The following is a 112,793-nucleotide window of genomic DNA, read 5'->3' on the forward strand; positions in this document are numbered from 1 at the left end:
GAGGCACATGTCACAGTTTCTGTGCTCCTTGACAGATGTGATCAAGTCGGGCCGGATGAAACGCTAAGGCAGGGGAGTGGATCTAAGTCGAAAAAGTGAAACGTATAATGAAACACAAGCAGCACTTCATGGTGATTGAGATGACGCAAAGGGTAGTAACAGAGATTGATCTAAAATCCTTTTTCGTACGTTTGCTTCAGTGTTAAAGCTGCTGTTGTACCCACGCCTCAAACCATTGGTGTCATCCGCTGATATGAATGATTTGATTGGTTGAATTGTGTATGGGGAAGAAAAAGCGTGGACCAGATCTTGAAAGTAAGTGATATAAAATATGATAAAGACGCTAAAAAATGACTAAATAAGTAAATCCCACGTTAATATTTGATGAGTTTCTTTAACAAAGCCATCTGAAGTGCCACCGATGGAGCAACAAAGATGTAACTTTCTGGAAGTGATTCAGCACGTCGGTGTTTGCGTGACACACGAGGCACATTTACAGTGCTTTCAAACACTCCGATAAGTTGCTTGTTCGGCATAACGGGGGGGACGGGGGGGGGGGGGGGTGCTTTCTCAATTATCCCTCATGTACAATTAAGTATGTTGTGAGAGCTACATGCAGAATTAAGCGGCACTTTAAAATCAAGGCCACCCAAATCCTATGGGCTGTTAATCCGTCAGTCAGTGTGGAGAATAGACCTGCCAAGCCCACGGACGTGTGCGACTCTTGACTCGGTGCCACAAAATATATTTCATGTATAACTTTTTGGAATGGAGGAGGGGATTACAGGACAATAATACATAGCCCCTATTTCTGTAGAGGAGCTGACTCCTGATGAGTTGGTTGTCCTCGAGTCTTCTCGAAGGGACTCTGGAGCTGCATCACCGTCACCGTTGGGGACCATGTTGGGCTGTGTTCGTGTAACCACACAGAAATTTCCAGCCACCATGTTGTGGGGCTTGGCTGGGTACTGACTTGGATCATCAGATAAATGTGGCGCACACACACACACACACACACACACACTGTGTGATATGCTATCTCTTGCTGTCCTCTTTGGACTCCACTTTGTCAGATAAGGGCTTTAATCTGCTCTTTGAGTAGAAGGGAAGCTCCAGCACACATGAAGATAACCCTCAGTATGTGATAGTCTCAACTCTTCCATGAAATGAGGGCCTTATTCAACTTCTTTGTTGCAGTCTTTAACTGATTAAGTGACCATTTAGACATTAATGTTAAATTCACCAAATGAAGTCCAGGAGAACAGCAACAGAATAGCAGAACGAGAACGGGTGAATAATGCCAGAGACTCAAAGCTGTTTTATCAAAAGAAAAAGTTGCTGCTGATTCAAACTGAACTGACTTGGACTCTCATTGTGTTGACTAAGCTCAACACAGTTTGGTTCCCTCTCTCACACGGTGAAATCGGCGACTTCCCCTTGTGAGGTCACAGCCTGAGGGCAGGCCAGGAAGTGTTTGTCTTTGATCTTTCCCGCTGTTCAAACTAATTACCTGCCCGCAGCAGCGAGCACTGCTGGCCGTGGAATTTATTAACAGATGGTGAAGCGTTGCTCTGGACCGGTCTGTGCCTGAGAGGATGGAGAGGATGCAGAGGATGCAGAGGAACTCTGCTGCCTCAGACGGTTATCGTTAATAGGCGTGGTGTGCATGTCCCGTTGAGTAAAAAGTGACGACTGTGCTTTAACTGGTTTAAAGTAATTACAACCCCTCTGCCCTCACTTTGACCTCACATGCTTTTGTGTGTGACAGTGTCACCCATTCAACATCCTGTGTTGTGTAACCGTGTTGGTATTTCCTGTTTTCAAAAGGACAGTTCACACGAAAATCAAAAATACATATTTATCAATCAGTATTGTTTTGGAGCCGTAGGGATGACGGCCTTCTCTCCAATATAATGGGACTATATAGAACTTTTGTCCCATCCTCTTACTTTCACTTACTTCACCTTTCTGTAGTCGGTGCATGAAAAGTTTTAAAGGCGTGAGCTTGTGCACTCAGCAGGGGTTCACTTGTGGTCGGTAACAGCCGGTCGATGGGTCGGTGTCTGTGTGTGGTGTATCATGGCACCAGTATAGGATTAGATCCTCCCCCATGGTCCTCGCATCAGTGAGTGCGGATTTATTAGATGGGTTCAAACCTAAGGGGTGGCAGGCAGGGGCACACGGCAAAGCTGACCATTCAATACAAGCCTTCGTGAGAACGACTTCCAGAGATGCCAGTCCAGGTCGTAAACGCCATTCACGCGTCGTACAAGTCAAGCGTTTGTATTTAGCCAAGTGTCACACATTTCCGATAGTTCCTGCAATTTTGTGTATCCTCCGGGATAAACTGCAGTACATTTTTTTTTCTCCCTTCCCCATCATCATTAGTACCGCCGCCACTGTAATCTCTCTTTCCGTCACTGAGGCAATGGGGCTTCTCTCCTCTGTGGTCTCTTAATTGTGAGGTAATCATCTTCTGCCTCTTGAGAGAGAAAAGACTGTGTTTACACTTGGTTTTTTGGCGGCTTGACTTGGCGGGACGCTCATTTACTCTCTCGGCAGCAGAATGAAGCCGCTCCTTTCACGACTTCATTACTTCATAGTAGCTTTGAGCCTATAGTCATTCTTCTCCCAGTGCATTTGAGGCTTTCCGTCATCAGCAGGTTGGATGAACTCTCATTTTCTCTCTTTCTCTTGTGTTTTATTTTTTTATTTTTTAAAGGGTTGGTTCACCACAAATAAAAGGACCTCACTTACCTCTAGTGGTGTCTATACATCCACTTTAGTTTAAGTTTCTAGATATCCATTCATCCATTTCTTCCTCCTCCCCTGTGTTTTCACAAACATAATTACATTTTCTAAAATTTGGCAGCAACATCTTCTTTCCAAAAACAATGTATTGGTCTCTTTGGATATCTACTGATCACCGGTGCGTTCAACGTTCGTTTCCACTGGAACTACTTTCTCTTTCTGAGGGAAATGTTGCTCTTTAAGATGGTTTCAGATGGTTTCCAGTGAGCTTGAACTTTAACATTGTATCTTGCCTCTGAGGGTTGTGTGACTTTTGGCGGGGACAATTTCGATGATCCACCTCCCCTGACCTCAGCTGACCCCCTTCGGATATTCGGCTTTATATTATCCCTCGTGGTGACCTTGGTCATAACTGCCAAATGGACACACGCTCATGGTCGCACGGCCGCAACCCGTTAAGATGTAAACAGTCAGTTCATGTAAAAAAAAACAAAAAAAAAAACATGAACTGTCTCCTTTTTCCTCCCCCCTTACTACTCACTCCCCCCCCCCCCCCCCCCCCCCACCCACCCAGTATGCCCTGAATAAAACCTCATGCCTGTACACATCCTCGTACATGGTCCTCCAGTTTGGCTGACGCACTACCGCTCCGATATCATCCCAAATCACACACACACACACACACACACACACACACACACACACACACACACACACACACACAAACACACACAAAATGCTTCAAAACGGGCCTCTCAGTCCAGGCAGATGCTCTCCTCAGCAGGCAGGCTTTATCTAAATCCCTCTCTCTCTCTGCATGATGGATTGGATCAGATCAGACACGGCTCACAAGTCCATTTGATGGTGCGTTGATGGCAAATTCAGTTGACAGCATCCCGTATTCTGAACTTAGAGAGACATTACAAAGCCTTCTTCTCCCCGTCACGGCTGTTGTCACATTGCTCTGCCATTAAAGGCAGGAGGCTGTCTCGGAGCTGACAGGAGTCTTCACCCTAGTAAAAACAAAAATATATATCGGTCCACATGCTGATGCATTCATACGTAACCATCTATTTCATCCACAGCTTTCTTCCTCATTTTGCTGCTTTCCTCCCCGTCTGTATTCCGTCCTCATTAGCCTCCGTTATTCTCCCGTTTCCGTCCTTTCGCCAGCCGCTGGTTCGCAATCCATTCGTCACTCGTTTTGTGTTTTCCCCCTCTGCTTCACTCTCCACCTCTGTGTCATTCAATCCCTCTGTCCTCTTCATCACGATCGGCCTCCTCACATCCTTGTATCTCTTCCCTTCATCCGTCGCTGCTTGGCCCAGATCAGAGACATTCCTGACCCGGACTTATCTCTCATGCAGAACAGCCGGTGCGGCGGCAGCAGCGAGGCCCTATCTCTCGAGCTCAGGGACCGCTCCGATTATTCTGCTCAACCTTCACCTTTTGGTTCTGGATGAGACACACTTGCTGGGACTTTCATTCATCCTTACAGTGTGCCATTTACCAGAGCCATGTTGTTGATTTTTGACCAAGAAATCTGTGAGTTTGTCAGCTCTAGACAATTCCTTCTCTCCCCCCCCCCCCCCCCCTTTTTAGGGTTTGCTACAAAAGCAATGTCCTAGTTGGAAATGCACGATACGTTCTAAGTAAATGCATAACACTTCGCATTAATTCACAAGTCTCCCTGGCCACTGAAGGCCAACCAGTTTGACCCCGAAGTGCCTGACTGACATCTTTATGTTGCTTGACTTTACAAGTCAGCCTTGATGTTCTCGGCGCTAATGGCTGTTCCATTAACGGGTTCATTTCATTATCTCCAACACTCCCTTGTTGTGGTTTTTTGGCATCCGGAGAGCACTTTAAAGCATCCCTCTCATCAGCCTCATCAAGCCGATGGATGGCTGATTAGAGATGTGGGCCGCTTCCTCCCAACTCCTGACGGATTCAGGGGAATCCAGCAGCAACATCTCTGGATGGATGTTGATAAATCTGTGTGTTTTGGTCAGTATGTTCTGCGCTTACTGGAACTAACTCGAGGGGGATGTATGCCTCCATTTTGAGGGAGGGATGATTTGTAGAGATGAAAGTTTTTTTTTTTTTTTTTTTTCTGGTTCTGCTGGTTGAGAGAGGGCTTAAGATGGATGAATACAGAAGAGGGGGGGAACAAGAAAAAGAAGCGTGATGGAAGATTCAAAGCCGAGTAATTAGGTGAATTAACCTGGGGTCATGTAGAACTATGGCAGAGCTCGAGACCCCCCACCTCTCTGCGTCTGTAAATGTTTTATAAAGCCGTCTTTGAACTCATTAACCAGAGGAAGACGGGTGAGCCAGAGGTGCCTTGAGGAAATGAGCAGATGCTTTGTTTTTCAAAAAGTCATATTGGGTGGAGCAGGTAGTTTGCTCCTTAAAGCCCATTAATCAGCGATGTGAGGTATCGCACCGTCGTGAAGTGTCTCTAACAACCTAACAACTCTGCACCTCCGTCTGTTATGTGTACTGAAAACAAAGGAAGGCGGTGATTTAAAGGTCAGGTTGGTGATCTTCTTCAAAAACGTTTTTGTTGTGGTTTGTTGAAATTCTCATTACACCACTATGAATCAAATGATGAAACAAAAAAAAGGAAAATATTCTTTGTTGCAAGACTGTAATAAGCTCGCCCGAACCATGATTATACGAGACACCTGCCTGTCTTCCCGTCAGTATTCCACAGTCTGCTAGCTCTGTAGCGGTGTCAATAGTCACGTTTGGTGGTTATGTTCATTATGATCATTTTTGGGAGAGTGGTTTTGGACGAAGGCCTGAAGGCACTTGATTTAGCCATTCATGGAGCTAACGTTGCTAGCTGCTTTCATTGGAAAGAGTTGGCCACACAGGGCTGGGTTTTTGGGTGGGATCATTTCTAAAAACTAGTGTACTCTTGCTCGTTTATCAAAGTTCAGAAAAATTAAGCAATTATCCCCGCGTTGAACTGCCTCTGATTTTTCTTATGCCTGTTGTTTGTTTAGACAATTCTACTTTCTCACAAGTTATAAATAACCATGTTGATGTTTGTACTGTAGTACTTGGGTTCATGCTTCACCACGAAGGGAGACATTTCCTTAACTTGTCTTTTTCTTTTTAGATGACTTCAGAATAAAACAATGCAATGTGTACTGGATAATCCACCACAGAAACCTTTTTACTTATAAACGCATAACTGTGCAATGTCCATTTACATTTGGGAAAAAATGATGAAGTTAAAGGACAAAGCAGAATAATTAGTTATGCACCTTCAGCCTCCAGGTGTCATGACACAGCCATGCTTGTGTAATCAAGTCTTGTTCAATAAATTAAAATGTTGTTTTCCCTTAAAGCTCTGCTGCTATCCACTCCCCCCCCCCCCCCCCAGTGCTACGTCCCCATTCCTGCTCGAGGCAACGTTATCGAGCTTCATCGCTTAAAAAAAAGTTGCTCATCTATCATGGCTGCAGGTAAAACAGTCCAGATTAACTATGCCATAAAGTACAGGCTCGTGCAGTGAATCTCATTCATACAGTGCTCCCGTCCCGAGGCCAGTGGAGTATTTTAAGCTCCATAACTTCAGGCAAGTAAGTGTCACACTCCTCGTAGTTATTCTGTCCACTAAATTGTGTGTCCTCTCTCTTAAAGTTAACTTGTTAACTGTATTGCATTGCTGGAATAGGTATCGCAGTGAAATTTTAATTCACACACAGAGAAAAATCTAATATTCTCTGGGGGGGGGGCTTCTTGCTTTTGATGAGTGTACCAGATCCCATAAAACCGCTGCTGACGTCTAATGTGCCCACAATCCTCAGGGATCTCTTTTCTCAGAGGCCCGATGCACTCTTTTAATACCAGTCTGCTTTCTGATATTCATCTTGATGACTAATGAACCCCGTGGAACACGAGTGTGCGTGATGCTCATTAACCCCACATCTCCAGCAGCCGTTTGATCGCCTCCTGGAGATCAAACAGCCATGTGATGATGAAAACACGGCGTGTGAGTGTTGATCTTTACGAGGCGGCAACCTCCGGTTCTGAAAAGTGAAGCCAAATGCAGAAATCCCTTAAACTTGCATTCTCTCTACTGGCCATCAGGGGGCGACTCCTCTGGTTGCAAAAAATAAGTCAGATTGTATGAAAGTCCTTTCAAGTCTTCTTCAATACAGCATGATGTTGATTTAGTAAATTATGGTCCCATTTGGAGTCAAATAGACCATAAGGCAGAGTGTGCTTTAGAGCGGGGCTTCTTGTGATTGACAGGTCGCTACCACAGTGTCTCTGCGTCATTCGTCCGCAGTCCAAATGTGGCCTCTTCAGTTCACTGGCTGCAAAAAGAAAACAAGCTGACGACAGCCAAAACCCATAATGGCGCTGGCCAAAATGCAGAACTTGAGGCCTCAAACCACAAACCACTACTTATCTATGATTTTTGCATACGAGGTCTAATGCAAGTCTTGCGGAACGGGAGGTTCATTTGTTTCCATTTGATGCTCGTCTAGCTCTCCCTCCTTTGGGCCTGTCACCATGTGTCGCACATGTCCACCTCTCGGTGCGCCGTCCTGTCAGGGGGAAAGAAAGCCGGCCGGTCTGAGAGGGTCCGGCAGCGTCCCGAGCTATTCAAGTCACTCTGATGTGTGTCGAGATCAAACTGAGGCTTTATGTGTGTGTGTGTGTGGCTCTGGCTGTGTGGGGCTCGGATACAGCAGGCGATTGGCAACCGCTGTTTTTATTTTTATTTTCTCCGTCTTTTCCTTTCTCATCCGACGACAGTCACTTTCACTCGGTGCCTTTCAGGCTGGAATTCCTCTGGCTTCAACTCACAGTCCTGGCAACGTCAGCTCGGCTGAAACGTGACAGAGAAGAGGAAGTGGAAAATGAGATGAGACGTCTTTACGGGTGAGAGAGCCGAGATGGTACTAGAGTTGCCATCTTCATTTTCTCTCCTCTGAAGTTTGAATGAATGAACTGGATGAACTGGAGGCAGTAGATTTACAAGAATCCAGGCTTTGGCATATTCTCTGTCTGGAAGTCATTTTGGATTATTCAAAGGAACAATTCTAAGCATTGTGTTTAATTCAACTACACTACTGAGGCCCCTCTTTGGACACGTGCATCATGGTACAGACGAAGGCACAAGAGGTTAAACTGTTGATGACTGACTGTATCTATGACCGTTTATTTGCACTTTTCTAATTAATTAGTCCAGCTTACTGTATTACAATAACTACCAAGGAGAGATGCACAGACTCAAATAGCTGGATCGGGTGTTTGGGACCATCGTCCGATCTGGTATCTGATACCATATATTTTGATACACAGTTCATCTCACTTATGTAGAAGAAGGAGCCAGTTCGGGGGGAGCCTGCTGTCCATGACTGTGACTGAAGGCCTCCTCTGATTGAGTTGTTGTGAATGTGTGCGGTCCACACAGATGATGAGAGACAAACACTTGGGCTGTTCTTCTGAGTCTCTTCGGGCTCTTGACGGAGTGAGACATGCATTTATTTTTCACACCATCCATTCTTGTTGCTAGGAGACTGGTTGATCTTGTTTTTGACCCAGCTCTCTTCCTGTTATCCTGTTTTCTCTTTCAGTGAATCACACCGAGTTCCTTTTTATGCGACAATTATTGAATGATCCTTGAATTAATAGGAGAAAGCACAACGGTACATCTCCCATAGCATTTCAAACAAAAGGTGATGTTTACTATTCTACCGTTAAAATGTGTATATATGTCCCAGAATAGACAGTTTGATTATTGATACGAGATGTGGTGGTGAAGTCAACAGATGTTTATAATTTTGCTGTTGTTAAATTTGGCCTCAATTTACTTGAGTTCACGAAGGATTTCATCAGTTTTTGCCTGTTTTTATTGATAGATATTGAAAAACAAAATGGTCATTTGGTGGGTGAAGTATTCCTTTAAGCTTTACACACTGGGACCGGAACGGCAAAAACCAGAAGTGGACCCGACTCTACTTGTCTCCATGTCTTTCTCTCTCTCTCTCCCTCACAAACACATTCAGTGTTCATGTAAAAGATCTATCATCTCTACATGATGGTAGTTTCTAACCAGGAGTGACTGCGTGGTCAAGAAACAAACCCACAGAGTGCTCACACCGAACAGTTGGTTGAGGTTAACTCCTCTCCTGTGCACAGCTCTACAGTGGTACACACTGTTTTACAGCTTGCTTTAATTATTTACATAATCTCACTTTAGGATGATCAAGATAACTCATTTAAATAGATTTTGGTATGCTTGGGGGATACCTGTGCTGTTTCAAATAAGTGTTGTTTTTTTTTACATTATATGGTGACATTTTCTTCATGATAATGTGCACGAAAATAATTTTTTCAAGGGCAATTATGATGCTACATTAGATAATGATGGTGCAGAGCCTGTTGTTGTTGAACAGTAGTGTATCTCCATATTAGTCCTGCGGTATTGATAATATCCATAATAGTAATTTTAGTAAGCTTTATTACAGCGTTTATTCTATTATTCTTGCACTGTATCACAATAGGGAGGTGTGATTACTCAGTGATGAGGAATCTGCTGCTGTGAGACTGCTCTGCTCACCAGCAGCCATCTGCGTGTTGGGGGGGGGAGAATCTGGGACGAGCATGGATTTACCTCGTATCATGTAGAGCTGATCACTGACATCGCTGTGACATGCAGGGTGTGACTAACTCCTCCTCACTGACATCTATCCTTCTTTTTGCTAATGAGACCAATCTGTGGAACAACTACCGCACATGCACGGGCAAAAAAACAACAGAAAAATGCACCCCGAGACGGGAGCTGATATTTTTGAACGCTCATGCTTAACGTCTCCAGTGACATGCGGTAGCATACCGGGGAGGCTGCTCCTCCCCACAGGCAGCCATCTGGAAGACGAGAGGAGGAGAATGGAGGTATGCAGGGAGAGGAACATCTGGTCTCTTCTGACAGTTTGCACTGACAGGAAATGGGATGGATGGGAGATTTACGGCCAGCCAGGGCCCAGATATGGACCTATACTTTAGTTTTAATAGGCCTGGGAAAAAAAGGGGGTCAGTTGTTCTGTGCCTCTGGCTGGATTATTTGTTTGCTATGCTAAATGATAGCCTGTCACGTAGCTGTGATGGAGTCAAACTGGTGAATCACATTGTTGTTTCATAATGGACGCACAGATCAGAGGAGCATCTGTGAGGCGGCCCGGCCTTTAGTGTTTACTTTAGCCGGCTAATATGTGCTCGTGGATAATGGATTTCTGATGCATTACAGTTTATTGCTATAGATGGCATCAAGCTTAATTGTAGATTTTATGCTCTTTTTTTTTTTTATGTCTGTTGATCTTCTCTAAACTCACCGTGGTGGCTGTTAACTGTAAATGTGTAGTCTAAAGCGGGATTATATGGATATAGATATTGCGTAATGACCAGACGTTGATTTAACACTGCAGTTGATATTTTTACTCATTTGCGACCCTCATAAACTGTAGAAGAACAAGAGAACACGACTTTGTGTTTGGTGATTTGTGCGTAACGGTTAATGTAGCCTAACAAAACTCCACCATGTGCTCTCAAGGCCATGCAGAGAAGTAGAGCAAATGAAAAGATGCTTATACACCAGGAGAAACTTTAGATGTCACATTTCAAGAATTCAAAAATCCTTTGCTCGACATTTGGTAAACACTCGTTATCAAAACCTAAACCCAGCAGATTTCAAATACGGAACATGACAGCGCGTGGTAAAGAACGACGGGTCTGTAGTTGGATGTATTGGAATTTTTAAGATGGCTCAAAAATGGCGACGTGGGAATCAACTCCGTCTCGTGTCTTTGTGTATATTCCTTTTATACTAGTATACATTTAGTTTGCTGCCTTGAGTGCCTGCAGCAGTCTCTGAAATATTGGGGTTAAGATGAAGCTTCTCTTTATTGCTCCATTAATGACTTGGCAATTGGGAAAAAAACAAAAAACAGGCACGTTTATACAGAAGTATATACTTTTTGGGATACATTTTTCATTAGAATGTGTTTCAGATCAATGCACATGAGGCATAGCATTGAAAAGTGTCAAGTAACGAACTGAGAAATAGAATGTGCAAACTTTCCGTCCTCTCTAATGAAACCCACCCCAGGCAACACAGAGATCCACTCTCGCATGCACACATGTAATATTAACACCGAAGGAATTCCAAGCAGCTCCTTAATCCAAGCTGGTGCTGACTGAGGCTTAGATTGGACGGAGGGAGAGCTGTTGAGATGTGCAGGTTAGAGGGCGAGGGGTTCACAGAGGGAGGGGGGGGGGGGGGGGGAGAGGAGGGAAGAGGAGGGAAGACGAGAGGAGTCGAGATCAAAGTTAAGGTTTTTTTTTCTGAAAGTACTCGCGCCGCTTTCCAGGTATTCCGTGGTTCGAGGTGCCTTCTCTGTTCTCTCCTCTGCTGCTTTTAGTACACTGTACATGCGAGTACACATTCTCTGTTCCTGATGCCTTCTCTTCATTGCTGTCGTCCTACAGGTATGACTACAGAGAGATGCTGTACAACTCCACGTTCTGTCTGGTACCTCGAGGACGGCGGCTGGGTTCCTTCCGCTTCTTGGAGGCTTTGCAGGTCAGTGACGCGCATGCAGACGTTGCTCCTTATTGCTGGGCTGAGCTGTCAGTCAATCAGAATGTGTTACGGTCGGTGCGTTATGACGACTCAGAAGATGCACACCAATCTGCTACTCTTTCTCTCATGTTGCTTTATATGAACTAATAAAGTAAAGACCACAAAGAAGAAACTATCTTTGAGGGTTTTGGGATTCTCAAAAGTAGGATTTTTTTTCAGTGGGTGTAACCGTACAGGTACTTATATTAATATGTCATATTTTGAAGGAACCGCTGCAATATTTGGACCCAATTAAACTCCAAATCAAAGGTGGCCCCACATAGATCCTTGTGCTTTAAGTGCTTCAGTTTTGATGATGCGTCTATCAGTGAGAGTGGTTTTGGCAGCTGAGCATCACGACCAAACACAAATTGAGCTGAAATCTTGTAGTCCATCAGCCCTGAAGCTGTGGTGACCAAACAATAAAGCCATTAATCAGCGGTTGAAAGTGGAAAAAGTGATGTGCTGTGCTACTTCCAGTAGCTCTCTCACCCACTGCTAGTCATTGTGTTAATGTGTTGATACAGCTGCCTCTGACTCAGTGTCTTCACTGCTGCTCCGGACATATATCCTCTCTTTCTCTCTCTCGATGTTTTCTACTTTTCAATTCTGGTCCTGCTTTTTCCATTTCTTTAAGTTTCCTCACCCACACCCTCGAGTCATCATATCCTCTACCTTTAACATTACACTTACTCTTTTTAATCCCGGTACCGTCTTCAACCAGTGTCCCTGATTCCCGATGGCGTTGAGCCCGTCTATCTTATTGGCTCATTCATTCAATCGGCCTATTCACTTAAGGTGGACCGATATGTTAAAGCTTCTTTAGTGACGCTGCTTTAGGCTCAGACCATAGTTATAGAATGGGTTTAATGAACAGCTTCATGTAGTTGTGATTTAAAAATACAAATAAAAACATTTTCTCTTCTTCTCTTGTTGAATTACCGTTGCTGTGGATGGAGGTACAAGGCATGCCACATTTTAGTGGCATATAAACCTTAATATATAAATCCCAATGCAGGTAGCTGAATGATAATAATACATAAAAACACATGCGTTAAGTAAATGACTATACCGCGAGTGAGTATTTGCTATTTATGATCAGAACGGGTATCTGAACATAAACCTCTGTTGTGTTGAATGTTCCATCCTCTCATTGAAGCTGCAGAACACTTGGGGGGGGGGGGGGGGTAGATTTAAACGGTGTTTAGGCAATGCTTGATAACACCAGCGAAGAAGAGTGGAAAAGCATTGTAAATGCCCTTTTTTGTCTTCGCACAGCGACCAAAGTAATGGCGTCATTTTCCCTCTGTGAGTCAAGTTTGTGCCAAGTGCTGTAAGCACTAGTCTTGGGACAACAGCAGAGAAATAGTCCGGGAAGAGAGATTTTTATTTTTGAGAGAATGATGACATTTGAGTTTACAATAGAAGATGGGCAGTGCCTCTTTATCGACTGGAATGGGGGGATAATTGCACCGCTGGGGAGCCGGCAGGACCGAGGCGAGGTCAGACAGCGGACTGATGGATGAAGCAGTTGAGGTAACATGCAGAGGTTGGCTGGACCACGGCCTGGAGGTGTTATTGTGTCTGTTCACTCAGCCTTAAGCTGGAGCGCAGTAGTTGAAAGGGGGGGGGGGGGGGGCAGCAGGCACACATTTGGGTGCTGCATTAGTTACATTGGCTCAAGTGAGTATTCCTGCAGGCCAGATAGGAAGCAGTGCAATAGTCAGGAGTGGAGATTTTCACATGATTAATCTGGCAGCATCAGGTGGTGCAATGCAGATTTTTCGGACGATCATTAGGCTGGAGTCACGTTGAGATTCTCTCGTTACGCATAATGTAGGACGCTCACAGCAGTGAGTTGCACTAATGAATGTTTGTTCTGTGTGTAATGTGATGAGCTGGGAGAGGATTGAGCTACGGGAGCTTCTAGTCGATTGGTCTGTGAGAGCGGATAGGTAGCGAAAGCACGGCAGCGTTTCAGCAGATTGCTGCCTTCTCTAATGACAGCGAGGAGATTAGACGAGCGCTGCTTGTGCCGTCGACGTGCACGTGTATAGTGAGCGACCGAGGCCAATCGGTGAACGGTGCCCCGCTTAACAGATTATAGGGCCGGGCGCTGCAGGCACCACGCTGCACATTTAGGGCACAAACATGCACAAACGTTTGCACATGGACCTTCACAAACATGGACACACACACACACTTTGGTGCAATTTCATTAATCTTTCAGACACAGGGGGGGGGGGGGGTTAAATGTTCAAGTATGTTATTTTTTTCCAGTGAACATAATGATCGTTTGTGTGAAGCAGCACTGCCTAGTCGTCAAGGTTCCGCAGCAGTTCTGATAATGGAGATATTTTGGGAGATACGTGGCATCTCTTGGTTAAATTGCCTGATTTGATTGCTTGGGAAACGGTCCCTCTACAGTGATGACATGGGCTGGCGGAGCACAGGCCATATGCCATTCGTATGTCTTTATACTGTTGCCAGTAGAAATACAAACTATGTTTATTTATTTATTAGTGCATTACTTCTTGCCGGTGTGTGTTTGCATTTTCACCAACGATACCGGTCATGAGCATCACAGTTTCCGCAGAGCAGCTTTTCTTAGACAATTGATCTCATTAACGAACACAGTCTAGTCTACTGTGTGTGTGTGTGTGTGTGTGTGTGTGTGTGTGATGTTGTGTCTTACTCTTACAGGCAGCCTGTGTGCCAGTGATGTTGAGTAATGGCTGGGAGCTGCCCTTCTCAGAGATCATCGACTGGAATACGGCAGCCGTGATTGGAGATGAAAGGCTGCTACTACAGGTAGGTGCACGTACAGCTGCTGCTGCTGTAGAAACCTAGAGGTGGAGGCGAAAGTTGTTTTACATCAGAGGATTCACAAGTCATCGTTTTCTTCAGGATAACAATGTTTGTGACCAAAGCTCCTGGGGGCTGATTTCCTGTATATGACAGCTGAGATAGTTATTGAGGCAGAACTTGCACTTTTTCTGCAGACCTTGCATTTTGTTGGTAAAATGACAATACCCAGTGCATTTCTACAGGACGACTGTCTTCTGTTTTTGTTCGGCAGCTGGTAAATATACTAATATGTATTTCTTTCTTTCACAGATCCCGTCAACAGTGCGCTCCATCCACCAGGATAAGATCCTGTCCCTGAGGCACCAGACCCAGTTCCTCTGGGAGGCTTATTTCAACTCTGTGGAGAAGATAGTACTGACCACACTGGAGGTACACACACATGTTTGAACATACATGTTAATTGCATGTTTGTAATATATTGTTGTAGAAATTGTGATACATGTACATCCTTCAAATCAGGTGACGGTGCACACAATTTGCCTGCTTGTATGAAACGTTACTTATTTGTGTGTGAGATGTTCTTGCGCTTCACTACAGTACCATCTTTGTGTTTGTGTTGCATCCAGTAATTTGGAAAATGTCAGATGTTACTGCTGTGATTCTGCTGTTTTCAGCTGTAGGAAAACAACTGCGCTTGATTGCACACAAATACAAATACGGCGTGAATCCATTGTTGATTTTATTTTCTCTCGGTTCTGTTCATCAGTTTTTGACTTTGCACTGACTTTGTATCATACAAGTGCAGACCGTGTCGTTGCAGACATATTGCCCGCAATGAAACCGCTCCAGGCTAGATTTAAAAAACCATAGGGATGATATATATATACCGTCAAACTCTGCCGTAATGTTTTTTTGAGGCTGTTTCTTGCTGCGGCTCGGCTATCAATCATGTCAGTAGTTTGTTCCTGTCAGATTCCATTTATCTGTCTTCCTCCTGCTGAGTAGCAGGTTATCTCACTGCTGTTGGGCTAGAATTACAAACAGGCACAGATGAGAGCAGGGAGGAATGTAAAAGGATGAAGGGAGCAAGGCAGAAAAACCCGAGAGGATGTGTTGAGGCTGGCTGTGAGTAATGCAGGATGTTTCACTGCATTCAGAATCATGCTTCTGGCCATCCCTAAATTCACCAGCCACTATCGGCACTGGACCTCTGTTGTTAGCCCATTAGCTGCTGTCCTTCAGATAGTGTTACAGAGGCCTCGTCCCAAGAGGTAGGAAGACAGGGCTGGGATAAAGTTACACCCACGAAGAAGCTGATCTTCGATCTGTTTACACTCTCAGTATCTTAACCCGTCTCCAAAACATGCCGTAGTACGAGGCTGGTGAGATGTCAGTGCCTTGGCTTCGGATTATTTCCAACAACTGCCCCATGCTTTAGAGAACGCTCCGTGTTTCATTATGGTATCCTCTCACGTTCTAAGAGCTCTGGTGGAGGGGGAAAAACCGACACATTGTATGTGATATTGAGCTAAACAAACACATAAACCTCTAAATTTGTATCAGGCTTATGGAACAGCTGAAATGATGTTACCGCTGACTTCCATTCTTCAATTTATGTTTTGTCTATGCGAAGGCATGACAGCAGAATGAAAACCACTCATTTGTAGTCTGCAGGCTTTTTGTTTTGTTTGCTTGAGAAGTGCCAGAGGATCTGTGTCTGCCTTCGAACAGCAAAGAAGACTGATGTGATTATTGTTTAGTTTGAAGTAAACAGACGTGTAAGCTCTTGGCTCAAAGTCAGTATCCTGCTGACATCTTACCACTGTTAACACTCATCCAAATACTCAATCTTAGCCTTGTGGTCGTTTGTTTTTTCTTCTACATGTCACACGGAAAGTATTGTGAACATTTGATTAATATTTTACCAATTGCAATCTATTGACCACTCTACAGAAGACATAAATGTGGATAATCTCCTCCTCCTCCTCTGTTTCTGCAGATCATCCAGGACCGGGTCCTGCAGCACAACTCCAGGAGTAACCTCATGTGGAACAGTCTGCCCGGAGGCCTTTTCACCCTGCCTCAGTACTCCACGTACCTGGGAGACTTCCCCTTCTACTACGCTAAGCTGGGTCAGTTAATCACTCGTGCATATGCTATATGCTAAGAACCACGTTTATGGCCCCCCCCCCCCCCCAAGTTTTAGACTGATTTTCATTTACGACAGAGCACTGGAACAGCTGGTGCGTGACAGCTGTTGAATACTCGTAAACTCGTAACATGAATCGGTGACATTGCGACACGTAATGAAGTACGTCTTTATTAATTCACCATTTATCACAGAGGAACTCTCCAATTAGACCTGCCATGTTGTATCTGTGCCTGGTTAATTGGCCCGATATAGGGCTCGATGTTGACATTGGGATTTGGTTAACTGGCCCCGTTTCCTCTCCAAGCCTAATTAGACCGGTTCAGTTGCACGGTATGTCAAGTCAACTCAGCTTGAAGTAAACAAGCGCCAACTAAGAGATGCTCGAAGCTCTGAAAGAGCAGTTATTTATAGATAGAATTCAGCTTTGTGCAGTTCAGTTTAAGATTTGTGATAGCAAACGGGTATGACAGTAATGCCAAACAACTATGATGATACTTCAACATATAGCCGAAGGGTTGTTGCCGTTACCATGCTCAAGTGATACTACTGTGTGAGTGAACATGATGCAGATAATACTTTGCTCCTTTGCTCACCATTGACGTGTCCCGGCTGCTCTCAGGTGTTAAGCCCTACACCAAGTTCACCGCGATCGTTCACGTGGTGAGCCCACTGGTCTCCCAGTCCCAGCCGGTCATGAAGCTCCTCGTGGCTGTGGCCAAATCCCAGTACTGCGCTCAGGTAATTAAAAACCACCAACACATCACACTACATGACTCACTCAAGCTGTGATCAGATTGAGCTGATCTGCAGTGGTGACTGCTTGATTCTGATGGGAGGTGAGTAGATGCTCCATATATCGGAGACATTTTATCCGATGAGTGTTTTAAGATGTTAAACAGAAAGAGAAGTGGAGCAGAGCTACTTTGGCAGATAAAAAGGTCTGTTTGTCTCGTGTGTCGGTGTCATTTCTCAGGTTTATCACATCACCGGTGTTTGCTGAAAACTGCTTTTGAATCTTTTTCGAACCTTTTCATGCTGGAGATGAAGGGAGCCTGTCCAAATAGTTTCCAAACGTTCCTGCCACAATAGATCCACCCTGCCACTCGTCACTCTACAGATGCTTATTATCCTACAGCAATGTGAAACCATTACCTGCTGAATCATTTCAATGTTCAGCTGTCAGACATCAGAATTGTTCCGGATAACTGTAATTCTTCAGTGAATTCATACATATCAGGCCGTTTTAAGATATTAAAAGGGACAGTGTCCTGTGTTTAATAAATATGTCCACCCCTGGCATTTTGCAGATCCACCATAAATGTTGCTTCTGTTTTTTTTGTTCCTGGATTTAAAACTGCATGGCCAGCATGAAGGTGGCGGCACATTTTGTTTTAACATTAACAGCGATGCAGTTTGTCGCTGTCACGTAACTGTAGGCGGTGTGACAGTTTCTGAAAATAGTTCCGCAGCAGAAAGAGGACGTCTTCCACATAAATAGGGACTAAATGATTAAAAAAAAAAAGCTTTGAATTGGGACAAAAAAGCCTCATTGTGGAGGTTTTGATCTATATATTTATAAGCCAGACATGGATTGTCAACCATTAATACACTGCTATTATAACGTAGTTCTCATTAGAATGAATATGAACATGAACATGTTGGGATGACTAAGCTTTTACCTATTTTCCCTTTTGTGCAGGTGATCGTTCTGTGGAACTGTGACAAACCTCTTCCTGCCAAGCACCGCTGGCCTGTCACCTCAGTTCCTGTCATTGTTATAGAAGGAGAAAGCAAGGTACAAAAAACAAGCCATTTCACAGTCAACACTCAAAGCCTTCAGTTGAAAATAATGAATTCATCTAGATGTAAAAACATGTTTTTATGAATTCATCAAGATGAAATAATGAAAGTGATTAAAAACCTTTCCCTGTCAGTGTTTCTTCATTTAAAGCTACAGCCTTCCTGCCCTTAATATTGATGACTTAGCGGTCAGTGAAATGCTGTATTTCTGCTGTCATTGGTCTTATGTCAGCTTGTATATTGAATATGACTTGCTCTGCTGTTAACGCGGCAAGATGCATCAACTCTCTAGCACGAACGGCCGTTAAGACACCGGTAGCGCTGCTCGTCAGGCAGATGTACCCCGCTTGTGCTCATATGGGCCGTGTGTATACGCTGCTTGTTGTTGTTGAGCTGCACGGTAAAACGTTTTACCCTCTTTTTACAACCAGTCACATGTTGCTTGAGCGTCTGTGTTTTTTGCAAATCACGCCAGGTGATAAGCAGCCGCTTCCTGCCCTACGACACCATCCCCACCGACGCTGTGCTCAGTCTGGACGAGGACACTGTGCTCTCCACCACAGAGGTCAGACTGCCAGAAAACTTACATTTACGGCCATTTTTATTAAATCAAACATGCTGCAGAAGTTCTTGATAATAACTGTATAAGCACTGGACACAGTGGATGCGTTTCTGGTTTCCTGGCCTCATGTCGTCCCTGTCTCTTTGTTTCTGTCTGATCTCGGTCCAGGTGGACTTTGCCTTCACGGTGTGGCTAAGTTTCCCAGACCGCATTGTCGGTTACCCGGCCCGCAGCCACTTCTGGGACAGCAACAAGGAGCGCTGGGGCTACACCTCCAAATGGACCAACGACTACTCCATGGTGCTGACCGGGGCTGCCATCTATCACAAGTACTGACACTTTCACTCCTCTCCAGCTGACATTCAGTTTCCCTTTAGTGCCGCGCTAACACAATTCACTCTCCTTTTATGTTCTCCCTTAGATACTACCACTATTTGTACACCACCTACCTTCCAGCCAGTCTGAAGAGCATGGTCGACCAGATGTCAAACTGCGAGGACATTCTGATGAATTTTCTGGTGTCGTCTGTGTCTAAACTACCGCCCATCAAGGTCACCCAGAAGAAACAATACAAGGAGACCATGATGGGACAGGTGAGGCGGAACATTTATCCAGTAAAACCAGTTCATTTTATAGTATGCCTGAAGGTAGAACAGGCACTATTTCTAAGAGAGACAATACAGCACGCGTTACTTGAAGTACCCTGTTGAGATGTTGTGGCGAGAAACACCTGAAGGATGCAGACTGTTGGTGGCAATTTATCACGTAGATTAGAAGAAGAAGCTATTCAATAACATGAAGGACATCCGTTACTTTTAGGAGACTGTTAAATCCAGCTAGGTGTTCTCTTTTTAAACATGATACACGCCTCTAAACTGTACATTGATGCTCAGTATTGAACAGACAGGGACCCGTGCTTTTCCTGATTATGGTAGAAGCTTATGGCCTTTAGACATATCGCACCACTTAAACCCTAATAGTGTTGGCTGTTAAACCAGATCATCAGTCATGTGTGAATTTAAATTGAAATGTGTTTTTTTTTTTTTGTTTTTTTTTGCAATGTGGCCTTCAATTTATATACACTCATGAATATTTACAACAGGCTCTAAAAGGTCAGAATAATTTGTGATGCATTATTCATTTATCGGTTTCTCTTTTCCTTGCACTGCCTCTCTCACTCTCACTCACTCACTCTCACTCACTCACTCGCTCACTCTCTCACCCTCCAGAGCTCCCGGGCGTCTCGCTGGGCCGACCCGGACCATTTTGCCCAGCGTCAGACCTGCATGAACAAGTTTGCCAGCTGGTTTGGCACCATGCCCCTGGTCCACTCTCAGATGAGGCTGGACCCGGTACTGTTCAAAGACCAGGTGTCCATACTGCGGAAGAAGTACAGGGACATCGAGAGACTATAACCCTTCCGAAGACCCCCTCCCCCTCCCCGGCTCTCTGGACGCTGGACAAAGACGGAGCGAAGGGGGGCGGTGACGAAGAGAAACACGGAGCCTCTCCATGATTGCACGGCTGGATCAACAGGAGTGGGCACAGGGGGGGAGAGGAGGAACAGATGTGGAGGACACCACATGCATTGGTCTGCTCCGTTGTGTCCATTTCTCCTTTCTACCCGTTCTCTTATGTGTATAGCTGAGCACGCGCTATGAGGACCACCTACTGAAGGACACCAGAGGACGGCTCGTCTTTGAACTGTTGTGGTCAAAGTCATGGAGTCGGCGATCATAGCTGGCTGCTTCCGTGTCCCGACTCGCCTGTTCTGCTCTGTGCACACAGGTTGCTGAAAAGTCTTTCATGACAGAAAATTCTTGATGATTATGATTATGAAGAGGATGACACTATTTTGGATTGTGTTTAGCTATTTTGTTTTGTTTATATACAGTGAATGAATGGCCAGCACTTCTCTCTGTGTTGTCTAAATTGGATCCAATAGCAGGTGGGCAAAGAGAGGAATGAGTTCTGATCGTTTGATTTGATATTCACAGTGCCTCAAGTTTGTCAAAGGAAAGGTTGTTATGCAGAAGGAGCACCTTGATCTCGCTGCTTTGTGTTTTTGTTTTTGTTTCTCATGATTGTCTTTATGATTTATGGAATAATGGATCTCGTAGTAAATTCTTCAGGTCAGCATTTGCATTGCTTCCTTGCTAAAGTTTAAATGTATTTGTATTCAATTGACAAAACAAAACAATCATTGCGCGCCATTCTGACATATATTTTTTTTCATGGTAAAACTACAACAGTGTCACACAACTCTCTACTCCATTGGAGCTAGAAGTCGTTGGACGAGCTAGAGTCGGTACTGGAATATGTGCTGGCCTGAAGAACAATAGAAGATCACAAGAGTTGCCTTGGTGTGAAGGGATGCTGAGCTTGCTAATCAAGCCAACCCGTGGTCTGTCTGAAACACGACCCACTGTGAAAACCTGGGAATGGATCTTTTGGGGTTTTGTTAGCAGACGATATTTATATACGGCCATTGTCTTCATGCCATAGACCCAATTCATGTCGTCCGGTGACGAGTACTTGACGTGGGCTTACACTGCGTTCATCTCAGAGCATCAAACTGTGCTCGGTGCTTTCAACGTCCGAGTTGGCATCATACTAAATAGACTGCTGTGTTTCCCCCACTTGTTGTGAACAAATGGGACCAGATTGGCAAGAATTCTCCAAAGTGTATCTCTGACTATCACAGCCATTCATCTCTGAGGTTCGGGTTGGTAATGTGCTCATGGGCTTGGGACAAATTCAAGAGGCAAACCAGGATGTTAACGTTCCATGACTCGATATTCATAATTTTCATTTTCTTTATGTTTGTTTTCTCAATCTGATGTTTGTATCTAATTTACTGCAACTCTGTAGGTGGAATGGCAAGAGTCCGTGGAACAGGAAAGATCTTTATTTGTTATTTTTCTAAGTGTTTGGTTTCATCAACAATCATGCTTCGTTTTTGTTTTTTCCCCCCTGTCCTCATACGTCATATCGGGTGATCTGAAGAATGTTGACAGAATTTGATAAATTTAGACTGTGCACCTGCGTTTCTGAATCCCAGTCCGTCTGTCCCTGAGGTGTCCCTGTAAAGCCAGCAGCGTTTCTGTAGAAGGCTAACAAACACCTGCCCCGAAGAAATGATCATTTCGGTATGCTCCATCTCTCTGTACCCATCACCACTATATGTGCCAATACATGGTTTTGCTTTTTTAAATTAATTTTTCAGTTCATACAAGGAATGCTGTGAATTCCCAGAAAACATCTCCTGTCTGTATAAGAGAGAAACATGTGTGAGAAAGAGAGGGGGGGGGGTGGGTGGGTGAAGGAATGGTGTATGTGTGAAAGGAAGGAGCTGCATGGTCTTTTTTTTCACAGCTTGATAGCAAATAAACAATCCTAGTATTACTAAACACAGCACTATCAAACAGCTGAATATGGTCGTAAACAGAATCACATTTCAGAAATGAACTTGCTGCAATATTTAAGATGACATTTTCTCTTTATCTCCTTTGTGTTGTTTCAGAGGGCTAGGGGGTTATTATATATATTGATGTGCCTTCAGAAGAAATACACTTATTAGATTTTCTTTCCCCCCCCCCCCCCCCATCTGCCTTGTGCAAGAAACAAGTCCCTGTTTTCATTTCTTAGTAGGTTTATTGTTTTCTTTATCAACATCCAGTAACACATAATGGCTCCCTAAATGATTTTGTTTAACACTGGAATGCTACTAAGACTTATCACCACACACCTGATACTGACATTCCTGCCTTCTTTCTGTTGTAGGAACTTTCTTTTTCTGTTTTTCTTTACACGTACGGCCTTGTATTACTTTACTTCCTGGTTGACGCAAGTATAGTAATACATGTAACACACGTAATTCAATCATACACAGTATTTGTCAGACAGGACTGAATCTCTGCCTGCTTCCTTCCCTCTCTTCTGTAACCGCAGACCTAATTTTATAGAGATTAAAATGGAAAGATAGAGGGGGGGATCACAATTTTGTAAAAGAATTTTATAAAATAAAAAAATAAAAAAAATAAAATATTTGATATAAATTGCCTGTTTTTGTGTATTTGTTATCTGATCATTTATATGTCTTTGTCATCCTTTGAGAATGTTCTGGTGCGTCTGCTTGTCTTTCAAACAAATATTGAATCCAACATCGGATATTAGAGCTACATTCCTAAAATCTACACTGTGCTGCACAAGACTTGCATTCCCTCTCCCTCCTCTCTGACCTGCTGGCAACCTATTTTGAGGCTTCCCGAAACATATTTTGCGTGTTGGGTTTGTGCAGCGCTGAGGGAGAGCCAAACTAAATAATACCTTTGGCTTCCTCCTTGTGTGTGTGTGTGTGAACCTTATCCTATGCCAAGAAACCGCTGTGTTTACAAAAATCTGTGTCAGGATGATCGGTTTAGACACGCTGCATAAATAACAGCATCTATCCAGGATGATCCCATGGTGCATGAGAGCTGCCAACTCAGCTGCAGCAACAGCCACAGGAGAGATACCCCCAAAACAAACACACACACACACACACACACACGCAGACACAGACTGACACCAAACTGGGTAAAACTCTAGAAGCAAAAAGCTGTGCAGTACGTTAAAGCTGGGCCAGTGCCTACACAGCAAAAATGATATAATGACACACCAAAAGGAAAAGCATTTGGACATTACACCATGACCACATCCACTCTGAATGGTCTGTGGACCAACTTTTTTTGCATGGAGTAAGAGAAAATTTGTGATTTGCGATAAACCAAGGAGTGAAACTTCACTGCACTGGAGGGCTCTATCCTCTGCCAAAAGTCAGCTTGTATGATTTAACGGTATGCTAATCAATTCCACATCTCTTAATCCTACCGATGCAGCGGAGATAGATCTCAAAATACTGTGTGACTCCAGGCCAAATTTGACCAAAATGTCCCTCCTTTCCTATCAGCTTTACATCACATATTATAGCAGCTTGTTTCAAGTTGCACTCGGCCATGAATAAATAAAAAGAAACCCATCATTAGTAATATGAACAAATGAATAGGCACATTATGGCACTTTTAGCCCAAGCACTCGATTTCACATGATTAAAGGAATCTCACGCTTCAGGTAGTGTTTGCTTGGATACAAAGCTGTTGCATCTTTTATCCCACACATACGTGTTCATACTAGAATGCTTCAGCAAAATCCGAACCGCAGGATGTTTTATTTCATACAGCTGTGCAGAGATAATGATGTGCTTCTGTTTTGGTATGTAGAGAGAATCAGATGTTCAGGCTCTGTGACTCACACCGTGTACGTCAACACGGTGGCTCATGTAATGCCGAGAAGCATCGGTACTGAAGCGGTTGCTTACTCTAAGGCTGTTTAGATGTCTCTGTCACACGATGACAGGAGCCAGCAATCGGCTATCTGGATAAATGTATGGTGTTTAGCAGATGGCAGCCCAAAACTGTGTCACCATCCAGACACGGCTGTGCAGCATTGTGTTCAAATGTGTCATATATACGCATTTCTGTACAGGCCATCAGATATTTATAGAAAAATATTTAAAAAATGTATCATGAATCAGCAACACATTGAAAAGCTCCATCCAGCTTTACATTAAACACCATTTTAAATTCATTATTGTCTCTCTTGCATTTGTTAGCTTTCAATTTAATCATTTTTGGCCGAGATTAAATATGAATTGATCTTACAATGAGCTGGTGAGTCTGTGCAATGATGAACTGTGTATGAAAACGACGATGTGATTGATTCTGGAGCATATTTCCACGGATTTGAATACATTTAGTGAATTAGTTCTTCCCTTAATGTAATAAAATGCTTTCTGCCAGTTGTGATCATCCTGTGATTATGACGATTAAGGCAGCTCAAGTGCCTTGAGAGTTTACCTTGTTTTCCATCTGTACTGTCGCTGCAGATATCCAGCGATGCCTGGCCATTTATTGAATATGACTTAAAGGATTTGATAAATCTATTCTCAAACCATGCTGATAATGAGAACTATATTTAACTATACAGTGACATGGAGCCCTGCTGCTGGTATGTCATGATCATGCTCGACTGGAAAGCAGTTCTACCACCGCAGCCTATGAGACAAATATACTTTACCGCATACCAATTTACAGTTTGACTGTAGATGATTCCGTCTCTCGTCTCTGTATCTGTTTGGAAGTTGTTTTTGTAGTGGGCATGAACGTCCAGTTCCTGTACTATTCTGTTCAAAGGACTGAATTTGTTTGGAAGGCTGGTAGGCATTTTTGTGTTTCCTCCTCATGCTGATATTGTTTCACCGATTAGAAATTCGTCTTGATAAATTCACCCATTCAAAAAACAATTTAATAGGCCCTTTTCACAGCAGCCATTTTGACTCATTATAGCAGGATTAAAGGGTAGTACCTTTTCAGTGTTCCGGTAATTCGGAGCATGCACAATAGTGGGGCCCTGCAAAATGAGGCCCCTGAATGGAACAATGGACTGCGATGACATGTCAAAATGTCTGCCGTGAAAGAGGTGTGTTAGGAGAGCCCAGTTTGTTTTAGGCCATGCACTCTGTTGATGTACCGGATGTGAGAGTCACATTAGGCCCGGGTCATAACCAGTGTTACAACATGGGATCTGCTGGGATTTTCAAAAAGATTAGCGGCCAGATGGGACAGCTGGCGATGGGAGCAGAGCAGGCAGACAATCATATCCACAAAAATACAATGAGTACAACATGAGTACAACAGCCGTGTGCAACCTCAGTGGGAAGTGAACCCTGAAACAAAAATAAAAGGAATATGTTACAACAACGATAGTTTTGTAACAATAACAAGTGTAGCAGATGACTCAGTGTCACTTGCATGTGTACTACGTGTGAAACAGACACACACTGTGTTATCATAATCATATTGATTTATTTATGATTAAGCACCTTATATGTCTCTGGTGAGCATTGTGCCATAGCGCCCCCTATCTCCGCTTGGCGCTCACAGCGGTGCTGTCTGTCGGCCTCAGCCTCAACAGACTCCTCCTCCGCCATTTTTGACTGTAAACATCCTGCCGATTTTAAAAGGACAGCGGTGAGCGGGAGGAAGGCGACTGGCGCCATCTTGGCTGTTTTAATGAGTACAACAGGGGAGAATACGCGGGGAGAAATCACATAATCATTGGAATTTCACTGTAAAGGGGGCACTGTCGGTAAGTGTGTTTGCAGCGGAAATATTTACGCTTGGTTTTGTGTGCTCTACGAGCTGAAATAAGCATGCACGTTTGTGTGGATTCACTGCGGCCTTCACTGTACAGGGAGCCGTTAGCCGCCAGCTAACGATACAGTTGTGCTGAATGAGGGGAAAAAAGTACGAGTAACGTTAGTGTTTGATGGGCGCCTCGTTCCGGCGCGCTTTATTGTTTTTTCACGTGTGAACTGTATTTTTGCCCGCTGTTTTAGGAAAGCTATATTATATTTAAATTAACTTAAATCGGTATGAATCGTTTTCATTGCTCATTTTGTAGTTAGCTGGCGGCTAATTTAGTTCATCCCACTTGATGGCGCCGACTATTTGCTGGCGTTGACCAACCCCTTGGCGCTCTTAACGCATTACACCGTATTAAGAGCCTAACGTTACATAACCACGCGCATTTCTCTTTTAACAAAATAACGATGCATTTGTGCAAATTATGAATTCATAAGAGAAGAGCACGAGGAAAGTGTTTTGTTACCGCTACCATTGGCAGGCATGTGCATTTCCAATGTTTTCCTCCCTGACTGGGAAATAGGCGGAACTTGTAAAAAGTCAGCGCTTGTTTTGATTAAAATTGCAATTTTTTAACTATCGTGCCCTGTCCTGTTTCCGAGTTATGTTGGCGTAAATGTTTACAGTTAGTGTTGACCAAATTAAGCACGACAAGGGACAAAAGATCTTAAGGTTAACGTCATACGTTAGCCAATGAGCCGACACAAGTTTAGCTAATGTTTCAATCAAAACCAGACCCCCATCTCTGTCAAGTAATTCCTAAAATAATGACGTTACTTACTAATAACCAAAGTTACCTAATGTAACGTTGGCTAAAACCAATTGGCTTAACGTTTCTCATCTTTGCAGTGTTGTTGGCTAACTTGCTATATCGAAAAAGAGATTCCTGTTTTCCATAGAAATGGATCCTTTTATACATTTTTCAGATTTGTTTGGGCGGCTTTACGACTTCCTTCGTCAACCAAGATTATCTAAATCACTCATGGTGGTCTGGTTCTTCTGATCGAGCCCCCCCCCCCCCCATCATGGCGTTTGGGGCACAGTAAAGATTATTCTTCATAACAAAAAACATTCACATGTTTTATAATTACTAAGTATTGATTATGTGCAGTAGTCAAGCTTCTGCTTTGTTAACTGATTCCCTTATCATGAACTACCAGAGATATCACCGGTAGAATTGCTGAATTTGGCTAAAAGCAACATTGTTTTTCAAATGCTTGGGGTGGTACAGTGCAGCTACCAGCAAGTTTGTCTTGCATTTAGATTTTTTTTTTTTTTTTAGAAACTCATCTCCTTACACACAAACTAATCATGTTTATTTTTTTTTCCTCCAGGTGAACCATACCATAGTGAGTGTGTGAGCCAGGGCAACCGGGGCAATGTTCTACGCCCACTTTGTCCTCAGCAAACGTGGGCCGCTGGCCAAGATCTGGCTAGCGGCCCACTGGGACAAGAAGCTGACCAAGGCCCATGTGTTTGAATGCAACCTTGAGAGCAGTGTGGAGAGCATCATCTCACCTAAGGTAACGAGATGGAAGTACAGTCTCTGCACTGTGGTGCTCATGCTGCAGGCCTTGTACTTTGCAGCCTTGCTTGTTGTTCGAATCCTGAGTTGTTGCTTTGTTCTGCTTTTTTTTTTTTTTTTTTTTTTGCCTCCCAATTATTAAAAGCAGTCATTTTCTCCCAAAGAAGAAAAAATAATAAATGGGAACTGATTACAGCAGAGTTCATGCTTGCAGCTGTCTTAGTTTAACACGTTTGCTTTATTTAAAATGACAAATTGCATTGCCTTCATAATATTGTTCATGTCTTTGCGTTGACCTCTTGAAAGTAGCTCATTGCTGTACATTGTTGATGTATGCTGATGATGCAGTTCAGTGTTTTTGAACAAAGGAAATGTACCCTCTCAACATGCCGTGACTTTGTTACATTGTTTCCTCTTAGGTGAAGATGGCGTTGCGTACGTCAGGCCACCTTCTCCTTGGGGTGGTGAGAATCTACCACAGGAAGGCCAAGTACCTGCTTGCTGACTGTAATGAAGCCTTCATCAAGATCAAGATGGCTTTTAGGCCAGGTAAGGACAGGTGACAAGCCAAATTAGTACTGGAGCAAAGTGCTTTCTGTAATTTGTCTTCTGAAGAAAGGAGGCACAAGGCTGAAAGCAAAACAGAAAATCTATAGACACGAGGGCTCCGGGGCTTTTTTCCCATCTCTGACCAGCAGTGTTATACGAGACTGTAAAGATTAACCGCTTTTGATGAACAACAAAAAACTGACCTGTTTGTGAGAGGTTTGCTCTTGGAGAACAGTTGTGTGTTATAACTACATTATTACTTGTGTCTATATTCAGGTGTGGTGGATCTCCCTGAGGAGAACAGAGAGGCCGCCTACAACGCCATCACCTTACCGGAGGAGTTCCATGACTTTGACCAGCCGCTTCCTGATTTGGAGTGAGTTAACTTCAGTTACGACTCATTTCATTCCCCAATTTTTTGTGAGTTTTTCATTCAAGTGCCAGCTGTTGTACTCATCCTAGATGTCGTTTTTTTTTTTTTAACAGTGACATAGATGTGGCCCAGCAGTTCACCCTAAACCAGAGCAGAGTAGAAGAGATCACCATGCGGGAAGATGTGGGCAACCTCAGCCTCCTGCAGGACAATGACTTTGGTAGGACTATATATATATAAATAAAAACACGTGGTGTACACTTGTGTCACCCACTAAATATGTATGAGGAGATAATTGATTAAAGTGTATCATTCTGCAAAATCATTTAGGATGATATAGATTTTAGATCTAGCATTTAATTATTAGAATAATACAACAAAAACAGACTTTCCCTGTTCATACTTTATATCTTCTTTCATCTGTACTGCTCAGCTGACTTTGGTATGGACGACCGAGAAATGATGCGTGAAGCCAGCACATTTGAGGAGGATATCATGCACGGTGCCGCGGCCTCTAACCTGTTGCTGGAGGCTGAGCCCGGCCCGGCCAACCTCCCCGACAAGTCCAACCACATGGAGTATGATGACTTTGGGGATGGCTCCCTGGGCAACAGTGATGGGGGAATGCTGGGTGAGCTGGTCTATAGTGTTCTATATCCTATATTGGGCTACCTTTATTTATGATTAAGTTATTAATAGTTAATCCTAATTGTTGTTTCCCAGTGGATAAACTACTGAGCTCTGAAGACGGAGGAGGTATTTTTGATGACCCTCCAGCCATCACAGAAAGCGTCATGATGCCCCCCGATCATGGAGACGACGAGGACGACTTTGACAACCTGCAGTCACGTACGTAAAGTTATCTTGTTTGCCTTATTGTAAAGCGTGCAAAGGAGAATATATAGATGTATTGTCTCCATTTATCCCTTATAGCGTTGCTATGTTTCAATAAAGTGCCTTCACTTGATTGTGGGGCTGCGCATCGGCACTGACAACACACACACACACACACACACACACACACACACACACACACACACACACACACACACACACACACACACACACACACACACACAAGCGCATGCCTCCTGGCTTGGTGGCCAGGGCACCAACCCACCTTACGCCCTCTGTCCCGCATTGCGAGCAAGAGTAGATTCCTGTTGACGATGAATTTGTCATTTTTCTGTGTGCAGCGGGTCCTGACAGCCCAGACTCCGGCCCGGCAGAGCCACTGCCAGCAATGGCCGACCAGACAGAACAGACCACACTGGTTCACAATGAGGAGGAGGCCTTTGCCCTGGAGCCCATTGACATTACTGGTAAGACCCCCCCCCCCCCCCCAATCACCTTTCTGTAGAGATGGCTGTATTTAAAAAAAAAAAAAAAATAATAATAATAATATTTGTAGAAAACAGTTGCAAGCAATGTCGCAAATGACTAAGCAGGAATTAACTTGCAGAATTGACCTACGGAGCCCTTAACGTTACCTTTTTTAAGGATGGGGAAATATTAATAAAGCAATAAGGAATTAAGAATTTTATTTACTTTCACCTCGTCTCCAGTGAAAGAGACCAAGGCGAAGCGTAAGAGGAAGCTGATTGTGGACAGTGTGAAGGAGCTGGACAGTAAGACCATCAGAGCTCAGCTGTCTGACTACTCGGACATCGTCACCACCCTTGACCTGGCCCCTCCCACCAAGAAGCTCATGATGTGGAAGGAGACCGGAGGCGTGGAGAAGCTTTTCTCTCTGCCTGCTCAGCCCCTGTGGAATGCCAGGCTGCTCAAGGTGACGTATTCTTGTTAGATATGCATGCATTTGTGAATAAACATGTACACATATTACCCACTAGTAAGTATTTGACAACATACCACAGTGGTTTGAAGCAGTATTACCACTTTGGGGAACGGTACTGAGCAAGCCGGCTGTCTGACTCTCCAAGTAGGTCAAACTCAGGCACTTTTTTTAATGGAAGAGGAGAGAGTAGATTTATAATATTGTATCTTTCATTGACATTCTGTGCAGGTTGTGGGATTTAAAATGAGAACATTGAAGGAACAGGAGGTGGAGGAAGTGATTGCTTTTGTCTGTCTCTTTTCCCTATCCTCTCAAACCCACACGGTGCCCCTCCAGAATACTGAATGGAAAACGTGTTGCTGCATAATTTAGCAGACCTCTTTCCCTTTTTGTCTCGCATCTTAACACTCCCTGCTAGTGATGTGTGGATTGCCATTCTAACTGGGCACACGGTTAATCAGCGGATTTCTAATTAAAAGTGAATGGGTTAAGGGTGGCTTAGATAGCACATCATTAATGAGGGAAAGCGGGAAAACAATGGCTTACAAGCTTTCTTCAAAACAATCACGGCTCTGGGAATGAACCGTGTGTGTGAGTAATGCATGCCACCATGGTGATGGATGATTTATGTGAATTCGGATGACATCAGAGCCGAGACACGCATACTTCTCCCCGTTTTTTAAATTGTACTATTGACTTTTTGTACTGCTGTTTGTTTGTTTCTTCTTCTTCAACAACACCAAAGTTTAACTGTTAAACCTCTGATGTCAGATGTTCACACGCTGCTTGACGCCTCTGGTGCCAGACGAGCTGAGGAAGAGGAGAAAGGGCGGCGAAGCCGACAGTCTGGATGAGTTCCTCAAAGAGCTGGAGAACCCAGAGGTGCCGAGAGAGGAGGTCCTGAGTCAGCACAGGGATGTAATTGGTAAGTCGTGCTTTTGAAGAGATGAGAGGAGATCATATCCCAGACATGTCATCAGTTATTGAATAAGGCTGTGTCATATTCCCTTTTTTTTTTTTTTTTTAAATATACATTTTCTGAACAATCTCCCTCATCCATCCCTCAGACCAGACTATCATAGAGGAGCCCAGCATGTTGGCAGCGTCTGCGATGGAGGGCAGCAGGACGACCCTGGATGAAACGGTCATGCCTCCTCCGTCGACCCCTCGCGGTGTCAAACGCAAGACCGTCGACAAAGAGGGCACCCTTCCTGTGAGTGCTCGTCACCTACATTTTATTTTTCTCTGTCACAACACTGGTGTTGAGTTTCCATGATGTTCAGTCAGCACTTCATGTGGCGGCGGCAAAGTGTAGATAAAGTGATGTTTAAGGCCTCCAATGATTGGCCATAATCCATGACAAATACCACCCCTCGATTCAACCACTTGCTGTTTCCAACCAGATTTGATTATTTCATTTTAATCAGGGCATGTTGATCTCAGCTGTTATCTAATTTAAATATTACACCAGATGTTGATTTTATTTTTTGAAGCAGTAAACTTGGGAAATGCTTGAAACATAATTAAGTCAGTTGACTGAACACTGTGTCCTAACCTGCTCTCCGTTTCCAGATGACTCCCTTGGAGCCGCAGCATGTGGCTGACCGCTCAGTGTTGTCTCAGAGGTTAGACATGAACCAGGTGGATCTGCCCCCAGAGGAGAGCAGCCTCAACCTCACCCAGCTGGTCCCCGAGCTCGACCTGCTCAGTGACAAGAAGGACAAGAAGGACGACAGTGATGAGGAGGTGAGGTGGAAATAACTGATACGCTGACAGGATGTGGCCGTATCAAATGACTACTACCAACTACAGTTTGTTTAATAACTGCCAAAACTGATGTAAAATAAACGACTAACATGTAAAAAAAAAAAAAAAACATAAGCAGTTTATAGAACATGCCTTTCTGTAGCGACTCTGATTTGATTGTATGAGTGTTGTGATTTGAGTGTGAGCCGGTTGATGCTGATGATTATCTATTGTTCTCAGGATGAGGACGGTCAGACCGGAGACCAGGATCAGGAGGAGAAGAGATGGAACAAGAGAACCCAGCAGATGCTGCACGGTCTCCAGGTACAAAAAAAATGAACTTTTCAAATTATTTAGAAAAATGACTTTAAACTGAGACAGTTGTCATTTTTTTGTAAAAATCTGATTGTGTGTGCAGATAAAACTTAAAACCGTACATCAGAAGAATTGAGCGTTTCTGATAAACACATTATGTCCTCAAAAGCCAGTGGGAAGGTGCCGAATAGGGAATGAATGCAGGCTTCACCCTGCTGTATCAGACCTGTGAGCCTTGGTATGCAGAGGGGCGGGACTAAGGTGTTAGGTGGCTGCTGGTTACACAATCACGTGGGGTCCAAAAACACAGCAAAATATGAATATAGAATACAGGCAGAGGGGAGGGTCTCTGCAGATACAGCTAAGCACTTCCAGTGATGATTCAGAGGGAATATTTTTGTATCAATCGATACATTGTTTTAAGGAAATTGTTGCATATTATACCTTTTTTAAACTGACACTTGTGTTTCTGTCTCTACAGCGCGTCATGGCCAAGACTGGTGCAGACTCGGTTAGCCTGCTTGAATTGTGCCGGAACAACAACAAGAAGCAGGCAGCTGCCAAGTTTTACAGTTTCCTCGTCCTCAAGAAGCAGCAAGCCATCGAGGTCACCCAGACTGAGCCCTACAGCGACATCGTTGCCACTGCCGGACCAAGATTCCAACTTATTTAGACATCAGAGGAACAGACAAACATTCTGCTTGCAACAGACATACTTTTTTAATTACTCAACTCAACCTTTTGCCTTTTTATTTTGTGAGTTCCTGTCCCATTTTATTTTATTTTTCTGGGTAAGGGGCGGGAGTAGGGGGGGAATGGGTTGGAAACTTAAAAAAACAAAAGGATTTTACTGTACTTCAGGTGGAATCATGCAGTATTTCATTCGTTTGAGACGGAGTGAGGAAGAATGTTTTAACAAGTATATTTATAAAGCAACCCTTTTTCAGTCACTGATTTGTAAGCTTTTCTTCCTTTTTTGTTTTTTTTAAATTAAATTTTCATTGTCTGCTTATTTCATAAGTCTTCATACCATTGGCCCTCACACCTGAATCATTGCAGATTTTAGATAAAGAGCCCTGTATTTTCACATGGAATCCTGTATTGACTCTGTACATGTTCTGGAAAGGTACTGTTTTATTGCTCAGAAGTGTAACCGCTCCCATCTTCTCCTCGTTGCACTTGTTCTTTCATGATAAACAAAATGATTAATCTGTCGAAACATTGGGAACTTATACCCGGCATTAAATATCATGTGTCAGATGTATAATTCAGGCAGTTTGTCAAATCAGTTGTGTTTTTTTTTTTTTTGTACCTTAAGTTTATGCTTATTCATATTGCATTATGTAACTAGGTAATGTACTTGTTACAGTTAAGTTCAGTATCCCACCTTTTTAGTCTTCGGGTAACCTCTAGTTGTGATACATCTGTAAAGATTTGAAATAAAGTGTTTTAAGTACTTGGTAACTGGATATTATTCATTCACAGTGCCCCTCACTATATTATACATTTAAAGTGCCATTTACTGATATGGTGTTAATGGAAAGCAGGATATAAAGATAGAAGAAATTAATATAGAAACTGTTATCCTAGTTTTAACTCGCCTGTTGACGGACTGACTCGTAATTTAGAGTCATTACCTTTTCATTGCAGGTCTTATTGTAACAGGGATAACTTTGGTAGTAATGGTCGTCCAGGTAGTATTTGGTTCACTTTCACAGTAGTGTTACTTCAGAAAAGGGCCTCCATCCTTTTCTGTAGTTATACAAATAATTGCCAGTAGAATACACTATGTATATGTGTATATATATATATATAGTGATATGTAAATTGGCAAATTATTACAATATATTTTTCTTGTTTAACCACCAAACAGTTGAGTTATTTAAAGAGGCAACCTCAACTTAGCCCTTGTTTCTCTACGGACAGGAGAGCAGACGCATCTTTACCGGAAACGTCCGTCACGGAACTCTTTCCTCCCTTTTTCCGCGTGTTGCTGCTTACAGATGGCTTCACGTAAAGACTCTACTTCAGCAGCTAGCGCCGTGATGGCTTCTACAAGCGGCACTTTGGACTCTCCCGTCAAACAGATCCAAATTGAGGGATTGGTAAGTGTTACTGCAGCGCTACGTGTTGAATGTCGGCAGAGAGACCGGGTCCCCAAGTGTTACCGGAGGTGGATGCTAGCTAGCTACAGTGTGAGCATCATCATGGCGGACAGATAATGTGAAGCGGTGTTCTGTAACGTATATTACGCCTTATAACCTTAGCTGATGCCTGTAGTGTATATTGCGTTGCTTAAACACATACTTTATTGACAAACAACCGGCTAAAGGCTAATCATAGGCTACCCGTTTTAAATTAGCTTTAGCTGCTGCGGGGAAACCAAAGAGGCGTTTAATGCTAAAACAAGGACCTCACTAGTTGTGTTTTATAGGAGCATCATAGGGAAACGATGCTGCTGTGTCGATTCTTGCTTCACACTCGCATAAGTCTCGTTTCTTACCAAAAAATAAGACTGAATATGAGGAATTTCGTGCTCATAATCGGAGGCATACTCGTTACGTTTACAGTCAGGCTACAGTCATTTAACTGTAGTAACTATAATAATATTTAATCATTCATTAATCATGCCTTGGTCGACTTTCCAAATGGTCCACGTGCCTTCTTTGAGACCGAAACTATTAAGTTTGATTTGGGCCTTCCGACTGACTAATTGTAGTTTTTAATCATATGAATTACTTTCCTGGTCCCAGAACGGAAACACTGATTCGAGTAACATTCAAACAACTGAATACAACAATGTAAATAATAATAAATACGTGTTCCCCACTCTACAGTTTGGACTGATGTCTCCTCTCAGCTCACTGCTGATGTTCTCAAACTTCAGATAATTAACCATTTTGGGCAAAGAGGCGCTCTTAAGTCTAGGAACATTGTGGAATTTGCTAGCCCAGTTGCATATCTTGGGTTTTTGAATTGCTTATTGGTTCTGTGTGTTTCTGATGTGTGTCTCTAATATCTGACCAGTGACCTTTTTTAACAAGTACATTATGATGATACCTTTTTTGAATTTAATTTCTCCCAACCTGAATGTGTTAGTATGTTTCTTCTGTAGTACCTCAGTACATACAGTAGAGGACAAACTTGCGTCGCTGCCAGGCACCGATGTTCTCCCTCCTCCTGCCCGACGCTGCTCTGGACACAAAGCAGCTCATTTGCTCGGTGTTTCTGAACGCAGTTGCAGGACTTAAAGTTGCCAGCTGCTGCCTTCCTTTTATCTTGCTCATTAAAGCTGCCCTCGAGTCTCAGGCCCTAATTTCAAATCTAAATATTTCACCTCAATGTGTATTATTTAGCTCTCTAATGAGTTTATTTTTCACCTTTTTTTTTTTTTTTTTTTTTTTTATTACTCGCAGCAGTTTGAAAGTAACAAAACAGCCAGGATTCGTCGTGTGTGTGTGTGTGTGTGTGTGTGTGTGTGTGTGTGTGTGTGTGTGTGTGTGTGTGTGTGTGTGTGTGTGTGTGTGTGTGTGTGTTACCTTATTTGGATGCAGACTGGTGAAGGAAAGGTGTCTCTTTCAGGCAGAGTTATGAAACGCGCTTCACCTGAACGGACATTGACATGCGGCGGTTGCTGACCCGTCTGTCAGAGGTTTAGCTGGAGGGTTGCCCGCTGACGGCATCGCCACAGCTGTGTGGTGGAATTGGATTGTTTCCTCGCTTTTTTTGACAAGGCTGCAGTGGATGCTGTTGCCACAGGAGTGGAGTGCTGCGCGGCGACGGGCTCCATTAAACACCTACTGAGATCACACAGCTCACTGTATGTTTGAAAAGAACTTACTTTAATTTAGTCTGACGTGTGATGCACATCGGACCCAGGCCTGATTCACATACCATGAATGAAGAAACAGCCAGAGAACATTTTACAGGACATCTTGGCTTTGTGGTTTGAAAGCTTTTGGGGGATGAAAAATTGCAGAAAATGTGTCAAAATGAGGTACATTAAAAAAAGAAATCTTTTAGCAGTGTCAGACATTTTTCTTTTGATTTTCCAACACTTTGCCAGAACAGCCCACCCCCCCCCCGAGGCTTTTACTCTCGCGCCTCCGGTGCTTTAAGCCCGGGCTCATCAGGACACAAGAGATAACTTACTACCCAGTGGGGGGGACGACATGTTCCCATCTGTTCAGTACAGTTACTAACTACTGTGTTGTTGTTTTCAGAAACTACAGTTTATGTTTACTTGCTGAAGTTGTAATCCTTAAGAGAGACCTGTAAACACTTGAGGATATCAATCAGCAGAGTGTTTACAGCAGCCAAACAAACGTGTTTTGTTTCAATAATAAATAAATAAAAGTCATTTAGAAATTATTGTTGCCACAATCTGATTTCATGCTGGCCACTGTTCCATGCAACAACAGGTGAAGATGCGTGAGTAATGTTTGCTGCAAATTCAATTGAGTAGCAGCTGATAAAGAGTCGAGTAAGCAGAGTTTTAAATCTTTCTGCTTTGAGCTGAACATCTGTGAGCAAGTGCTGTAGTTCAAACCCTCTGTTCTCTAGATTATTGCAATAACACCTCCCATTGGCTGTTGCCAGGGGTGGCTGTCAGTAGTCTTGGACGACTTCACACAACACGTCTGACACGGCCCGACAAAAACAGACACTCTGAGCAATTAGTGTGCGAGTGTGAAACACTGTGAAACAAGATTGGTGCGCACCGGTACGAGTTCTGACACCTTTTTAGTGCCAAAATAGGCCGAGTCACTGAGCTCCCACGCTAACAAATCCACTGTTGAATCTCGTATCGCTCCTCTCTCTCTCTCTCTCTCTCTCTCGCTCATTGGCAAAGAGCAATGTACAACAAGACATTCAGGTGCTGACCGTTGCTCTCACTGGGTAAATTGACAAAGCGGCGGCGGCAGCAGCAGGTCTGATCAACTGTAGCCGCTCAACTCTACCTGCATACGTGACTGGATGGCAAGCGAAAACGAAAGTTGGCTGATTCTGGGTTTGTGTGCTCAGCTAATGCTCATTTGTGAGGAAATGTCCGCTCTGTAACACATCTGTACAGTTGGGAGTGTAACGGGTCGTTCAGTAGTTCCAACAGACTGATCCGTCTTCTCTCTAGTAAAACAATGGAGCTGATTGCGTCACGTTCAGTTTCAGGAGTCAAATCCTCTCCAGTTAAACTTTTATTCACTAACTTAACCATCCGCTTCTGAATCAGGACTTCCAGCATATGGACAAAAGTGAAAAACATGCGGGGGCCTTCTACCTACTGTTGGTGTTATTTCAATGTCCCAGATACATACTGAATCAACATTTCATATCTTCTGTTACTATGAACATCGAGTTTTACTCCAAGCGTTGGCACAAATTGAGTTGCAGCTTATCTAATTTTGAAGTTGTCGCTATAGGTTCTGAACCTTTTTATAAGGCCACTAAAAACTAGGGTTGCAACAAAACTGATATCAGATATGGGTGTGTTAGTGACTCTCATAGCTGGACCGGGTATCGGGGACAATGAACTATCGCTACTTTGTATGGGCCGATACCTAAAGCCCATGCAGGTATCGGGACTGAGAGAGTTGGATCGGTGCATCTCTACCCCGAACTGTTTGTGTCCTCTCAACCGTACAGACTGTAACAGCCTCTAAACTGTTTCCAAAGCGATGCATTAACGATGCACAACGCATGGCTCGTGGTCATCCCGTGTATCAAAAGTTCTTGAGTGATCTCCTGGTTAAATCAGCCCCCGAATCGTGTGCACACTGAATGTGTCATGTCAGGCCTGTGCTGTCAGATAAGGTGGGACTCCGCGGTGGTCTTCGTCCGTGGCTTAATCCAACTGAAGCCACACCAAAAACCCTTATCTCTGTCAAGTATATTCCAGCCAACTTTGAGTGTAGAGTTCGTCTACACATCAGTGCCGCTGAAAGAAAAGTCATTACGGGATTGTCTCTCTCTCTCTCTCTCTCTCTCTCGCTCATACTTTCTCATAAGATGAGCCCCGTTGTGGCGGGAATATGAGCCATTTAGTGAGCGAGAGAGAAGATTTATGATGAGAATTAAAGGCAGCCAACAGGGGATTTGGGCAGCAATTGATTTTGCACAATTCAATTTTAAGCCTGTTGATTTATAACACGCTGTCCACGTATCAATCTTGGGCCTCTCCATGTGAGGTGAGCTCACTGGGCTAGCTTCATGTGTGTGTGTGTGTGTGTGTGTGTGTGTGTGTGTGTGTGTGTGTGTGTGTGTGTGTGTGTGTGTGTGTGTGTGTGTGTGTGTGTGTGTGTGTGTGTGTGTGTGTGTGTGTGTGTGTGTGTGTGTGTGTGTGTGTGTGTGTGTGTGTGTGTGTGTGTGTGTGTGTGTGTGTGTGTGTGTCCAGGTTTGTACAAAGTCGGAGCTTTCCAGGCTTTGCCTACAATACCTTACGGCATTTACTCAGCACCAGGAAGCCAGCACAACAAATCCACTGAAACCTTCCTTCCTCCCCCCCCCTTTTTTTTTTTTTTTTTTTTTTTTTTTTATTATAAAAAAGTGCAGACGCCTCTTCACATTACCTCTTTAAAGCTATTCTGTAGATTCAGGACTATTTTTTTTAAAGCTCTGCTGGAATATAGCTTTATTTATTTGTCTTTCTGCGAGTTGTTTTTGGCCAATTGTCCGTCTCTCACCCCCTCCTTTTCCTGACACTAGTTCATCTCTCACACACACACACACACACACACACACACGAACAGATTGCCAAGAGTTAGATGGCTAAAAGCATTGTGTATCTGTGGCTATCTGCTCTCACTGATGGAGGAAGACTAGAGAAGCTGTTTGCTGGCAGCAAAAGGAGCCAAAGCTCAAAGGGGCAGTAGGGGGTGTGTGTGGGGGGGGGGGGCACTCTGAGGACTTCAAGTAACCCTGTTCCCCCTCCCTCACTGCCATCAGCTCACCTGGCTGCTCTCCTCGTACTCACCTGGTCCCCTTCTGCTCTCTTATTTGTCATCACTCCCTTTATCCTTCTGGTTTCTCACCCTTACATTTACTCTCGCTCTCCACCCACCCACCCTCCCGACCTATTGTTCAGACCTTCCTCCCCTCTCAGTCAGAAAAGCCAAGGCAGGCAGGGATGAGATTTGTTTTTCTACCCACTCCACCCCATATCCCCCCCCCCCCCCCCAGCCCCCCCTCTCAGCTCTTTTACTTGTTGCATGACAGGTCCAGCACTCCGCTGAAATAAATCATCTCCCGCGACAGATGCATGTGTGCGTATGCAGCCGTGTGTGTGCGCGTGAGCTAGTGAGACGAGTAAGGGCTCCCTCATGGTGATGATGTGTGTTTTGTTGTGAGGATGGCCCCAGGACTGCCACTCTGCTCCTGTTTGTTTGTGTGTGTGTGTGTTTGTGTGTGTGTTATTAATGCCTCTGGCTGTGACCTGCCCACACTGTTATCGGTGTGATTTATGCTCTCCCGCTCCACACAGTGGTTTCAGCTTCTCGTCCTGTTCATTTAAGACGCTTTGCCTTATTCTCTACTCCATGCCTCGGCTGTTTTTGCTGGTCAAGGTTTCCCATGATTGGTAGGTGTAGGTGTGCGTTTGAGTCTGTCCTCGTGTGTGTGTGTGTGTGGAAGTAAGCCATAGTCCTTACCTGCTGTCCTTGGTGTCGGTGATGCAGCATTGGAGCTTAAACCAGCTCTTCAATCATGTGGAGACTTGTCCTATTGGCCCATTTATATCCAGCATTAAATATTAAACGCATACGATGATGCATGGACACCCTGTCCAGATGAGGCGCGGCAATGTGGGATATGAGACTACAGGTCCAAATATACCTTCCTACTGTACGTGGGTGGCATTTTCCTTAACATTTCACTAGATTCATGTTTTTACTCTTTTCTGTGTCATCCTCACTTTTTGTGTCGGGACATGTAGATTATAAAAATGCTGCAGCCATTGTAGTTCAACATAATTTAACGAAAGGAGATAAAGTCCTATTTGACATTTGTGGAAACGGCCTCAAAGCTTCATGTCTTAGTGGGCAGGTCTCTTGGCAGCGGTTGACTGACATCCGAGGGCCGGTTCTGCCGAGAGACGCCGTCAGTCCTGGGTCCTGGTGGGCTACTGACAGAAGCTACTGTCGGATCAAATATGTACAGTACAGACTTTATATATTAGATTTGATGTGGTTTTAGAAATGGTCACCTTTTACATATTTTGATCGCCACAAAGAAAATTAAGGGATGCGTATCAAGATTGTTTATGTACGTTTATTTTTTATGTTGAAAGTCAGCGGATGTATTGTTATCGAAGTTTTAAAATCCCGAATATATGTATCGGCTTCAAAGATTCTGTTTTTCCCGGGCTACAGTAGTTAGCTTAGCTCGCTAATGTCAGTGCTGACAACTTACATTTCTTTGTTTTGGTTATTACAATTTTAACATGCACACACAGGCCACTTTATTAGGTAATCCTTGCCATCACCGTGTTGGACCCCCTTTGCCTTCAAAACTGGCTGAAAACTATTAATATAAAAAAAAAAAAAAAAAATGTCTGTCAAGGGGTTTATAATTACTATGGCCTGAAGCCACTCTTAAGCTGTGTAATGGGCTGAGCAGAGTAAACTCATAATGAAAATATTTGTGATAACAATGTTTCCTTATTGAATAGTCTTTTTTTTTTTTTTTTTTTAATCAAGTTCTGAATCCACATTATCTCGTAATACTTTTTTATCCGTTAGAATATTGTTTGAATGTGTTCTGGAATAAATGCCATGGTTTTGCCACTATTCCCATTGGTATTCATTTCAATAGTTTAATATTCTCTATATGTATTGTGATAAAATACAATGTGTAGAAGGCCACGGAAAGAAATACGGCAATTCTGAAGCTGGAGGGATGAAGCACCCAAGCGAATCGTAAGAAAAACAACAAACAAAACGCGCCTAAACTAACCCGAAAACAAACTAATGAGCACAAATCAACATGACGAGCAGAGACACAATTGGGGAAAACATGAATCAAAGGACGATAAAACCCAATAACAAGCGGCGCTGTAACAGGTGTGGAATGCATAAACGACGGCCGTGATAAATAAATTAGCCCCGGATCAGAAAATGAAATCCTTTCCTTTTAGAAACTGATTGAAAGGAGCGTCTTCGCCCCTTCTTCCGGTGCGGTAAGTTTTGATTCTTGCTGTTTTCACAGGTGCTGCTGAAGATTATCAAGCACTACCAGGAGGAGGGCCAGGGCAGCGAGGTGGTGCAGGGCGTCCTGCTGGGCCTGGTGGTGGAGGACCGGCTGGAGATCACCAACTGCTTCCCCTTCCCCCAGCACACCGAGGATGACGCGGACTTCGACGAAGGTAAACCAGAGCCGTGTTCCCTTTCCCGCTGTATTCTAAATGACACCACAAGCACACAGTCTGAAGTGAATACCTGCTGAGCACCAGTAGAACTTGTCTGTAGTGGTTGAAGTGATGCGGTGTGCGAAGGCTGGTGCATTTTAGGAGATGATGACATCTGAACGCTTCAGTAACAAAGAGGCTTTGGTCTTGGCTTGATGAAACCACTAAAGATTATTTATTTACTGAATGACGGGACGATTAGGTTTTTAATTAAAGTTCTTGAGTTGACGTACCGACTGCCACTGAAGATATAAGGATGGAACATTTCTGTGAAAATGGTAGTTGGTTGCTATTTCATTTGACCGCGTCCTTGACGGGTGAGCTGAAAACATTCCGACATTGAGCAAACTAATTCATTAAAAACATGCACACAGAAGCAACTTGGTCATGAAATGCAGCCAAACTGTGCCTCGGAACAGAGCTTTACTCCAAAGCCCAAACCAAAAGTCTGATGGGAAGCGATATAATGACGACCTGTGTTCTCACAATGTGTTTGTGGGTGATTGATCACCATTCTTAGCCCATTAAATTGCCACAAACCGTAAAGAAAGAACGGACCATCGAGGCCAGCAGCCGTGATGCAATCATATCGGCAACTTTTTGAATGTCTGCGTGCGGGTAAGATGTCCCCGGGGCACGGCGTTGGAGGACAATGCCGACTTTTAACTAAGCTAACTAGGTGCCGGCCGTCCTACGCTGTCAGTGTCGGGGTTGATGTGCGAGGGCAGTGGTGCAGGGATGGAATGGCTCCATTGTTTGCTTTACAGGTGGGTGGTACGAACGTGCACAGGGTTTTGATTCAGGGTTGTTTTTATTCTCGCACATGTGCTTTTTTCTTCTTCTTTTTTTCTTTCCCTCCTCCGCCTCCCGTCAGCTCTCGTATCAAAGGATACCGTGTCCTCTGACCTCAGCCCTTCCCTTGTCAAGCCTTGTTGTTACCTGCTCCTTGTTAGCGCAACAATATCTGCTACAAGCCAGACTGAAGGATGGGAAGGTGAGCATATGCGGGAAACGGAGAATATCCCGCTCCAACAGGCCTCCGTAGCTAACGAGCAACTGTCAACAAATTCGGCACACGCGCCGATGGTGGCTTAAGGTAGTTAGTGTCAGGATCAGCTCAGTGTGTGTGTGTGTGTGTGTGTGTGTGTGTGTGTGTGTGTGTGTGTGTGTGTGTGTGTGTGTGTGTGTGTGTGTGTGTGTGTGTGTGTGTGTGTGTGTGTGTGTGTGTGTGTGTGTGTGTGTGTCCTGGCTTGTTGTGGTGTTGACTTTTGATGCTTTGGATTTTCCCATCTGTCACTCCCTTTTAGTAAACAAGGGCTCCCTACCTTGCCAGGAAGGCTCACAGAACTAAAACAGCATTCCTCTTCACCTGGCTTTTTTTTTTTTTTTTTTTGCAAAAATCTGTCACTACGCAACCGAGTTCCAAAGGGGAACGTCGTGTGTGCCGTTTGTCGAGGATATGGTTTTGAATCAACAGTGCAAGAACTGACTACAGAATGCTCCTGTCTCTGTGTACAAAGGGTGTTTTCAGAAACGATTCATGACTTTATCTATGAAATCGCTCTCTCTCAGATTCTTCTCTGTTGCAAGAGGGCAACAGTCTGTGCTGATGTTCTGGCAGAAGACAACAATAGTGTTTTCTTGAAGTGAGAATAGGACTCTGCATGTGAACTCTATCTAGTATCATTGATATTCTACTAAAGATCCAGAGCCCAACTGTGATAAATGATGGGAGGCCTCGGGTGTGTAACTATCCTACATTCAGACGTTGGGATGCATATGTAGATAAATTGACTTGATCGATTCAAACCTAACATTGGCTGAAAACCAGACGCCTCTAAAATGGTGTTTATTGCCACATCAAGCATGACAAACGATGGGAAGCAACACTCTGGGTAGTGCTTTTGCAGTTTTCAGTAATATACTGCAGACCGGCAACACCAGGGTCAGTATCATCTGCCTAAATCCAGTGTTTTCACTCACCCTAACACTGGACAGCTGTGTTTTTATTATTGTCTTAAACCAGGAGGCGTTATCGTCGAGGCCAGTGTGCTTCGGAACTTGCCGCTCGCACTTGCGATGTTGTCACTAGTGTCTACAACGGCTGTCGGTAAAGTTTCAATCGGCACTTCATTATTCTGCACCGCACTACCTTTCTTTGTTCCTGGAAGTGAATGGCCTGAAGTGGGTATATGATTGGGAAACTTTGCAGGAGAGTGGAGGGAAAACACTCTTTTACTCTCTCGAGGCACAGGAGGATATTTGGCCAAATTGTTTTAGACGGTTGTATCGTTTTCTTTTGATGAATGTCTCATAGGGCGAGATTCAGACCACATTCTATCGCCGGCGATCGTATTGACTTTCTGATACATATCGGTGAATCGCTGCACCTCTAGATAAAGCTGGAGTGAGATTCAGCAGAGCGGCATGCACCGTCTTTACCTCCAATCGGGCACCGTGGACACGTTTAAATCTGTCTCGGCGCTGTGTGTTTGTGCGTTGGCCAGAACGTACGTACGTGTGTGTGTGTGTGTGTGTGTACCTGCATCATCTTACACTGACTCATTGCCTGCTGGAGGCCCCTCAGGTGTGTGTGTGTGTGTGTTTACGCATGTCTCGAGTGTCTGCTATGCTGCCATTTCATCAACAGGTGCCAGTGTGGAGCTGCGCTTGTAGGATAGTCCGAGGCGGCGAATGTGCCCGACACGAGGGAGAGAAAGATGGAGAAAGAGAGTAATCGAGCGCGCACAGCAGAATCCGCCTCAGATAAAAAAAACCCTACGCTGAACCCCAGCCCTCCTATTTCCCATGTCCTTGCATACTTTGTCCTTGTATCATTAACAAAATGTATGGAGGGAGATGTGTGGAACTGCAGACACTTATTCTCTAGGCATTTTGTGCAATAGAGGCAACGCAAGCAGCATCTTAATAATGTGCTCTGGCCTTCCTCTTTTGTTGTGATATGAGCGATAATATAAAACAGAGGTGTCCCAGCACAGAGACCGGGGACGGCTGCATACGGAATATTTACATCAGACCTTGCAAGCTGGTAATTGTGACCCTCTCCTCTCACTGTCGTGGAGAGGTGTTGTGTTTATGAGCTGTGAAAATGATTTGTTACATAAGAGAAGAAATTGCAGCAATATGCACAACATTACACCCTTTTGTTATGGTTCCTATAGCTGACATTAAGCGGTAGGTTGGTATTAATATTAAATCATATGGTGCTGCTGAGAATCAGCACCGTACTCTGCAGCCTCTCAGCTCATTGTTTTAGTGCGGTCGACTCTCTGTGGCTCTCACCAACCGCTGCAGTCTGTCAACACGTGGTTTACGTCTGTTCTCACTTCAGGTGTGTGTGTGTGTGTGTGGGATAATACAATGTACAAAGCAATTGGGGTCAGCCATAGTTTGTTCCAAATTGATTGGTGGTTAGGTTTGACCATCTGGCTTCAGTGTGGCATATCTTCTCCCCCCACCCCAAAACTTGATAGTGTGTAGCCTTTCCTTTTTAATAGTTTTAAAAATGTAAATGACGTTTGTTGTCGGGGCATAAAACCAATGATCTGTTGATTTTTACGAATAAAGACCCGATAGTTTAACATTGTAATAGTGCTGAACTGAAAAAAAAAAAAGTTTTAAAAAGAATCGTGACACCCTTATTGGTTGAACAACTGATGAAGCGCGGCTAGGTGCAATTATCAGGCTTATAAAGCATGATTGGGCGTCCCGTTTGACTCGTAACGAGTGATTATATCAAACTAACCGTTGCTCAGTACCACCTTCTGGGAAAAATCCCTTTGATATTCAACCCGCGTCACTAGCATTCAGCAGCAGGACGAGGTATCCTGAAGGTAGAACAAAATTAGCCGCCTCTTTCCCTCCACTACCCCCCCCCCCCAGTCCTCCGCCTCCCTATTTCCCCCCCCCCCCCCCCCCCCCCTTTTCTGTAACTCACTGCAGGTAAGAAAGCTGCCTACGCCATCCTCTCTGATTTTGAATGGGACTTGTTAGCAATGTGTGCTGATTTCAGTAATTAGATGGCCCCCCTCGACAACACTCGATGGTCTTTTTGTTGACCGCGGAGCGTTTCGTTTTGGACATTTGATTCGACAACATATTTCAACGCTGTAGCTATTCCGGTCCTAACAAGACGCTTAATTAAAAACGAGCATGGGAAGTTGCTCTTGATGTATAAACAACCTGTAGTCCTTAATGAGGTTGATTTTGCTGATTGGCACCCTCTTTTCACTTTATTTGTTTGTTTGTGTCACTCTCGCTGCCACTGTTTGAATTACTCGGCAAACCAATTAACCGCACAACTTCAGATTGAAGTGAAATTGATTGGGCTGCGAGATAGCCGAAAAATGGCTGCGGACGCTAAAGCACTAAAAGGAAGAACTAGAGCAAGTCCTTCAAAAAAATCCCAGGATTCAGTATTATAGAAACAATTGTGTCTTATTAGGGACACAGAGCATGTTAATAAGATCTCAGTATGTGCTTTCATTTACACATTTAGCGATTTCAATTGTGATATTCAGAACATTTTTGGGGAGAAGTTACCAAGCAGCATCGGCAATACCTTGTGTGTGCATCAGGCGGCAACCTTCGGGTCTAAAAAGTGAATCTAAGTGCCGTCAACTTGCATTCAATCTAAAGGCCGGCAGGGAACAACTCCACTGGTTACAGAAACAAGCTCCGATTTATTACCTCGGTAAACATGAATTTATGGTCTCAATCGCTAGTTCAAAACAGCATGGTGTCTTCTTGCTACCTTTGGGGTGGGACAAATTGCATTTGCACCATTTATCTCACCATACGATGAAATCACAACAGTCCCAACAAAGCTCTAGCCAACGTCAACCTGAGCAGAGGCCTAATGACCAGAATAAGTGCCATAGGTGGTTGTGAGGGGAGAATTATATTATCTGCAAACCCTTTGCATTCCTCTTTATTACTAATAATCTGTTTATGGTAACGCCCAATAAAACACAACCTCATGAAGAGAACTCATTTATGCAGATTGTTCTCCACTACTCTTCATTTGCTTATTCAAGAAAGGTGGGGAAAGAGTGGCATGTATGAAGGAGCCTCCGCTCCCTGTGAAGTCTTTTTGTTCTGGAAGAAAATGTTCTTCATTTTGAAGTTAAATGCGCTGATCTGGTGCAGTTTGAGAGCAAAATATAGAAGCTGGATCGATGAAGAACGTTGTGCGCTTGTTCTAGCAGTGGTGGAATGTAACTAATTAACTAGACATCAAACTAACTAATAACATCACTTATGGCCACATTCCATTTGTCGGGGCTCCAGCCCACTGGTATGGTTTACTGGAAGCTGAACAGAGCAGTCATCAATGATCTTGGTTACACCTGTGACGTTCATGCTGTTACTACTGAGAAAAGTACCTTTTCATGCCTCTGGCTGCCACATAACTCCACAGCATAGTTAATCCACTGCAATGTTGAACAGTTTGCAGGGTTTTTTTTTTTCTTCCTCTATTGCCTTTGTCAGCCATACGTTTTGTGGCCAAAGAGTTCAAGTTTTGTTTCATCAGTCTGCAGCACTTTGTTCAAAAAGGCCTCTGCTTCATCCGAGTGTTGTGTAGCATACTAAAGGCAAGGGTGCCCTTTGATGGCGCTACAATGTAGATCATTGTAGTGCGAGCGACATAGTACGAGGAGTGTGCAATCTAAGATGCTTGCATTGACATAACATGCAATAACGATGTAAACCATTTATTATTTACGTGGATGTAGCGCAGGGGCTCAAACCAAGTGTTGTCTTATAAATGAGATGGACTGTGGCGCATTCAACGATTGTTAGTTTAAAGAGAATACTGCGGCTGTGCATTTATCTCAGTAAAGCAAAGGCTACATCCACACCAATACTTTCTCGTTCTAAAGGAAAGCGTTCAGGCACCGTTTCAGACATTTGTTTATCAAACAACGTCGTAAAACTTTACTTTGAAACTGGACGGTTTCAAAGTAAAGTTTCACGATGGTATGGGTCAAGAAATTTGGTCAACACGCGTCTCACTCGTTCCCCCGCGTCTTCCTCAGGGGTTCTAAAACACCACAATAGTGTTGACGTAGCAAAAGTTATGCGTTTGAAAAAAGTCTCTTCACGCCATTGACAGACAACATAACGCCTCAAGTAAGGTGAGTACTCCGTCTATAGTTGTCATACTAGTACTTGTGTTGGGTGATCTATTTAAATACATGGCATTAGCTCTGTGAAAGTGACATTGGTGCACCACAAAAGCAAAAATGACACAGCAAATGCTGGGATCAACCGCCAAGTGCACTGAAGGAGTGCCTGCCTGAGTTACTGATGCATCTCCCCTGGTCATTCTAAAGCCTGTTCGCTGTGTGTTAGGATTCAGCACAAAAAAGCAACTTTCTGTGGAGAATTTCCCTTCAAAACTGTAGCATAAATACAAATTAAACTTTTATTTGATTTGATTATTTTCTCAGATATGAGTTTATTATAGGCAATTCCCATCAGCCTGGCTCTGCTAGTTGGATAACGTTTTGCTATCTAGCTGCGTCGCTAAACTCTAAGCTACTGTCAATGTCTTCCTCTTTTCCCACCTGGTTTCCAGACGTACACATTTTAAAATATCTTTGTCTAATGTTGTCCTTGTCGGAAATACTAAAATGTGATGGGCCGTTTAGGATGAGACCATTAATTATTATTCATTTTTTTTCGGCGGCTAACTAGGGAGCTTACAATATGACGGAGGAGAGCCGAGCCCCCCGGTGGAGGGAGCTCGTGTTTAACTCTGCTGTGTCTGGCTGGCAGGAAAGCTGCAGCATCTGCTTCAGATTCGTTTGGCTCTTCATCCGTCATTGTCCATCCAATGGTCCTTGACACCTCCTCTGAATATTCTCCTCCTCTTGAGATTGGAGATGATTGCAGTCTCCTTACCTTTCATCCTTTCTCCCCTTTTATTATTCATAAGCTAGCTAACGTGCCCCTTGTGATATCACAGAAAAACCCAATTGCAAACGGACGAAGCCAGTCTGGACTACACTTGGCCAAGAGTTAACTTGTTTCTCCATCTGTATGCAGAGTTCAAAGATGCTCCTCATTGTTGGGAACCAACACACTGCCCGTTAGTTTGAAGTGTGTGACGAGTGCGTTTGCTACTTCTGAATAAAAAGGCATTACTTTTAGATGTGGAGCACCACCGTCATAAAGCTTAAGTTTGTTTTTTTGTTTCAATCCCAAAAACGACTGAACAGAGTTTCTCTCTCGGTGGTAATAGTGAAGCGGTCCCCAAAAACTAAATTGTGTGCTTCGGTTCTGAAGGACTGAAGATTGAACACGAGGAAAACAATGCAGGTTGGGACTTGAAACTCCTCACGTGTATTTTGTTCCTACTTTTGCCAGAATATCGATATTTGCTGGACACGGAAACGAACATGCTGAGAAGTAAGTGTCCACTGAAGTGGATGTTTGTTAAAAAAAAATAAAAAAATCATAATCTTCTTAAACCGAGGCAAAGGAAGTGAAAACACAAACGGAACTAATTAAGGCCAATTACATCAGCGGTCTCCTCCAGTGGGGTCTGCGAGGTTAGTCTGTGGTTTTTTTCCCGGAACTTTAATTGTAGTCCGTGGCAGACATTTTCACGGTGGGTTAATTGAAGTCAGGGGGAATTAAAACGCCTCTGCCATGATCTCTCCACTGTACATACATGTGTGTGTGTGTGTGTGTGTGTGTGTGTGTGTGTGTGTGTGTGTGTGTGTGTGTGTGTGTGTGTGTGTGTGTGTGTGTGTGTGTGTGTGTGTGTGTGTGTGTGTGTGTGTGTGTGTGTGTGTGTGTGTGTGTGTGTGTGTGTGTGTGTGTGTGTGTGTTCTAAAAAAAAAAAAAGAATTTGTCCCCCTCCTGTCCAGATAAGGTCTTCCTCGGGGTTAGCCCTTCAATAGATCACTCCACCTGCCCCAAATGGGAAATTGATTTCCTCCGTTTCCCCGTACTCTCACTCAGTGAGGCTAATTAGAAATCACTTGGCAGCCCACCTTTAGGGGACACGTATAAACATTGAAGATATCATGTGCACTGTTATGTATCATGATCTTGGGGTACTTTACTTTCTCCCAAGCGCTTAAAGATTCTTACTCCGTCTTTAGCTCCTTGCCCCCTCCCCCCCCCCCCCTCCCCGTCTCTCACCTCCCCTCTCTCTATCTGTCCCTCTGTCACTGTAGTGCAGATCTGAGACCAGCTGTTAGCAGCGAGCTGGGGCGGTATCTGCTTTTGAATGCTCACCCGGCGTAATAAATCGAGAGTGTGGGTCCCCCGGGGGCCGTCACCATCGCCATCAGTTCCACTGTTTTATTCATCCGCTCCTTTGTCTCATCACGATTCTGCCCCACATTAAATTTTGTGTGTGGACTGTGGAAGGAGGGGGGGGGGGGGGGCTGCTGCTGCTGCTAATCCAGGTGGGCTGTAGGGACGAGGGGGAGGATGAAAGGTAAGAAGGAGTGAACGATGTGACAAGGGTGGGAGAATTGGAGAAAAGGGCTGAGGTTTGAAGTGTTGGGGTGGGGAGATGAAAAAAGAGAGAACGCTATGAGGGCAAATTTAGAGCAACACAGCAAAAGGGTGAGAGATGGGGCAGGGGGGAGGAAAGGGAAGAAAGATGGACGGCAATCGTAAACGGCTCTGAGATGGCGGGCCAAAGAAATGGTCGGAAAAATGTTGAGGAAGAAGAAAAATGGCGATGATGAGCAAATGGGAGAGCTGAAGAGAAAAGGGAGACGGTCGACAACCATTTTCATGACATGTGATCAAAGAGGTGGTGGAGTGAACAAATGGAACTCAGCCACTGTGGGAGACAACTGAACACCAGTCAGAATTGTAGGAGTTTAATTCCTCCTCTGTCTTGGCAATGAATTGTGTGTTCTTTTGACTTTTTATCAAATAACCAGATATTATTTAACCCGGTTGCTCATATTTTATAGTTATGATTCAACAGTTTTATGCTTATTCAAACTTTAAAAGTGCTCAAACTGGCTAAGACCCAGATGTCCAAAATACCACTTTGCTACTATCGGGCGGTGTTGATGTCCTATGTTTACTCTGACGCTTGTAGTTTTTTTTTTTTTTTTTTTGATCAGCTGAGGCCACATGCGATGTGGTACACACAAATGATGGGGGTGGTACGGGAGAGGCTAAAGGACCGACTCCTGCATGCATTTAGTGTAGTTGCTGGGATAATTAATGCTGTTTAAGGGGAAGAAATGTAATTTTTACCAAGAATGACTAAACATCAAGGCACTTCCTTAAAAATATGTTTGGCATCTTTCTCAATAACGTACTCATGTTTTTGAGTTGTTTTGCGATGGCACATCGGCACACGTCTGTTATGCCTTTCCCAATGCACCGATTGTTGTAACTTTTATTAAAACGGATACGTGACATGACATGGTAAATCTACAGCTGAGTGCCGCTTTAATTCAATAAACTCAACAATATAATCATGCTATTTTCAGCAATTTGTTGTTCTGGATTAATCATCCTAATTGTAACTGTTCATAATGTGACTTTGTGAAACAGAACAGACCTGGTTTGCGTCCCTAGGGCCCAATGCAATCCGTTAAGCAGCTTGCTCGTTAATGAAACCAAAGGCTATTCATTTTCAGAGCGGCCGATTGGCGTTACGTTATCGCTCACGTCGACCAATTGTGTAACTTTATCACTCGCTGACTCGAGGACATACTTCAGCGTTTTTAGGGCTACATATATATTGATATGCCATAAAAAGTCAAAATACCTCCCATCCCCCTAATGTAGAACGTGTATTGGCAAGTCGATCAAGTAGATTTCTTTTGACTTTGTCTCCCATTTAAAAAGGTGAACTCGGATACGTGCACATGTGGAGCAAACGGTCGCACCTTACTTCCCCATCCACACGATCTCCACATTCCAACTGTAAAAACAAAGCCCTGTGACAAGCGCCGCTGTCACATGTGCATATGGTGAACCCGTCCGTGTGTCATGCACACAAAGCAGCTGCTTCTCTGCGCTATCACTATCGTCGGTGCATCGCTGTGTGTGTATAAATGTGTGTGTGTGTGTGTGTGTGTGTGTGTATGCGCGCCTGTTTGTGGCCTAGCGCGCCTGTTTGTATGTGTGTGCACATGCAAATGGAGGCAGCTCTCCGCAGGGCTTGCTTAACTAAGATTAATTGCACCTAATCCACTGTGCCAGGTGGAACATGGACCGCGCTGGGTGTGCGCGCACACACACACACTCACACACACACCCCCCATTATAGCCTCGCTGCTGAGAATTAGCCTCGTGCCTCTCCCGACACCCCGGACCAGACCACAACTCGATACCACCATTTACTTCTCGACAACTGGCGCATTTATCACCGTTCCCTCCTTCTGACGGACGAAATGCCCCGACAGAAGGACAAGCTATCTGCTCTCTCACATCAGCAGCAGCAGCTGACCGTGACAATGCGGAGATAGAAAGTGTTTGTTCTTTTTTAGAGGTAGAAGGTAAAGAACGTGCTTGAATGTAATGTCTCTGACTGTGGTACCCAAGAAGCAGCTTGTCTGTAGGAACACCTTTCACCGAATATGCGGAAGTGAGACGAGATCAGCAACGTGTTTTGTGAGGTGATGTTAATAATTAGCAACAGAAATGAACAGTCATGATGTTCATTTGTGGGTTTTTTCTTTGCGTAGTCAGCTGTACAATAAGAATATCCTTAAATACAAACCTGTTTATTAAAACCATAGCTAGCTACTAATATGATATTATAATCCTTTTATAATTATCACTAATGATTGATATGACATGTCAGATGTCATAGGTCTGCTTTCCCTTGTGCCGTCTTACACACGCTCACACACACACACAGTTGTGTGCTCAATTAGCAAATAGCATTCACAGATGAAAGACAGGCGGACGCCTTCCATGTACCTTTCTCCTTTCTCCCCCAGCGTTGCCTCCTTTCACTTCTCCTCTCTATTTCTGTCTCTTGGGTATGTCATAATGATGTTGAGTGGTAGACCTCATTAATCTTGTGACTGTGTTGTCATGCAGATAATGCATCTACATCAATGCTTCCCTGCCTTGTTTTCCCCCCTCATGTACCCACTCAGTCCTGTTGGATGAACTCAAGGGCCCTTTCAACAGCGCTGCTGGTCTGTTTGTTGTTTGTCTAAAATGTGGTCACTGTGAGTTGACTTTGAACTGGGTAATGCAACACTACTGATCTATATGTACCCAATCTATAGAATCTTCTTTCAAATGATATGAGTACCCTTGTTTGAGAACCCCTGGTGTGCACAATAAGAACCTCTGAACATGGGTGGTTCTATTGTCTGCTGTTCATTTTCTTTTCTTAGGGTTTAGCTTACCTTGCATGGCAGCTGGACTCTCGCGATGGATTCTACCAGATGTGTGTTTTTTTTAATTTTATTTTTTTTCCCCAAACAGCTTCCAGTGACTGCCGCTCAGATGGTTCTGTGTAACAAACCATCTGGTGGGTCAGGTTAGGGTTTAGTGTGAGTTAGTGAGTTTGAGAATCTATAATCTCTATACTTTTCTCTCAGCTGTGCGCTTTTTCTGTAACGGTTCACCTCAAGGGTGCAGGGTACCGACGCTGCTGTGTGCATTCGGTGAGTTCAGATCTTGAGTGTCCTTGAGAAAAAAAACTTAATTTCCTCTTTCCCCCCTTTCTGTTCATTGTGGAGATATTGTTTTCACTCTCTAACCTAATGACATTTCAGTCCACAAGGATGGAGATTTCCCCTCAAAAATGTATTATATTGACCCCAAAAATGCACAGGGCATCAATGAAACGGCATGTGTTCAGAGGGTTGAGGACATTACGGTTCACCAGTGATGTGATGAACTCGGTAGAGCGGAAAAAATGCAATAATATCATCGGGAGTCCTCCGCTCCTGTTTAGGGACTCCCGAGGAGTAGCGCGGTCGAAGGAGGCTGAGTAAAAAGCAAAGCAGCAGTGGAACAACAAGGCAGAACAGGCAGCTGGTCTCAAGGCCTTCAAACGTCACGATTTACTTTGTTCTCCAAACTAGAAGATACCAGAGGTGGTGTGTTGTTTTGTTGTATAAGAGGTAATGTCAAGCGAGGTGTGTAAGAATGCTTAACAGGATTGTCACGGAGACTTTTAAAGCAAACTGAGGAAACAAAATAAATGTGTAAACACAGAGACGGTAAGAACCACTCTCTGTTTATATCTTACGAAGCAGCTTGGGGTTTGTGTTGAGGTTGTCGGCAATGGGTCAAGAAGGTGGACTCATTAACTTACGGCCTGGTGTGCCGAGTCCTGAGGGTGAGGTGGAACTACACGCTTCTCCACTCGGCAGAACGCTGGTCGACTATGGTGCCTTTAGACTGTAATGCACCTAAACATTTGTTTTGTTTTCCCTCTCGGGCTCTGAAGTATTTATGACGTGCCAAGATGAGCATGCTTTGCTGGCACCACTGGCAAAATATGAGGAATTAGTTATTTAGAGCAGCCTGTAAGGCCAGCAGTCTTATCAATCATCCGAAAATGGCCGTCGTTTTTCAGTGTCGACTTTGAGAGGATGTTGATGGGTCAACGCAAAGTCAAAATGTATTTTGTATGTGCAGGGTAAGCGAGGGAGGAAAGCCAAGCCGTCTTCTTGACTTTTCCCATGCTGAACACAACCACTACTCTTTAGAGTGCACTTCAATCACCGCTGTATGTTTCTGTTCTGAAACCAACCCAAAAAAAATATATTCCTTCCTTTTCTTTCCTTTTTATCCGTGATGGCTTTTATTACCTAAGAGAATTCTCATGAAAATGTAATCAGGTTATTTTTGGATGGAGGTCTGATTGGGCCGTCTAACCTCATTTTAAGCAATTCAAAATTTCCATTCACCAAACGGAGGAAGTAGAGGAGGGAAATGAAGGGTAAAGGTAATCTAGCTCACCAATTTCCGACCTCTGACATTATTTTATTTATTTCATATTATTCATCTGCTCAACTTTGTGTGTGTGTGTGTGTGTGTGTGTGTGTGTGTGTGTGTGTGTGTGTGTGTGTGTGTGTGTGTGTGTGTGTGTGTGTGTGTGTGTGTGTGTGTGTGTGTGTGTGTGTGTGTGTGTGTGTGTGTGTGTGTGTGTGTGTGTGTGTGTGTGTGTGTGTGTGTGTGTGTGTGTGTGTGTGTGTGTGTGTGTGTGTGTGTGTGTGTGTGTGTGTGTGTGAAAACACTGCAGCAGGCGAGGCCCAGTCAGCCAGTCAAGGTGGTGATTAGAATGGGTTGTGACACGCTGATACGTGCGTCCTCACATTCAGAGACACGTACACACTCACACACATCTTGCTGCCTGTGCTGAGATGTTGTGGCCTGCAGCAGCATGCGAGGTCTGATGCAGTTCACCTCGTGTCATTGAGTATTAGAGTATGGACTATCTGTCTGGTTCATTGCACACACACACATATGCACACACTGGTAGTGCCGTGTTGATTATGACTCTTAACCTCATTGCCGAAGGTGAGGAGTTTAGCTCCCAGCTGATAAATACCTCGACTCTAACATACAGAGATGCACACGCTCACTTTAGATGTACAGCTTGTAGTACGTGGCATCCTCGGGCTTCACGCATCTCACACTTTCTCTTTCCCGTTGCGCTTTCCAGACACATAAGAGCACACACACTCACCCCTCTGCTCACAAACACACACCTGCTCTCCCACATTTTGCACCTTCACTCAGAATCACGTCCTGTTTCACTATTCTCTCTTGTCCTATTTTAAATGCACTTTTATTTTGTCTTAGTCTTACAGCCCCTGTCCTCTCCCTGAGACAGACACGCACACAATCAAGCAGCGCGAATGGAATGGGCAGACTCATTCCCTGTCTGGCCGCAGGACCCAGATTGATAGATGGGAGCGGAGGCAGGGCAGCAGAAATGAATGAGGAATAGCAAACGGTGGCGCATGCTCCCACCTCTGCGCCTTGATGATACTGTGAAATTGGCTATTCTCTGGCTTATGCTGTCGTTAACGTCCACACAATGTTAACGGCTGTCTTTGTAATGTGACAACGGGGAGCAAGATGGGGTTTTTGCTTTTTTTTCCCCCAACAGAAAATAGAGAGGGCTTGTCATGCTGGGACCTACGATTTTTAGGATGGTTGAGTCTCACCCTGGACAGGACATAGACAGAATCCAGATGTCTAAGGTATTGTTGTAATTTGAGCACCTTCCTCCCAGGGCTGTCACCCATAGTGGCTGCTAACGTAGTTAAAGAATGGGAGAGAAGGAAACGCACAGATATCAAGCTGATTTGCTTGTATTGCAGATTAACATCCTTCATTGTGCTAAAATATCTGCTAATATGACTCGTTTATTTGTCAGAACGTGCGCTCTGATCATCAGTGCACGGCTTTCTTTAAGTTGCACATCTGTGAGCTACCCTGTCGGCAGCTGGATTCCTCTGTAGTTGGACAGAAGCTTTGAAGCGTCACTTTTAGGTCACCTCCCCCTCAATGGGAGCTGAAATAGCTGAGACCTTCATTCATGTCCCACCGCTCAGATTACCTTGACCAGAACACGGACAGCTGTCCTCCCATCACACTCTCTGGCCATAAGAAGACAAAAGAGGCCGACGCGTTTGTCTTCTCTCTCTCCTTGTCATGTATGAATGTTTGATTCTTGAGGTCATAGTCGTTCTTTAATGTCTTATACAATTTACAGCTTCTTTTTTTTCGAGCACAAAACAATAAATCAGCCAAGAGACTATACTGCTATAAATACAATTGTTTTATTTACACCTACCCTTTTTTTGAAACCAAATATCCTGAGAGTTCTCCGGAGGTTTGTATTGTGGAGCGTGCCTACACGAGTATACCCACCCACGTCACGGGGGTCGCACAGTTTGTTTTGCCATCTTCTTTCACAGCGGTTGTTCTTTGTTTTTTTGAAACAAACAAGGTAGTGATCCCGTGGCATTCACAAGGCTCTGTGTTCTGTATTAGATCTGCGCTGGATGAGCTGGCTGGCTTTCCACCGGCTTGTAGTCTCACTCAGACACATCTGGTTTCAGCCGTCGGGCTGCACGTCGGTCTGTGTCTCCCGTCTATCTCCTCCTGACCTGGGTACAGCGCGTAGTAGTTTGCTTGCCTGTCTGCTGGAGTATGGAAGCTGAGTGTCATCCAGATAATAAGAGTACAAGTCAGTCTCCTTCAAAGAAACATTCAATCTCCTGTTGTTTTTCATATATTTTGTGTGCTGTAGGATTTCATGCAAATTAAGTCACAGAAGTGTACAATGTATGGAAGTGTTTTAGCCAATTCTTTTAGTGGTCTGCATACAGTACAGAAGGATAATTCATTACAATACATATTTGGCGCTTTCATTTTTCCCCAGCATCGGTTTCGAGTAGTATCGGTTTTATAAATGTCTATTTTAGAGTTAAAATTAAATCAAAGTGTAACGATTAATGGGTTTACAATATTCATTTAAAGCCTCTAAATTGTTTGCTTAAGCTGCATGCCTACGGCCATTTTTTTCAGTAGAGTTAATGCAGTTAAACGCAGATATCCAAATACAGTTGAACCTCAATTATCAGCCAAACCATTTGGCTCAATCAGCTGGTTCTCTAACAAATTGGAAAATTATCTGCTGAGAGCGACACGTTTGGTTTCCCTGCAGAATAATCACTCATTTCAGCCAACAGTCTCTTGTCTCTTGTCTCTTTGTGTGGGCACTTGGTAGCTTTCGGCGGCTCGGTTGACCCAGCAGCTCGGGGGAAACACTCGCGCAGTCTCATGTTCTTTGAATTTCTTTGGAACCTACTCTGCGCTTTTTGTAATTCTCAGCACTTGAGAAGTGACATCATAAACTCTGTCTTTTCACAGTCCAGTCAGAGTGAACCAAAACGCAGCTTCTCATTTATAATACAAAAAGCATCTTCAAAGTCTTTGTGAAATCAGATAAGCAGGTTTATAGAGACGCAAATCAAAAGATTGCAAGTTGTGCATACTACCACTTGCCAAGAAACTGTCACAGTTATTCATTAATGTCTTTTGATGTGTTCTCGTACAACTTCAGTATCATCATCTGATGTGAGTGACGTAGTTCAAAGCGAGGAAGAACTACAGATGTTTTTCAGCTTGGATTTCTGATCTCCGCCTCTGGGGAGCTGGGGGAGCGCATGCTGTAGACGCTGCTTACAAACAGAACTTCCTAAACCTGTTGTAAGGTCCATTGTGTACATAAAGTAAAAAAAACTAAAACGGTTCTCTTAGTTTGTATTGCAAATAAGCTACTTTTCCCATAGTGAAAATTGCATCCCATTAACGGTCGAGGATACAGTTCACGGTGTTTTCACTAACTCAGATGTTCATATTTATTCGAGCTGAAGTACACGGCAAAGGAAAAGCACCCGCATAATGGCTGCGGGTGCTTTGGCCGTGCAGACGGTTATGACCAGTGAGGACCCCGGCCGCTACAAGCACTCACATATTGCATCCTCGTAAATGGAGGCTCTGCTGACACGGCTCCGCGAGCAGGAGAGCTGTATTTCAACGCTGATTGGACACCCACATAAAAAATGTTTCTTTTAACTGCAACGACCACAAATTCTGCTGAATATAGATGGATTGAGTATGATGATAATGTGAACATCATGCAAAGTAAATACTGTTAAATTAAACGAATTAAAGACATAAAAAAAGACAGCACTGTACAACGGGAGTTGGCAGTAACATGCCATTGTATCGACTAGATTGACAGACTGGAGGGCAGAAACGTTGCGATACGTGAAGGTATTAGTAAAAAACTGTAACGTTATGAAACCAACTGACTTGGCATATAAAGATGTCGTACTCGCGTTCAATTTATCAAGAGCTAAGAAGGGCGTTAGCGGTCGGATTAGACATGAGAGATAGCTGATTGTCTTTTCCTGCCTCTGTTGTCAGTCCTCCAGCCTCCAGCTTTCACTTCAGAGACGGATCACTTTGTGCACAATTTCCCAGCTAATGACGGGGTGTTGGGGCATGTATACGCAATCGGTGCAGCTTGAGAGGCAAGTACTCGCACTGATTGGCATCGGAGTGCAGAGACCGATACAGTAGTAAGGTGGCGGGAGGCCGTCCCTCTCCGCCGAGCTCTGTGTGTCTTGAAGCCTGCTGCTCGCCTTCCCCCGGGCAGAGCCGCTCTCTCCGACAGACCGACTCTGCCCGTCACAAACACGTGCACAGTTCCAATCCGGCCCCCTTCACTCCCCTGCTCTGTGACGGGGTGAACGAAATGAAGTGCCCCTCTTTGATGTGTAGGGTATGGATACCAACTTCCCTCTGACCCGCTCCCATGTTTTTATTCTCACCTACTTCTCATTTGTCACATTAGACTCACAATTACAAAGAAGACACTAAGAAGTATACTCTACACACATACTTGCTGCTACGCTTGAAAATCACAGCTAAGAAACACGTACACACACACACATACACACACATACACACAGTGTTAGACACCGGCTGACACCCTTCCCTCTGTGGTTTGTCACAGAGTTGCTACACGGTCCGCAATCTCGCTCTTCCCCCTGATAACACCCAATCTTCCTGAATTCCTTTCCTTGCGTCCCATCTCCTCCCCCCTATATTATCCCGTTAATCTGCTCTGCTCTGCTTTTATCTCTCTGACAACGTCAATCACTAAATAAAAAAAGGCCAGATAAGGCTGGATTGGTGCAGCCACTCCATCCCGGCATGGACAGGCCGTGAATAGGGCCTCTTTGTCCGTCTGTCCCCATCCAGTGTGCCGGTCCAGGTGTTCTGTGTTTTATTGTCGGCACCTCAGCGCTGCCCTTCGTCTCCTCATGATGCACTCCTGCAGGGGATGAATGTGTAATTGTGGGCAGACCGTTGTTTTCAGCGTGGAGTACAGCAGAGGCAGTGGAATAAAATGACAGCGAGTGGGAAAAAAAAGTGTGGGTGTGCTTGTGGGAGGTTGGTTAATGACTGGATAAGTCAAAGCGAATAAACCCGACTATGTCTCATGCGTGACTGCTCTCTTTGTGAGTGCCGCATGTACTGTGACGAAATGAAATGTTCACGTGTTTTTGACTGAACTCACTCCTTGCTTTACATAACATCACCACCAGGGGTCAAATTCAGGCAATTAGAAAGAACCCTAAAGACGAGATTGCATTTTTCTTCACTCACTTGTTCCCATTTCTTCCTTTTCTGTTTATTCCTTTCTCTTCTCCCTCTCTTTCACTTCTTCCTCTCTCTTCACTATCCTCCACCTCTCCATCGTCTTTTGCTCCGTGTCTTTTTCGTCTGCTCTCCGCCTCTCCAGTTTGTTCTTGTTAACAGCCCCAGCAGGAGAAGGATGTGCTCTACAGGCTGGGGTCTAGGGGGCCACAGCTGCCCGATAATACCTGATTTATCAACCTCCTCCAGCCAGCCTGCATGGAGATGCTGTTTTGCTCTCTTGCTTTGGTTGTTTCTTACAGCCGACGCGGCAGGTAGTTTGTATTTCTGGCTGCCCGTCCTCAGGATGTCTGGTGTAATGAAATGGCTCTCCTTGTGATGCATCTAGCCTTCTCTCCAGTAGCTGAAGCCTGTCTGTGTATCTATCTCGCTATCCCTCTGCCAGGATATATTTTCTGACATAAGGAATGAAAGGGTGACTGGTGGTCCCGGTAGATGTTTGTTTTAGGAATCTCTACCACAACCACTTGATAACGGAAGACAAAGCTTTTGTTTTTCTCTGTTCCGTTGCATTTCTTTGTTGTTTGTTTGCTCACCGCCTTCTGTTCGTACACCATGTCCAGTTACAGATGGAGACCAGATACTCAGACTCCCCCCCCCCCCCTCCTCAAGAAAAATCCCCAAGCTGATTTTAATGAAGTTCATTCTGAATTAAATGTTTTCTCTCTGTCCCATTCCTCTCTCTCTCTATTTCTACTTCTCTCTCTGCCTCTAGTCCAGTACCAGATGGAGATGATGCGTTCTCTGCGTCACGTCAACATTGACCATCTGCATGTGGGCTGGTACCAGTCCACCTACTATGGCTCCTTTGTCAGCCGAGCGCTGCTCGACTCCCAATTCAGCTATCAGCACGCCATCGAAGAGTCCGTTGTACTCATCTATGGTAAGTAGACTGGAGAATTACTGGATTTATTTTCACTCACCACTCGAATAAATGAAAAACTGTATTTGCAATTGTTAGGACACAAGATAACTACTCGAAAATATCCATAGGTGCGGCCTGTCGCACATCATGTGGTCTCCAAGTCTTTTTTTGGCCAAATCCATTGCAAATACCTGGAAGTAAAAGGAATGCCTAATTGTGAAGCCAATGCAGAAGTGCCTTAAACTTACGTTCTTTCTCATGGGCGTCAGGGGGCGGTGACTCTGGTTACAGAAACAAGTCGGGTTGAATGGAAGTTTGAGAAAATGACTCAAGATGGCGTCGGTCAAAATGCCAGAAGTCGAGGCTTGAACTACCTAAAAAAAAAAAAAAAAAAAACATTAGTAGGGTATGCAGTTCAGTGCAGAGGTCTACAGGGGTCCACTGACAGAAGACAGGGAAACATAGACCGGATTAACAAGGTAGCTGCTAACCACTAACATGGCGCGTGTTGGCATCGTGTGCCTGCACCTGCTCCACAGTAAAGACCTTTAAGAGCGGCCCATAATGCCATCCCAGATGGTGTAAGCCTTCTTTCAAATTACAGCAATATTACAACCTTCATGACATCAAAATAAAACCTGTCACTATTAAACACTGTGCATTTAACTCCTCGGGGTCTAAATACATGATGATTCACCACTACATAACCACTCCAAGTGCTCATTGACTTCAGAGGCGGTATATTAGTACATTGGACATGGATTGGGGCACATTTGAGTAAATCACAAAAGTATTTAATCGTTTCGTTCGACTTTTACACGATCAAGTATAGACGTGGTAGCTCCTGCCGATGTTGCACACTTCATAACGTGCTGCGTTTACCTCCTTCAGGTTCATGAACTGAAAAGTAAGTACGGCCAGAGTGTCACAAAAAGTCTGAGAAGCTCACTGACCTGAAATCTCAGTCGTTCATTTAAACAGCTTCGTGTTTATCCGCTCACTTGTAGTCACGAATGAGGCAGCGACCCAAATTTTCATTTTTAAAACAATTATGAAAACAGCTTTGAATTTCATCAATGTTTCAGTGCCGGTGAGTGTAAAGGAACTCCCCTCGGCCCTGTTCTTTCTCTCCGCAATCACTTCAGGGTTGTCATGTTCTCTGATCGTACAAATCCGTGACGGGCAAAGATTAATTTTAACCAGCTGACATATGAACCCCTCTGATCTCGTCCTGCTGGCCCGTAAGACAGGCAGTCAGTCCTTTCTCTTTCTAAAGGAGCGCTCCTGTTAATGTCAGTCAATAACGCTGCTCTTAATAGATCAAAGCACCTCAAAGGACTTGACATTATCTCTCTTTAAAGACAAAGGGAAGGCAAATTGATTTCTTTTTTTCCTCTCTTGGTCATTAGCTCGCCGGTCATTTTATGCCGATTGATGAATCAATCAGGTGCCTAGCTGCTGAGTTAATGGCTTCCGTCCAGTATTGTAGTGGGTTGTTAAACCAATTGGTTCACCATGTTCACCATGACAGCAGTTTTTCTTGCATGAGGTGAACAGTTGAAGAGGTGGACAGGCCAGTTCAGGAGGCTCCTATGAGCTGCATTTTGATTTAGTCAGCAAGGAGAACGTTGTCTTAATCCACTGGCTGTCACCAACCCGTCTCAATGGAGATTGGCCAGCATGGATTGAGATTGGCTGCATCTTGTTTGGATTGTGCTGTGCTGTTGGAACATGGCTCTTCACAGTTGGCTCCTGGGAATGGTATAAGTCACACAAACAATTTCTGGTAGTTTGGTGGCTGTCAGCCAGTCTGAGCCGCTATCACCACTTTCTCTCTCGCTCTCTCTCTCTCTGTCTCTCTGTAGCATAAACGGGAACGTGGAATAGAATTGGACGGCGGAGCCATTCCTCTCAGCCTCTCTAGATACTTTCACATTTTCCTGTCTTTTTAAGTGTTCCTTTAGCTTGACTCTTCAGATGGTTGAATTGGTATAATATAATACCGAGCCCGCTGTGTAAATGTCATTTTGCAATGGACAGACCACCAGCTCCTCCACTCCCCCTCCTTACTGCTCGGATGTGTATGCCTGTACAGACGCGAGTGTTTTCCATCCCTAAAATGGATAGGAACAGAATTCCTGTTGAGTGACAACATCAATCAAGTGAGGGATCTAATGGGGAGGGACTGGATGGTTTTAATGGTAGCTCCTCTCCAGCTAGCACCTTTTTAAGGACTTTTTGTCTTTACTTGTCTTCACTGAAGACACTTCTGGTCTTCAGCTCAGTTAGACTTCTTTCTATGTTTGTAATAATTAGTACCGTGACACTTTTGAGATGTGTGAAAATAAAGTGTCGCGCTGTATAAATACTCTTAACCGCTGGACACTGCTTTCATATTGAGAAAGGACAACAGACATTCTGGATTAGAGACAACGTTGTAACTTTGGCCTGTGATGGTGTGCAGAATGCAAACACACACCACTGTATTCCACCAATAGAAAGCAAACTTAACTGTTGCTGTTGTCATATTCTATAGATTCCCTTTGCAGATCTAGTTGAGTTTAATTTATAGGAATCTGTTAAACCTCTGTCTGTAACTTCATCACATTGTTGGTTAAACAACATACTAAGCAAATGATTGAGTCTTATTGCACCATATCACTGAACCATATCGTGGTATAATCAAGGTATACAGGAATCCTCTCGTACGTACACTCTCTTACTATGTTCAATCATCGTTGTGATTGTGTGTAACTGAAGCAACTCTCCCTCCAGACCTGTATAAACAATATTGAATAAATAATGTATGTCAGCAGGTGACTATAAGATTGTCGTCTATGGTACCTTGAGAGCCGGAGGAAATCAGATTGGATATTTGTTTGCTGAAGTCAGAGAATCTGATTTGAAGGAATACTTGATCAATTGTATATCAATTACTAACCCTGTGTTACCTTTTTTAAGTTCCTGAAGAAAACTTTTTTTTGCTCTCGCAAGCCTCCACGCTGTACGGAGAATACGAAAATGAAGTAAATGGAGACGAGGTTTAACAACAAAACTATATCAAAGCATCAGTTTACAAACTCTCACACAACTTGTCGAGAATAATGCAAGACTCATTTATCTTGTTGTGTGCTCACTACTTCCCAAACAGGCATGCATTCTAGATAAAACACTTCAACACTTGAGTCTCACGCCTGCAACAGACAAGTAGCATGCCTGCATGTTTTGGCAAAAAATGCATGTTTGTGAAGTACTGAGCATACAACTGGATGAGTGAGACTTGGATTGTGCTGCACTGAGTTGTGTGAGAGTTTGTGAACAGATGTTTTGGTGTAGTTTTGCTGCTGTGAAACGCCGCCCCAATTTACTTCAATTCATCAAGACCTCTCCGTGTTTTCGACAGTCTTCATTCACCATGGAGACATGTGAGAAAAACAAAAATGTCAGGGTAACGCATGGCGAGTAATTTATGTACAGATGGTCATGTTGGAGGTGAAGTAGTCCTTTTTTTAAAGTGCCATTTTACATATTTTTTTTTCAACTGTTATAACTCTCTTGTCATTCTAGACCCTATAAAGACGGCACAAGGCTCCCTGTCCCTCAAGGCCTACAGGCTTACCCCCAAACTCATGGAGATCTGCAAAGAGAAGGATTTCACACCTGAGGCGTAAGTAGCTCATAGCGGAACACACAACGTGCACACAGAAATAAATCTTGTTTTCGTCATAGGCTCATTGGCTAACATAGCCGCTGCTGGTTTGGCCGTTCACTCGTTCGACTCTGCTTATTCAGTGGAAGCAAATATAGGCTTGTGCATCCACAGGGGAGGCATTTAGTAGCAGTTGCAGATTGATGCTGATGATGATGATTTATCAGTTCGCCCTTGCCTGTCAAACAAATGTACCATGTTTACGCCTTTTCTGACCGCAAGGCTTAGGGTAATTGCTTTTAAATTGCAGCTAAAAGTGAATGTAATGAGGGGACTATTTTCCAGGCAGTTGTGGGTAGTCCAAGTGCTCAAACTCACACATGCATAAACGAGCGCATGAAGAGACTCGCGCGTCTCTGCACTGACAAATGCAAGTAAACAGCTCCAGGAAGGAGTCCCAGAGGGATCAAATTGCTGTCCATTCAGGACCTCCCGATATGCACTTTTAAATTCACTAAACGCGTATTTGCAGGAAGAAGAGACAATTTAACCGCATCATTTAATTTCCTTTCACATTTCCTCTGTACTTCTCCACCTGCGTGTCTCTATTGCCAGCAACTCGGTTGTTGACCCAGTGTGTTTGACTCCGACTCGGGATCCTTCTCATCCTTCAGCTTTTCATTAGTTCTTATGATTTATTACGGCTCCAATCTGTAGCTATCGGTGTTCCCACTAAGCTCATGATCGAGATGAGGGCAGCGCAGGGCAGGAAAGGAAAGGACAATATCTCCACATAACGAAAATCTTTCCTCGATGCTATTATCTTCCAGAAAAGACTGGAAATCTGAGTATCAATAATATTTTTTCCCCCTCTGAAGATTCAAAACTTCAAAAGCGTTTAATTCCCCCCCCCTCTCTTTCATGTTGATGTATTTGATGTTATATAAGCTTGCATATATTGTGCACCTCTCTGAAATGAAAGGCAGGGATGGATGAGTGCTGAATAGCCCGATCCCTTTCAACTGCCCTCCAAGTCCGCTGGGCTATGGAGGCAGTGGTCAATAGCCTCCACTTCAGCACACAATATGAAGCATCAAATTAGTGGGCCCGTGGAGGCGACCTTTGGCTTTGTCCAGTGGGGCCCAACTTGGAAAGAGCGTGGCATTAAGTGCGCCCAAGTCCAGTAGGGTTGAGCATTTTGTCCTGCCCGGAATGTGCCGTCTCTTCTTTTTCCTCGTGGACAACTTTTTATATCGCTCTGCAGGCATTTTGAAAAGGTCATAATTTTCAGGAAATATTGTTAAAGCGCTGCAGATGGATAACTGTGCCGATATGTAAAACAAACAGTATTTATGGAATATCATTATAGATTTTACTTGTGGACTGCTGCTATCCATATTCATTTTTTTGTTCTTCCCACTCAAGAGCCCGACGCCGGACTGTCCACGTCCGCTGCCTCAGAGTCTCCTCTTAAAGGTCGCCTGAGGTGATGCTCATTTTTTTCAAAATGACCTTATCAAAATCAGATGATGCTCCACACACCTATATTCATCACAATGATAATCGCATTTTATATATATATATATATATATATATATATATATATATATATATATATATATATACGTATATATATATATATATATATATATATATATATATATATATATATATACGTATATATATATATATATACGTATATATATGTATATATATGTATATATGTATATATATATATATATATATATATATATATACATATATATATATATATATATATATATATATATATATATATATATATATATATATATATATATATATATACATACATATATATATGTATATGTATATATATATATATATATATATATACATATATACATACACACACACACACACACACACACACACATCTCTGGTTCTGGGACAGTGCTCATGGGGAATTAATGCGGCGGGCGTATTGATTCCATAGCGAGCGGGACGCCTCTAACGAGCCAACATCAGACACATACAGACATTAGTTTGTAGCTCATGCGCTGTGCACAAGTGACAGGCTGAACCAAGGCAGTCAGTCAATGCTATTGGATTTATGTGAGACATTAAGCAAAGTTTGAAGTTCCATTTCGTGTTAACAGGCCCATGTCAGAGAAAGAGAGAGCGATGCAGCTTTTTCTCCCGAGGAACAAGAAGAGGTGTTTAAAAGCCGGTGCTTTGCACGCTTATCAGTAGAGCCCATAAAAAAGTCATTTAGGCGACTGGGTCTGACATTTGTCACGGCGTGCAATGTGGACATCCTCTCGTGTCACAACTTTTTCCGATATCGACATGCAACATTTATAACATTACTATTTATTGGCTCGGGTCCAAGTTACTGTAAGTTACAAGCCGAGCGGTAACGGTACAATGCTGTTGTTCGCACATAATGCGAACAACAGCTGACCTCAGAAGATCTCTGCCCTCTGCAAAACTGGTCTACAATGTCTTCAAAATGGCTTTGCATCAGCTAAGAGCATAGTCTTTTTAAGCATCGGGTTTGTTTGTTACAGGCTAGTTATGTGTGTTGCGTCCTGTGTGTAGTTTTTGCATAAAAGGACAAGTTATCCCTTTATAATGTATTTTTTGTCTCCGACAGAAAATGATGTGCTGCTGCTTTTAGTATAAAAGTATGGGTACGTGTCAGCACAATAAAAAAATAAATGTATTCCACTTTGGGCTGCGTGATATGGTTGAAATATTAATGAGATTTCCCAAAATGATATGCAAAAAAATACACTATCATACTAATTAATACTCTTTTGGGTCTGTCATGTGTTAACTGTGTGTAACTGTATTCTAAAGTAGATGATGATGAAATGTTCTTTTGTGAGTGACACATTGTAACTCGATCTCTCTTCTCCCGCCTCTCCGTCTCCCGTCCTGTCCTTCACTCTGCAGCTTGAAGAAGGCTAGCATTGGCTTTGAGCATATGTTCGAAGAGGTGCCCATCCTCATCAAGAACTCCCACCTCATCAACGCCCTGATGTGGGATCTGGAGGACAAGTCCACGGTCGCCGACAAGCATGAACTGCTCAACCTCTCAAGCAGGTCAGACGTGAGCTCATGCAGCCATTTACCAAGAAGGCCTGAGGCCAGACACCGTGATTGTAAAAAAACGCTGTAAAAGAGTGAATGCAGGTACATTTGCCGTCTAAATCAACTATTTCCGACATGTTTTTCTCAGGACACCCAACATTTACAAGATGTCTCTGCGTGGTCTTGTGGGGCATTTGTGGAGTTTATCAACATCTGTCCTCCATAAAACAGCACGACCGTCGATCTCGCTGTAAATTTGGTGGGGAACATGTCGGTGATCTCACGGATTTAACTGCTGTAGATACTCATGAGTGATTTTAGTTTCTCCCTCAATTATAATTCCCAAATTCTCTTTGTTTTGTTTATTTCTCAGTTTCGACGCTCCTGTTTACAGAACATGCAAATTAATAATCTTGTATTGCACTCGTTTGAGATCATAACGGTTGGAAGCTTGTCAATCTTGGGACCTAAGAGTCCAATTTCTCGTTCATGTTTCATGCCGTATGAATGCATTTCAATGTCTTCTATTGATATGACACTGCCTGCATCAAGGTGTTTTGTACGCCCATGAGCAGTTTAGGGAAAATACTGTCATCAATACGGTTCATCAACAGACCTCAGTGCGTCTCATCGGCCTCAGGAAAACAGCTTATTTGTGGAAATTCCATCTCCCCAAACCATCAAACACGATGCAAAGTGTCACCTAAATCTAATTAATTTACACATGGTTACCGTAGAACTGGGCATACGTAGAACTATTTAAGAATGTCTTCCTAGAAACATCTTACAAGCTTTACAACCATGGCATGTTACCTCTTTAAATCGGCATGCCTTCACAGGCATGAGTTAAAGCTACTTCTAAATTAAAATTGATTTGACATTAGGGCACGCCTGGGCATTAGTCTGCGTCTCCTGCACTGTTCTAAAGTGTACCACATTGGTGGAAGCAATACAAAGTCTATTGATGCGTTTGGCTTATTCTTATCCACCGTGGTTTCATTGCTGTTTTCACGCACTTCTAAAGAGGGCTAGTTTACATTTGTATCTTTTTATTAATATCGCAAGCATCCCATGAAAAGACCAAATCTCACACTGCATTTATCTTACTGAAGAGGAATAGTTTGTGTAGCCAAAGCTGACGATTCTGTGCCACTGTCTTCCAAAACCTATTAAAAATGCATAAAAGAGCCGTATTATTGCATCGGGTTGACGTATTCCTTCATTACAATAAACACGGCCAGTGTAGTTCATTCTGAAACAACCCCGTAATGATGACCTCAGCTGCACTTCTGATCCCTGGGAAGCAAATACTCACACGTTTGCTTTACCATTAGTCATTAGCGTCATAGCTTTTCATTAGAGACGTACAATGCGTGGGTCGGATTCGGATCATTTTCACACAGCTGACACCGCTAATGAAGAACGGGTCAGATTTGGTGGACCTGCGATGTCATAAACTGGCTGAACAACACAAACTACACTGGTGTTTGCTGTACTGAAGGAATACGTCACTCAGTGCAGGGCTACGGCGCCTCTGTGTGGTTTTAATCGTTTTTAGAGAATAATGGGCTTCTACGGCTCGTAGACGTAAACTGCATGTGGCTTCACAGACGCTCCTCGTTAGTGGGAATGACTCTTGATTGGCTTTGTTGATGATAATGAAAAGATTAAAGATGATGCCAGCCTAATCCTTTTTAAAGCCGACGTTAACCTGCTTGGACTACAGTACCAGATGGGTGAGGCATGCAGCAGCATGGCATCTCAAAATGTGTTACTTGCCAGTCATGGAAATGTTTTACTTCCACAGTCGGAACAATTCAGTTTGTATTGTACATCTTAGCGGTATGAAACAACCCCCCCCCCAACATGTATTTGTTGTTTGGATCACATCTGTAACACATCACGCCAACACTGCAGTCCACATTCACATTCTGGTTCTTAAACTTGCTTGACCGCTTATCTTATTTCAGGAACATATTGGTGCACCCTTGGGTTAGCATCAGACGTTTGATTGCATTATCCGGTCCAAAACTAGGTACAGTAAATGCCACGTCTAAATGTCAAATATATATTTATTCAGAAATGACTCCAAAAACAGGAACCTGCCATCAAACTTTGTCTTCCATCACTAATGAGCACAATGTGACCGAATATCACCCCACCATATCAACTCACAGACTGGCACTTAAAAGTCTCGCATTCAGATCTCGGAGGCTCTCAGCATCAGTCTCGGGAGAATTCATCAGCAATCATTTATGGAGATAAACCGCTGCAATTGGAGCAACAGCTGTGAAGCTTCCCAGGGGCAGGTGTGACAAATTAGCACAATAATGACTCAAAGTGCTGATTTACACTCTGTTAGCTCGCAGAGCACTCTGCGCTTACTTATCCACCGCAGTGTAGCGCATCAGGAGCTGTTGTGATTCTTCTCATCTGTGTCCTGTAACACAAATACGTCATGAATTAAATGAACAGTCCTATGTACAGAGCTCCGTAGGATGCATGTGCCCGGCCAACTTCAAACTTATTTGTCAGAGTTGTCAAATAGACAGAGGGAGAATACCTCACTTTCCTTGCATATTGTTCCAATTTTTCCCAACGACGACTCTGAAGTCGAAGCGTAGCGTTTGATATGACCCGAAATGGGGCAGAAGCAGCCTGGCTCTCCCATGGGTTTCCCGGCACGACTATCCGATGGGATGTCTGGCAAGATGAAATTGTTTCCTGAAGTTGTCAGATTGCTGCGCAGCTCCGTCCTTGTATTGGATTGCGGCGTCCGTCTCTACATCTTCCACTGACAGCCCCGCCCTTTTTCTCCTCATTTCCACCCCTTCAAAAAGGACAACGATAATGGGTTTTATTTAATGTTTTTCCTTTTTGTCTCATTTTCCAATCTGCAGACCCATTTGTCAATGTCATCTGCGTCTAAGGCTGAGTGAATGCAGTTTCACTCCAGCACACAGGGTTGTTCTTACCACAGATGATGATGTTGATCGTGGTGATGGATTGCATGAATGTAAATTCATTTATGTAGCCATTCCCCCCCCCAAAACAGCCTTGAAATGCCTCCAGTATTTGCAAATGTTACAAAGCAGCCTATATTCATGTCAGGCTAAGCTTTTCGCATGTGGGCCGTTTAACATTGTCTTCACCCGTATTAAAGTTTGCCCACTGTGTAGTGATGGACGTTGTTCATTATAAGTCATCCTTTACACCCCATATTTGCTTTTTGTTCGGTGTGAACGAGCAACTCCTCAGTCCATCTCCTCCCGTCTGCTTAGTGTAATTGACCTTCCGCACAGAAATCCTGCACAATGGAAGCATAGGTAAACATAGCTTTCTGCTCTACAGTACTGCCCTGATGTTATGTATTCAGTAAGGGAAAGGGTGGTGTTGAGTGCAGGGAGAAAAGACGAGAAATGTAAGGTGTTGTTAGAGCTGCAGCTGTAAGAGGAATGGGAAATGTGAAGAGGCATAACTCGGAATCTGGCCACAAAAGACAGAAACGTTGCCTTGAAGGAAATACGCTGTGGAAAAAATTGTCCATGACAGACAAACTTCATCCATTGAGATGGACTTTGAGCACATATATTTGTTATGCTCATACTTTCTTTGTTGCAATGAAATAATGATAATGGGCAATAAGCATGATGAATTTGTGTCAAACCCACTATAAATATTAATGTCATGCATACTTTTTATCCTACATTTTCAGCGAGGTCATACTATAACCTTATGTTGGGACACTGTTGGATCGAGGCTCTTTCATGTCCTCTTTAAAACCCGATTATTCTGCATCAGGAGCAAACCGGAGATCCATATTGTGCCTCAGTCCATCAGTTAAAAAGGCTCCATCAGAGTAAAACACTCCTCCTTCTAAAAATGGAAGTCACTTCCTTGGCAGCTTTGTTAAAGAACTCCCATCTGGACTTTCAATTTACTGAATGTCAGCTCATTTTTGCTCGCACATCAATACAGCTTTAGAATTTGTCCTCTATTGTCCTGTGCGACTATGAGCATGTAGGCTCGAGCACACGTGCAGCACACTGCATGGGCTGCCATTGAACCTGACCTTAAAGCGGAATCGGTGATGATAGGCAGTCCCTCCGTAGACTTTGATTTCTAATTCAGGATTGATCGGAGGGCTCGCAGAATTCGTGCACAATTCTGAGCGGTGGTGTGTTTTCTTTGTATATTGAGGCTTTTATAAGCGTACAGTAACAACTGAGCGTCCTCAAAAGAAACGGTGAAGAACAGAGCAAACTCAATGCAATTGAAAGTAGCAGGAGTAGCAGCAACCCCTAATCGCCACGCATGTGTCAAGGACGCAGAAAGACTCCGAAATTCTGAAATACAAACTGGTAAACAAAATAAAACAAAGTCCAGTACACTGAATCACACACACACACACACACAGACGCACATTTCTGTCCAGCTCAAACACTTGACGCATGCATAAACGACAGATGTTTTGAAGGATCCTGCTCCGACTAAATGTTTTCCTCTGCATATATTATGAATGCACACCACACAAATTAGCTACCATATTGCCTCGATGGAATAGCTTTAAATGGGCTTTTCGTCAGGGAGAATCAATTTTGACACAGTGAGAGGGACTCGGCGGGGAAGTGCTGGGCCGAGATTTGGTCCTGGGCCATCGGTTTTCATGTTTACAGCTGACACTGCAGTGGAGGGTTGACAAACTGATCACACAACAGCCCTCACAGCCAAATACAATGGGACCGCGAATGGTTCAGCACTCTACACTAAAGGGAAGACGATCTGAGCGTCTGAAGATCATACACACACACACACACACCTCATACAGGGGCCAAGCCATGATATGGTGTTACAGGTTGTCATGCATGTGACGATAAGATAACACTGTAAGTCATCAGAAGCGGTGTTCATAGAATGATCTGCATGCGTGTGGTTGCATTAGTTGTATCTCTTTGTGTGAGACAGCTTGATGGACTTCATCTGTGTGTGTGTGTGTGTGTGTTTGCATGTAAATGTAATTAAGGTGTCATCAGCTGAAGGCGGTTGATGGCAGCCGGATGCTGAGATGATGGTGATGAGTGGCTTTAGGGTGTGCATATGTTTTGCATATGTATGGATGCTTAAATTTATGCATATGGGTGTTCTGCAATGTCCACAAACTTTCTACTTCCTGGCATTTCTCTAATACTTTCTGACAATAACACTAAACATTGGAATGCATTAGTACACTGTTGTTCAATGCTTGCTGTTTTTTATAGTTACTAATAGCAAAAGGTGCAAAACTACGGTACCTTTTGTAAGATTGTAATTTGATTTCATCAGTTGGTTATGTTTGAGAATTATATAACTCCATAACAATTCCCTTTTTAATTCATTTCTTATCACCTTTATAGCACCGAGAACACTAAATGTGTAGCCGGTGAAATTAATGTCATGAATGTCATTCATACTTTAATATTGTGGACCCCCTCAGGCCCTTGTAAAGGTGTTCATACATTGTTTCGAATGACACATGAGGACCTGACAAAATTATAAAACTATGGCGGTACGCGTTTCGCTACGCCTCCCTCAAACAGCAAGAGACTCTCATTTTAAATAGTGAAGAACAAAGTTGGCTCAAATGAAAAAGGCGTATGTGTTTTGCTCAGGTTGATTCTGGTTACATTGGAGCTTGTTTTTCCGTGGCACAGATGGTTCGTGGCAATTCATTTTAAGTTCAAGACTTTGCACAGTCTAAGAAATTGAAGGTTGGCAAATTATGTCTTGACGAGATGATTTTTGCAACGGACGAGTGTGAGGAACCGAGAGGGAGAGCGAGAGGGAGAGCGAGAGGGAGAGAGAGGGATATTGATTTATAAATTTGGTCATTGAAAAATCTTGCAGCAACAAAAATCACCCAAAACACTTTCCAATCGTCCTCCACATATTCACAGAAAACAACACAACACAGTTACATCAGCTCAAGTGTACACACAGCCAGAACATACACAGTGCTGGCAGTCCTTGCGGGTACAATTTCCATTTAAATAAACATTCAGAATCTGTTTTCCTACAGTGCATGCTGCATTATGTAGCACCCGAACATTCATACAAAACAATATAATTCCACAGAGGAAAGTAAAGGGGGGGGGGGGGGTAGCTGAGAGCACTGCAGACTTGTCAAGGTTGAACTTAAGGCAGTCGTGAGACATTGTGTTAAAAACGTGGCTCATGGGAGGACAGAGAAGGGGAATGCTGCAGTAGAGTTGTGTTGAGAGTTGTCAGCAGGGGGGGGGATGAAGGTTGTGATACCTGAGCAGAGGGATGAAGCCCAGGAACAAGAGGAAGGGTCCTCAGGTGTGAGCACTCTGAAACCCCAGAGAGGATTCTTGACAAAGGATCTGTCTGTCCCACTGGAACGGCCCGTTTGTGGCTCTCGCCAGATAAGCTTGAGATAAAAGATGAAGCGGCTGGCTGGGACACCGCCAACTTGTTTGCTGTACAGGAGAAGGTGGTCGAACTGTACAGATTTACACCTGGCTAAAGATTTGCATCACGGTGCACAACATATGATCCGGCTGATCGGATAGCCTTCGGACTGCACTGCGTTCTGTGTGCATTTGAGCTCGGCATCGAGATGGATGCAGAGCACAAGTTCACACCAGCAAGCGCACCGTATACAGCCAAATATCAGGGAAGAGTTGATGATCAGATGGTAGTTTGCTGCCGCCGGTGTGCGTGCGTGGGTGAATGCTTTGGATAACAGCGTGGTATAAATGCAGCATAATGTGTCTGAAAAAGTAAGTAAAATTAAGTTTTAGTTAAGAAATAATAACTTCGGCTAAGGGTTGAATGAACGTCACTGTTGATCACGAGTGCTGACGGCAGCACAACACCGTGTGATTGACTTTCTGACGTTTCTCTTCCAGCAACCATCTGGAGAAGAGCCTTCAGCTTCTGATGGACAGGGTGGATGACATGAGCCAAGACATTGTCAAGTACAACACCTACAGCCGCAACCTGAGCAAGCAACAGCAGCAGAAGCACCAGGTAACTGTCGAAGCACGCACACACGAGCTTCCGTGAACTGAAGCGCACACACCACCTACAGACACCACGAGCAAGCAGCAGCAGAAGCATCAGCTTACCAGCCTGTGTATAAGGGGAAAAGGCACACACACCTACACACCCACACACACATACACACGGGGGTATTCACACACAGATGCACCTGCAGACACAAAGTCAGCAGGAAAAACAGCAGGTATGTTTCTCTCAGCTATGGACACAACCAATTGTAGCTATAATCACAGCAGGCAAGCAGCAAGCTCTGGGTAGCGTACACACACACACACACTCACACTCACACACACTTTCTCTTACACACAGAGAGAGAAATATGGTACTTCAGGCAAACACATTAATGTACATGCACCTACTGAGGAGCACCCAAAGTAACTACAGTAAACCGCAACGGTTAAAAATATATAAACATCTACTGACATCTGTAACTATACCCACATTAATACACAGGCATGCTATTCGGCTCTCAACCGGTTGCCGCTTGCATTTGCAAGTTAGTTTTCTCAACTCTTCCCCCAGTGGTGGCGCTAAGCACCTTTTTTGTAAATCTCTGTAGTTCAGCAGGCGCCTCTGGTCCCGTCCAAAGAGCAGCCGATCTATCGCTGTCCCAGCTTTTGAGTCTGCATCTGTGTAATAGGCTCGCAAGAAGCATCGAAAGAAAAACATACTTACAAACTTTAGCGTCTTTTACGAAACATCGGCAGTGTAAAAAAAACTCCAAAACTTGAGATCATCAAACGCACATTATTATCATTTTTTTAACCATCCGATAAGGCTCATGATAGTGATTTGAATGGCACGTATTTTTGGACATGTATTACTTTGCGTTTTTTGGCTCCGGTGGGTTTTCCGTGGGTCTGTTTTGGATCCAAACGACTCACAAGACTCACTTGCTTAGTTAATATAAACTGTCAAAAAAACATGGACTACAAAATGACTGCTTTGATTAAAAATAGAAGCTATGTTAACTTACAAAATATAAATGAGTGAGCAACAAGCAGATCAACACCACCATCGGTACTAGTAGCTTGAAGCACAGACACCGGTTCAAAGGTACTTGTTGTTTTGAGCTGACGCTAATGGGATGAGCTTGACTAATGCTAACCCTCAAATATCTGTCATAGTGTTCATCCCTCACCTCACTGCACGTGCTGGCAAGCGCCCACTGAATATCAGCATCGCTAAAATTTCAGACACGTTTCTCCGTCATCTGCTGCTTTATTTCTTCTTCTCAATGAAATGGTCGTTTTCATCACAACAAGGGCTACTTCTGTGATACAGTAATTTATTTATCCTTATGTGAAGAAGACTAGGTTCAGGAGGTTAAATACCTTCGAGTCACGCTCAGACGCCACCGATCTTCAAATACCAGCCAGGGAGAGCTGTTCCATATGAACTAAAAGCTGTTATTAATAAACGGTCTGTTTATTTGAATGAGTAAGTGAAAGTCCTCTGTTTTTAGTCTTTTGCGGTACCAGCGAGACACATCACAAACTCCAACTTCATTTAAAAGCAGCAGCAGTAGCACTTTGTGAAACGCAGTCGCACACATACTTTGTGCACAAGGACTCTCAACACACACACACACACACACACACACACACACCACCTACACACAAACGTGACCAGAAGCACCGAAAAGACCAGAACAATCGTACACACAGAGGAAGTCAGCCACGTACCATCTGCAACTGTAACCTCAGACAGATGCATCATAAACATTTGGCAACACATGCAAAGGCAACGAGTCGCACACATCACTCAGGAAAATGGAAGCGTTGAGGCGCAAGGTTCACTCACTGATCTTCGTGCGCACACACGCACGTACACCTACGTTCAAACAACTACAGTATTCCAACGTCACTCTCTGCAAGTGAGTCTGAAGTGATAATCCGGGCTGACTCACCGCGGCCTCTGCTGACAACCGCGGCTAAGTTCACACTCAATAGCCGAATTTACGACAAACACGCATCTGTGATCACGAGTAGTCTGCCGCATGCACACGAGGCTTTCACAACCCGGGCCACGGAAAATAACCAACACCTACGTAGACACACAACCCGGGGCCAAAATCACCCACACTCCAGCCATTATGATCCATCATCCTCTCCTACCGACCTTCTCATCAGCACAGCCCGCAAGCCTTATAACCCCCCCCCCCCCCCCCCCCACACACACACACACACACACACACCACACACACACTTTAATGGTGTCTACCGTTTCCATGTTTCACCTTATTCCCTACAATGAACAAACGGCGCACACGGAGACAAAGAAAGTGAGCCTCTATTACACCTTTCAGAGATCTACAGTACTTGCTCCATGTAATCTTCGGTTATTGACCCAGCTGCTTCCCGGACAAATGGAACCTTATTAATCATCATAGAAAAGTTGCAAAAAGGCGGCGTGTTCAGAGGGCTCCATTTTTCATTTATAGCGCTCTAAATTTGGTAAATAGCAGGTTCCCCAGGCACAATCTGTGGCCAAGTTAGTCTTTGTACCACGGAATTTATGTCTCACTCCTCGAGATTTATTCATTTTTCAATTTTCTTTTTCTTATCTTTTCCCATCGATGGAAACGGACAACACTGTGCAGAAGATTAGATATGGAGCAATGTGTTAATCCTACGAACCGAGGAGACATGATTCACAGTTAATGATACAATTCAGCTACTATTGGATCACTGCAATATTTTTGCCACATCATTTTTTCTGGGCCACATCATTATTTTGATGTATAATCTTAAAATATAAACGCGAAAGGCAGGATAAGTAATGGCTGAGTGTGTATTTGGTTATAGTAGGCGCTAAATGGACACAAAGCCCCCCCAGACGGCTATGGCAACCCAGAAAAAGGTTCACGCTTCATTGCTTTTCAAGCAAACCGTGTAAAGGTTCAGTGGTCTGACGTGGAGACCGGTGGAATTGCTACCTGAAGCGGACATGCATAAATGAAGTGTTTAAAAGAGACCTGATCCGAAGATGGCCCGAGGATTATCAGACCAGATGAAGCAAAAAAGCAACTGTATAATGATAATCATGATAATAATATACAGCCCCAGACATAAAATAATACTTTTCCAACTATAATGTATGTCATTCAATAGAATACATTTTTTTCCATAGTGACGTACTGATTTCCTGAATATATTTACTCCCATAGCGATGATGCTGTACCTCATGACCAGAGCTGATACTGCTCTGTATTAGACTCTGATTCAACAGTAAGTGTTGCCAGTTCGCCATTGGCATCCACTTTGGGAAATTGGCAAATAGTTATTGACTTTTTGTCAGTGGCATATTGTTTTGAACATGCAACAAAAGTAAGGACGGCAAACCGATGCATTCTGATGCTGCATAGCGTGTCGTCTGCAAGAGGGCGTTCAGCCGTCTGCGCAGAATCAACACAGATTGATGGACACGCTGATGTGGTGTCACTAAAGAGAGGGACACAAATCAAGACTCCAATGCTAAAGGCTCAGTGGATCTGTGGTGAGAGTCGCCACCGAGATCCAGAAAACCCAAATTTGAAAGGGAGAGAAGTGATGAAAAAGCAACCAGGGACTTACTGGATTTATTTCTGTAAAGAACGTGATCAAAACTAAACTACAAAGAATTCTGTATGGTTATTATAATAAAGCTTTCATTCTCTTACGTCACAATTTCATTATTAAAAATGACTTTTAACTGCATCAAAATATCAGCTGACTAGAAATGACCACTGATGTCTGGTTGCACGTCTGGCCCTTTTTAAAAAGGTAATGTCGAGCCCTGTCGACTGAGTGCATTCCGACGCTGGTCCCCAACAAAGTCCTCAGAACAAAGTGGTCCTCTAGTCCTGATACCAAAATGTATATTTTTAACCGTCGTACCAAAGCCAAACACGGCACACGCTGCCACACAACACACCATCCCCAGCAGGAGTCGTGGTGTTTCCAGCAGCGCGCGGTGGGGATGCTTCTCTGCAGCAGCACCTGGAAGGCTTGTGAAGGTGGAGGGTAAAATAAATACGGAGAAATCTTGCTGCAGTCTGTAAAAGAACTGTGACGTGGGAGCGGATTATGTTCCACCAAGACAACGACCTCAAACACAAAGCCAAAGCTACATAGGAGTCCAGACCTCAATCCAATTCAGACTTTGCAGCGGGACTTGAAAACTCTCAGTCCCCACGCAACTCGACAGAGCCTGAGCAACTCGACAGAGCCTGAGCAACTCGACGGAGCCTGAGCAGCCTGTAAAGAAAAATTGGGGGAAATAACAATGAAAGGTGCCTCTACTTAATGCTGACTTGAAAGATTTTTTTTTATTTGCATTAATTTAGATCCATTTACATTTTTCTGTTTACTTTGACTTCTAATGAAGAGAGGTAAATACGTTTAACGCATTGTATGTCTATATTTATTCGTGGAAGGTGGAAGTGCAAAACTTTTGTTTGCTTGCTTCTAAAATTTGCATATATTAGCTTTTTGATTATGCACAGTCACACTGAGACGCGTTGGCAGGCAAAAAAAAAAAAACCCACTGGATGAGTAACGTTTCATTTGAACAAATAGTGGTATCTTTTATTTATCGCTTATCTTTAGACACCCGTACAGGTGCATTGTGGGACGCGTGGTTTAAAGTACTAAAGTTGCTCCCACGTTCGTTTTTTCCTTATCTGCCGCAACCTCCTCTTCCACTGGCCTGTGTGAGTCTCTCCTCCATCTTGCCAAATTAACAAGGCTTTTAGGATCTCCAGAGACCCGGCACCTCGCTGATTTACCGACTGTCAGCCCTCTACAAATCACTCCATCCCTGTCAGCACTTATAACTCTTCACTCTCCGTCTGTCTCCCCTCTCTCTCCTTTCATCGCCATGCTTCTTTACAGCTCACTTCCTTCCTGTTAATGTTTCCATTATCTTGTCTGTCTTCTTCTTTTTTCTCCTCACTATCTGCTGCCACTTTGTGCTCTATGCATCTCTCTACCTGATGTTCCTCACTTTCTTATTAATACCTTTTTTTTCTCACTTTCTCTTTACTCCCAACGTAAATGTTTCACCCTTTCTCTTCTCCTCATATTCTCACCCTGTCCTCGCTCGCCTCACCCGTCTGTTTCTGTCCATTTTTTTCGTCTCTCCGTCTATTCCATCTTACATTTCTCTCTCTCTCAATGTGCTGTTTTGTTTTTCTTTCCTTTCTTCTCCCCCCCTCTTCTAATGCCCCCCCATCTTTCTCTGTGTCCCGCCCTCCAGTACCTGCAGAGACGTCAGCAGGAGAACGCCCAGCGGCAGAGCAGAGCCGAGCCCCCGCTGCCTGAGGAGGACATCAGCAAAATGTTCAAGCCCCCTCAGCCTCCACCGCGCATGGAGACGCTGCTTATTGCAGGTACGCACACGCACATGCGCGATACAAACGCACAACCTCTACGCACGGCCAACTCTCGTCGTCTCATAGACCTCCCTCTCTCCAAACTCCATCAGCCGCCTCTGCTCCCCTCACAGGAGCTCAGGTTCTGTTTTGTAATTATCTCCGCCATTATCTTGAAATTACATTAATTTAAAGTTTATTGACTCAATCTCCAACTCGACCGCCCCTTTCCCTGCTGTTTCACGCTGTTCAGCTCTCCCCCGCCGCCTGACAACATTCTGATCCTTCCGTTTACTCTGTTCCCCACTAATTAGATGTTTTGCTGTGCTGCTCTCCCCCCCCCCCCCCCCCTCTCTCTCTCTCTCCCCTCCTCCACCTGTTTGTGTGCATGTCTGTGTACAAATGTATGTATGTATGTATATTTGTGTGGGGGCGCGTGGATGCATGCGGCTACCATCCAACAGGGCAAATTAACAACTACTGCCAGAACGTGAAGGAATTCACCTCGCAGAACCTCGGGAAGCTGTTCATGGCGGAGGCGCTCCAAGGCCACAACTAGAGGGGAGAAACGAAGGAGGAAAAGAGTGCGCAGAGGGGGGGGGGGGTAGAGAAAGGTAACGGAGATGCAAAAACACCTTGGAAAGATGACTGGAGGACCGCAGCGCCTTTATTTGTTTTCTAAGAATTCATTCATTGTTTTCATGCCCAGCTCCGTCTTGAAAACAAAATTGTCTTTGAAGAACATTTGATTTGAATAAAAGTCTGGCGTCTCTACATCTTGCCTGTGTCTGTATGTTTTCACAGTTGAACTGTATTCAGATCTTGATGGTAATTGCAGCACATTTTAATTTTGTTTGTGGACTTGGGCGTCATTTTGTGTTTTGCTGTAGAAAAATGGTTAGTTTTTGTGCACAATATTAATATGTTGAAACGGGGGCTTGTGCACCCAATTCTAAATAATTACACAATACGATGGCACTTACACAATTTTATTGCTACATGCTTTTCATCTTGCAGTTCAAACATCAAGCAGGTGGAACCAATTACTCGTGAATTTGCCGAAGTGTCTGTTTGCACAGTGGGAACAATGATATCCTTGTGAGCGGAACTGCAGCAAGAAGTATCAGTGAGAGCTGAGCATCAAATGAAATGCCAGTTACATGACTCAGCTCCCACTGTCTCACTGCACCAAATAGTCCGTTGTTTTTTTTTCCCTGAAATGAAATTACACGATACATCAGAATCTGCCTCTCTTCCACAAAGATAGCAATTAGCACCTGTTCATTTCTAGGATGCAAAAATAATGTCCCAACGGTGAAATTTGGCTTGAAACAAAGATTTTTCATTTTTGAGTTGTGAAGACAACATTTGAAAAAGGAACTGGAGATGAACCAAATGACAGACTGGTGGAATTTGTCATCTGCTCTCGGTGGCATTCCTTTATTTTATTTGTTTTGTTTGTAAATGCCAATAAACGAGAAAGTGTTTTACACAATAATAAAGTGTTCTTGAAGTTTATTCATAAAAACACGCAGGCAGAAAGATTTTAGAGAAATGTGAGCGACGGTTAAAGACTAACGTCACAGAGAGCGTTATACATGAGTGGTCGGCTCTTTCACGGAGGAGTTAATGTTGTGCTGCGTCCAGCTGAAGTGGGATGTAAAGAGAGATGATTCATGCGCGGTCATTACGGAGTTCCCCTTCTTCAAAACTTTACTGTTTTTCAGTCAGCTACTCTTGCGTTTATCAATCGTTTGATAATTCACCTTTTTATTGCATTTGCTGGCTTATCAGAGAAGCACAGCCTGAGCAGTGTTGTGAGCCGTTCAATAATTATAGAAGTCAGACGGAGGGATTTGTCTTCTTATTGTGACAAATCGTCAATATTGAACTTACTGGACCTCGTAGGAAGCAAACTGTCAGTTGCATTCAGGATGTTGCTGTGCTCTACCTGCCTGTAAAGGGAATCTTTGTCCTCCATCTGCTATCCAACTTCTCAAGGCTTCGCAGTTCTTTTTCATGCTTTTGTATGTACTTCATTTCAACCAGAATAACCCACTCAGTATCAATACTGCTTTCCAGAGAGTCCTGGGTACGTGTATAAACAAGACTTCAATCTACAACCGGATACCAGACCTCAAGGTGGCGCCCAACAGTCCAGTGGGAATTGCCTGCCTGGCGTATACAAATAGGTCTATCTGAGTGTCCTGTATTTCTGCGGACACACAGATAGACCTATTTGTATATAGACCTCAGTTGCTGTTGAGCTTTCCTCTCAACAGTTTTGCTGATGTCTCTTGTACAATGTTGATCTATGGAGAAAATGCTTTTTGGGATTCTTTGATGCCATCCATCCCACAGGTGGCCATTGAAAAGAATTGGAAGCAAGGCTGAGTGGCGGCACCGGATTCAGTTCTTATGCATCCATGGACTGTTTTGCAACAGTGCTTTGTCAATATGCTACCATACAGTGACGTCACTAATGTGTAGCAGGGCTATTGTTTACTATGTTTATCATTTTAGTTTAGAGCAGAGGTCTTCAACAGGGGGTCCGTGGAATTTTTGGTTGATTAGACCATTTAAAAAAAAAAAAAAAAATCTTTTTCTTTTCTCTAAACATGAATTTGTCCATTATTTTAATAGTTCAGTATTGTCTGCAAGATAACAGGTATGTTTACGTGGCACTAATGGGCCATCACTCATTTTTCGTTTCCACATTTATGTTTAAAATAAAAACATCAATTTGAATAGCTTGTCTGCATGATTATCATGCAATTGACAGACGATATTGGCATTGATAGCTGACAAGGTGTGTTTATGAATGGCAGTGGCACGGCCTCCCTACTCACTGTACCTTGCACATGTTTAAAATAAAAACATGAATATATAAACCTGTGTATTATTTGAATAGCTTAGTATTGAATGCACAATAAAGAGGTATACACGGTACTAGGCCCATTTAATATAAAACACAATTTTATACAATATATATAGTCGGGGTCCCTGCTCCATCTCTCTATCAGTTTGGGGGTCCTTGGCCTGAAAAAACGTTGAAAACCCCTGCTTTAGAGTGTTGGCATGCTAGCGTTACCGTCCATAGAGCCCTGCCGCTATTATAGCTAAAATGAAAGATAAAGTCCTCTCAGACATATCAAACAGTTGGTATAGTCTGTTGATCTAGTCTGCTGGTTTCTATCAGATTTCCATTTGTAAGACTGTATATTCTGCATACACTAGTGGCAACATAATACTGCAGGCTGCTCTTGAACGCAGCATTTTTTTAATCGCAGTGATTTCCAGGTGCGTTTAAAGCTGTTGCTGCTGATCATGTGCGACCATGAGGGGCCGGCGGTGAAGTCCACCTCAACAGTTCTGTCCGTCTCTATACTATCAACAGGAGCCACCACTTGTGTGCTTTTATCAGATTTGTGTTTATGTATCTGTTACCAGAACTCACAAGTGCTTATTAATAAGCTCATAGCCTTTGAATGCTTGTGTTATTAAGTATGTTTGTCGACCTGAGAAGGCAGACTGAGGGTACAGTTGCCATTAAAAAAAATAAAGTCCCTGCTTATTCTTGCAATAAGGTGCTTCACCTTACCTAAATAGTAAAATCACACCAGCGCTGTAAACCATGCCGCGACCGAAGTGAAATTACAATAAAAAATAACCTTTCTACATTTTTTTATGGTACAATAACATTATATTAAGCCCAAAGGGGGAATTCTGGTCGTCCTGTACCCTTCACACATTAAGAGAGTGTCATCCTAAAACAAACTTCTGCTGACACTTGACTAAAACATAACCTGCAGCTCGATGCAGCATCTGACGTGTCCGTCAGTAACACGTGCTGTAAAGTGTCTTTGCACCAGCACCAGCATCAGCTAAATACCTCGCATATAAGCAGTTTTTTTTTGTCATGATCCTCAAGTCATAAAAGCACAGCTCATTTTGTGGCACTTGTCACCAGTGTCCCCTTCGCCCAACAACAGGAAGCTGAGCGACGGCTCTTCTCGCTCCATTTAATAAAGAAGCTGCCAGCCAGCGGTTCATCGTGGAATAATTACACTGCGGCTCTATCTTGTCGCGTGCTCCGTTGGTTCTTCCTCGACCTGTGGTTAAACAGCATTATCTTATTCAGCGGATGATGTTATTTAACTTGTCATCAGCATCGCCTAGTCGAGTAATAACTTGTAGTGCTCCTGCTTGTCATCAGCACAATGTCATTAACAATAATTACAAGTCAACCAACATGATGAACGCTTATTGGAACGGCGACACTCGAGCCGGAAATGATTTCTTCCCCAAATCATAAACACGTGTCCTCTGACAGGCGGGGAGGATGGGACGTTTTCATTCGCAACAGCGCGGCTCCGTTGATATTCCATTAATTAAGGTATTTGCTTCGTTTGACAGGTGCACACCTGTGCACGTGATCGATGCGTTGTATGATGCGAGGCATTTCTCCCTTGCAGGTATTGATTGGCTTTTGATTGGTGGCTTCTGCTCGAGCTGAATCTGTGTTGCTTGTGATTCTGAAGCAGCACTGTATGGGTGACGTTGCCCTTGAGGGTTGACTGGGGGCACCGCCTCCCTTGTCCCTAATCCCGAGGTGTGTGAGGAATTAGTAATCCTGAAATGCCCTCAACAGATCCCACAAGCGTTGTGTGAAGCCGCTCGCCCCTGCAGAGTGCAAACACGGTGACAGCGGGTTCAGTTTGTATTTAAAGTGACAGTGTTTTGTTTGGAGTGGAAAGCGGTTTGGACTGAATCATGCAGTCGCGACGGGGCTCAAGGGCAATAGAGTGGAGGTGCATGGGAGTCCAACTGGTGCACAGTACTCCCCAGTCATATAAATCGTGACATTAACTGTTTATTGTGTTGTTTGAGCAAAGATAGATAGATATATAAATGTGTTCGCTACAGCAGCAAAAAATATACTAAGCAATCAAAGTGACAGTAAAAAAAGTATAATAAATGCACAATATTTACAATAAAATAGAATAGTATTAATTTAACTAACTAGATAAACTAAACAGTAGTGCAAAGACAGTGTAGCGTTGTAGTCAAGTGAATGATGATTTGGGCAGAGATGATTTATTGTAGTCTTATTGCAGAGGGCAGGACTGTTCTCCTGTATCGGTCCCTGTGACAGCGGAGCTGGATGAGTCTTTTGGAGAAAGTGCTCCGCTGTCCCTGCAGTAGGTGATGGAGAGGGTGGTCCGGGTTATCCAACATGGATAATAGTTTCTTCAATATCCACCTCTCCACCACCGTTTCCAGACGGTCCAGTTTGCAGCCAATGATGGAGCCGGCCTTCTTAACCAGTTTAAGTCTGTTGGTGTCTCCGGCTTCAATGCTGCTCCCCCAGCAGACTACGGAGATGTACAGTGCACTGGCCATAACAGACCGATAGAACATCTCCAACATCCTGCTGCACACGTTGAAGGATCGAAGTTTCCTCAAGAAGAAGAGTCGACTCATCCCCTTCTTGTACACAGCGTTGATGTTGGTCTTCCAGTTCAGTCTGTTGTTGATGGAGACACCCAGGTACTTGTACTCCTCCACCATGTCCACGTCCTCTCCCAGAACTCTCAGCGGTTGTGGAGCCGTCGTCTTCCTCCTGAAGTCGACCACCATCTCTCTGGTCTTGGCCACGTTCAGAAGCAGGTGATTTCTACCGGCCCACTCCACCAAGTCCTCCACTACTGCCCTGTACTCCTCCTCCTCCCGTCCGTCCCTTATACACCCGACCACTGCAGAGTCATCAGAGAACTTCTGCAGATGGCATGACACAGAGTTGTACTGGAAGTCAGTGGTGTAGAGAGATGAGAGATGATAGATTATTTACGAGTTAAACCCGGAAACACAGGCAAGTGAGAAGCCAACTGATGTGTGCGCTTTAGATTAAGAGGCATTTCCATGGCGTTAACAACATGACAACATATAAACGTTTTTTTTTTTAACACAAGGACGTTTTATAACTTCTACTTTGAAGCATTCACAATTTATGAACAAACGAATGAATGATAAGTAACAGTATAACAAAGCTATAATCATAATAAATGACATCTCTGACATCCTCTCAGCATGTTGGAAAACATTTAACGTTTATACACATGCAAATCATTCACAGGCAAGGTGAAATGTTTGAATTAGTTAAAGTGACATCTGTTGCTTCCACCTCAATAAAAACTTCACAATCTATGAATATCTGAATGTTTTTTAGTTTCAACTGATGAACAAGATGTCTCCTACCCGCTCTCACTATACTGTGTGTGCTTCACCATCACTCTTATGTGCATATTGGACCTCGATTGGTTGATTGATCATGATCACAAAATCCTGTTTATGATGCGATTATCTTATAACTACGTATCATTCATATTGTTTATAAATGCTAAAGAGGGGATTAAAGAAAAGTCTTAGCCTAACTACTTTGTTTTTACAAGTAGTTGTTATTCATGTTAGTTGCCCATTGAACAGAATTTAATGAGATACCCGCTGAAGTACATCCATTACTCCCCCCTGAGTGCACACTTTTTAAATGCAATAGAGGGGTTTCTGTTTGAAACACACTTACGGTGTGTCCCTCCATATGTCCGGACACGTCGCCTGTTGTTCCCCCTCGAGGTATCGATGTGGATTTTAGAAGTGCTGTGTGTGTGTGTATTTGCTTCATTGTGCTACTTGTTTTGAAAATGTTAAACTGCTCGGAAGAAAAGAAGCGCACAGAAAACCAGCAGCTGCATCTGCAATTGCTCTCCCACACTATCCTGCTCAATTGACCGTGAGACTGCTGTGAGTCGGGGGGGGGGGGGGGGATGAGAATCCTCAAATACGAGGCAAAAATGTTTCACCCGCGGCGCAGAAGCTTAGTCTGTGGTCTGCTGACGCAATACTTACGATTCGACTTTCCACCGCTTCCTCCAAAGTGATTTTTATTTGCTCTCCCAATTATTATGATTATTATTTTTTTTTATCACTTTCTGTGATGTCACTTTTCTCTTTAGCATTCGCAGAGATGACTCTTAGACGATATGTTTGAACTGAGCATGGGAACCGAATGAGGGCTTTAGCTGTGTAAATAGGAGGAAATACTTGATTAGGATTATGGGATTTGTCTCTGCACCTTCAGATTCCTGAGAAGGATGCTGGGAGATGTCGGAGGGATATAAGTTTGGTCTCATTTAATCAGGGAGTGCGGCCTGCACAGCCCTGACCCCGGCAGTAATTTATTACTGCTCAAACGCAAACAGAAGCTCTTTCACCGCGCCCGCCGTCGCCCTTTCATTGGTGATAGAGACAATCAGCTGGCTGAATATAATGAAACCAGTTATTTCCCTGTCAACTCTGAATACTTTTCCTTTTTCTCTCTCTCTCTCTCTCTCTCTCTCTCTCTCTCTCTCTCTCTCTCTCTCTCTCTCTCTCTCCCCCCCCCCCCCTCTCTCCCACAGATATTGCCATGGCAACTGTGGATCCTGTATGGACTAGCTGTTGATGATGTAAAGTAGTTCCCGTGGAAAAAAAATAATCTTGCAAATCCCCAAAACAAGGGCAGTAAAGGAAGACAGATGCAGTTGTGGGAAGAGGTGTGGGTATGGTTGGGGAATTTAGCATTTATGGGATTATCCATGCAAGTCCGGGCAACCGACGTGTGGATACATTTCTCCACATAACAGCGCTCCTACCTGCCTCTGAAGCAGCGCTATATTTTCCTCATCTCTCTCTTTTTCTTCTTCTCCGTGGTCTTGGGACTACAGATGAAAAATAGCCTTTTGGCTAACTCTGGCACATTTGCAGAAATGTTTTTATTAATGTGCACTGTCCCGTTCAAATAAACCAATAAATAAATAGGTCTGCACCGTGATTGGCAACTGTATAGATTGAGCGCTGTGTTCTAGTTGCAGTTTGTCTCTTGCCTGCCACCCAATTCGACGGCTGTCACCCGGCAGTGGCACAAATCCCACAGGCCATTATGAGGCTGGTTTAATCCCCACAACAGCAGCAACAGAAGCCTTTCAAGAAGGGTTTCGGAGCATGATACCCTGTCTGTCACATGCATCCGTGGGCTTCAGGCAAGACTACGGTGCATTGTTGTCATCCCACTCCATCACTTGTGTCTCGTTTTATCCCCAAGCCACTGAGACAAATGTACTGGATGTCCTCCTGCTGAAGATCAATCGCATGTTGCATGTAATCTTCTGCTGGGCTTTGTCTCTCTGCTATTGATACTCAGATTTGGCCGTGGCCGTTGCACACAGCAAATCGTGTTTTTATTGATGTCTTGATTTTGCAGGTCAAGATTGATTTGTAAAATAATGCCTCTTGGTCCATTTGTTCAGCGCGTTAGTTATTTGTTTGTTTGTGGTCTGTGATTCAAGGGTATTTGCTGATATAAGTACCCTGATCTTTTTATGCATATTTGCTTCTTGTAAACTCTCCTTAGCCGCTCCTGGACCACGCCTAGTGTTGCATACTTGTATTCTATTTCAAAAGAATAGTAAAATATTTTGAGAAATGCAGAGTTGGATGAGAAGATATATCCCACTCTTATGTCTGTACGACAAATATGGAGTTTCAGCCTGTAGTTAATTAGCTTAGCTTAGCATAAAGACTGGAGGCAGGTGGAAACAGCTAGCCCTGCGCTTGTCAGTTCAATAATACACCTTCCAGCCCCTCTAGAGCTCACAAATTAACACATTGTACCGAGGTTGTTTTATTCCACAATTGTTAAGAAGATAATACTTCAGGAGGTCACTGTGCTCGCACACTGGTACCCAGTTATTCCTGTGTTTTTATTTTTTGTTTGTGTATGGATTAAACAAACAAAACAATATACATCAGTTAAAAAAATGAGTTTTAAAGGTACTGCTAGGCGTTGTTGATGAACTGTCTTTATGCTAAGCTAAGCTAATCAACTGCTGGGTCGAGCTCCAGTATTAGCATGCAGATATAATAATCACCCGACGCTGCCCCTCTCCTTAGCTCCACAGAGCCCTTTAGCCCCCAACTGTACTTTTCTGGTTCACTGTCAACAGCATTGTTTCCGCCAGAGTGATGCAGACAAAAACCGAGCGAAAAGGAGAGTGAATATTGGACTGTGGAAAGAATCCTGGTTTCAAAGTGCAGATGTAGCCCCAGTTGTGTGAGATTTTTATTTCAAATAATCTGGATCAAACAGATATCTATGTGGTAGTCTGCAGAAGTCTGTGACCTCCCTATGAGTGGATCTCATACGGATTCAGTACCCCAGGGATTCAGAGACTTACAGCGTTGACCTGCAGAAACAGGAGCCTGAACCCTTTAGTTGTCATTCTCCAGCTGTGTAACAGTAAGACTTCGGACAAATGTACTTGAGGTTTCTGGAGCACACATGCTGTTTGCGACCTCCAGTTTATCCTAATGCTGTTTTTACATGCCTGTTTTTTTTTTTATTCAGTACGTACGCTTTGTGATCGATCATCTTTGTTGAAACCTTGAATCTTATACTCGTACTTTTTTATTTGCTGGCTTATCATATTAATTATAATTCATGATCAGCTTCCCTCTGTTCCTTTAAATCTGGAGGTGCCAGGTTACCGCGGCCACCAGTGATTGATGAGATGCTTGTGACCTGCAATAGACAGAGCCACAATTAAAGAGCACCTTATATCCCAGCTGTGAATCTTAAAGATAAATGCTGAAGGCATCCTCCCCTTTGATGTTCAATCATGCACTCCACGCCTTGGTCTCAGCTTGTGTCCTAAGACTGAGTGATGAGCATTTGAATATTTCTCTGGCACAGGTAAACATTAACATTCTGCTCACTTATTCCTGCACTCCTCCTCGCTCTAGCTTTAATGTAGCCTGCCTGTTGCACACAGACATTCTCAGGGAGAACCAGCACCTAATTTATGCTTTTATGTTCATGCTTTGCAACAATAGGACTAATGTACTGAACATCCTTTTACTTTTGGAGTTATTAATCACATCACCTGCATCTCCTTTGTTTTTGTTTTAATTCTTTCGTGCTTCTTTTTACTTGGCTCTGTCCCTTATATCTTGTCTCGGACTTTAAAACTTCACTTATTTGTCCTCTATCTCCAGGGGCACATAAACCTTTGACCTCTGTCTGCTTTTTGCTCCGGTCCTGGGATACATGTTGGGCCTCAACCCATAATTTCAGATTTTCTTCCAGTAGGTTTCCTTTTCCCGGCTAGAGTCGAACCCGAATCGACTCTGGGGCATTCTGAGTTCACTTGATTCTTCTACGTCTGTCTGAAAATGTATTTCGCACAATCCAGTCGATGGCTATTGAGAGTTTGAAGGGGAGAAGGCAGCATTGTTCGTATTCTTGATTCCACTGGAGTCCAATCAAAGAGGGAAGTGTCAATGATGCTACTTCATTCAAAGAGGTAATCAAACAGCTACATCAGTGTAATCCCCTAGTGTTGCCATGCACAGTGTCAAAGGCTTTCATGGGCTCCATGCTGGCACTAATCAATTATCTATTGAACATTTTATCAATGCTTCCTCTTTCATTCTTGATTACTTTGTGTTTCTCCCTTTATTTATTATCTATTTTTACCCTCATCACATCACAAGTTAGACCATACGAGCTGCCCCGTCTACAGTCGCTCAGCGGATGTCTCTCATCTGTCTGAAGCAAAATAACGACACCATTATTTTGCATTCTGAACAGTTTTTTAAAAGTGTGCTTCACGTTGTTTATATAAACTGTCAGAGAGGCACACAGAGCAGCTGTCACTGACCTTTTAGCAGTATGAACTACCACATCGTCCCCCAGATGACAACAAATTAAAAAAAATTATTGGAAACTCTTATTTTTGTTTGTTTTTTGTTGCAGTTTTCACCTTCAGCTTTATGTTTCCTTTCCACAAGCATTTTGACGATCATAAATGTTGATTACTGGGCCCTGAACCTTGTCATTCGGTGTCCATTTATTTCCTTTGAGGGAAGCAGCAAGCCCACTGACATTCAATCACATTATTTTGGCTCAACGATTCGCTGCCTCCACCTGTGACCTGAACCACACATAACACAGTGCATGACAAGTGCCGTGTAAATCAAACCAGCAGGACACATATACACAGATTCCTAACTGAATCTCATGGTGAGACGCTGCCCAGCAGCAGAGATGATCACATGCGCAACAATAGAAAAAAAGCAGCCGGTTTTCTACAATACTTTAATTCAATTTCTCCCAAGCCATCTGCAGGGTGATGCTACACCTATTGGACGCAACTGCCGACGTGTTATTGCGGGAGTGCGCTGGAGAGTAAGCTTCTGGCAGCCATAACAGGGTAAGGGCATGATTGCCTGCAGGTAAGTGATTTAGAGAAAATCAGGTTGATGCTCTCCCAACCTCTCTGCCAGGGAAGCACAGGCCAAGGCCAAGCAGTTGTAAATTTTCCTAAAGTGTCAGCATTTTCCATATCGCAGACCTTGGGGCTTGGCTGGAATAAATTCTCGCACAATTTCCAGAGCTGAAATTGGTCATTCCTTGCGTGTTTTCTCATTCCAGGAGCCCTCAAAATTGTCTGAGGCTGCCGTATGAGAGGCTTGTCTCACTGTATTTGGTGTGGCACCTGATTCATATACTACAGTAAAGTCACCCAGTTTAGAGGGAATTGGTTTTGCTGCACATGGCTGATTTGACATGGTCTGTGCACAAAAAGGGACCATATCTGATGTGTCAGGCTCACTGCAACTGGACACCTAGCCTATAGCTATATAAACAGATGCCACTGTACACTGGAGGTCAGTGTAAAATCCCCACACGCTGTTCACATCCTGTATAGCAGTATAGCAAATAATCCCTAGTGCACGTGCACCATTATTCACTTCCTAATTGCCGTTGTATAACGTGAGATCATTTAAATGACAGATTATGACCTTGTTGAGACCCACACATAGATAACCGGCACGCTGACTGATAAAGGATATCTGTTAAAAGCTTGTAGGTATTCTATCTAACATGAACTGTCAAATACACTCCTTATAGAAATAGGGAAGATATAGGTGTAGAGAAATGTACACTGAATTAATGAGTGAAATGCAGCAGCCTTTCATTGAAAGGGATGTCTTTTGTACTGTAAGTTTTACAGAACTTTCAGAGAAATTGAGTTATGCAGGACGAATTTGATTTTCAAGTATAAGGTATGAGCTGAATGACAACTGAGTTCAATAGTTTAATAGCTTGGAAAAAAAATAATGGAGGATATATATATATATATATATATATATATATGGAGGCTTTTATATATTGCCTCAATAGCACAATTTGCCTTTTAAAACGAGGTCGTTGTGGCCCCCCTGTGTCTCCAATTAGTTCCGATTTGAAAAGGAAAAATTGATATTTCTATGCACTGAAAGAGACCCCGCAGAGAGCATGAGAGGTTAGGGTGCGGGGCCGAGAATTAGCTGCTCTGCGGTTTGTCACATTTTGACGTGTGTCCTTCAACAGTTGCATCTGCACCAACGCCGGCCCTGACTCGAAGGCCAGTGATCTCACACTTTAAATCACTCTTAACGCGAATCAGAAGGGAAAAGATCTTAGTCTCAATAAAGACTGACAAGATTGACTGTCTGGTTTATCTGTACAGTCCAACATCATCAAAATGTCTAAAAGGACCAGCTAAAGTATCAGAGTCCAAGAGCTGCCAGGGACGTGACTCCAAATGAATGATAATGTCGCTCTGTAACTGCTGGGTGGATAAATGAGCCGCCATACTGACAAGTTTGTGAGATTATTATATGCAGTTATTTGCACATGAATGCAGATTTTGGCATCGGAACCCTATTGCTTGTAGTTTGTGCTGTATTGAGTTATCTTCTCACTTTTCTCACCAAGCTGAAGGATGACAACCAATGACAGATCTTCCATGTTGTTTACGAAATGATCCTCCACCCCTCCAATACCTGCTATGATTATGTCTTTCTCAGTTAATGCATTAGATGCAGGCTTAGGCAGCTGCAATGGTCGGCACAATTGTGTATGATTAGCAGATTTCATTTTTCCCAGTTTTTCACAAACCTGATTCCTTGTTTGTTTTTGCCTCTTTGACAATATCATGGAATCTGACACCTGGCTGAGAGCTGTCATCTGGCACCATGGTAGGTCATGATTTGTTTTATTCCTTAGTTTACCTGCTGGCCAACAGTCAACACAACCCCCCCTCTTGAGCCAAGCAATTGAAGGTCCCTTTATTGTGCAGGAGAAAATTCCATGGTGCAGGTGCAGGTGAAAACCCATAGTGTTTATCGACTGATATGAGTGATACTGATCTGAAAGCAGTTATTTCCTCTCCACCAGGCTGTCATTTGGCTGGTTGAGTGAATCCAGCTCGGGCTTTAGCCTATTCTTTTACTGCCAGACGGCTGTATGATTAGTGCTGTGGCAGTCTGCAGTCGGCAGCTCAGTGCTGTTGCCTGATAAAGGGGTCAGGCTCAGCCACACACCCACTGCCAACCTACCCCGCCACTTAATAGTCAGTTTCCTGTCGGCCTGCTTGCAGTGAACAACACCAGGCTGCCTGTCCCACCTTCCCACGCCACCTCTTCTCCCAAAGCCCGACTCTCACAGCTCCTGTTTGAAACCAGCGCAAGGAAATCCTCTTGATTAATCTTAGTCAGCGTCAGCGCTAGAAAGCCAACAATGCAGACCGCCTGTGGCCAGATTCTCTTCATTGATTGCACAGGAATAGGACCGACCCTCCCACACAGAAAGAGACAGAGAGAGAGAGCAAGAGTTAGTTAATTGGATATTATATTGAACAGAAGTAGTTTAGAGCTGAAGGAGAAAATAACTTTTGTTGGTAACGGTGCAATTGCAGCAGCATGGGGAGATAAAATGGATGTGATTCTCCCATCAAAGAGCAGGTTTATTGTGTCTAGAATTGTCTTCTAAAGAGGATTGAGATTGGAAAAAGAGATGGGGTGTTCATCTTTTCACAAGATGATTTACTGCACTGATATAGTTTCTAATACGATCTCACTGGTGTTTTAGAAGCTTTTTAACTTCAAATCTCTAAATAACTCCACCTCAAAGTAAAATTCACCGGCAGATGTAGCTTAATTCCCAGCGTTAATAGCCCTGCTGCCTTGAAAATTCACTATTGTTTGATCCCGGTAAGATTCTTGTGTGGGAAATGATTTTTTTGAGCAGTTCAGTAAAAATCTCTTTGCATCAAATTAATGTCTTTTGTATTTTAGGACCCAAAAACAGTGTACTCAAAACTTTGAACAGTCCTAAAGGCAACTTCTTTAATCTGTCATTACATGCAGCAACACAGCATGGAAACATTTAGAAAATGAGCAATTATATTATCAACGTGCAGAAGTCATTGCAGCTCACCTTGGAGGCTCCTGGAGGGTCAGCGGTAGGATACTTTTCATCTGTTAGTCCTCATATCCTCGTCGCCACGACCTTGCAGACAGACCATGGATTTCATTACATGCTTCTTGCCTTTGACACGACAATGACAGTTGCCGTTAGCTCCCTGAAAAAAAGTATTCTTTGGGCGTCGCTCACAAGCCGGGAAATCCATCAAGTTACAGGCCCATTTAGCAAAAAGAAAAATATTACTTTCAGTTCTGCTTTGAGATTCAAGGCTCAGTCAGTATTCAGTCAGATGTAACTCTTTTCAGAATTAATTTTATTGTTTCATTTTTTAGTCACACCCACACACACACACCAGTTCAGTTCCATTAGTTTGGCTGACTTTTCAGAGTGCATTGCTAAGCATTATCTGAGACTGCCTCATGGTCCCTGCTAATTGATGCTGCAGTGAGTTCATTATTTCAGTCTCCCATGGCTGCTCAGATATCTGATTCATGCATACACGCTGCATTAAATCACTGTGATCACACAGCCATCCAGGGCCGTTTCGAGCTCCTGGGGGCCCTATGCAAAATGTTTGTTTGCAGGCCCCCTTTTTTGTGAAACTATGGTGGTGGGATGGATTCAAAATCCCCTGAGGTGGTCCGGTGGCTGGCATTTAACATTTAAATTCATCAATTTGGTAAAATGAAAAGAGGTTAGATCCGTGAATAACTATTAAAATCTTTTTCCTCTCAAATTCAGATCAAACATTTCAAGTTGACCGCAGCAATTTAAACCTACAAGGAACTCCTGAAAATGTACAGGATCAACCTAATCTTCTTATAATCTCACATATATATACAGTTTGAGAATCTGTTGAAAAACAGGAGTGTGGTATGGTAACATGGCTCATTCAAATAAGTCAATTCTCCTCATTTTGCTGCTGTGAGGAGGATTTGAAGAATCAGATGTGACAAACGTCTGATTGAGCCACATTTGATCTGGGGCTCTTTAAATCAACATGCCGATCAGGGCCAGTGTATTGAAGGATGCCATCGCCACTGTTCACACATGGTTTGTACTGCTCGCTCATGAGGCTACAGCACGACGCACGCCCTCCTCAAAAATCTGATATTATCCCATTTGAGCTTTTACTAGCCAACGTAAAAATGGAGTACCAAGGTTATTAATCAGAATTATGATTCTAGTGGTGATAAACATTGGTTCTGCCCACTAGACAGGAGCAGTGAATGCAGGAAACAGTTGCCATCACAGAGCTATAAATGAGGGAAATCCCTCAGCTGGTGGGATCACACCGAGCATATCCAAAACAACCGTTATTAAGTCCTTGTCTTGATCGTTGACTCAGAACATCTATCAGCTATCAAAGGGACATCTAGAATTACCGTTCAATGACAGGCAGACTGAATTGACCTCATTCAAACGCATTATTATGTGCATATAGCTTTAACAAATGATGCATTAAAATGCCATGATCAACACGTAATACGACCGTACGCCACTGGCAGGAATTCATTCAAGCAACAGAGACTGTATCCCTCTGATAAAAAGCAGACAAAAAGAAAGACAATTAGGATGTGAAAAAGAAATTACCAACCTCATTGATGGGCCTGGATGCGTCCCGGAGGAGGAAGAGGGAAAATGTAACGCTTCAACAAAAGGACATTAACGCAGATCCCTTCATTACTTTGAGTATAATGACCCTCCCTCTCCCCCACCCACACTCCATCCATACGAGCCAGCAAGAAACAGAATTTGCAGTGGATTAGTGGCAGGACATGTCCGACAAATACATCTCTGCTCCATCCAGACCTCGTCAGATGAAGAAGAGTCATTGTTGTTAATTAATCCTTTGACATTTTGGGAGTTTTCGGTTCCTAGAGCCGGTCGCACCTTGCTTTTGATAAGTTCAGACGCAGCCTGGTTATAATATGCCTATAAGTGTTTACTGAGTGCAGATCTACCTACCATTAAAATGGGTTACACCACACAAAGTAGTTCCCACAGAGAACTATATAATGAACTGCCAAGGGATAACTGTTGCCTGGATCTGACAAAGCTATTGTTAGCGTGCTGATATATGAACTGTTAAGACTGAAGATTAAAAGATGTAATGTGGAATATTGACCTGACCTGAAATTTGATCAAAATTAATTCTGCTAATGATCCACAATACAACTCAATATCCCTCAAATTACAAAGTGTTATGCTAATAACACCAGACTACACAAGACAACAGACTAACTCTGTTTGCATAGTTGATTGCTATGACATTTCTTAAATGTTAATGATGCAACCCGATTAGGTATATCACTAGTTTGATATTAGCTAGTGGTTAATAACTTAGAGATGACGTTACGTTACACACTTAATATGGATTTATGAATAGCTAGTGCAATCAATCCTGGGCTCATTGACCTCAGTGCCCAAGCAATACATCTACAACCAGCCTTATCCCAAAGGTAAAGATGGAATCCCAATAAGCGCCTTAAAAATATTTTATACAGTCCTACTTCTTCAAGTTAATAAAGCACTGGAATAATTCAAGTTCAAGTCCATCATTTGCTTTTGGCTGCCTAGGCCCTTCAATATTGAAACCACACAGGGTTTACTTTTTGCAAACACACCCAGCATGATATTGATCACCTTGAAGGCAAATATTAGGGAGACACGAAGCAACGTTTCTCATTACAGGGCCTCGGTTCATAGAATGTAATTACCCTTGAAAAAATGTAATCACACTTGAAGTTACTCAGCAATTAAGCCAAGTTGCATAATGTGAGCTCAATTATCACACAGCAAGAGCAGGTATCCATGTAGAGAAACAGTGATATCTGTTCTTAACATTGGTCACGTTCAGAACCAGCCCCTGCCGGTGAGTAATTACTGAATGAGTGAGTTTAATGAGCAGAGGTGAACACTTTCAAATGTGAGTCATGTCTTCACATACTAATGGTGTGGGAGTTCATTTCAATAATAATTCTCCGATTTGAAATTTGAATAGAAAACTGAGACAGGACGCGTTTCAAGCCAATCTAATATTTGAACTATTGTATGAATATTTGATCTGTAGAAGTAGAAGTGAGTGATGTGCGGGTGGAAAGGCAGGCAAGATTTTTATTCAATTCATTGTTTCATTTCTTTTAACAGTTTATGCACTGTCACAGAAATCAAGGTACAAAGAAACTGTCATTGATTTCATGATGATACCTTCTTATACAAGTAAAAGAGAAATAAACTAATAAAACACATTTTGAGAATATCTTGCCTTTAACAAGTTAACTTGAGTTTATCTGAGGATAATTTTAAAGCGGGGCCCTTTTTTGTGTGATAAGCCAGCCAACATATCAGGCTGCAGTGCGGCTGTGTCATAATCCTCTCGTACTAACCTTTTTCTCTCTTGCCGAGTCAGCCAAAGCTCAAAATCTCCGCTGATAACCGGTTATAGCCTGGCCCAAAGTGCTGCAGAGCTGGATAGTTACCTGCACAATGGCACTTTGATGATGCTTTGAAATTTAAGTGACACCCATAAAAGAGATTTTGAGGTTCTTGAGGACATTCTTGTTCTTGTCAATAATTGCTTCTCTTATGGAGTTAGTTCACATGTACAGCATTGTGTGTACGCACGATAACACCATAAGAAATTAGGTTTCGGCTTTTGCAATCTCGCAAGTCTCTCTTGAGTTCAAATGCTTCCCTAATAATCTATTCAGAGACCGAGCTCATCTTTATTTAGGCTCGACTCTATTGATGGCGGCATGATGTGGAGAAAGAGAGAGCGATGGAGAGGGAACAAGGCAGAGGACTGGAGTGCCCTCGTGGTCCCAGACACAGATGGACGAGATGAGAGGTGAACACAAGCACAGCTGAGGCCTTGCAGCATGGGGTATTATAAGACCAGGAATCAGTGAGCCCGGCTCTGCACTGATGACACTGGCTCTACTGCCACTCAGTCATTCACCGCTCTCACCAGGAACCCCGGGGACGAGACTCGTCGAGCACAGTTGCATCAAGATTAAAGGCACTTTTCCCCTCTAAGATCAAAAGTTTGTGAGGCTATATGCCAAAAGCGATATATATATATCTCCAGTGGAGTTATGATGGAAAAAAAAAAAATACACAAATGCCAAAAGCCATTAGCTACGGGGAGTGGAACTCAACTCAAAGCGTATGAAAATGATGTGCATTTTCTGATTTGACCTATTATGACATCTCATGAAATCCCTTAAGACATTTGCATAAAAATCATGTATGTCCGAACCTTGGACAGGGACAATTAATCTAATCCTTTAAAGGTATAATAAGCAATACTTTCCTAAAACAACAATGCATAGACTGTTACAAAAGTAATCCCCTCTCAATCATCACTTATGTCCCACTAAGTGTGATGCTGTCTGTATCTGCAGAGACCCTGCCCTCTGCCTGTATTTTCTCTTTTCTTATTATTGTGCGGTGTTTGGGATGTGTATGGGCATCAACAAAGAGCATTTGTTATCCCCCCCAGCTAATAAACAGGATGTGCAGCCCATTTTCATACCCCAGGTCAAACACCGCCTCTTCGGCACGCCCCGCGGTGTACCGAGGATCAAGGACTAAACAGGCCGGACACAGACATAGAGAGACAGACAGGACAGCAGGATGAAGCGTGCCTTTTGAACGTAACCGCCGTTCATTTATCTGATTCACGGCTTCGTTCTTACGTCCCTCTCTTTATTCACTCTAGCTCGCTCAACCACTCTCTCTCTCTCCTCTCTCTCCCACTCCCTCTCTATCTCTCTATACGTGTATCCACTTATCAACTCTTGTTTGTCCGACTTGCATTCTTCTGGTTATATGCTGTGTTGGAGGTGTGTAACTACTAAATGCCCACAGTGGAAAATGTAGAAATTGTCAAAGGTTATCTCAGGGGCTTCCCACTCTGTAAGATGAAGCACAAGGCATACTCTACCTGAACTCTGCGGAGTACAGAAAGGCTAGTAATCTTCCACTGGGGCTTCAGAGGGGAGGAAAAGAAAGCACACAATAGCATCATCCACTTCTGATCCATTTTGTGGAGGGAGAAGAATGAGAAAAGAAAATGAATACATAGCCTCAACCTCGGCCTCAACAATTGCAGGGAATGGAAAAGGAAGGGGAGAAACAGTGAACAGTGAAATTCAGTGAAGTCCACTGCTGTAGGTTTATGTGAAACTTTATGCGTGTAATGCTAACAGTAGGTGAACTAGGAAGTTGATAATATGCTAAAAAAGATGAGATTTGTTTGAGGATTCATTTACATCATTTGAGCATGCAGTAATAGAGAATCTGTCAAATAGAAAAAAGTCTGAAGAAGAATCAGGAAAGACAAGCCAGAATTGATGTAAAAAGTCCTTTCCACCTTCACTTCCTCTCCTGTCATAGAGGGAACGTTCAGGTGGTAACACAGAACAGTGTATTTCCACAGTCCAGAACTGGTTTCCAAGGTAACAGCGAGCCGGCCCCCTTTCGATCGAACGGCTAATTTCCACACCTGTACCCTCACCGCCAGTACCCGCAGAGCTACATGCTTTATGACTGTTTGCCTGAAGCGGTCGACGGCGACTGAGGTGACCACGACATAGAGGCTGAAACACCAGAGCCACCTCATTACTGCTGGTTGTTCTTTCGCTGGCTCCGTCATCACTGCCATCTCTCTGTGTATTATGTCACGCTGCTCTTGTTCTTCCTGTCACCTTTTCACCATCATCCTCAGTGTGACTCTTTTATTTTGTGTTTGTGTGTGTGTTCCTCACCTCCTCCCTCGTTCACCCAATCTCCCATTGCAATCTGTGATTTAAACTGTCTTCAGCTGTCTCTTTTCATCCCTATCAGTCTGTCAGTTTATCAAGCCTGAGTACCCTCCCAAGCTCCCTGTATATAATTATTATACTGACCTGCAGGAGTTATCTGACACCAGCTGTTTTCAATTTTAAAGTTTGCCAAATTTAAGATGGCGATCTAATTTATTTAATTGGCCACCGATTTGACCCATCAGAATTTGAATTTTCCTATTTCTTTTAAGCCTCTGTAGACTTAAGTATTTCTTTATTATAATAAATAGCCATGATTACAAAGCAACAATCAAAGTGAAAGGTATTATTTATTAAGAGTTCTTTCAGCGTCACCATGTGTGGATGTGGTTTAATCAGATTTGAGTGGCAATGTCCTGCAGAGTAACGTAAGCAAACAACCCCACAACTATTTTCTTTTGTACTAGTCAAATGACCGCGGAAGACAATTCAATGTTTGTTCAACTCCTGTTCTATTTCTATGGTGGAATTAGTACTTTTATGCAGTAGTGATAAAGGATCTGAATCCTTCCTCCACCACTGATCACAAGACACTGATTGAGAAAATACCTTTTTTAGGGCCTTTCATTTTTAAATAGTTTAGTCAGAAGTGCTGGCATTTCAAGACCTTTTTAAAATGAACATTGTGGAGCGTTTTTGTTTAACTTTCCTCAGGTTGAGTCTCTTTTCTCCGAGGGCCAGTCGACACACAGTCCAATGGCATCGCAGACATTGTAATTTGTGAGCGTCCCGATGACTGTTGCCCCGAGCTATTTGCAGTTTCCCAGAAAGCCCTGTGAAGGTCAGCATGGTATCACAACAGACGATAAAGACAGACTCAATTGCTTGCCCAATTGACAGTTGACACACACACACACACTCACACTCACACACACCATCTTTTTTGCACCAATCCGTAGTTCACACAGAAACACACAGACAATCAAAGCTGCACTGCGTGCACTGTATGTATGCAGTATATTTCCCATAAAGCTCTCCTCTCATCACATTGACACTGAGCACATCAGTGGGGTTTTTCCTCAGGCATCTGAAATGTACTTTCTGTATCAGAAGGTATTTAAGGGTTGTTTTCTTTTCTCCGTCACGTTGGTAACAAGCTTTTAAGAGTGTGAAGCATATTTGTTATCTTGTTGGCTGTTAACAGCATTCTTGAGACGCTGTGAATTGGCTTTTATCCTCCTGAATATGGAGAGTCGGTCAAAGTGATGTAACATTCAGATAAATCACTGCACCCCACGTCCTTATGTGTAAACGGTGACGTCTGAGTGCAATGATGGTGGCCTTCAAAAACAAGGCCGCTAACACTTTTCATCACTTATTAATCTTTTCGTAGTTTAGAAAACATTTCCTGACATTCTCCTGACATTTCTCTGTTATGATTTACACCAAAGAGATCCAGACTGTACCCATTGCACATGGCTAGAAGCTCCTTAATCAAGAGGTACATCTTGGAATTTGGTATAGATGTGCTTAGGTCAAAACTAATCTCATTTGGTATTTTTTTTATTCAAGCAGGCTAATTTAGATTAAGGACATAAAGACCAAATTAAGAACACAGAGGCCAAAGTCACAGATGGAAAAATGAGCACAGTCATAATGATGAAACTGTTCCAGTTTAATTAACTGTGCCGTAATCTTCATATTCTGCATGCACACCGTGTCCTCTGGATCAAAACAGACACACCCTTGTCTTAGTCTTCATTCAATTCAAACTTCTATTGCTGTATTTTTCTATGTCCACAGTAAGACAGTATTTGTTCATTCTGTATAACACAATTTTGTCATATTTTTTATTTGTAACACAAACATGACCTCATGACCCAGTTCAGTAAATTTGATGCCTTTCCTAAAGATTTCAAACTCTTTTGCAAGTTGAGTAAAAACCCATGCTGCTCGCCACGGTGCAGCTTGTCAAGCATTCTGTGGCCGCGTTCTGTTCGGCACGTGGACGCATTACAAGCAGCTGCTTGCTGTGAAAGGTTTTGATGAATCCGACAATCAACTGGCTTTCATGTTAAACACCTTTTCAACCACTGTGAGATTAGAATTCCTCTCAGCCCCCTTCAATTATTCATTGAATGGTTGGATCTGAAACGCATTGAGCATGATAAAAGGGCTGTTTTTAACATTGTGATATTCATCTCACCTGTTAAAAATACCGTCACCCATTGTTCTATTTGAAAGTTTTTTTTTTTTATAGCAAAATGATCTCACAATATATGATTGTGACACAAATCCTTAGCAACCCCTGGTGCTGCTTTACAGATATACATGTCAGGTGGTACTGTAGTCAGACGAATGGACAAGCTCTGTGGTTTTTCTAACTGTAGCTATAAGTCAACACATGAATTAAATATGTTTCTCTTACAAGAATGCTTTTTTTGGGGGGGGGGGGGGGGGGGGGGGATTTGTAAAGTCAGCATAGGCTCACATCTTCACTCCTTTCATACCTCACAAGCACCTTAACACCTGTCAGTTCAGACTCAATAGACTATCACAAAAAAACAAACATAAAACTACACGTTGCTGTCAGCGTAAAAATAGCAATATTTGAAAATAAAGCAACATTGTAATTCGGTGTCTCTGGTAAAACAAACATGCGTGACATCAGGTGACCCTTGCTTGCATTGTAATTCAGGATGACTTGTAGATGGTTCCACATCTGCCCTGAATGGTTTCAAAGCGAAGCGCGCCACAGCATTATGAAGAGTCTTTACAAGATTACAAAATCTGTAACACATGGGCACTCATATGTTGACCAGGAGGTCTTGCTATCTTTTAATGTGCACTCTTCATTCACACAGCAATTCAATAACTAACGGCAGGAAAAGGTTGCTTTCACATAAAAAAAAACAGTGTTCGTTGGTAGTGAAACCACATGGAACAAAACCTTTGCTAAAGCTGTGGATATGATACAGGGTGTTGATCAGACATGGCTGTGCACCAGGTACATTTACTTATGCAGGGTTTGTAATTGCAATGGGTTTTGGAGACAGGGTAGAGAATACAGCAATCTATGCAGGTGAATTGGCAGCGCTGGCTGTGCTGGCTGGCTGGCTGGCTGTGCATGGCTGTGCTGAGCAGACTGCTAAATAAGGTTTTCTGTTGTCCAGAGAAAGAGCCAGTACCGTGGCAAGGGGGGAGAGACAGAGAGATGGAGAGAGAGACACGGGACAAGGGATACTGAGGAGGAGCAAGGGCAACAGAGGGAGGGAGAGAATGTGCGAGACAGCTGTAGAGACGCCGAGTAGGGAGAGAGACCGAGGGAAGATAGGCGGAGAGCATGGAGGAGTGAGGACAATGACGGGTAAGGGAGGGTGAGAGTGTGGGACGAGCACCTTAGAAAATCAAGCAGCCAGTCTATTCCCCGGAGAGGCAACAAGGCTGGCTGTGGCTGACTGATCCAGTGCTGTGCTGCACTGTGTGAAAGGGGCCAATAACAGGCTGAGTAATGGGATTGTGCCACTGCAGATTGTGTGCGAACAGGTTGGGTCCTTGGGTGTTCCCACACGTCAGGTTAGCACTGGCCTGAATAAGACCGGACTGAACAAGAGCCAAGCCTGCTTGTTGTGCTCAACGTCTATAGGCTCACCATGTTAGTTTTAAAGGGTGAAGCTGGGGGTATTCTATATTTTTCTTGATGTTAACAAACCCTCAAGCCAAAGCCAAAGCCTCATGTAGCTCTTTTCCTAAACCCAAGTAAGTGGCTTTGTTGCCTGAACCTAAACTTCCTTTTGAAAATTACAGACCTTTTTCCCCCTGATGTGACACGCCCATTAAATGGTTATTGCGGTGACAAAATATGAGAATCTCGGGTCCTGTCTGTCTCTGTGTATGTCAGCCTGCCTTAAGGGATAAGTTCATCTTCTGAAGTGAGTCAATGGCCTCCATGTTGATGTGTGGTTAAGTTACTGTAGTTCACACAATGTCAGTCTGGATTAGAGCCACCACCGCTCAATGCCCCACACCCTGCTTTGAAGCCCTCTTGCTCCACATCCTGCCGGTGCTTTAGCTCACATTTAGCACGTCCCATTGCATTAGTCTCACTCTATCCCTCACCTCGTGGCTCAGCTCGAGCTGCTGCTGCCCAGCCATTTCCATTTCCTCGTTGCTTCTTTGATGTTTGTCTATCACATCGGCCGCTCACCGCTTGTGTGTGTGCATGTGTGCAAATGCGTGAGTCTGTGTCAGAGTGCAGGCGTTAATTGTGCCGACGTGATTTAGCAACGCATACCGCCGTGATTAGGCGAATTGGTTTAGTGGCTAAAGGTGTTGCTAATGCTTGGCTTAGCAAAGATGAAGATGGTGGCATAGAAACATCCTAACAAGATGAGTGTGTTGCCAAATGTATAGCTGTGTGCCATTTCTACACCAACACAAAATGTATTCATGGGTCCAGATGAGTCAGAGGCGATAGAAAATAAGGATTGTTTAATTTTTTTGGGGGGGAGGGAGAAATGTTAAGTGTTGATGTGGGATTATTCAAATGAATTTCCCACTTGCACGTTGAAAGGAGAATATAATTAATTTACAAGTCACCAATGCCATGATTGCTGCTTGTATTTTGCTTTCATACTGGTTTAACAAACCTATAATAGTCCCTGTCTCTTTCTGTTAGTAACTGCAGAGAGCACTGTAACTCCTTTATAACGCCACCATTTTCCACTAAATTTCAAGCCTCTGACATCTCATTACTTTGGATTAACTAGTCACAGGTGCCACCTCTGACAGCACTGAGGGGGCTAGAGATGATGGCCTAAGGGTTTGTTTGTACCCTGTGGCACTATGCCATCCTCCCCTGCCAAGGCACTGAGGGAGTGAGTGAACACAAGAGTTTAACAGGCTGCAACTCAAACCTGATTTTAACTTGACCTTGAGCTTGTTGTTTGGAATAAATGTGCTTTGGAAAAATTTTTCCTTTGATTTCCTTATTTTTTTCTGTTTGTGTTTAATGTCAGTCATTCATACAGATGTTGCTTTCTCTGTTTAACATTTCATTCGACCAAAAAATGTAGTTTGTGCAAGCGTGGACTGAATTACTGTAAGGAACCTATGAATTGAGAACTTCCTAAAAATCGGCAACATTGTATCTTCAGTTGTGATCTGCTGCTTCACTCCACTCACAGTGAATTATCTCCTACTGGCCTTTAGCGCAACCAGCTTTCTGTTTTAGTTCACTCTCACTGCTATCACTATCAGCATCACTGCAGACGCAGCAGGCAGCTGTTTTCAGTGATAACGCTCTGATAACCCCATGCTACCTGCCAGACCGACGCAGTTAGCAGGTGAAGCTAGCGGAGCATTTAGCGGCTTAAAAGCCACATACTTCTCCTGAGGAGTTGGTGGAGGCCAAAACAGAGATAAAAGGAGAGTGAATATTGGACTTAAATGTGCCAGTTGTGCTTACAGCCTGTTTTGCTGCCCCCATGTGGCCAACAAATGAAACTAATGCAGATTTAAATGGGGCTCTCTCCCACTTCTACACATCAAAGTCAATTTACTGGACATGGGAAGTACTACACAGCCTGTGGAAATGTCTGTGTAGCGGAGGAGTTTTGTCAAGTCTGAGAAAATTACTCAAGTGACATTACAATTTCAGCTTGTGCCTTTTTTTTTAATGGAAAGCCTTTTTTACTTGTTTGTTTATTTTGAAGACATGGGTTTAGCCACTCACAGAAGGTCTAATGAGAGTTACTATTTATTTTCATTTCGGGAAGTGAGCTAGGGGCATACAGAGACAAAACTATTCCTTTTAGAATCTGTCACACAACTAAATGGAAGTGCAATACAACTGTAAGTTTTAATTAGAAGCATCACTTTACAATTACAATCAAGGCTGAACGAATAGATAGTATGTGTTGTAGTAAAATGACAAATGTACACATGTTGGGATACAATTGAGACATGATCCACACTGCGGTGGACTGCTACTGTATAGTGTGACTCCACAGCCGGAGTCGGTGGTAATTAGGCTGGGAGGTGGATGCATTTCATTATGCCCAGAGAAAGACGTAGCTAAGCCCTGTGTTCCCTTGTAATCCTTCCACTGCGCTGCCCATTATGACTCAGCCCCAATCCGCTATACTGAAAGTCATCGCTTTTCTCAAGCCACAGTGGGCCAGACAGGCCGGGTGCCCCAGACTCAGTGACACCAGCCCCGTCTCTGGTGAATGAAGCCGCCTCAGCACAGAGCTGAGGTTTCCTCCTCTCAGGTTGAATAGGGCTGGAGGGAGCGCCATTTAGTTCCCCTTGTTTAAAGATAAGATAAGGCTAACGACTATAATAGCTCCTCAGGGAAATAGATACTCAGGATAATAGAGATCCACTGTTCTTATCAGTCCAGGTATATTGGACAGAGCAGAGGTTTTGGGCTGTGGGGAAAAGCACTGATGAGCTGCGCTTTGCATTACATTTCAGGCTAATGACTGTGATATATCAGCACTTATCCAATAAGCAACGGAATATCACTCCCATAGCCTTTTGATTTTTGTTTCTTACCATCAGTCACCACTCTTTGTTCATTTAAGTTTAGCTTGTTGAAGGAAGAAATGTAAAAACTAAAATCCAAGACAAATGATGAAACCATGCACTGAGTGGTTTTGAGGAGATGTGTGTGTGTGTGTGTGTGTGTGTGTTCTTTTTTTCAGTCCAAAACATCTGCAGTGTTTTTGTTCTTTTCCTTCATGAATCTTTCATAGAAACCAAAGGTTCTATCAGCAAAGTCCACCACAAGACTCTAGTTGAGTCAGATAAGGCTTTTGGGGTCAGGTTTTTGATTATTATTGATCAAAATAAGACTGCTAAATAGCATCAAATAGCAACATTAGAAATCATCACTCACACGCTGCTTGTTATGTTATTCTAAAGGGCAACCACACCAAAGGCAATACCCACTCAGAATAATGTTTTCCACACTATTATAGTAAATGGTGCAAAAGAAGACGGAGCAGTATGGAAAATGACCATCTAGTGAGAGGGCTATAATAACAATTTGATGTTTCCTTTCAATTATGAAATGCACAAATCACCCGTGATCTCAACTTGACTTCAATCATTTTCATGTGGTCACATCTGTAAACAGCAGCAGTCCAGTTTTAGCATTAGAGGGAAATTACAGCGTAGTAGTGTTTAAAAAAATAAAATATTCATGAGGGTCCTTGTCTGTCTTTTGTTTTAGATAACTGGGTGTCTTTTTTCAAAATGTTAGCTGTGGGCAGGAGCAATTCTCCCTTCTGCCCACACCTTTTACTTTGTGTAGTTGAAGCCTGTGTGGTACCCTGAAGCTTTAGTGTGCCACCAACCAATTAAGATTTTGGCAGTAAGATAATTCGTTCTGGGTTTGGACCACAAAAGACCATTGTTGCACACTGACTTTGACCTTTTTAGAGGCCAATTATTAAGAATTATTTTTGCATTAATTTGATGTCACAGCTGCAGTCTTACATATACTTGTACAAGCAATAGGAATTGCATTCTATCTCTCTATCTCTCTATCTCTCTATCTCTCTATCTATCTATCCATCTACAGCACATTCAGAGCACACACCGCAGGAAACACCTGCTGACATTGTTTGGCTGTTCAATTTAGAGCATCTCTCTCTCTGCTCCCTTTGCTTGCTGTCTTCTTGTCGCTCCATCATCTCTGGAGAATTGTTGTGTTATTCCTTGAGTCTCTGTCTGATTTTGAGATGAACCAGTTTTCCTTCTGACTTTCTACTGAATCCAGGAAGATCTCAAACCCATCCTCCATCATTTTATACCTTCTGCTACTGTATCTCTCTGTCTATATATATATTTACTTTGCATGGTGCTTTCTGTAGAAAGTAGTGTTCTTTTGGAGCTTCTGCTAAAAAGAAGTAGCCTTTCAGAGTGTCGCACCAGAAGCAACAAGTCACATCATGGGACACCATGTGTGCCATTTTACCTAAATGCATCCACCCATCCATCATGATCTCATGAGGGCGTGCTGTGGGATTTTTGGGTTCTCTGCTTACCTTTTGCTTCTGCACAAATTGCAAAGCCTCTCTCAACAGAAGGTGGACCAAGTGAAAAGAGCACTCCACATTATCCTCCACTTTCCTTTTTAAATATTTCATTCAAATTTTGCATAATATAAAAGGTTAGAATAGGTCTAACTAGTAACGACACTTTGATGAAAGTGCTGTGCATATGTGCGTGTGTGTGTGCATGTGTGAATGATTATGCATGTGTAAGTTTGTGTGCGTGTGTTCCAAACAACAACAAATTTGGGTTACTGTGCCCTTAACCTGCGTATTTACTCTGCTCACTGTGGAGTGAATGTCAGCACTCTGGGTAGCTCTATATCTGGCATTTTGTCTCTGCAATTACATAATTTCCTGGCATACAATGTCCCTGTAAAATGTCCTCAATCACTGCTATGCAAACCACAAACAAATATGATGAATAAACGTGAAAAAACTGGGCTGACGTTCTTAAATATGACACCCAGCTCCCCCCCCCCCCCCCCCCCCCCCCCCCCCCCCCCCCGAAGAAGTCACTTAACTTGCACTTGTACAGAAAAAGAGTAACTCGGGTGAAGCATGCCTCTGTTTGGTTACTCTCCTTTCTTCCTCCCTTCAGATTGTCTTTGGCACCGTGTAGCACTGCACCACCAGGGACACTGCAATACAGACTGGGACTGGCAAATAACAGCATGAACTTAAGGCTGAGGACAATTTCAAGACGAATAGGTAGCAACATAAAGGCCAAGGTATGGAAGTGTGGTCCATGACTTGTAATTATGTGTCGCTGTCTCTTTCCCCCTCCAAATCAATAACCCTGACACGTCCTCGGCCCTTTTATTTTAGAAATTGCCTCATCGTTCTCGGTGAACACAAATCTGTACTGTGTAATACTTGAACCGTGATGAAGTATTGCCATAGTAACTTTGAGTCATAATTATAATTTCCATAAACAAACACGACCATAACTGAGAAGACGGGCAGTCTCTGTTCCAACACTGAATAATCTCACTCCACATGAGATTGGTCACACATCAATGGTGATTTCCTGTGTGAAAATGAAGAAACACTGCCATAGAAAGGTGAGATGCTGGTTACCACTCTTCTGATGTCAACTTCCACCTGTTGCTCGTTATCAAGCAGTAGACTTAGCGTCGTTGGCTCGTAGTCGTTTACACAAAAAGAATCATTTTGAATTTCTTTCCTTTTGGAAACCTCAACCATTCTGCAAAAGTCTTCTCTGTAACCTGCTCTTACAACACATAGAAACAGGTGCTTCACTTTTCTCCCTTCCACTTCAGTGCACCGGCCTGACGAGAGCGAGTAACAAATATCAGTAGAAATGGTCGAATTCATCCAAATTGCAGCTTCAACACATTCTACCACCTACAGCTGCTTTTCCAAAAAATGTGCCCTGACTGTGGTCCATATGAAATTCTCTAGTTGAAGCTTGTTTGATTCCACTTATTCACACTCACTTTTATTGGCTGCATGATATCAGATTTCTTTTCCCGTTTTCCCGTTGTGATCATAATTGTCTTTTCTTTTTTTCTTGTGTTATTCTAGTCCAGCCTGTCCACTGCTGTTACTATCCAATGCTGATCCTCAGTTTTGTGTCTGGTCCTCTATGGCAGCCATGGCTACCCCCAATCTTACTGGCCACCTCAGGTACGATCTAGAAAATATTGTAATGTCATTCTGAGTGACACCATTATTTCAAACTGTTCCCACTATTGCCTGTGACTAGCTTGGTTAAATCTCAATTGTAATGACAAACATGTCTTTGGAGCTCCTGCTGATCACTTTTCCCTAATGTGGAGCAATGTAGAAAAATGTCTCTTCATCATCGTAATGCTTCCTGTAATGCACAGGACATTACTGAACCTCAGAGCAAAATGAGCCACAGGACAAATCTCTACTTTCTCTCATTTAATTCAAAAACGAAGACTACACAAGAAAAGAGAAACTTTTCTCCACCATTCATCAGAGTCACCCGGGCCTGGGCGCACAGACATTTGTCCCATAAAATGCTTGATGAAAGGCTCTTAGTGGGACTGGCTCGGACTGATTGCATATGCACGGCCAGTAATGGTGAATTTACTTGGCCCACAGGGGCAAGGCTTTGATCACCACAAGACACCAGCAGCACTGGGCATATTCCCTACCTTTTACTCACCCTATGCCACAGGAATATATTAGCATATTGTGCTTTAAAAGAGCTGTCGACTGTGATTGCATGGCTCTAGGTTAACAATGTCTTTAAACAAGTTTGTCTTTCTTTGGTGCAGTGTTGGATGAAACATTTGTCATCTGGCATTGTTGCTCTTAATACTGTAGCAGCTTACTGTCATCCCAGTATTGTCGCGATAGCACGCAGCACGCAGGAGCTCGGTGAATAATAAACAGACCTTTTGTTCCTTTTCATGCAACTTCTCGCAGGGCTGTAATTCACACGTGAAAGGTTGCAGTGCACAAGCGCTTGAACTCAGACCCACCAACTTGACATCCAGGAAGGGGGCACCGATATTGACAGAAAACGTGATTTTCAATAATTCACATACTGTGTGTATGAATACATCCATCCCAATGCTATTTTATGCTCATAGATATGTGAGTTTTGGAGCATGAAATCTTCCTCTGAAAGCACCGCCTTAGGCAATGTCAAGCTCGATAAGCTTTGTTTTAAGTGTAGAGGTGTTAGGTCGGCACACAGTGACCAGAAATTAACTTAATATTCCTCTGGTCTTGTTGTTGTTGTGTTTGAGATATTTGTGAGTTCTAAAAAAAGCTGTAGAGTTTGTGCCCACGTTGTGGGTGCAGCACACAGCAGTTGAGAGTTTCTTGAATAGCGTTACTAATAAGTCCCTTTGCAAGAGAAAATATGTCCAAATGTCAACAACATCAGTCAGGAGATGTAGCCTTAAACACTTAAAGGATATTGACCTGATAGCATGTTCACACACAGGCTTGGAAATGCTGGCCTGTGATGTCATAGATTTCACAGGATTTCATCACAAGTTGCACACTTTTGTGCATTTATCAAATATATTATATTTCACAATGATTCTCATCCCTACCACTCAGTCGGAATCATTGTATGCTTAGATACCCCGACGTTGTTTGGTAGTCAATATTTCAAGTGCTTTAAGTGAGTGGAGTCAATAGTAAATTGGACGTACGGGTTTAATCAAATGCTTTAGTTCGGTGATGACACCATCCCGCTGTGAGACCATCATGCTCGCACCGAGGGGACCACGAAAATATTCATTGCCACACAGCTCGCTGCTTTTGCTCTTGAGGACATTGCTGAATCATGCAATTATGTTTTGGATGAGGAAAGTCGATAACTGCCTCATACTTGGGAAGAGATTGCTAAGGTCACACCTGTAATCATGTGGGAGCAACACAGTCCATTGACACAATGATGAGACTCCACAGACAGGATTGAGATAGGGGCTGATTGCACCTTATTGGAAGATGGAGTCGGCTTGTCGTGAATGGTGCTGTCGCAAAGATGGAGATATGCACCAGTAGTCACATGTTTGCTCAGGTCATGGCCTGACGCCCTGCCAGCAGGGCTTGTTTTGGTGGGTCGGATGTTTAAGGGCCATCGTAAACAGTCATCAGTTTGAGGCAGTGCACCGATAGAGCAGTGCCTTTCTTGGATATAGTGGGAATAACTCGTAAAGATCGGTATGAAGACAGTATTTTATCAATGGTAAATTAATATTTGGTTAAGATTAGTGCTGGGCGGTATGACCAAAAATTTGTATCACGGTATTTTTTAAGATTCTGGCGGTATATCACGGTATTTTTTTTTTCCTTGACTGTGTTTTTATATCGGTTTATAGTGGCTTACTCTACCGTCAGAAGTACATAGAATATAAAAACATTTTAATGTCATCATGTATAAAGGCTTTGCTTGCTATAGGGTGTGCTCGTTTGTTCGTATAATGTTGGGATAGCAGTTTGGCTGAAGTACTTTCGCCCCGGTAAGACGTAGCTTGAATCCAGTGTTTTAATCATTGCTCTGAACCCGTCTTTCTCGACTGTCTGTAGCGGGACCATGTCCTTGCATAGCTGGATCGTTATTGCGTTCGTAATGTCGCTCCGCCGCTTGCTTTTCTTGTCATATGCTGTGCCTCGAGCTAGCGAGCTGTACCCAGCCGTTCGGCGGTGTAATTTTATAAATGTACAATTATTAGTGTTACAAATTGTTTATGTGTCACAAACGGTTGTGTCATGGCGTTTTGCCCTGTTAAAGAGCGTTAGTTGTGGGTTATTAATTGTTGTGTTATAAAGTTATAACCATGATTAGGGGTCCCTCTCAATACAGTTAGCTCCGACCGTAGCACTCTGAGCGGCAAACAATGCATTTTGCTCCCTGTTGAAGAGTTGCAGCAGTTGTTTCGGCTATGTACCGGTATGACGGTGTGTGAAATGATGTATATCATACGGGAAATTAAAACTAGTTAAGATGTATAAATAAGTTACATCCATTAATATAAACAATACTTGGGTTGCCAGATTTGGCCGATTTTGACTTACTGGACCATTTGAACGCTTACCTTTCAGAAAAAGGCTGCAGAAGATATGGGCCAACATGTAGGCTAAACAAAAGTGTTTTCACAACCTGGCAACCCCAGATTTGTTCTTAATATTGCTTTGTAACTGATCTATTTATAATTAGATCCACGGGTTATTACTTACTGTATAAACCATTATAAAGGGTAC

At 43.4% G+C, this 112,793-nt stretch overlaps 3 protein-coding genes across 3 annotated transcripts in view; all 3 read left to right on the plus strand.

The window, feature by feature from the left end:
- Positions 1–22,778, plus strand: part of LOC142938163 (exostosin-1a-like) — a 34,389-nt gene extending 11,611 nt beyond the window's left edge. The window contains exons 2-11 of the mRNA XM_076081407.1: positions 11,266–11,359; positions 14,102–14,209; positions 14,516–14,635; positions 16,206–16,338; positions 16,978–17,096; positions 18,058–18,153; positions 18,634–18,723; positions 18,889–19,049; positions 19,142–19,313; positions 19,950–22,778. Coding sequence (XP_075937522.1) covers positions 11,266–11,359; positions 14,102–14,209; positions 14,516–14,635; positions 16,206–16,338; positions 16,978–17,096; positions 18,058–18,153; positions 18,634–18,723; positions 18,889–19,049; positions 19,142–19,313; positions 19,950–20,135 — 1,279 coding nt within the window. The 3' untranslated portion in view covers positions 20,136–22,778. The remainder of the gene's footprint in view (positions 1–11,265; positions 11,360–14,101; positions 14,210–14,515; positions 14,636–16,205; positions 16,339–16,977; positions 17,097–18,057; positions 18,154–18,633; positions 18,724–18,888; positions 19,050–19,141; positions 19,314–19,949) is intronic.
- Positions 22,779–25,766: 2,988 nt separating this feature from the next.
- Positions 25,767–33,734, plus strand: LOC142938209 (double-strand-break repair protein rad21 homolog A-like). Its single transcript, XM_076081465.1, has 14 exons — positions 25,767–25,908; positions 27,299–27,487; positions 27,909–28,038; positions 28,315–28,414; positions 28,525–28,631; positions 28,845–29,042; positions 29,135–29,260; positions 29,608–29,733; positions 29,977–30,200; positions 30,981–31,134; positions 31,277–31,422; positions 31,782–31,955; positions 32,196–32,279; positions 32,752–33,734. Exons 2-14 carry the CDS (start codon positions 27,344–27,346, stop codon positions 32,941–32,943), a joined length of 1,905 nt encoding a protein of 634 aa, XP_075937580.1. The 5' UTR covers positions 25,767–25,908; positions 27,299–27,343; the 3' UTR covers positions 32,944–33,734.
- Positions 33,735–34,209: 475 nt separating this feature from the next.
- Positions 34,210–80,676, plus strand: LOC142938210 (eukaryotic translation initiation factor 3 subunit H). Its single transcript, XM_076081466.1, has 8 exons — positions 34,210–34,375; positions 41,469–41,625; positions 60,617–60,784; positions 64,334–64,433; positions 67,353–67,502; positions 74,399–74,519; positions 79,788–79,920; positions 80,367–80,676. The coding sequence occupies exons 1-8, from the start codon at positions 34,274–34,276 to the stop codon at positions 80,459–80,461; spliced, it is 1,026 nt and encodes a 341-aa protein (XP_075937581.1). The 5' UTR covers positions 34,210–34,273; the 3' UTR covers positions 80,462–80,676.
- Positions 80,677–112,793: the final 32,117 nt, after the last annotated feature.

The sequence above is a fragment of the Anarhichas minor genome, unplaced genomic scaffold (genome assembly GCF_050575085.1).
Source record: "Anarhichas minor isolate MPS153535 unplaced genomic scaffold, ASM5057508v1 ptg000080l, whole genome shotgun sequence".
NCBI lineage: Eukaryota > Metazoa > Chordata > Actinopteri > Perciformes > Anarhichadidae > Anarhichas > Anarhichas minor.

Bases quoted from the DNA above. Each gene is read 5' to 3' on its own strand.
- LOC142938209 (XM_076081465.1), top strand. From the start codon at position 27,344: ATGTTCTACGCCCACTTTGTCCTCAGCAAACGTGGGCCGCTGGCCAAG. The intron at 30,201-30,980 runs GTGACGTATTCT...CTCTGATGTCAG, and splicing joins GGAATGCCAGGCTGCTCAAG to ATGTTCACACGCTGCTTGAC. The intron at 31,423-31,781 runs GTGAGTGCTCGT...CTCCGTTTCCAG, and splicing joins ACAAAGAGGGCACCCTTCCT to ATGACTCCCTTGGAGCCGCA.
- LOC142938210 (XM_076081466.1), top strand. From the start codon at position 34,274: ATGGCTTCACGTAAAGACTCTACTTCAGCAGCTAGCGCCGTGATGGCT. The intron at 41,626-60,616 runs GTAAACCAGAGC...CTCTGCCTCTAG, and splicing joins TGACGCGGACTTCGACGAAG to TCCAGTACCAGATGGAGATG. The intron at 67,503-74,398 runs GTCAGACGTGAG...TTTCTCTTCCAG, and splicing joins CTGCTCAACCTCTCAAGCAG to CAACCATCTGGAGAAGAGCC.